General features: G+C 32.0%; 5 protein-coding genes and 1 long non-coding RNA gene across 10 annotated transcripts; 2 read left to right on the top strand and 4 right to left on the bottom strand.

Moving 5' to 3' along the window:
* Nucleotides 1–50,726: 50,726 nt before the first annotated feature.
* On the bottom strand, nucleotides 50,727–53,290 carry LOC107871091 (60S ribosomal protein L35a-3-like). Of its 2 annotated transcripts, XM_016717888.2 has the most exons (5): nucleotides 53,162–53,281; nucleotides 52,985–53,020; nucleotides 52,651–52,879; nucleotides 52,524–52,566; nucleotides 50,727–50,953 (listed from the first exon to the last, which is right to left on the bottom strand). In XM_016717888.2, exons 1-4 carry the CDS (start codon nucleotides 53,191–53,193, stop codon nucleotides 52,525–52,527), a joined length of 339 nt encoding a protein of 112 aa, XP_016573374.1. In that variant the 5' UTR covers nucleotides 53,194–53,281; the 3' UTR covers nucleotides 50,727–50,953; nucleotide 52,524. The 2 variants fall into 2 exon arrangements, with proteins under 2 accessions (XP_016573374.1, XP_047268615.1); XM_047412659.1 differs by lacking the exon at nucleotides 52,985–53,020 and having other exon boundaries at nucleotides 53,162–53,290.
* Nucleotides 53,291–65,695: 12,405 nt separating this feature from the next.
* LOC107872034 (glutaredoxin-C7-like) lies at nucleotides 65,696–66,043 on the top strand. Its single transcript, XM_016718860.1, has one exon. The coding sequence runs from the start codon at nucleotides 65,696–65,698 to the stop codon at nucleotides 66,041–66,043; it is 348 nt and encodes a 115-aa protein (XP_016574346.1).
* Nucleotides 66,044–68,195: 2,152 nt separating this feature from the next.
* LOC107871092 (proline transporter 1) lies at nucleotides 68,196–74,661 on the bottom strand. Of its 3 annotated transcripts, none has more exons than XM_047412658.1 (7): nucleotides 74,322–74,661; nucleotides 71,769–72,030; nucleotides 71,544–71,638; nucleotides 70,893–71,082; nucleotides 70,289–70,413; nucleotides 69,229–69,444; nucleotides 68,196–68,681 (listed from the first exon to the last, which is right to left on the bottom strand). In XM_047412658.1, the coding sequence occupies exons 2-7, from the start codon at nucleotides 71,914–71,916 to the stop codon at nucleotides 68,304–68,306; spliced, it is 1,152 nt and encodes a 383-aa protein (XP_047268614.1). In that variant the 5' UTR covers nucleotides 71,917–72,030; nucleotides 74,322–74,661; the 3' UTR covers nucleotides 68,196–68,303. The 3 variants fall into 3 exon arrangements, with proteins under 3 accessions (XP_047268614.1, XP_016573375.1, XP_016573376.1); XM_016717889.2 differs by having other exon boundaries at nucleotides 71,769–71,993; nucleotides 74,312–74,660; XM_016717890.2 differs by having other exon boundaries at nucleotides 71,769–71,993; nucleotides 74,322–74,660.
* A 2,136-nt stretch (nucleotides 74,662–76,797) lies between these two features.
* LOC124898744 lies at nucleotides 76,798–78,733 on the top strand. The gene is made up of 2 exons (XR_007055514.1): nucleotides 76,798–77,334; nucleotides 78,452–78,733. It is a non-coding gene; the product is annotated as an uncharacterized LOC124898744 (long non-coding RNA).
* A 4,258-nt stretch (nucleotides 78,734–82,991) lies between these two features.
* LOC107871093 (proline transporter 2) lies at nucleotides 82,992–89,676 on the bottom strand. 2 transcript variants are annotated; one of them, XM_016717891.2, is made up of 7 exons: nucleotides 88,652–89,676; nucleotides 85,349–85,573; nucleotides 85,165–85,259; nucleotides 84,316–84,505; nucleotides 83,982–84,106; nucleotides 83,628–83,843; nucleotides 82,992–83,507 (listed from the first exon to the last, which is right to left on the bottom strand). In XM_016717891.2, the coding sequence occupies exons 1-7, from the start codon at nucleotides 88,767–88,769 to the stop codon at nucleotides 83,130–83,132; spliced, it is 1,347 nt and encodes a 448-aa protein (XP_016573377.1). In that variant the 5' UTR covers nucleotides 88,770–89,676; the 3' UTR covers nucleotides 82,992–83,129. The 2 variants fall into 2 exon arrangements, with proteins under 2 accessions (XP_016573377.1, XP_016573378.1); XM_016717892.2 differs by lacking the exon at nucleotides 88,652–89,676 and adding an exon at nucleotides 85,702–86,482.
* A 35,334-nt stretch (nucleotides 89,677–125,010) lies between these two features.
* LOC107872609 (beta-amyrin 28-monooxygenase) lies at nucleotides 125,011–128,635 on the bottom strand. The gene is made up of 3 exons (XM_016719248.2): nucleotides 127,574–128,635; nucleotides 126,246–126,433; nucleotides 125,011–125,565 (listed from the first exon to the last, which is right to left on the bottom strand). Exons 1-3 carry the CDS (start codon nucleotides 128,529–128,531, stop codon nucleotides 125,263–125,265), a joined length of 1,449 nt encoding a protein of 482 aa, XP_016574734.1. The 5' UTR covers nucleotides 128,532–128,635; the 3' UTR covers nucleotides 125,011–125,262.
* Nucleotides 128,636–144,179: the final 15,544 nt, after the last annotated feature.

Below are 144,179 nucleotides of genomic sequence, written 5' to 3'. Positions count from 1 at the left end.
GTTTGCTTCGGAGCTTTCCGTGTCATATCCAGTCACTTCTGGTATTTTATAGAAGTTAGTTATATGGCAGGGTGTGTCCCGACCTTAGTTAAACTCTGTGTATTATTTAGAGGCTTTGTAGACCTAATGTACAATCAAGGTGGTGTTTTGTTAGTAGACGTGATGGCTCTATCGGCCAAGTATTGTATATACATATATATGTGTGCTTGAGCTTATAAAGGTGATTATTTCCTTTTATATGCGACATGATGCTGTCCAAATTTTGGGTTGTCATAGAGGTATGCATGGGAAGTATAAGGTTAAAAGCTGGTTCTCCCGGGCCTCCTCGGTTATGGGTGTCAGTCCGCCCCAATAGGATTTGAGGCGTGACATGAATAGTACAATTGATCCAAAGTGATAAAACAAAACCATTCAACACACATTTCAAGCATTCACCAATCCAACGTTCTTAAATTTGCCTACCTCTATTTCTCGTCTAACGAACCATGGCCTAAAACATGATACTATCGATGTTAACAAAGTCGATGTTTATTCGAAAACAAGCAATCTTCGCTAAACCAACATAAATCAATATTCACTTTTAACCAATTTTTAATTCCCTCCCCAAATTCCCCTTTAACACCAAATTTCCCACAATTCATAAATCGCCATCTTCAACAACCCACAATCACTTTTCAGTGAAATTAAGCAACAAGTCACTATCAAAGTAACAATTTATCACTAATCAAGATCAAGCAACATGCGAGATTCCATTCAACGCATCATATTCCATCAACAATGAAAGAAAAGAGGAAAAGAGTAGAAATGGACCTCAGTGATGATTTTATTTAAAATATTAGTCAATCGAGAATACGATTCCGCATGCCGAGGAACCCCGAATCAGCCTCAGCAACTCGACCTCAAATATCGGTCTCTAACCCTTGAAATCCAATTCGAACAAAGCTCCACGAAGAACAAATGAAAACAAAAATTGAAATCGAAGCTCCCAAAATCCAAAAGAAACTGAAAACCAGTACAATTTTGAGCTTCAGTCGATCTGATGACAATGCAAACCAGAGAAAAATGGCGCGACGGGATAATGGCGGCGTTTTTTCGGCAAAGACTCACCAGAACAGTCAGCCCATCGTTTTTTTCTCTTTTCTCGCTCTCCTCTCTTCTCTCGAAGCTCTCTCGATCTCTCCCTCTCACTGTGCGTATGTGTTTATGATGAAGAAAGAGGAAAAATGGAGTCTCTGTTTCCCTTTTTCGATCGGATCTGTATGTTGGTTGTGGAGCAGAGAAGAGAAAAAAAAAGAATGGTCCTCGTCTGTGAGATGTGAATTGTGTCCCCTTCTATTGAGAATGACGAGTGTATGTATTTATGGAGTGGAAAATGGAAGCCTTCCTCCTTCTGCTGTGATCTTTTGTGTCTATATAATATATTCCCCTTTGTAATTTGTAGAGAGCAAATCGTGGGCCCTCTCCCTTTTGGTATGTAATGTATTTTTTTTTTTGTTGAATTGGGAAAAAAAAAATGGAATCTCCAAGGTGGTTTCCTATTATCTTATGGATTTGTTATCAAAAGAAGCCAAAAATAAAAAGGGGTACGTAGGGTATAGGTTATGGGGTGGGGTTAGGGGTAGGTGATTAGGATAAAGTTTGTTAGGATAAGGTTAGGGATTTAATTTGTTAAGTGTTGTTATTTTTTATATTTTTGTGGGATTTAATCACATGAGCGAGGGCACGTGGTGAGGTGAGCTAAAAAAAGGATAAAATAGATGTTCGGGAGGGACAAAATTAGATTTCTACAAGTAGATCATACATATCCCAAAAAAGTCATACATATCCCAAAAAAAGTCATAGGATCACATTCACAAAATACAAAAGAATCTATAATTCCTATATCAGGTGCATTTTTTTTTTAAATCTATTTATGCCTTTCAAATACAACATGCGTAATTTAATTGGTTGTTACGGGCGGACCCAAAGGCCAAAAACATTTCAACCCAAACAGAGTTGGTCGTACATATCCCAAAAATTCATAGCCTAACATTCATTAACCAGCGAATACTCTTTAATTCGTATTTATGGTTTACTATATATTTTGAAAAAAAAGCTAAATCCACTTTTGAAAACAACACACGTCATTTAATAGGTTGTTATTGGTGGACTCAAAAAATCTCAAACCAAACTGAGTCGGTCTTACATATCACAAAAAACTCATAAGCTAATATTCACGAAAAACCAAAATAATCCTAAATTTCTATTTCTGGATCATATGTTTTTAAAAATTGGAATGTTCGTCTTTGGTAAGCAACATTCATCATTTGATAGATCGTCGGGGACTGGCTCAAAAAATTTGAGTCCAAACAGAGTCAATCGCACATATCTCAAAAAATTCATAGGCTAAGACTTACGAAAAATTAAAATAATTTTTAATTCCTATTTCTGGTTCATATGTTTCAAAAAAAAATGTGTTCGCCTTTTGAAAACAACATGTGATTATTTACTAGGACGTTAACGCAAACCCATAAAATTTTAACCCAAACAAAGTCGTTCACACATATCCCTAAAAGATTCACAGGCTAACACTCACAGAAAAGTGAATTCATTGTTTACCTTTTTAGCCAGTATGATATACTATACATCGTTATAAGATATAAATTAAGAGGAAATTCTTGAATATTTGAACTCTAATATAGGAGTTTACAAGTTAAAATAATGTTATAAATCATATACATAGTGTAATTAACTCAAACACTAATAATAACTTAATTAATTTGGATCAAATTTTGCTTCTTGAAACTCAAGCCGCAAGCCAAAATATGAAATGACATTCTTTCTTGTAGATACTTAAATTTTGTAAAACCATTAAAAATTTGATTTAATTAAAGGACAATATTTTAGATATAGCTAATATTTAGATAATAAATGAGGCGTCATATATGTTCAGGTGCTCAATTAGAATAGATCGATGAGGCGTCCTATATGTTCAGGTGCTCAATTAGAATAGATCGATCATGAGCTGAATGTCTAAATGTAATATACTAATATATTTAATTGATTATTGCGCTACATATTCCGCCTAAAGCCAAATTTGGAGGAAATCCGCCAATGAAAGACCAACCATCTTATGGATTTTTTTTGTCAGTTTTGATCGACGACTAAGGGGGAATATCTAAAACTTGCCCGAAGAAAAATAAAAAAAGGGTAGTCCGGTGCACTAAAGCTACCGTTATGCGCGGTGTCTGGGGAAGGCCCCACCACAAGGTGTATCGTATGCAGCCTTACCTTACATTTTTGCCAGAGGCTGTTTCCAAGGCTTAAACCCGTGACCTCCTGATCACATGATAGCAACTTTACCAGTTACTCCAAGGCTCTCCTTTGCCAGAAGAAAAATGTGTCAGGTAAAATGAGACAGGGAAGAAATATATACGTGAGTAGGTGTGCATGTTGTGGTAAATATCTAAAGTTGAAAATTTTAGTACTCCCTATTTTGATTGAGGTATTAACATTGGTATATTCGATAATACTTAATACTACTATAAAAAAAATGAAAGAAAGAAAATGAGGAAGAGTACGTAGAGTTCTGAAGCCATTTAGAGCAGAGTACTATTCATTAAATGAAAGAAAGAAAATGAGGAAGAGTACGTAGAGTACTGAAGCCATTTAGAGCAAAGTACTATTCATTTAGCTGTAATGTATGCACACAAAATACAGAGAAAAACAAAAGTCATGCATTTTGGTGACGCCACATATGTACGATTTAATCGGCTGATGCATTTGCATTTTCTTCTTCGTTAGTCTACTGCCAACTTTCCTTTTCATCTACCACTCAACATTGTCGATACCATTTTTCTAGCATTTGCTTTGGTATCATACGGTTGAGTATATACTATTACTGGCTACACAATCACACTGCTAGGCATTTTGTTGAAACGATAGCACTAATCTACTTTGTACCACTACTTTCTTTTCTGTTACCTTTGATGGAGAAGTTTCGGTTAATAAATTCGAGAGTGTATGTAGATGCCAAGCACCGCACGATATTCAACTCAGTTGGAGTTGTCATTGGTTTTTGGTCGGCCCCCATACAGGATACGTACAACTAGTATGCGATGCTTTCTGCCATATATGGAGCAAGAGCTATCATGTTCTGTTTTTTAGGCCGTTTCCTTTGGAACAAACCTGTCAGTTTTTGGCATGCTACTATGTTTTAATAAAATTAATGGCTTAAATTCAAATTTTAATCTAAGACTCTTGAAAATATATGTAACAAATAAAAAATTAATTGACCTTTTTTTATTTTTTCCTAATTGTTGTTTTTAGTATAGTATTGTATTTCACATAATAATATTATTATTTATAATTGTAAGGATTGATTCAACTTAATATGATGTTAACATGTGTTTATAATATATTACCTTGAATCTTATTGTAAAAATATTATTTATTACTATATGTAGGAGTGCATCCATGTAATATATACTAGTGAGTAAGAGTGCATTGTCATGTTGTCCTTACTAATTGTCGTAGAACCAGGGGAGAAGCTACATGTAAGTTAGGGGATTCATTCGAACCGCCTTCGACGAAAAATTATACTATATATAATTGGTTAAAATTATTTTTTATGTATATATAGTAGATGTCGAACCACCTTCGGTTAGATTGTATGTTCACTTGCGAACCTCCTTGCTGGAAATTCTGGCTCCGCCACTGCGTAGAACTACACCCTTTTAGTTTCTTGTATTCAATTTTCACTACTATCTATTATTTCGTTTAGTTCGTTTCTAGTATTATTTTATTGTAGTGTTGTTCTGATACTATCTATCGTCTCTTGTACTTTTATTATTACTTTTTTTCAGATGATTTCTATCTTGAGCCGAAGGTCTATCGAAAATAATTTCTCTACCCCACCTCTGAAATAGTTGTGAGATTTGTATTCACTCTACCTCCTCAAACCTCACTACGTGGCACTACACTAAATACATTATTTGTTATTATTATCTAATAGCTATTGCAACCGAGACGTGTATAAAGTTGTACCTTATTTTTATACTCCTTCCCCTTTCGTTCTATTTTTACTTATTCAGTATATTAAGAATAGTCGTTCAACTTTATATATCAAGTTTAAAGATAAAAAGATAATTAACTATTTTGTATCTATTTCACTCTTGTTACTATTCATTCCCCAGCATTTACAATTGATAGGTGGGGTAATATATAGTAAAATTATTATTTTATTTATTGTCTCTTAAGAGGTAGGCCAGTCAAACATAATCAAGTTAGGATAATATTGTTAATTTTTTTTCATTAATTCCTAATATCCTTCTCCTATTATCATTGTGACATATAATTAATCACTTAGTTCCATAATTGTGAAATGGGTTAATTTATTTTGGATGAGGACACGTAGTGCATGCCGTCCAACTATTTCTCTGTTTTTTTCTTTAAAATCCCAAATATACCATTTGCATAACAACCCCCCCCTCCCCCCCGACCCAATTTACTATTCCCTTAATATTTTGTCGTTTCTCTGGGCCTTGTTGGGGAATATATCGATTCACTTTATTTTGAAATATATTTTTACTTTATTTTAAGTATTTATTTGATCATAATTAAATCAAATATAATTTACAGTTGTCTATAGGAATTTGCAAGTGTTTTTTTAATTTCATTTTTTGTCCTTTTTAATTTATTTTTTCAAAAATATCTAATTTTTATAATAACTTCATTTTCATAAAATTTTAATTTTTTTTAAAAAATTATTTTCACTTTTTTATACTTTTTTTTTTTAAAAAATATATCCAAATTTTAAATATTAACTCTAAAATACTATGACCATACACAACTCCAAACTTATTTTTAACTTTAAAAATTTCAAATAAATTGAATATTTTTAGGATTTTAATGGCCAAACGCCTAGTTATACTCGTATAATGATTTTTAAAAATTGAATTTTCATTTTCAGAAAATATTACTCTTTCCATTCTAATAGAAGTGCTCTTTTGAATTGAGCACACCCTTTAATAAATGAAAAATTTACATAAATATACATCCTAACTTTCTATTATTATATAAAATCTTATCTATCAAAACTAATTACAAATATCTCATTTTTTATACTTTCTTTCTCCAACTTCCATATCATATCATATCATATCATATCATATCATCCCTTATAGGTCAGCTAATGCTCCACAAGTTATGCCTAAAATAAAGCAACCATAATTAAGGGGTTTCAAGGTTTGAATTTACAAACCTCAGTTTATCAAATTGTTGAACATCCATCATCTTCTTCAATTTATTTTTGAGGTTAGTTTAATTTCTTAATTTTTTCAACCTTGCTAAATCAAAAATCTACGAGTTACTTGATAATGAGGACCCTAATTTTTGAGAAAATAGATCGAAATATCGAAACGACCTCGCCAAAATGAAGAAGTCGAGGAAAGTTGTCCGAACAAGCTCTAATATTACTAGTTGTATAGATGTTTCATAAAACAAAGGGGATGTGAAATCTGAAAGTAATAATGCAGATACTCTAATTATTACACCTTTTCATTTAATATTATACATTTATATTTTGTCTTTGACGGCCAAATACATTTTCCAAAAAGACTTTCTAGTATCCTCTTTGTGTAAAATCAGATGTTACACAGAGGACTGAAAATGTATCACATAACACCTATACTTAAATTATGTAAAGAGCAAAACAAACTTACTATAGTCAAAATGGCATGCATGCTTAAATTACTATTTTTACTATATTTTGGTTTTATTTTTATTATGTTAAACATAAACCAAAATTAATACTACCAAAAGAAAGACATCAAAATTTTCAATTTTCATATTTACCAAAGTAAGTACACCTACTCACTAATAATACATATGTACACCTACTCACTAATAATACTTAAAAAAAAACGGAGAATTTCAAGAGCGTTGAAGCAAAAAATAAAGGCAAAATGACCTTCTGAACCCTTATACTATGTCGGTTTTGTAAGTTGGATACTTCTACTTACATGTTTGTCATCTGGACCCCTGAACCCACTAAAAAGTAACATTTTAAACCCTTTTTTGGTGAATGTAACACACTCTCCCCACGCTATCTTTCACATCACCTGTCACGTCTGCCTCATTTGCCACGTCATCTAAAAAGGTATTACATTAAATTTCAAGTCATTTTTAAAATGTTAAATAACAAATTAAATATTAAAATTAATTTAATTAAATAAGAAAAAATTATAATTGTAGAAAAATTTGAATAATCATGTTTATATTTTTGCTCACAAATTAAACATCAAATTCATTCCAAATAATTAAAATTCTTCTCCAACTAATTTAAATTTTTAACTATAAATTCATATATACAACCATAATAAATTTTTTATTTTTAAATTTGAATACCCTTAAAAAATTCACAAAAAGTTTAATTTTTTTCAAGCGAAATTCACTAATTTTTTTTAATATTCACTATCACTTACTTTCAATTCAAATTTAAATTTTAAACCAAAAAAAAAAAAAAAAAATTTAAAATTTAAATTTTTATTCAAAAAAAAAAATGAAAAGAATTGAATTGAGGGAAAATTAAAATAAAAAATAGAAAGTGAAGGTAGTGGTGGTGAGAAGGGGGCTAGAAGAGTATTGGGGTAGGGTGTGAGGGTTGGAAGGGGCTGGGAGGGGTGTGGGGGCTGGGGGTGAGGTGGGGAGAGGCTGGACGGGGCTGGTGAGGTGTGGGGGGTGGGGACGGGGCTAGGTTGGGTTGGAGGGACTGGAAGGGGTTGGGGGTGGGATGGGGCTGGCTAGGGTGTGAGGGGTGGGGACGGGCTAAGGTGAGGGTAGGGAAGGACTGGACGGGTGTTGGGGTGGGGGTGGAAGTGGGGTGGGATGAGGCTAGGTGGGGACGGGCTGAGGTGGGGTGGGGAGGGAATTTATTTTTTAAAATATTTTAAAATTATTTTTAAAATTTTAAAAATATTTTTAATTTTTTAAAAATATTTTTAAAGTAAAAAAGATGTAGGGAAAAAAAGAACCCTTTTTATTTTTTTTTTAGTTTTAATATTATTTTAATGTAAAATTGGTCAAAAATTGACTCCCAGTCGCACCCCAGGCGAGTGACTACACTCTTTTTGTCCTAGTCACCATTTTAATGCCACATAGACAAGGTCAATGGTCAAAGGGTGCAAAATGTTGCTTTTTAATGGGTTCAAGGGTCGAGATGAAAAACATGTAAGTAGAAGTGTCCAATTTACAAAATCGACATAGTTCAGGGGTCCAGAAGGTCATTTTGCCAAAAATAAATTAGAGGGATTTTTTTTTATAAAACCTGCTTTAATACCATAATGGAATTAAAACAAGAAATTAAAAAGATTTTCTGCATTTTTCTTTGAATTGATGATCATTCTTATGTTCTACAATATTCAATATATAGGAAAGTAATCCTAACAGCGTGGACACATGTCAATAACGACTCCGCCAAAGAGAAGAAGTCGAGAAACATTGCTCATACAAACTCTAATATTACTAGTAGCATATATATTTCACAAAGCAAAGGAAATGTGAAATCTGAAAATAATAATGCAGATACTCTAATTATTACACCTTTTCATTTAATGCTATACATTTATATTTTATCTTTGACAGCCAAACACATTTTTCAAAAAGTTTTTTTAGTATTCTCTTCGTATAAAATCAGATGTTTCACAGAGGACAGTAAAGGTGTCACATAACACCTATACCTAAATTATGTAAAGATCAAAACAAACTTATTGTAGTTAAAATGACAAGGATACTTCAATTACTACTTTTCCTGTTTTTTGTTTCATTTTTATTATGTTAAATATATGTATAAAAATCAATGTCACACCCCTTTTCAACTCTAAAAAGATTAAATTTTATTTTAAGTTCGAAAGGGTTTTATTATCAAAGTGACAAAAGATGAAAATTTATTTCGAAAAGGACCTTTTATATTCAAAACTCAGAGTCGCCACGTGTCATAATCCGATGTGCCAAGTCACCTTTGGAAAATCCTTTTCAAAATGATTTTTGACTCTATAAAAATTGATCCGCGAACAGAGATTTCGACTAAGGAATTTTGTTGACCGAAGGGAAGGTGTTAGCCACCCCTCGGTCCCGTGGTTTGACCAGGTCGCTTGGTGAAGCGTATCGGCTAATTTTTACACTAAGGACGTACAAACCACATAAAACACATAAACAAGCATCCAAACACACGAAACAAAATAAATTCAAAATATAGTGTTCAGTTCAATTATACAGTCCAAATAAATAAAAACACAAAAATAAATCGTATCTAACCTACACTTACTCTAACTACGCTCCCGCGCTTTACCCGATGCCTCGGGCCTTCATCATAAACGTCGTCCCCCAACATATTACATCGGGACATTCCCCGGTGAGTAAATACAAGGTCTCTTGGGGCATTCCCCAGCTAAATGAATACATTTGAATTAAATACGATGAACTAGAAAGAAACATTCACACGCACATTCCAACATTTAATCAAAACAACAAGTTCTAAAATTTGCCTACCCTAATCTATATTGCCTATCCGTTTCAACACATCATAAATCTATCACGATTTATATCAAGAATAAATCAAAATTAAACCGAATCTATCCTTTTTCTTAATTTTCAATTCTCACCCCCAAACCTATTTTTAACCACATGATTAGTGCATGCTTCTATTATCCATTCACATCTTAAAATCCGAAACCAACATTGATGCAACCAACCAACAAAGATTCGAACTAAGCACACAACACATGAATTATCCACACCCACAACATCAATAAAGAATAAAAATAAAGTAAAGATCGGGAGAAGAAATGAGTAAAGATCGGAAGAAGAAATGAACCTCAATGAAAATTGTCTTTGTCGATAATAAAGAAATCCGAGATTGAAACCTCCAAACGGGGACTCCAACAACGAACCAACTCGGTATCAAAAATAATAATCGGACTGAGAATATTCAACACATAGAATGCAAAACGAAACAGACGGGATCCGCTCGAGGTAATTGAAATCCAACCCCAAACAGTTCAAAATCTGACCCGAATTGACCAAAATCAAACCCAGACGAACCGAAGCTAACCCGAAGAAATCAAAATCCGACCCCAAACAGTCCAAAATCTGACCCGAATCGATCGAATCTCTCCCTTCCAAACAGTCTTCGTTCTTTTTTTTTATCACTGGTGCGTGTATATGCAACTTTAAGCTGGTAGAATCAGAAAATGACCAAGAAACGGTCTGTTCCGGCGACGAGCTCGCTGGAGAAGCTCAATCCTACCGTCTCCCTCTCGATCCTCTCTTTTCTCTCTCTCTCATCTGCTCTTTCTCAGCTCTCTAATTCTCCTGTGTGTGTGATTAATTTATCATATGTATGCATGTGTCTCGTGAGAAGAAAATTAAAACCAAAAATGGAGAGTTTTTCCTCTCTCTATGATGATGATGATGTGTGTATCTATATTCTCTGCATGGAATCCCTGGTGGGTTTTTTCTGTGAGTATATTGTATTGTGTAAGTGTGTATGGCATGTGGTAGTGGGGTAGGGTAAGTGGGGTAGTGAGGTGGGGTAGGGGTAGGGTGTGATGTGGTTTATTTTGATTGGGTAGGTTGTTAGGATAAGATAAAATTAGCTAGGGATTTGTTATTTTTGTCATTTTGTGAAGGGATTATTACATGATCAAGGGTACACGATAGGATAAGGTAAAAATGAGTAGAAGTGATATCGGGGAGGGACAAAATTAGGTGTCTACATTATGCCCCCTTTGAATGTAAATGTTGACACCTAATTTTTGTCCTCCACGACTAAAATTAATCCTGAGATTCTTCAGTTTTTAATAAATCAAAATAATTATTTCATCCAAATAAAAAAAAAATTAAAATATTTTTCATACATGATTTTGTCATTTTAACTAGGGATTAAATACTATCATGTTCAGTTATACGAGATTATATAATTTGTTACTTAAATATTTATTTTACAAAATATCAGATTTAATCAAGCCTTATCTTGAAAATAAATTCAAATGATTAAAATCTTAATTTAAATATAATTTATTCTCAAAAATAATTTATTTGGATAAATGCATTCATTTTATTAAATCAAGAAGCTCGGGATAAAAAAAAGGTATTAATTCGTATCGGATTTTAATTTAATTTAGCCAATCTATTAGATTTGATCATAATTAAAAATTAGTCATAATTGCAATGCAATTTGTCAATTAATTTTTAATTTGGTCAAAATAAATAAATCTGGCTAAATGTTAAATTTCAGTTGGGGTTATATTTTAAATAACCCCAAAATTCTCAAGAACTCTCATAACTTTTACCCAATTTCCACCAAAAAATAAATTCAAATTGTACTATTCCCCCCAACTTTGTCCTTTTCCAATTTTGAAATTCAAAGATTGTACTACATTGTACTATTTCCCCCCACATTATCTTCCACCTCACTTTATCTTTAATTTTTACATTTCAAAAACCCCCTAAATGCTTTTTCTCCCACATTGGTGGATGAAAAGAAATAAATCTCTATCCTTTCCTATAAATACTTTTCTCCCTCATTGGTGGAAAAGGGAAAAAAATACCCCATTCTCTCCTATAAATACTACCACTACTTTGGTAGAGAGAAGAGGGGAGAAGGAAGAAAAAAAAGAGTAGAAAGGTAAAAAAAATCGTTTTGAGCAAAAATAGTTATTTTTATTTAGTAAAAATTTTTGTTTCATAAAGTTGATCGGCTAATCAAAATTTTTGAGTTGTCGGCAACGTTTTTCGGTGGTGGTTGATTTCAACGAAACTCGTAGTCTCGTTTTGCTGCCCCCAAAATGTAAACACACCTTCTTTTTTCTTTTTTTATTATTTTAGTTTCTATTGTCGTTTTTCTCTTCATCTTTTTTCTTCTTCGTAGTTCGTAGTTATAATTTTATTTGTTGGGATTGTATGTTGTAGATGGCCTTGAAGGTCCTAGGACGTTGTGGTATCGATATTCTAATTATTTTCATGTTCATGATATAAAAATGAGCTAGCAATAGTTGTATGTGTCTTTTTTGACTTTATTCTTTGATTATTTTGGATAAAGTTTCAATCTTTGCTTAAAAGATGTATTTATGCTTTTTTTAAACTCATTGTTGTTGGATACATTTATTTTTAGTATGTAAAGTTATTTTCTTTATGTTTAGAAGAATAGTTAATGTTGATGTTTTGCCTTTTCACCTTATTCTTTGATTAGTTGAATAAAGTTTAGATCTTTACTTGAAAAACGATACTCATGTCTTGTTTAAATTTATTGTTGGTAGATATATTTGTTTTTAGCATGTAAAGTTATTTCCTTTATGTTGAAAAGAATAGATAATATTGATTGTTTTTTTTTTTTTAATTTATTCTTTGATTATTTTGGATAAAGTTTAGATCTTTACTTGAAAAACAATACCCATGTCTTGTTTAAACTTATTGTTGGTAGATATATTTTTTTTAGCATGTAAAGTTGTTTATTTTATGTTGGAAGAATAGTTATTATTATTTGTTGCGCTTTAATAAAAATAGTAATCAGTTAAGTCAAGAATTTGTCATTTGCTTACTAATTATTTTAATGGATTTCAAAACCCTCATATAAGATATGAAATGCTAGCTTTATTTTTCATCCAAGATGTTTATTCTTCTTTGTTCGCATGTTGTCTATTCAAAATGAGAAGAAAGTTTAAACTTTTGCAGCTAAATAAAATTATTTGGATATTTTTGACTCATGCATAGTATGATTGTGAAACTTTTGCTTTGTATTTTTTATTTGTTGACTCTCATTCTTGTGCAAGTGTGTTTATTCTTGTCATTCAAAAATTGGTTCTTGATAGTTTCTTTTACTTTGAAATATGTCACTTTTATGCCTTGAACATATATTAATTTCTTTACCTTTTCTTTGCATGCAAAAAAATATCTCGAGTCCAAATGGACTCCTCTCCTCTTGCATTTCGTAATGGGTAAATGAGGCTCACCCCTTCGAGTCAAGTTCAAAGTTTAAACCCAAGGTCCACTACATGGCGTGCGGGTGGTAGAAGATAGACAAAGAAGAAAAATGGGTCAAAACCCATTGATGAGGTTACTAAAAGATTTGAAAAGTCTCAATTTTTATTATTGTCTTCTTTTTATTTATTCATTTAGTCATTTATTTATTCATTCATTTCGGCCTCGAAGCCAAAGTTGTATTTAATACAGGTGGAGTAAGACTCGAGCCAAAGGCTCGAAAAATAGTTTAGGACATGTGAAATGGGTTGGAAGCCCAACTAGACTAGGACAAGTCTCGTTGATTTGGGCCTAATGGCCTAAATCCTTTACTTTCTCCTCCCTTCCCCTTTTATGTGTTTATTTGTTTATTAGTTTTGTTTAGACTTAGTTAAAATCCCTACTAAGTCGCCTAAATCTATTTTACACAAGTTTTTTTTTTTAAAAAAAAAAAATCAAATCACTATTTCAACAAATTAATCTTTTCGAAGTTAATCAAAAGACGATTTTCAAACAGTCCAGATAACCGCAAGTTAGCGGATGTTTTAGGTGCCTAACACCTTCCTAAAACGTTAATAGGAACTGCTTATCTAGAATCTCTAACTTAAAAAATGATTTCCCTATTTTGAATCGTTTAAATTTTTTTATAAAGGTTTCTTAATTCCTTTTCAAAATTAAGTGGCGACTCTTTCAAACAAAAATTTTTGCAAAACAGTAAATACGAAGTGTTTTCAGACAAAGAAGTAGACAACGAGATAAAATTTGTCCCGACCATTATTCAAAAAGAATGAAACAGAAAGAAGAAGGGAAACCAAGTCTTGACTTTGGACATCATACTCATCCCTAGTTATGAGGAAATCAAGTCACAGGTATCTCCAAGGACTGAAAGAAGAGAGGCTATACCGAGTTGGAGAGTCGAGTGAGGCCCTGTCGAGATTTCGGTCCGCGGCTCTGTCATTACATCAAAAATAAAAATTACAAGGTAAAACATAAATGAAATTACAAAAATCTATCTATGCAGTTTCTTTTGAAGTCTTGACTCGAGTTTCATCACCCTATTCTTCAGGCGGCCTCCTAACTTGCAATTTCTTCAAATTGTTGACTACTTTCAGTTTCTTCAACCTGTTCTCCAGGTGGGCTCCTGACTTGCTATTTTTCAATCTGTTGACTTTCAACTTATTTGCCGTGCTCTTCAGGCGGGATCCTGACTTTTGGTTTCATCAACTTTCGATTTCATCACCCTGTTCTTTAGGCGGACTCCTGACCTTCAATTTTATCACCCTGTTATTCAGGCGAGCTCCGAACTTTCAATTTCATCACCCTATTCTTCAGGCAGACTCCTGAAACAAAAATCAAAACTAAAACGAAAATTAATCATAATCAAAACTAGAACTAAAACTATCCCACACAAAGATTATCATAATGCAGTATTTCATTTTTGAAAGCGTGGTCCCATTTTTCAGAAGTAAAATTCCATTTTTCAGGAGGGTCCTGAACATAAAGTGAAATCCCATTTTTCAGGAGGGTCCTGAACAGAAGGTAAAATCCCATTTTTTAGGAGGGTCCTGAATATAAAGAAAAATCTCATTTTTCCAGAGGGTACTGAACATAAAGTAAAATCTGATTTTTCAGGAGGGTCCTGAACAGAAGGTAAAATCTTGTTGTTTAGGAGGGTCCTGAACAGAAAGTAAAATCCTATTTTTCAGGAGGGTCCTAAACAAAACGTAAAATCCCATTTATCAGGAGGGTCCTGAACATAAAGTGAAATCCCATTTTTCAGGAGGGTTTCAAGAGGGTCCTGAACAAAAAGTAAATTACCAGTTTTTAGGAAGGTCCTGAACAGAAAGTGAATTCTCATTTTTTAGAAGGGTCCTGAACAGAAAGTAAAATTCCATTTTTCAGGAGGGTCCTGAATAGAAAGTAAAATTTGATTTTTCAGGAGGGTCCTGAACATAAAGTGAAATTTCATTTTTTAGGAGAGTCCTGAACAGAAGGTAAAATCCCATTTTTCAGGAGGATCCTGAACAGAAAGTAAAATCCTATTTTTTAGGAGGGTCTTGAACAGAAAGTAAAATCTCATTTTTCAAGAGGGTCCTGAACAGAACGTAAAATTCCATTTTTCAGGAGGGTCCTGAATAGAAAGTAAAATCCCATTTTTTAGGAGGGTCCTGAACAAAAAGTGAAATTTCATTTTTCAGGAGGGTTTTGAACATACAAGTGAAATCCCATTTTTTCAGGAGGGTTCTAAACAGAAAGTAAATTCCCATTTTTTAGGAGGGTAGAAAGTAAATTTTCATTTTTTAGGAGGGTCCTGAACTGAAAGTAAAATCTCATTTTTCAAGAGGGTCCTGAACAGAAAGTAAAATTCCATTTTTCAGGAGGGTCCTGAACATAACGTGAAATCCCATGGACATGCTTTCCAATGATAGTAAAAATTTGCCCCTGTTTCATCAAAGAAAATTTTTTCAGTTGAAAACTTAGTGGTGGTTTGTAGCACTTGGCTTTCCAGGCATCTGCTCCAGCAGTTGTTCCTTTCATCTTTGTTTCAAATTGCTGACACTTGCCCATGCCTTGTCGCATTATTGACCCAGACCAGATCGGGGAAATGCCTTTGACTCAAATATCTAGCCTCTATTTTACCATGCCTCTGAGATGCACCTTTTGACATCTGATACTCCTATGAATCCAACAATCTGTCGGTTGATAGACTTCTTTTGCTTTGTGTTGTATTATGATCCTATTTCTTTCATGTGCTGGTCCTTGGCTTTTCCTCATACAATTGGAAAGACTGGTAGCAAGTTTTAAAATCTTTTCTCGCTCGTTTCGTCACGGACTTGACTTAAATTGTAAAGAAATGATGGTGACTTTTATTTTGATAAGTGACATAAAAGAGACAAAAATATGAACATGTAAATGAAAGAAAAGGGCAGTGTCCCTTATTCAAAAAGAAATCAAAAACTTATCTGAATACGGCAACCAACTCCAATGACCATGACATGCATTTTGGATTAAGCTGCCTGATCTTCCTATCCAAGCTTCCCATTTGTTGTTGTGTTTGTGCCTTTGCCGCTGAGCCGCTTCTTCAAACCTATTGGACTCATATATCTCATTCAATCGACGCCATCTTAAAATACTTTTGCCAACAAATTCTTTCCTTTTTACTTTTCTCTCGAACTCTCCACCGCCTTATGATGCCCATGAGTGTTTTCACCAATAAAACTCTCTCATTTTTATTTCTCTCAACTTTCTATTGCCTGCCCGTGAGGGTTTTCACCAGTAAAAATCTCTCATTTTTATTTCTCTCAACTCACCATCGCCTTATGGTGCCCGCGAGGGTTTTCACTAATAAGACTCTCTTATTTTTTATTTCTTTCCTGATTTCTTATACTGAGGAAGACAAGTAGTACCCCACGATGTATCATCATATCCATTGCATGCTTAGCCTTAACATTATCAAAAATTGATCTGAAGGACTTTCTTTGGTTGTAACTTGGCTTTTGGATAAGGTTAGAAAAGGATGCCAAGAGGCTCAAACGATACTTGCAGTGGGGGTGTGACTTACAATTTTTGGAATCGACTCAAACAAACATTAACTCATGCCCCAGTTTTTGTTGACTGGGTGACTTTAAAATCTTTATTTGGTTGGACCGAGCCCCAAATGGGGCAGCCTACGTATCTCACTCTCAGGAGAGGAGAATTAGGTCGCACGTAGTACCATCATCTTGTTCTTTGTTTTGATTTGATTTTTTTTCTTTTTTTTCTTTTATTTTTGAACTCTTTCTTTTATTCTTATTTTCTTGACATTTATCTTTGACTCTATTTTGATTCCAAAAGAGGGATATGAAAGAAAAATAAAACTAAGATCAAACGGGTGAACAAAGGATGACACAATGTTGGGATAGAAGAATAAAATGCCTTCATCATATCAATCTTCAAAAATGCAAGTACTAAACATGCAATAAAATCAACAAAGGATAAAATATCATACATAATATCTTTTGTCCGCATCAACATTGATAGTCATTTCTGCCATTTTGCCTTCAATATCTGTCAAATATAAGGCTCTATTGGGCAACACTTTCTTTACAATAAAGGGACCTTGCTAGTTTAGGGAGAACTTGCCTTTCGCTTCAACCTGGTGAAGAAGGATATGCTTCAATACCAATTGACCAACTTCAAAATGCCTGGGTCATACCTTTTTGTTATATTCTCGAGCCATTCTCTTCTGATACAATTGGCTATGACATACCGATGTTAGCCTTTTTTCCTCAATCAAACTCAATTGCTCTAGTTGGGTTTTGACCCACTCGTTATTATCAATCTCTGCTTCCACAATGACTCGAAGAGAGGGAATTTCAACTTCTATAGGGATGACTGCTTCTGTCCTATACACCAATACATATGGATTTTTCCCTGTTGAAGTGCGAACAGAAGTGCGATAACCTAGCAATGCAAACGACAACTTCTCATGCCATTGTCTAGACCCTTGTACTATTTTCTATAGTATATTTTTGATATTCTTATTGGTGGATTCCACAGCGTCATTAGCATTCGGATGATATGGAGTGAAATTTCGATGTGCGATCTTAAACTGTTGACATACTTCTTGCATCAAATGACTATTGAGATTGGCAGCATTGTCTGTAATGATCATCTTAGGAATTCCAAACCTACAAATGATGTTGGCATGAACAAAATCTACTACCGCCTTCTTTGTCACTGACTTGAAAGTTACTGCTTCTACCCATTTTGTGAAGTAATCAATGGCCACCAAAATGAATCTATGCCTGTTTGACGCTTTCGGCTCAATCGGCCCGATCACGTCCATCCCCCAAGCTACAAAATGCCATGGAGCAGACATTGCATGCAATTCAGCGAGAGTAGAATGTATCAGATCACCGTGTACCTAATAGTGATGACATTTCCGAACAAAATGAATGGAATCCCTCTCCATAGTAAGCCAATAATAATATGCTCGAAGTATCTTCTTTGATAAGACATAACCGTTCATATGCGGCCCACATACTTTAGAGTGTATTTCAACCATGATCGCCGAGGCTTCTCTTATATCTATATACCTCAAAAGTCCCAGATCTGGGGTTCTCTTATATAAGATTCCCCCACTTAAGAAAAATCCACTAGCCAAACGCCTAATAGTCCTCTTTTGATCATTGGTGGCATGTGTCGGGTATTCTCCTAACTGAATGTATCACTTGATATCAAAGAACGAAGGTTCGCCATCGAGCTCTTCTTCAACCGCATCACAGTAAGCATGCTGATCACGACTCTATATGCACTGGATCGATGTAGGCTTTATCAGGATATTGGAGCATTGAAAACAGAGTGGCTAAAGCATCAGCAATCTCATTATGAATCTTTGGAATATGCCTAAACTTTACTGACACAAATCGTTGACATAGATCTTGCAAGCATTGCCGATACGGTATGAGCCTTAAATATCGCGTCTCCCATTCGCCTTAAATCTGATGGACGAGCAAATCTGAATCCCCCAACACTACTAGTTCCTGGACTCCCATATCAACAGCTAGCCTCAAACCTAAAATGCAAGATTCATATTCCGCCATGTTATTGGTATAATAAAATCAAAGTTTCGCTATTACCGAGAAATATTGCACCACCTTAAAGATAAAAACAACACCTATTCTGACTTCTTTTATGTTAACAGTTCCATCAAAGAACAACTTCCAACCTGCATTAGCATCTATAACGACTTCATCGACATACAACACTTCTTCATCAGGGAAATATGTCTTTAATGGCTCGTACTCTTCATCAATGAGATTCTCAGCAAGAGGATCTGCCAAGTCTTGGGCTTTTATGGCGGTTCAAGTCATATATACAATGTCGAACTCGGTAAGCAATATTTGCCACTTTGCCAAACGACTGGTCGGCATAGGCTTCTGAAAGATATACTTCAAAGGCACAACACGTCCTTTCAAGAAGAGTGTACCTGACCTCATATGTTATGAACTTCTTGCTAAGATAATAAATAGCCTACTCCTTTTTGCTCGTGACATCATGTTGAACCAGGACACAACCGAAAAAATTATCCATGATCGATAAATATAAGATCAAAGGCCTACCAGGCTCCAGTGGTACCAGCACGGACGGATTTGATAGATATCTTTTGATTTTGTCGAACGCTTCCTGACATTCTTCAGTCCACTTTACCGCAACACTCTTTTTCAGCAACTTGAAAATGGGCTCACACGTGGTTGTGAGTTGAGTAATAAACCTGTTGATGTAGTTCAGTCTACTAAGCAAACTCATCCCCTCTGTCCTATTCTTAGGGGGGCCAAATCCTAAATGACTTTGATTTTCGAGGGATCTAATTCAATTCCCCGACGGCTGACTACAAACCTCAACAGCTTTCCAGATGAAACTCCAAACACACATTTTTCCGTGTTGAGCTTGAGATTATACCTGCAAAGCCTTTTAAAGAACTTTCTTAAATATTTAACATGGCCAGCCTGACTTTTTGACTTAATAATCACATCATCCACATAGACCTCAATCTCCTTATACATCATATCATGAAACATAGTGGTCATGGCTCTCATGTATGTTGCTCCAGCATTCTTCAAACCAAACGGCGTCACTCGATAGCAATAAGTCCCCCATGGTGTGATAAAAGATATCTTTTTCGCGTCTTCATCATCCATAATAATCTGGTGGTATCCGACATAGCAATCCACAAAAGAGGCAACCTCATGTTTAGTATAATTGTCCAGCAAAATATGGATGTTGGGCAACAGAAAATCATCCTTCAAACTTGCTCTGTTCAAATTATGGTAATCAATACATACTCGAATTTTGCCAATTTTTTTTTGGGACAGGAACAACATTGAATAACCAAGTAGGATAATGAGCCACTGGAATGACTTTGGCTTCAAGTTGTTTCATGATTTCCTCTTTGATTTTAATACTTACATCAGTTTTAAACTTCCTCAACTTCTGTTTCACGGGGGGGAATGCAAGATCAGTTGGCAATTTATGGGCCACTAATTCGGTGCTTAGACTAGGCATATCATCATAAGACCATGCAAAAACATCCTTATAATCAATTAATGCTTGAATTATTCCATCTTTTAGTTGTGGCAAAACATGTACACTGATTTTAGTTTCCCTAACATCTTCTTGATTCCCTAGATTAATTGGCTCAGTTTCATTCAAATTAGGATTCGACTTATCTTCAAAGTGTTCCAACTCCTTGCTTATTTCCTCTAGGCCTCTTCTTCATCATATTCCCCCTCTTGCTTTATTATATCTTGATTAGTTTAGATTTTGAGATCAGGCTGAAAATTCCGCATGCATGTTATGTCATTAGAATCAGCATAAAGAGAATTGTATAAAGAAAAAGACAAAAATGAAATATATTAGACATAAAACAAAAGAGACATTGCATTTCATTAAAAAAAATGATAGGAGGGTTTAAACATAAATGCCAACATAACATAAGCAAATTAAAATTAGAATTACAACCCTAAAATAACTCTGATAAACAGAAAGAAAAGAAAACAAACTACAAAACTCCCTCCTGACAGGGAGAGGAGTAACTTTCCAATTGTTGAGCCGGACAACTGGACCTATGAATTGCACGTCTGCCTTACTAGTACCTTCTCCTACTTCAACCATGTCAACTTTGATCAACAAGTTCTAGAAGTCATCAATCAATTCAGCTCCAAACTCTATAGGTGCCACGACACTACCCTTAATGAATGACTTATTGAATAGGGGCACTGGGCGAGGGAGTGACCATGTTTCCTTTTTCCTTCAATCGGCCTTCTTCAGATGTTCAGCCCTAGGTTCAAATCCTAAACAAAAAGTGCCCATGTTCTCATTCGGACATATGGGATGAACCATACCATGCAGAGACACTCCCAAACCCCTTCCTGGCTCGAATCCATATTTTAACATTTAATTTATCATCATGACAGAAGCAGGAGACAATTGTGGCCCTGGAATAACCTGTCCTTCAATGATACGATTCACCGATACTGTATCAAAAGTTTGATAGACACATGTCTCCTCTACATTGTTTGCTTCAATAAGGGACAAGGGCGAATCTTCGTAGGTAGAAAAATCCCCTTCTCCATGAATAACCACTTCTTTCCTATCATGCTCAAACTTGATCATTTGATATAATATAGATATAACTGCCTTGGCCTTGTGGATCCACGATTTTCCCAAAAATAGATTGTAAGAGGAGTCTATATTCAATACTTGAAACTCTATGGTGAACTCAACAGGCCCTATAATCAACATTAGTTCTATTTCACCAATAAAGTTTGATTTTGCACCATCAAAAGCCCTGACACATACATTGTTGGGCCTGATCCTCTCAACATCAAGATTCAACTTTTGCAAAGTAGAAATAAGGCAGATATTTACACCTGTACCTCCGTCAATCATGACATGAGTGACATAGAAATATTCGTATTTCACTATAACGTAAAGACCCCGGTTATACCCCGTACTTTCAACAGGCAATTCATCGTCAGAAAAGCTGATCCGATTGACCTCAAAGATTTTTTCAACTATTTTCTCAAGCTGATTTACTGTAATCTCCCTAAGAACATATGCTTCATTTAATACCTTCAATATAATATCACGATGTTCCTTGGAATGCAACAACAAAGATAAGAGGGAAATTTGAGCAAGGGTTCTCTTCAACTGATCTATTATTGAATACTCTAGCAACTTCATCTTTTTCAAAAATTCTTCGGCTTCTTCTTCGGTGACAGGCTTTTTGATAGATAAAGGTCCACTCACAATTGGCTTGGACTTCCTTAAACTTTTAGGCACGAAGCATCTTCCTGACCGAGTCAAACCCCCTACCTCATCTATATCTTTCACTACTTCCTTCCCTGATAGGTCATCACAGTTCGCTTATAGTTCCAGAGAACCTTTTTTATATCAACTATCAAAGGTTGGGTCACCAGTTTAAGGACAAAAGGTGCTGCCAGTTCTCCTTTCACCGTCAAGATAGGCTTACCCGAAGCTCCTACCACCATCAACTTAGGTTTATCCTGACTTAAATCAATCTATCTTCTGGAACCTTGCACTGTGATTATGGGTTTTTTTGTGCTTTCTTGGGCTTTATCTTCTCCCATTCCTTCCTGGCTTAATGACATTGCTTTCAACGAATCTACCATATTCACTGATTTGTCCTCATTGTATTCTGACAATAGGCTTATAACACCTTGACGACTCTTTCCTTTTATATATCAGCTCTAACATATTGGTTTCAGCATAGGTTGGCAACGGATTCTGGTTCATGTTAGAAACTTTTGGGGCCTGGACCAAAATTTGATTTGTATCAATTAAATCTTAGACAGCTCTCTTTAAATACCAGTATTTCTCGATATCATGCCCCGATATGTTAGAATAATATGCACATCTTAATGAATAATCAAGATTTTTCGAAGGTGGATTTGAAAGCCTTCCTTGAATTGGGATTAAAACCTCTATCTTTCTCAACCTATCAAAAAAGCTAGCATATGACTCCCCAAGAGGTGTGAACTAATTTTTAAACGCCTTCTCTTTCTTATACTCGGGCCTGGGTTGAAAACCGGGTCTGGAGGGGTTTTAGTAATTTGGTGGAGCTGATGGATGATTTTGTGGAGCTCGTGCACTCCATTATGGGTAAGAAGGGATTTGGTCATATGGCTGCGCGCTATATACTGGGTACGGGGGTGGTGGAATGGAATATAATGGGTTTTATGGAGGGTAGTAATGGTGGGGAGGAATATATGGAGCTTGGGCGTAGACTTGGGCTTGGGATTGGGAATAGGGGCGAGGCAATCTTTTGGGATAGGAATGGGTTCCAGCTACAACGGCCGCCACATCCTCCTTCTTCTTTTTACCTCCAAACGCGCTAGATCCACCTTGAAACTCTTGTGTGGTGGCTTTCAACGCGGCAAAACTCACTATTTGGCTAGTCTTGATTTCGTCCTCTATTATCTCTCCCATTTTGAGAACTTCAATAAAAGACTTTCCCATTGTCGGAAGTAAATTTTGAAAATAGGTCTCATTCTGTGCCTGAATGAAGATATCTACCAGCTTACTCTCCTTCATTAGAGGCTTTACCCAGGCGGCCTGTTCACTCCACCTTATAGTGTATTCCCTAGAGCCTTCAATGCTTTTTTCCCTTATGTTGACGAAGGATTTTTCGTCAGGAATCAGATCGATGTTATACTGAAAATATTGCACAAACTCAGAATCTAGGTCATCCCAGTTGTTCCACTTACGATATCTTGATTGACAAACCATTCTGAAGCTAGATCAGAAATACTCTCGCCAAAGAAAGCCATGAGCAACTCTTTTCTTCCCCCTACAACCCTCAATTGGTTGCAATAACATCTCAAGTGTGCCACGGGATCACCGTGCCCAGCATACTTCTCGAACTTGGGTATTTAAAACCGAGGGAAAGGTTGACGTCTAGGAACATGCAAAGATCTTTATAGGAAACACTCTTATAACCTCCGGTTCCCTGCAGATTCCTCATGGCCTATTCCAAACTTTTTAATTTCCAAGCTATGACCTCTTGTTCCTCTGTTGCGATAGGTTTCTCCGTATCAAATGGAAATACAGGTGGCTGAGCGTACCCATACGGTTCATTCATTCTCAAAGTAGGCTTCGAGGCATAATACAGAATATCTGAAACTTTCAATACTGGCTCACTGGTGGACCGAGGAAGCACTATTATCGGACGCACAACATATGTGGGAGCTTCAAGTGGTGGCAAAGCCACAAACACAGGTGCTGCCGGTGGTGCCGGCTAAGTCACGAGCCTTGGTTGAGGAACTGTCAGGGGCACACTAGAAGTGCTAGGGTAATATTACCGTAGAGTGAGTCCCGGTGCGTGCTCCGGTGACTCAATGGGAACGGAGAATTGCGCCTGAGAGAGCGGTGGGAAATTGGGAATATTCCCAAGATCTTCAGAGAGTGGAGGAGGAGGCATGCCACTAGCCCATGCTCGGTATAGATCTAGCAATTGTTGTCTAAGTCTCAATACCTCATCATTGCGTTCTGAACTTTCTTCCCTGGGATCCTGATCTGGGTCAATGAGTGAATTTTCAATCTCCCTACTAGCCATGGCAAGCTTCTCTTTTGATCTAGTGAAGTACGGGTGACTAGTCAGAGTGCTGCAAACCAACCACTTATCTAAAAGAACATGCTCATCAAAGACAAAAACCGTTAGGATTAACATCATCCCGATCTTTTTCCTACACCCATTTGCTTTTTTACTCCAATCACACCTCTTTTTTTTCACCATCACTTCTCTTATCTCTCACGTCAATCCCTTTTTTATCCTTTTTTCCTTCTCTTATTATTTTTCTTTCTTTTTCTCTTCCGCTGTCTCTCTTTTTATCATTATTTATGGCTTTTGTTTTTCCTTAAAAATAAAAGAAAAATAATGAAAAAAATCAAGAAACAAAATGATTAGATCGAACCTAAAAGTACGTTGCCTACGTATCATATTGTACATGAAATCAGATCTTGCGTAGTTCGGGAAGCACATGCATAACTATCACAAAGTTAAAGTTTTTTTTTGATGAAAAATAAACAAAAGAAAGAACAACGCAACGTCACAACATTTCATAAAAAGACAACTAAAACAAACTTTGAATTTAAGACAACTTAAAATTTATCAACAAAGACTAAACAACATTCTAGACCCATAAGATAACATGCATATTACTCCTAGTAAAGACCCCTAACGTTTAAAACAAATATGAAACCGACTGAACAAAGACACAACAACACAATGACAGAAAAAATAAAGGACTCAAACTAAATAAAATATGAGGGTTGCTCCTTCAAATTGGTGTGCTGTGAGATAACCTTGGCTGAGATGGACCTGCCTATGAAGTTCCCTCTTTCTCGCTCAAATCGTGCAACATACCTTTCAATGATACTTTGATATTGGGGAGAAAGCCTTTAGCCCGTGTACCTACCTCCTGGGGAGTACATCTGTAAAGACTATTCTGATATCCTTCCACAGTTGCGAGCAAACTTGATAATTTGACTCTCAATTCTTCCACTTTGGCCCCCGCATCTTCATCCTGACGGTCATTAACTATGCATTCTTCCTGCACTCTCCCTTTAAGCTGCATTGGTAATGACCTACTGACACCCCGAGGTATGAATTGAAGCCAAACTCCATATCTTTGAGTGTACCTCAGATTGTCCAGACCTATTTTAAAAGAATCTACACCCATTTTTGTTGCATTAAGCCAGAATTACTCATACTTGATTTCCCCTTTGGCTATATCCTTAAAGTACTTGATATCCTTTTAAAGGTCCAATATCGGTGAGATATCTTTCTCCCTACCCAACTGACGCATTACCCTACTCGGACTGTAAGGTCTAGTGTATTTGAGTCCTATCAAAACTAAAAGAGATTGCATATGACATCCAGAAAAAATTACCTTAGGATTGAGACATCGATAGGCCCAAAGAATATTGTCATGTGTTATTGCTTCGAGAAATTCGACCCAAGCATTGACTCCAAGAGGTAAAGAAAATTTATCAAAACGCATTCTCTCCTCCATGGCGTACACCCAATCATCCATACAACAATCAACCACATCTGCTCTAACTAAAGAAGGCGAATGCAAATGCTCTATCATCCACAACTGTAATATTAAGTTACTCCCCTAAAAAAAATTGAATCCCTCCTTTCACCTCAGTCAAAGCCTTATATATTTCAGTTAAGATCATTGGTACAATGGTAACCTGCTCCTATTTCTTGACTAAAGCCATCACCACTGATTGTAAGTGGGTATTGATACGCCTCTTATCTAATGGGAACACTAAGATATCCAGTAGAGCCAAACAAAAAACCTCGAGACGATGTTGTTCCCACTTCTTCTTGGTAGTACGAAATTCATCCCAAAATCAGTCAAAACTTTCTGAGGACCCAAATCTAGCAAACAAATAGTCGAAGGAAATCCATGATTATTTGAGGCACCCTAAATTCTTGTTATCTTTCAACCCACAAAGTCGAAGAAATCTTTTGCCTGTATGATTTCGGGCTAAAATCATCCATTGATCCATATAAGGCAATAAAAAAAAAGAGATATTTTGGCCAAAGTAGGAGTCAATTCACAACTTCTGAATCTAAACACCAAATTATTTGGATCCCAAAAAGTCAACACGGCCTCTATTAGATCTGGACGGGGCGTGAGATTAAGAAGCGCTATCAGATTGCCTAAAACTTTCCTCACTTCGTGCTTTTTAGAGTAATTGAGTGTACCCTACCACTTGATCAACTTTCTGGGTACCTTGACAACCATAAGGACTCTAGACTTTGTGGATAGATCCAACTTGTAATAACACCTAAGACGTTACATCAAAAATTCGATAGGAGCAAAAATTCCCAACCTATGAGACTTTGATGTGGACATGTCGAAGGGACATGCCACTTTATGACTCCAAATCGCCGAACAGCACCACTGAAAAAAATCAGCCTACTTGGCTAGGATAACTAACAACACTAGATTACGGGGAGAAAAAACTAGGCTAAGACTAAGACGAAGGCAAAAAATAAAGATTACCGGACCCACCGAGGGTTGCCTATGTATCTCTCCCCAATGGACGGGAATCAGGTATGCGTAGTTCGTCCAGATTGGACAATTAAGGATTAAAGAACAAACTAACAGACTAAGACTTAACCTAAGAGACGCGATTACAAATAGATGATGAAATATGTCAATAAAATCTTTTTGAGTTTTTCAATTTGACACTTCTCATAAAACAGACACCAACAATTATGAAAGAAAAAATCTTTTTGGGTATTTTCATTATATGAAATGTACAAAACTTCTACCATTTTTTTTCTTTATAAAAAGCTCCAATTAAATTATTTTTTTTTTAAATTTTCAAATTATGAATGCATGGTAAAGGAACAAAAGGAAAGTTTTTTTTTTTTGATGTTTTAGAGAAAATGAGTACGAAAGGGAAAAAAATTCTTTTTGAATTTTTGGATTGTGAAAAAAAAAGCCACAAAGAACTCTAAAAACTACGAAACTCTTTTTTATTTTTTGACTCACTTTTTCTTTCTTTTTCATTTTTTTTTACACACTTTACTTCTAACACATGTTTTCCCCAAATTGGTCTGTCAAATGACCACGTTAGCCTCAAAGATGCAACATTTAACACGTAGGGATGCTTCAGAGGTGAGTCTCCTACAATGGACCAAATGGGTCCCACTAGGTCTTAATATGATGCAGATAAGCATGACCTAAAGGCTGACCTACGTTGGAGTTTACTAACAAGGCTGTTCAGGTGAGCATATGATCAATAGTGGCTGCTTTGCTTTCGACCCACACCATACGTCCGACGGTTCGTCCTCCGAAAATAAGGACGATTCAACTAGAGTTTATGTGCACGACGTGCACTCCAGGACTTGTTGCAGAAAGAATGACTCGGGTTATGGACATGATGTCAGATATAAAGCAATAACACATACGATAAAAACTGTAAACAAAGAGCACGTAGGCACTTAACAATTATAAACAATAACACAAAACAACACAAACAAAATGTCTACACACTTATAGTGTCAAACTAAGCCGATACAACTCCAAAAGATAAGCCCGAATTCTAAAAAAAAGTCCCCAGCAGAGTCGTCAGAGCTGTCACACCCCTTTTCAACTCCAAAAAGATTAAATTTTATTTTAAGTTCGAAAGGATTTATTATCAAAGTGACAAAAGATGAAAATTTATTTCGAAAAGAACCTTTTATATTCAAAACTCAGAGTCGCCACTTGACATAATTCGATGTGCCAAGTCACCTTTGCAAAATACTTTTCAAAATGATTTTTGACTCTGTAAAAACTGATCCGCGAATAGAGATTCCGACTAAGGAATTTTGTTGACCAAGGGGAAGGTGTTAGGCGCCCCTCGGTCCCGTGGTTTGACCACGGTCACTTGGTGAAGCGTATCGGCTAATTTTGATACTAAGGACATTAAACCACATAAAACACATAAACAAGCATTCAAACACACAAAACAAAATAAATCCAAAATATAGTTTTTAGTCTAATTATACAGTCCAAAATAAATAAAAATGCTAAAATAAATTCTATCTAACCTACACTAACCCTAACTACGCTCCCGCACTTTACCCGATGCACACCTACTCACTAATAATACTTAAAATAAATGAAGAATTTCAAGAGGGTTGAAACAAAAAATAAATTAGAGAGATTATTTATAAAACCTACTCTGATATCATAATGGAATTAAAACAAGAAATTAAAAAGATTTTCTACGTTTTCTTTTCAATCGATGATCATTCTTATATCCTACAACATTCAATATATAGAAAAATAATCCTAACAGCTTGGACACCTGTCCATTAACGACTCCGCCAAAATAAAGAAGTTGAGGAAAGTTGCTCATACAAACTCTAATATTACTAGTAGCATAGATATTTCACAAAGCAAAGGAAAAGTGAAATCTGAAAGTAATAATTCAGACACTCTAATTATTACACATTTTCATTTAATGCTATACATTTATATTTTATCTTTAGCGGATAAATATATTTTTCAAAAAGATTTTCTTGTATTCTCTTCGTGTAAAATCAGATGTATCACAGAGGACAAAAAAGGTGTCACATAACACCTATACCTAAATTATTTAAAGAGCAAAACAAACTTACTGTAGTTAAGATGACATGCATGCTTTAATTATTACTTTTTCTTCATTTTTGTTTCATTTTTATCATGTTAAATATATATCAAAATTAATACTACCAAAAACAAGACATTCAAATTTTCAATTTTCATATTTACCAAAGTATGTACACCTACTCACTAATAATACTTAAACGAAACGAAGAATTTTAAAAGGGTTGAAGCAAAAAATAAATCAGAGAGATTTTTTATTAAAGCTGCTCTGATACCATAATGGAATTAAAACAAGAAATTAGAAAGATTTTCTGCATTTTCTTTTGAATCAGTGATCATTTTTATGTTCTACAATATTTAATATATAGAAAAATAATCCTAACAGCTTGAACACATGTCCACTAACGACCCCTCCAAAATAAAGAAGTCGAGAGAAGTTGCTCGTACAAAACTATAATATTATTAGTAGTATAGATATTTCACAAAGTAAAGGAAATGTGAAATTTAAAAGTTATAATACAGATACTCTAATTATTACTTTTTTTCATTTAATGCTATATATTTATATTTTGTTTTTGGCGGTCAAACACATTTCTCAAAAAGATTTTTTAAAATCCTTTTTCTGTAAAATCAGATGTTTCACAGAGGACAAAAAATATGTCAGATAACACCTATACCTAAATTATGTAAAGAGTAAAACAAAATTACTATAGTTAAAATAATATGCATGCTTCACTTACTACTTTTCATCTTTTTTTATTTCATTTTTATTATGTTAAATATATATCAAAATTAATATTATCAAAAGCAAGACATCAAAATTTTCAATTTCTATATTTACCAAGATATGCACACCTACTCACTAATAATAATTAAAAGAAAATAAAGAATTTCAAGAGGGTTGAAGCAAAAAACAAATTAGAGGATTTTTGTATAGAATCTGCTCTGATACCATAATAAAATTAAAATAAGAGAAAGAAATTAAAAAGATTTACTGCGTTTTTCTTTGAATCGGTGATCATTCCTATGTTGTACAATGTTCAACATATAAAAAATTAATCCTAACAGTTTGAACACATGTCCACTAATTATTGATTTACTCCTAACAAACTAATCATGCTATTCAAAGATAATATTCTCTGTACAAAGCTAAAACTTGCAGAAAAAAATTTGAAACCTTCTTTACGACTCATCAAAATGCTACGTGTACGTCTAGGATGAAGCCACCTGTTTGGTTGTGATTATATCAGAACATTTCTTGGATGTGGGGTATCCACATTGTGACTTTTCAATATTAAAATGTCCATTACTTTTCTCTTAATAGTGTGCTCATCGGAGCTTTGATCAAATCTCTAGTCAACACCCCGTTTAAGTTGGAAAGGGCAGAACACAAACACAATTTGCCCAACATCTGTTTGTGAGAAGGACTAGAGAGAGACTTGATGAACAAATCCGCAATTTGGAAAGTGGTCAGAGGAAAAGAAAGGGAAATCAGACCAGCCAAAAACTGTTGCCGGACAAAATGATAATCGAGATCCACGTGTTTAGTCCGTTCGTGAAAAACTGGATTCTTGACAATGTGGATGGTGGCTTGACTGTCGGAGTTACTGACATTACACATAATCCATGAAAATAATAATGGCATTACATCGATCCCATAAATATGCTAAATCACCAGTGTAATGATCTTATTTTACTATTCCATTAACAAAGCCTAGTTTATTTTTACCTAAATGGGCCAATTGCATTGCTCGACTCCATAAGGTATAATTATCAATACTTATAAGCATAATCCCAACAGAAAGAGAACCTTGTGCATTTGAAGGATGCAAGTACAAAGGATGATAATAGTCAATAACAGTGGTAACACTTGTAATAGTCTCAATTCCATTTCTGATAACTACCACAAAGCTATAATCGAAATTTTAAGACTAAAGAAGCAAAAATCAGCAACTAAAGAAAGAGGAGACAAAGTAGAAACTATAAGGAAATTGCATTAAATGAAAGATAGTAATTAAATATACACCAACCCTAATGATTAACACCTAGGTGTATATTAAACACTTAAACACACCTCATCATTATTGGATAACACTTCATTCTTAGGTGAACACAAATGGATTATCAATCTCAAGCACCCACCTTTCTTGACAATTTGTTAACACAAGTGAAATCCATCACTTAGGATTAACCCTAATTTTAATTTCTCTCTCTCGGAGAAGAAGAAAACTACAATTTAGAAGTAACTCATTTCAAATATCCAAAAACTAATGAAAATAAGAGCTAAAAGGTCTATTTATACTATTACAATATAATGACTAAAATACCCTTAATGAAGGGTGTTCCTTTGGAGTGTAAAAAGAGAGATCAAAAAGACCTCCATGCCCTTAGTTGAAGGCGCCCATGTAGTGTAAGGAATGGAAGGCTTTCAAGGCTCCTCTTCTTCACATTTAAGCAAGTACACTCCCTTGGTTAAAGGCAACATGCTCTCATAAGCTCCCATTGGCATGGTCAAGGCTTGAAGAGGGTCCAAAAGGTCTTCAATCCGAAACTTGAACATTTGACAATACTTTGCACTTTTTGTGCTCTTTATGCTTGTATCATCCTCTCCATATTGAAAGAAATTTGTCCTTAAATTCACATCTTGCAAAACTAAAGAGAGAAGAAAACAAACACATAATCCTTTTGGTAGGAGGGTTAGCATTAGTACTACAATTATATCATCACTCCAAGGTGGTTCATACTTAGCATACATCCACGTATCCTAGGTATTTGACATAAAAATTTTAGCATAAAGGATACAAAGTAAGTGAGTAGGATTATCATCAACAGTGAATGAACATAAACCGAAGCTATACCTCCCACACCCCACAAGCACATCGGGATCAAATAAAAGTAGTAGACTAGGGTCTAACCGAGATGAACTATTCCTTTTACTAGTATATCACGCCAAGGGGGTACATATTTGAAATACAATCAGAAATCCTTTATTTTGTCCATGAAACACTTAGTATACGCATCACAAAGGATAGAGCTAAGGTAAACATCAAAGAAAAATAAGCACAAGTCGAGGAAATCCCTTCTCCACCCCACTAGTGTTCCAGGATCAAATGGATGATGTAGCCAAGGGTATAAGCCGAGATTAACCCATCCCTTTACTAGGCTATCATACTTACAATCTGTAATACCCCGTACTTCTACCAGCTTAAATCCATCCCAAGAATGTCAAAGACTAGTCTCAAAGATTAATCCACTTTTATGCATGTGGTATTTTCAATATTTTCACTTTTTGTCATGTGGAAAATTTAATAAGCTTTCCATCGATACCAAATATGCCCAAATCCGACACCGGGTGAAGAGTTAGAGCCTTTTTAGTGAGACAGTGTATTACCTAAGCCATCAGCGCGTCGCGAAGCCAACTTAAATAACAATTGTCAACTTCCAGTATTGCTCTGCGATAGTGAAGCGATGCGATAAACTTCTAGGTCTCAAACAAGGTGGTAACACTATAGCTCCGCATCACGCCACCATGCAGATTCCCAATTGTCTAGTTCCAGTGACTTGGCGCGATAGTGGAGCATCGCGCCAAGGATGAAAATCGAGAAATTTTCACAAGAATTAAAATACGTGTCCTAGGGTTAAAAGGGTCAATTTTTCTACCCTACATAAGCTCAAAAACACAGATTTAAGCCTCCATTACACCAAAATATACTCTATTCTCTCAAAATCCTCTCAAGAACACATTAGGGTTTTTCATAGAAGATTCAAGTTCAAGAATTTCCTCTATCAATCTTCATGTATTTATGAACTAAGGTATGCATAGTGTTCATTCACAGACTTTTTTCGTCCATGAAGCCCAAGAATTTCTTTTTTAAGTTCAAGTTTATAGATTTCTGTATGAGTTTCATGTTGGGGTTGTTTTGTTTATACTGAGAATGATCAATTGAATTCAAATCCATATTGGGTGGTCAATGTTATATGGAATTGATTTGTATAGATGTATATTCATGTGAACCTATGATTAAACCCTAGGATGATGAAATTAGATGTTGAATCATGATGTTTAATTGTTGTATAATGTTGTCTACATATATTATGCCTACCATGTGTTTGATTAAGTGCTTATATGAAGAAAAAGTGCCCAACTAGCATGATATTATGAAATCCCCATTTATGTACAAGTTCATGCATATCACTTGTTTGATGAAGTGCTTAAATACATGAATTATGAATTATGTTGTTGGTCATGTATTCAAGTAAGCCATGCTATGTCAGTTTCTTTCCATCGAGTCCTGGGGGTACTTGTACCCGACAATTTAGTTATGTGCCTAGAGCCATGTCAGGATTTCACGATAATCTCAGTCAAGCCATGATCAATAGAATTTAATTAGTCTTATGACTCAGGAAATCTTAGTAAATTTAGTATCCATCAGATGAGTCTTACTCAATAATCTCAGTAACCGCAGTATTCGTAGATATCTTAGTAACTTCAATACTCTCAGTCAGTACTCAGAATTTAGTACATTCCGTCAATCAACGAAACTTAGTAACTCAGTTTAGCTCCGCTAAACAATATCATTAGTATCAGCTCAGTTCAGATAATCACTTCAGTTCAGTTAATCAGTTCAGTGTCTTTCAGATAGGAGTAGAATTTAGCACCGAGCGAGCCTAAGTATGGGGACTCACCCGCTAGATAGGACTGAGATCCCTATAATAAATCCCTGAGTTCCAGAACTATGTAGCCAGCGTAGGTACGATATGTCACCCGTTAGATAGGACTGACATACTCAGGGATCACCCGTTAGCACATTTAAATGTATAGGACTGATCCCAAGAGTCACCCCTAGATTAGGACTGACTCCATAACAGTTGTCTTTATCAGTGGCGCGGTATTGACACCCTTCCAACTAGGGTTACAGGTTGGACCCCAGTTAGCTTAGTATAGGGCATGTTGGTTAAATGATTACTTCCCACAGTTACAGTTTCAGTCTCGGTATCATCCTCAGTAAAAGAACTCAGATAGTTCTTCAGATTTTAGGACTGTCAGATACAGTCAACTCAAATATAGAACAGGACTCAGATAGTTCCATAAGATTCAGACTGTCAGATACAGTCATTCACGTTATCAGTTATATCAGTTATCAAAACTCATGTCATCAGTATTCATCTTCAGGACTGTCAGATACAGTCAACCAGACCAGTTCTTTATAATCAGAACTGTCAGACACAGTTATTCATGTATCAGTAACATAGTATTAGTCCCTCAGATATCAATAATTCTATTTTATTATTAAAAAACTCAGTATTCAGTCCTGGCACGATATCAGTTACAATTACGTATGTACGCATGTATTCTCACGTTCATGTTAGTCAGTCAGTTAGTATTGTTCATGTATACGAACCTATTGCATTCAGCCTACCTCACTTGCATACCAGTTTATTCAAAGTACTGACGTATTTGCACTATGGTGTCTTATACCATAGGTTTAGAAGCACGAGCGCCAAAGCATCAGTAGCATCCCAGTTCAACGATTAAAGTTAGTTGTGAGTCCTCATCCTTTGAGGACATGATGATTTCATTACTAATTCAATTTTTAGTTTATTTCAATAGTCAGAGTTAGTTGGGGACATGTCCCATCAACTCCTTATTCAAACGGTTTAGAGGCTTTCAGACTATAGCATGTTAGACAGTTATTTCAGATTTGCTTTGGTATTGTTATACCATTTTCAGACATTGTTTATCAGATGTTCATTCAGTTTTGAACCTTATGGCCATTCAGTTCATGTTTCCGTATTTTATGGTATATTATGCAGTATACAGGTACAAATATTAGTCATGAATTAGCTTATGGTCCTTCGGGGTCATGAGCACCATGTAGCATTTTGGGTACCAGATTTGGGGCGTTACATAATCAATCAAGACAATTATCCTTAAGAGAAGGTTGTCATTCAAGACTAAAGAGTTGTTGCCTAGAAGTCTTCTCCTAAGAACAAGTACACCTTTATTCACAAGTTTTCCAAACACATGATTACCTTAAGTAAAACTAGTAGCACCGTTTTCAACATATGAACTCAAGGGGTTATGTTCAACATCATGATCAACATTATAAGAATGAAAACTAACTTGAAGGTTTTAAAGTACACCTTTCTTATGTTCAAGTAGTGAGCTAGTCTTAGGAGCACATTGTTCATTATACACAACAAGAGAACTACCAAGGAAAGATTCATGCTTTTCTACACTAGGTAAACCCAAAATCACATCACCTTGGCTACCAATAGCCATATCATAACATTTTAAACTTAAGGGAGTGTAGAGTGTACGAATTTCACCTTAGTTTGTACTAGGGAAGCCCACTTGCTTTGAATTCTCGGCCAAGGGTGCAATGGGAACACCAAAATGTTTGGGAGCGATTTCCTTTTGATTTTCCTTTGGAAATATATCATTATGTACATGCACATAAGAAAAATCAATGCTAGGAAAAGTGCTAACATTTGGGTTAGTGAGTAACAAGGATTCTTTGTGGACAAGATCCACAATTAAGCATTTATTTCCCCTTCCAACTTCACTATCCATGGTTTTCTTTTCCCTTACCCTCTTTTCTTCACATTCTTCTTATATCTCAACATCAAGCTTCTCTCTATATCGAGGCTTGGCCTTATTCTCCTTGGAAACCAAAACTTGGTAGTTTGGATTTTGAGGTAGCATTTGAGTACCAAGTCCTTCTTGTTGGACTTGGTTCAATTGAAGAGGTAAAGGTCTATTTGGCTTTTGATTTAGTGGACTTTAGGCTTGATAGTTTGGATTTTGTGGAGGCTTTAGTGGGCATAGTTTATCAACACCTGCTTTCATTCTAATCACACCATCCTTGATTGAAGCCAGATCCTCCTTTATTGAGCCCAAATCCGTGTGTAACCTAGTAATATCACGAGATATGGCCTCAAGCCAAGCCATCATGATCCTACTAACATCATTACCGAATGGTTGAGCACTTGAACCCTCGGGTTCCATGATAAATGTACCTATCAAACACAAGAAGGAAACCTACAAAACAAATAAACAAGTTAGTCCAAAAAGCCTCACCACTCCCTCACTCGTTTCTCACCTCATACTTGGTCTCACAAGTGTTGAAATCTTAGCATGTACTTCGCAAGTGAATGAGTGATGAATCTACTTTGGTCCGAAATTGATTTTTGTTTGATATGGCTCAAATAAAAATGATGTACGGACTTGAACCAATAAGTTACTACGACTTATAAATGAGAAAAGTACACAAACAATGAAGACACGAACAAAGGGACTCTAGTCTAATTATCAACCTAGTAGGTAGTTACTAGTTTGGTAATTAGTGGTAGAATCAACACAAAAGCAACTAGAAATAACAAATAGAAAATTAGAAATCTAATTTTAGGACTCAATTTGGTTCTTCATAAAGTGATGACATGGCAGCTTGTGGTTGGACGTTACTTTTCAAATTTTTCAAATCCCAAATCTCTTGTTTCGGCCAATCACTCCTTTAGGGAAGAAGAATTTCTATTTTAGAGGAAAAAATGAAGGTTTGAAGCCTTTTTTGGAGCTTCAAATGAATTCAAAATGGATTGGTCCCCTCAAGTGTACTTTCAATTGTACTTGTTTGTTCCCTTGTCCCCTTTTCTTTTTTGGAAGACTTAGAATATGCTAGGGAATATTCTTGTAGAAATACTTAGTAAACTCTCTTTATTCTCGATTTTTGGATCAAACAAGTTACTTGAATATTCTTCTTCAACAAGATCTGAAGATGATGGATGAACAAGATGAATATTCAAGCATTGACCAAGGTTTGACCACTAGGCAAATGAACCTTAAATTCAAATTTTCTTTTAGATATAGGTTCCCTTTGCCAAAACAAGCACAAACAACAATAAACCAGCCACAAAATGCCACAAATAAGGTATCCACCACGAGATCCCACCTCAAAAAGCTTCAAACAAGGCACAACAATGGTGGATCTAGCTAAAAAACAACCAAATCTTGTTCTAAACTTAGATATAAACTCTTTAAGCGTTATAGAACAAGAATATAACACTTGAAACCAACAAAACAAGCTAAAAATTAGTAGATCTAAGTTGTGAAATTCGGATCTACTATCAAACACACAAAACTCAAAACTTTTTTTTTATTGTATTTTTTTTTACTCTAGACTCTTTTTTTGTGAAGATTTTCTTAGATCCAAGACTTAGAATTGTGGGAACAACTCCAATACATGGATCTTGATACCACATGATAACTACCACAAAGCTATAACCAAAATTTTAAGACTAAAGAAGCAAAAATCAGCAACTAAAGAATGAGGAGATGAAGTAAAAACTATAAGGAAATTGCATTAAATGAAAGATAGTAATGAAACATACACCAACCCTAATGATTAGCACCTAAGTGTATATTAAACACATAAACACACCTCACCATTGTTCGATAACACTTCATTCTTAGGTGAACACAAAGGGATTATCAATCTCAAGCACCCACCATTCTTGTCAATTTGTCAACACAAGTAAAATCCATCACTTAGTATTAACCCTAATTTCTAGTTTCTCTCTTTGGGGAAGAAGAAAACTACAATTTAGAAGTAACTCATTTCAAACGTCCGAAAACTAATGAAAATAAGAGATAAAAGGTATATTTATACTATTACAAGATAATGACTAAAATACCCTTAATGAAGGATGCTTCTTTGGAGTATAAAAAGAGAGATCTAAAAGACCTTCATGCCCTTAGTTGAAGGCGATCATGTAGTGCAAGGAATGCAAGGCTTTCAAGGCTCCTCCTCTTCACATTTAAGCAAGTACACTCCCTTGGTTGAAGGCATCATACTCTCATAAGCTCCCATTTGCATGGTCAAGGCTTGAAGAGGCTCTAAAAGGTCTTCAATCCAAAACTTGAACCTTTGACAATACCTTGTACTCTTTGTGCTCTTCATGCTTGTATCAATTTCCAGTAGCTGTCATTACAAAAAGAAAAAGAAAACTACAGATTCTTCAAATTAAATGGAAAAGAGTCCCCAAATTGCTAGTCTAGGTTGATGCTCCACAAATCCTTGAGCTCACAATGCAGATCTTCAACTAAATCACAGGGAAAATGAGAATAGAGAAGCACAGAAAAAAACCAAAAAAACACCGTAAATAGCAAAATTCACACGGAGAACACTCAATTCCCTCACTGCAAGTGAAGATTTCTATGAAAAATCATCAATTACATAGCTTTGATACCATGTTAAGTTCGTGAGAAATCTCCAGATTGGAGAGAAGAAAACTGCAAGCATATGAGAAAAAAATGAAAATATCTTCATTAGTAAGCTCAAGTCGCACCTTGTGATTATATATACAAAGAGACAACTCATGTATTTGTTGTGCTCTAACCAACTCCTACTAATTGTAACAGAATATAACCAACCAACTACTAAACGTAACTAACTAACTACTAATCACACACTAATCACATGTACAAAATAATTAGATTGTTTGTGTATACATTCAAGGTACATCTACTTTAACTCCTTCACACACACACCCTCTCCCCGCACGATAGCTAGAATCATTAATAACATAACCAAACATATCAACACTGGAGTCCCAAAAGACAGACGGGAATAACATTACAACCATGTTTAACAATCCATACCCCAATTTTTTTATTGTGTCCAGTTTCTGAAGAGGCAATGCAGGAATGAAATTGATAGAACCACTCTTCAAAACTCCAAGAAATTCCATAGTGTACGTGAATGCCATGTTTCGTGCACTGCTCAACTCAGTTGAAGTTGTCATTGTTTTTTCGATGGTCCCGGTTCAGGGAATGTACAGTCAGGACATGATGCTTTCTGGCATGCATGGAATAGGAGCCCTTATGTTCACTTTGATGCTTTTAAGGTCTCTTCTTATGGATTTATTTGAGAGGTGTTTTGTCACTTGCATTGTTGCTAACATCATCATACAATGTGTGGACTTATGATATCAGTGATTAAATAACAAAATTTTAGGCTTGGGCCCGATCCGACGCTTTCTCATTTCTCTTTATATTTTGTACTTTTGATTTCATAGATAAGTTTTAATGAACTTTCTAAGAAGCTCAATAATATCATCAATGAAATGAGACGTCAAAGGTGTATGTAACTACCTAAGTAGGAATCTTATACCCCTGTGAAGTTGAGGTGGCCGTCCATTTTGCTACATTCTTACAGATTATTAATTTTGGATAGCGCCTTTTTGCCTGGGCATCAACTTGACATAATTCTTTTGAACAACTAATTTCAGATTTCTTAGGTCAAATGAACGCACGAAACTCAAATAATTCATCTCTTATATTCTCCTAGTATTTTCTTACACTTATGGAAATTTCGTACTCCAACTATGTTGCTTTTTCTCCCACATGGTACAAGACAAAACATCCATTGGTGTCAAGTTTCTGGTACATATCCATCGACATATTCATAGCAAAATGGCTTGAGAAAATTTCTAATTTTTGTTCATAAATTTTGACTATACAGAGAAGGTGTACAGATGACTCGAGTTGATATTTTGTAGGATGGCAACACAGTTTAGATATAAGAGGTTTTATGGAAGCATTGTACGAAGATTCTGTGAACATATTAGTTATTTTATCCAAAATGTTGTTTATCTACACTTTTTTCTTACCAAGTAAATTGTTTTTACCAATTTCAGGGCAAAGAAGTATAAACTGACACCGTAACATATGACACCAAGCATGACTAGTGGGAGTTTTCTATCTTTTAAAGCCATTGCCACAAAGAGTGGGGTGAAGAGTGAGGTTAAAAATGGAGGACGACTGTCTGAGTAATACTACGGAATAATGGTATTGTGATACTTTCTGGCATGTATGAAACAGGAGCCCTTATGTTCACTTTGATGCTTTTGAGGTCTCTCCTTATGGATTTATTTGAGAGGTGTTTTGCCATTTGCATTGCTGCTATCATCATTAGACAATGTATGGATATATGTCATTAGTGCTTAAATAACAAAATTTTGGACTTGAGCCTGATCCGATCCTTATCATTTCTCTTTTTTGTTTGGTACTTTTGATTTCATAAATGAATTTAATGAACAAGTTACTCTTTCCATTCATGCGGGTTAGAGGTAGCTAGGCCGAAGAACTTAATTAGCTCTAAGTTCAAGTCGTATTGTCCATTGGAACCATTAATAATATAAAATTAACCAATTTGAACGTCTTCACTTCTCTTAAGTCTCGATCATTAGAATGGCAATAATGGTATAAACCCAGAGAAATCCCTCTCTTCTTTCTTGGTGTTCTATGCTTCTTTGTCCTATTCGTTTTGCTAGTTCACTGTAAGCACACCTAGTGTTCCAAAAATGCGATTACATAGACCCCAGTGACTACGTCCCTGCTAGGTACCACACTGCACTAAATGCGTTGGGAGGACCCTCCATTGTCTACTCCAACTCTCTTTCCAAACTTTTCATCATGCCACTCACCATTTTTGGCATGTGTTTTGTCCTTTTCATATTTCTTTTGGCGAGAAAATGATTTTGACCTTCTTAAAACTATTTCAAAATTTTTGAAATAATTTTAAGAAAATTCACAGAGTCGCCACTTGATTTTTATAGAAAAATTAAGAAAATTTAAAAGAGTTTTAAAGGTCCAAAAACAGAAATAAATCTTTGAAACTAGAGATTCTGTGTAAAGGTTCAATTAACGCCCCAAGAAGATTTTTAAGGCACTTAGAAGCGTCCGTTTAAAACGGTTTACGAAAAGAACTAACTTGACTGACTAAACGTGACTAATTTTTGAAAAGACTTGATTTCATAGAAAAATGTAAAAATTATTTATTCAAACGTTTAAAAAGACATTTATTTATTCTAAGGAAAAACGTTCCACTTGAATTAAGCTAAGTTGTGATTCTTCGAATTTAAGAGAAAAATGATTTTGCTTTCGTGGAGAAAGAAAAGATTACGAAATTATTTTCTTATTATTAATTATTATAGAAAAAATTAATTATGTAGAGATAAAATATTAAGAGAGTATTTGATTAAAAGTGCTTCGCTAATCTTTTGAAAAGGTTGATTTTCAAAATAAATTAGTTTCTTAGATTTTGGAAAAAATTTCTTTAATCTAAAATAAACCATTAATTATATGAACAAAATAAACAAAATACTTAATCTTTAAAAGACTTGTTTTAAGGGAAAAATTGAAGGAATTAATTTAATCCATTTTAGACGATATAAATTAGGTGAAAAGAAAAATAAAAAATTATGACTTAAATAAAGAAAATTAAGATAAAATAAAATGACAATACTTTAGGAATTTATCTAGGTTACTTGATTAAAAAGTTAGTTAACACAAATAAACAATACAAGCTACAAAAATAATACAAGAATTGAAATTGGGCCCTAAGTTAGCCCATCAATTAAATTGTCCAGCTTTTGGGCCATTCTTTATGGACTTTTGGTCCATTTCTGCAGTGTATACCCAGCTGTATACTGACTGTATATCATAGCCCTTCACCCTTGCGTTTTTGTGTATATTTCCACGTATATATTTCATTGTACACTGTATGATGGTATGCAGCTATGACTTTCAGTATATACACTTTGTATATAGGCGTATAAAAGCCTGTATATGTGTGCTATCCTGTGTATATCAGTCCAACTTTGGACTTCAATGAGGCTCAACTCGACGGACATCGAATGCGAAGGAATGGAGAGTCCGATCGGACTCGTTCAAGATAGGTGGGTTCATGCAAAAGATAGAAAAGGTAAAGATTAGGTACGTATTTATATATGAAATAAAATTTAACTTGAAATGATTTCCAATGGTTCAATGAATTTTCCAGGAAAAGGAAAAAAAAAAGTGCAGGAATGCATGCATACATTCAACCATTTTTAGAAAAAGAAAGCCAAAAATTCTGAATTTTTAACACTTTTTCACACAAATAAAAATACTAACACCCAGGAGCATGAAGAGATAGTTGGGAAGACATTATTATTACTATTATTTCTAACGAAAGAAGGAAAGCGACCAACAAAGTGAAGTTTCGCCTAATACTTAAACTATACATTCAAACTAGTCGAAATGAAGTCATAGATTAAACTATTTGAAAGCAGTTCAATATTTGATCCAAAATAGGGAGGTACTTGATTTTAAACCTATAAAGGAATAAAATCCCAACTTGATATACACAACAACTAGTCATTGCAAAAAATGGAATAAAATCTCAATTTATTACCACAGGTGGCTAAAAAAAGGACGGACTATACTATAGATTGTTCAACTAGCTGTCAAACAAGTTGGGTTTTAACCCTTTACGATAAATAAGTTAAATAAATAACCTCACGTGTCTAGACATCAATCAAAATTCAAGAAAAAAAATAAAACATTAAAAGGCTCAAGTTTGATTTGTTCCAGCAACTAATTAAAATTCCAAGAGGAGGGATAGAAAAAGACATACTCAAAGTTATAGAGTCCATATGAAAAAAAGAGGGATGGAGAAAGAAAAATCACAACTAAATAACAAGTATACTCAACTATGCGAAATTGTTGTAATGACAAAACCTTTCACCGCCTTTGTCGAGCTTCACATCATCTTTGCAAAGAATTGTGTTTTCGGTTAATTAGATTGCAAACATTCACTACCTAATCAATAGTTTGAGTGAAAAGTTGATAAATATGAATTCACTTTCCCAAGTTTTACGTGTGAATAAATATTCTAGATATGAGCCAAAGAAAATGACCCTCACACATAACAGAGGAATTCGATCAAAATGATGCAAACATCAACTTAAGCAAACAGCCAGCAGAAACTTTGGAGGGCGAAGGAAGCAATCAGAAATAATTTGCAACAGCAAGGAGAATACCAAAACCCAGAGAAAAATGCTCAACATTAGAAGGGAAAGAAAACTACTCTTACGCTAATCTTGAAGTTGTTGTCGGTTTTGTTGTTGATGCTGACATTGAAAGCTGTTGTCAAAATTTTGAGTCGTTGGCGTTTTGTTGGCCCTGATGAAGAAAGCCGTTTGGAGTTGCTTTTGCTATTAACGTTACTGGTATGGTGTTGTTGGATCAGTCGTGGGTAGATTGGTTTGGGCCGGGTCGAGGTTCGGGTCAGGCGATGGTGTGGGCTGAGACTTGTTGGGTTGTTAAGGGTGGTGGGCTGCTGTTATTGTTGAAGTTAAGGGTGGCTGGCCCAATTTAAAAGTGGGAGAGGGGCTAGGCTAATTAGGTCAATTCTTAAAAGGGAAATTGGGGTTAAAAGGAAGACTAGGTTGATTAAGGGAGTCCAATTAAAAATTATAACCATTTTATAAGAATGACCACAATTGAATTAATTGGATAAAATTGAGATGAAATTAACTTCTAATTAATTTGACGAATTTCTCAAATTCAATAATTTAAAAATAAATATTAAATAAAGCACAATTTTTTTTTCAAAAATAATTATAGAAATAATAATAATAATAATTATAATAATAATAATAATAGTAATAAATAAATAAAAATTAAGTAACTAATTATGTCATCAATTTCTTATTTTCAATCGATCTTGAGAAAAGTAGAATATTTATAATTTTTTAATCAGAATAAATTCTAAAGCATTTTCTTTAACTGATAACTATATGATTTTCAACACAAAATATATTAATTTCACCTAAATTCAAAAGGCAATGTCGAAATTTATTTCAAAATAAATAAAAATAAATATTTTAAAATTATTTAAAACTGAAAATTTTAAAAACTAATTTGGAATGTGGAGAGCAAAAATTAGGTGTCAACAACATGCTACATGTTTTAATAAAATTAGTGGCTTAAATCCAAACTTTAATCTAAGGCTATTAAAAATATATAAAACAAATAAAAACTTTGTTGACCTATTTTTTCTTCATAATTGTTGTTTTTAGTATAGTATTGTTTTCACATAATATTATTATTATTATTATTATTATATATGATGTTATCATGTGTTTTCAATATATTACCTTGGATCTTATTATAAAAATATTCTGTATGTAGGAGTGTATCCATATATAATATACACTAGTGGGTAGGTGTGCATTGTCATGTTTTCCTTATAGTTGTCGTAGAACTACGGCCTTTTAGTTTCTTGTATTCAATTTTCGCTACTATCTATTATTTCGTGTAGCTCGTTTCTAGTATTAACTTGTTGTAGTATTGTTCTGATACTATCTATTATTTTTATTACTATCGACTGCCTCTTGTACTTTCATTGTTACTTTTTTCTAGATGATTTCTATCTTGAGTCGGGGGTCTATCGAAAAGAAATTCTCTATCCCACTTCTGAGATAGTGATAGTATTTGCATTCACTTTACCTCTTCAAACCTTACTACGTTGACTACACTAAATATATTATTATTTTTATTATTATCTAATAGCTATTGCAACCGAGACATGTACTTTATTTTAATCTTTACTAGAAAGAGGAAATTTAAGTCAACTTTGACTCTTAATTCAAGCCATATGTTTGTTCTCAACCTTATAGTAGTACATTAGAAGTCATAATTAAGTTGTAACTTATTTTTATACCCTATCTCTTTGATTCTATTTTTACTTGTTTAGTATATTGAAAATAATTATCCAATTTTATACGTTAAGTTTAAAAAATCGATAAATAATTAACTATTTTGTGTTTATTCCACCTTTGTTGCTATTCATTCCCCAACATTTACAATTGACAGGGGGTAATATATAGTAAAATTACTATTTTATTTATGTCTCTTAAAGGGCAGGTCAAATCAAATATTTATTATTAACTGGACGCGCATCTTAAGAAATAATAAACAATAGAAATAATTTTACTAGATCATTTTTTGAATTTAATAAATTTAAAGTATTGAAAAATATATTAGGTAGGGAATAGTATTGTAAATTAAAGCAAGGATAATATGGATCAAAATGATAAATAATCTATTAATTTTTTAAACAGAACAAAAACTCTTTGATCAGACATCTATTTCATAGTGGATAAGTAAAAATGAACGGAGTAATGAAGTGCTTTTTCACTCATCATCAAACATCATTATTATTTCGCCCTACGCCAAAAATAGATGTTTTATTTTTGTTGTTCTTTTGATAAATTAAGAGAGTTTTACTATCATATTTTTCATATTATCTTTTATATTAAATAACTATATCTATAAAGTAGTAATTAAGAGGTATATCAAATCAACAAGGATCAATTAGTAATATGAAACAAAGAGAGTATTTACAACCAACAAATCCAATGACACACTCAAGATTTAAGGATCGTGAGTGCATACTAAAGAAAAAAATAAAAAATCACCTTAAGGATCATGGGAGCTTACTATAGAAAAAAAAATAAAAAATCACCTCAACTAGGTTCGAATCCGGGGCAAACCTACCAATGAAGAGCCTTAAGATCAATCTAAATGTCAGTGCACCCAACCAACTTCCTATTTTAATGGCTGTTTTTATATAATTTATACCTATTTTCATATATTTTCTATGTAATTATACCTATTCTACATCGAGTTTAATGGGTGCCGAAGCACCCCAAAAATGTGTAGCTCCTCCCCCGAACTAATCAAATAGGGTCATATGGATTCATGGATCACATACTGTATCTCAACATGACCTTTCGCCTATGAAAGCATCCTTTCTTCTACCGATAGGCCAAGAGTCTTTTGAAAAAAAAAAATAATTTGACGAGGTTTCTCTTCAAACAATTTGAGATAAAGTGAATCATGCGAATCAAAATGAATCTAATTAATACTAGTTTAAGGTACGTGCGTTGCACGTGTGTATTATTTTAAATTTTTTTATTTTTATACATTTAATGTTAAATGTAAAGAAGTCAACTGACATTTTATAAAGGAATTTCATGATTTTAAATCATTCTTTCGTAAGAATTTGATATATAAAGAGAGAGAAAACTATTCGTGAGAGAATATACCTTATAGAGAAAATGGTCTATTACCCCCCTAACCTTTAGTCGAAATCCCAACTACACACTCAACCTTTAAAGGTGACCTATTACCCCCCTAAACTTATTTTTATCGAATTTATTACCCCTCAGTTGCTGACCTATCAATGAACATGACTACACCGCCCATAGGCGCGTCAGTTGACTCCATTTCACTTTAAATTCTTTATTTTCTAATTGCCACATCATTATTTTTAATAATATAACAAATATTTTAATTATTACTTTTTCTTAATGAACTCTAATTGTCACGTCATGTCTTCTTCTTCTCTTTTTCAGAACAAAAATTCAAGAACTCATTAATGGAGTTCCTCATCTTGCTCATCTCCAATTTCATTTTCTCTATCTTTCTTGAACTTATTAATGGCTAGGACTCATTAATGGTGTTTTTTGATAATTTGAAAAATGTTATTACTGAAACCAAGAAACACTTGAACTAAGGAAACAAGAAGATTTCTCCGATTAATGAATTCTTGAATGAGGAAGATGAGGAACTCCGATTAAAAAAACTTGAAAAAAATCAAGAACTTCGATTTCCTCTCTTTTTGCTCAAGATCGCCATTAATGGCGAGCTCAAAGCTTTGAATTTTCACAATGTCATATATAATTTCCAACATAACCCACAATGCCATATATCATTTTCAATTCATTTCTCCAATTTTCTCTATTTTTGCTAAAGATCCGCCATTAATGGCGAGCTCAAAGCTTTGAATTTTCACAATGCCATATATAATTTCCAACATAACCCACAATGCCATCTATAATTTTCAACTCATTTCTTCAATTTTCTCTATTTTTGCTAAAGATCTGCCATTAATGACGAGCTCAAAGCTTTGAATTTCTACAATGCCATATATAATTTTCAACATATCTGAATACCTTGATAATTTTACCTTGTTTTCAGCTTGTTCAACAATTTCAAGATCTAAAAATTTTCTCTTTTCACTAACACTTGCAATTAATTTCAGTCCAAAGCAATCTCAAATCAAACAAACTCTTAAAAAAAACTTGAGTTACCACGTATAAATAGAGATAATTGTTTGAAAATTCACAACCAAAAATTTAAATTACAACAACAATCTCCAAAAAAAACAAAAAAAAGATGAAATCATGGTGTTAAGAGAGAAGAGAGAGGAAGATAAAAACTTCTTCTTGAAAATGAAAGAATGAAAGAGAATGGAGATGAGATATTTTTTGTAAAGAAAAATGAGAAGATCGGCGTGAGTCCAGGCGCGTGAAATGCACGGATGTGTTATTAATCGGTTTATGTTGACAGGTCAGCAATTGGGAGGGGAGGGGAAAGGGGGTAATAAATTCGGTAAAAAAAATGTTTAGTGGGGTAATAGATCTCCTTTAAAAGTTGAGTGTGTAGTTGGAATTTTGATTAAAGGCTGGAGGGTAATAGACCATTTTCTCTACCTAATAAAATATTTATTCATCTTAATATCTATCATGTGAAGGACACTAAAATACCTGCTATAATTTGATATTGAGTCTATGCATATCAATATAGATCGTAGTGAAATAATTGGAGTTCCTGCGTCCTTAATCAGATGTCTCAGACTCTTCTAACTTTAATATATCAAAAAAGTTTCTTACTTAATACGTTGTACTGATTAAACAAAAGAAAACATTTAAAACTAAAAGATAAATTCACAATTATAACCAAATTACCATAATATGCTCCACAATAGGCTTCAACTCCTAGAAATGACCTCAATTTGTTGTTAATCATATTAATCAAGAGTAGTGAATCAAATATCTTCATCATTGTTAAGATACTCAACTAATACTAAACTAATAATTGTAGTTAGTTAGTTGTTAGAAACTTAAAGAAGATCACAAGTAGTTGAGTTATAACTAACTCAACTCATTCATTGTATATTGCTCCACAGAACTCATTGTAAAGAATTCAATACAAAACTGTGATCTTTCTTCTCTATTTTTCTTCTTCATGAAATGATCAAGTTTCATGGTTCATCTTCATCTTGATTACCTTCACGGTATTAGAGCATGATCTTCTGAAGTAAGAATACAACTCGAATTCTGAGAATTCTGAGTTCTGTCTTTTGATAAAGATTTACGCAAATTCAATTCTGAGAGTGGATTTGGCTGTTGCTTTCTGAGTTACTGGTTGAGTTGATTTATGAGAAATCAACACTATACATTCATAGCTGATTATCAGGATTAGCTTCCACGAAATAAAGGTTCTCTTCGATTAAACAAGAGTTTTTTTTTGCTTTGTCTTTAATAAGTTCTGTAGTTTTTTGGTGATCAAGATGACGATTGAACAAAGAAATAGGGCGAACGTGTAGCGTGGACAATCTTCAAGTTCATTTGCTCAAAATTGTGTCAATTCTGGATTTTCAATATCTGGCCAAGGTATTGACTATAATCATCATCTCTTCTCGAGTCCTACAGATGTTAGTGGCATTAGCTTAATATCGTTCCAATTGGTTGGTACTGAAAATTATGCATTGTGGAGTCGTTCAATCAAACTTGCATTACCCATGACTAGAAACGCAAATTGCAGAAATGCAGATATTGAGATATATGTGTGGCATGCTATGAGAGATAAGACTAGGAAAAAATATTTGCGACAAGGTAGGAGTGACCTCCACAATGAATAAGGTAAGGGAAGTGAGACTGATTGGACATATGAAGAGGAAATCCTCATATACCTAGTAAAGAGGTGTGAGGTTGGATGTGACGAACACGATGAGTGGTAGAAGTAAACTCAAAATTTATGAAGAATAAGTGATTAGACATGACATAGGGCACATGAATACACATAGGAGGGTATGTAGATCGCAGATTAGGATAACAAAGGTGAAAGAAAGGCAAGATGACCATCCCTTGGTGCTTCACTTAGTAGGTATTTGTTGAGTGTTGTCCTACTTTTTGGTGGGGAAGAGCATAATATAACAGTCTGAAGCACCGTATTTATCTTAGTATTAGTCGTATTAAAAAAAAGAAATATTTATTATCCTCCATTATTTATTTTGTTTCGATTACTACTATCTTGTTTTTACTATTCATTTTTTCTGAATGCTCTGTAATACTTTCCTTTTTGGTCAAAGACATCGACAGACACTCAAACTTGTTGCCAAAATTCACTTAGACACCTAAACTAAGGCTTGTTCCTATCAGGCCCCTAAATCCCCCACATGTTATTTCAATTAGGCCTTTTTTTCCCTATTCTCATCAAATGTTTGTGCGTGTCTCCAAACAACATTGATGTGGAAAGTTGTTCCTCTTAAAACTCTTTACGTGTATAAATGCCGCTGACGTGGAAAGTTATTCCGCTGATGTGCATTAAACCCCCCCCCCCCCCCCCATTCATCTTCTTCCTCATTTTCTTTTTCATTTTTTGTCTTTCATATTTTTTTTCTCAAACCACAAAATTCAATTTTTTTAAAATTAATTTCAAATATAATCTTTTATGACACACTTTCTTTCTTTGAATTCTTTAATAATTTCAAAGAAAGTAATTTCAAATTCATACTAAACTTATCGAAAAACATGAAGTTTCGTTGGAAAATTATTTTTACCCATTTTTTTATTTTTTACCATTTTTCATTTCCCCCTCACTCCCATGGCTGCTATGAGCTCTCCATTTCACCCTCACTTCCATTTCAGATTCATTTTCCATTTTGTGTTCAAAATTTTTAAATAAAATATGTGTTCCAAGAAGCAATTTTCTTCGATCAATACCACAAACAAATGATGATCGTGTTAAGGCTGCCCGTGATAACAAGAACATGAGAATTATTCCAAGGCATACACCCACTTCTAATTTTCCGGCGAGACAAAATGCATTCCTAAGAAAATCTCTCCGACCTATCACCAACGAGCTCTAACCCGGCTCACAATACTTCGACCCACACTAAATCAAACAATGTCGATTAGACAATCAAACAACAACACAAAGAACCCACGCCATAGGAAAACTAAAATGAAGTAAAATTGCTAAGAATTTTTTTTTAAAAAAAATACGGAACTTTGAAGGAAAGAAGACGACGCCTAAGGGCAAAGATATCAATGGGGCAAATGCTAATCTGTGAAAACAATTCAAGTCCATAAAGGAAAGATTCCAGCACAACAGAGAAAGGTAAAAGATTGAATTTGCTTTTCTTTCTTATGAATAAGACGACAGGGGTGTTTGGGGGGGTTTTGTTTGGTTTTCTTTTTCCTTTTTATATTAATAAAATAATATTAAAAGAAATAAAATTAAAAAAACGTGAAATATTATTTTTTTCTCCGTTTCACGCGCTCAAGGAAAGTGTAACACATTCTCCTTGTCAAATCAGCATTTTGTGCCGAATAGGTACCAATTTTAGCACTTGAGGTGTCTGATAGGAACAAGCCTTAGTTAAAGGGTCTAAGTGAATTTTCGAGACAAGTTTAGGTGCCTGCCGATGACTTAGGCCTTCCTTTTTCTATATGCTCTGTAATACTTTCCTTTTTCTATATTTCTCTTTCATGACTGCTGCACTTGAGTCAAGGGTCTCTCGATAACATCTCTACCTTCATGAAGTAGCAATAAGTCTGCATGCGCTCTACTCTACCAACACTCAGAATTATACCAAGTATGTTGTTGTTGCAACATGCCTCATCCATAGCCTCCATTTCATCTGTGCTACTCATTGTGCTTGTGCAGAAACTAGTACTACTACTAACAATGAACTCATATGATCCCACGAGTGGAGTCTATGTGCAGTGTCACTATGAGCGCACATGCACATCTAATTGAATAACAGGTTGTCTCTCCAGATTGAAGAGGGCAAACCTAAAATTTCTTCAGGTTCCTCATTAGAGATGCACATTTCCAAGTGATGTAATGGTGAACAAGGACAGTACTACAAAACTATAAACCAAGAAATAAAGAAACTATCAAGTGCTAACTCCACTGTAGATCAAGATTGAGTACTCTCAAATCTCAATTACCATCTCCGTTGCCGTTTCTTCAGAGAAGCTGCGTGGTTAGAGTCAAATAGCATCGAGTAGAGAGGGTGGAAAATAAACTCTAGGTGTTTGAAGCACGGTTATAGTCAAAAGATCTATGCTGCTCGGATCTTTTAACTTGCTCGACATACTAATAGATTTAGTAGCAAAGAAAACCAAATGACCGTATATAGAAACTCCAACAACAAAATTCGACACCCAATTAGATGTTTCGCTCATTGCAGTTTCACACTACATGACAAATAAATAGACTAAAAATGTCAACTCCGCATAGCCCAAAACAAAATAATATAAGGATTCAGATACTTCCATCGCTATGATAGACAAATGTAGGGCGTCCAAGAGAGCATCTACTAAGCACCTTGCTGCAAGAGAGTAAATATGCACAATCATTAGCTGCCTTCAAAAGTGTCAACAGGTATATGCATACAGGAGGGTATATGTAAATTACAAACCACAATAGCAGGACATTTTGAACTGGTTAGAATATCAGATAATGATAGCTACATATCATGGCAAAGTACAAGAGGAAAATCCATCTTAAAAAACCAAATTCTCCTGTGCGGCTAAACACAACATGTGGTAGCAAGATAAGGGTGAAAGCAAATTCAATGTCATTATATCTACTATGATAGCTATTCAAAAACAGTTCTACTAGAACACTTTCCACACTGTCCACATAGTGGATTCACAACTGATTAACTGCTCGAAGCTTCGGTGCATATTTTTCTGTGTGCTACTTGAAGGGATGGAAGTCTGCACACTATCTTGTTTGGAAGTATGACAATAAAAACCTTATAGCTAATCAGAAACAGCAAAAATAACCATCTCTTGAGGGTTTGGCTTCTCATAATTTCTAAATAGACACTGGTAAACAGAGTAACCAATGTTTCCTCCTCAAAAAGGACACAACAGCAATGAAATTTTAGGTTAATATTGAAAGAAAGAATAGGAGACTGTTCCAAAGGAACATAAGATGTATAAAGCAAAATCTTCTGTTCATGTACTTTTTGGGTGTAAGTAGATAAAAAGGGGCAGTGCAGTAGATGATTGGTATAGCATGAGTGTTAACTGTAGTTTAGTACCCCGCAAACTTTGAGTAAATTAGTGTAAGCACAGTCCAAATATGGTTTTTTGGGGTAGCTTGGGTGTGTCAAAGAATGAACTTACAATCTAACAGGTAAGAAAACACGTTGATTTAATACAATATAATTGTCCGACGATCTTATGGTAAGAGACTAAGAGGTAATCCAAAAGTACACATATTTACAAATAATTAGATCAATTATAAAACCATTCTTCCATCCGCACAAACAAAACAAACCTTCAACCAAGTAATATGTCCTATTGCAGGGCAATTCAAGCAAATGTAGAAAAACACAAACAATAACACAGCGTAATCCGACAAGTGAGTCTAGGAAGGATAGTGTGTACTCACACCTTACCCCTACTTTGAGAGGGTAGAGAGACTGTTCCAATAGACACACTACACAAGATGCCAATGGCAACAAGAAGGAACAACAACCCAAAAAACAACAATCAAAGCTAAAATTACAACCGATAGAATAAGAAATCTAAGAACACGAAAATACCAGATTAATACTAATACTCCCAGAAAAGGAAAGCAAAGCACTTAACTCCCACAAAGGGGGTTCTGGGGAGGGTAAAGTGTACGCAGTCCATAACATTACCTCAGATGAAGTAGAGAGGTTGTTTTCGATAGTCCCCGAGACAGGACAGATAATAGTATAACCACAAAAAACATATAAATAAACAACAAAATGAGATAACACAAAACTAGATAATAAAAGAAATAAGATATCAACAGAGTAAGTAATACTATAAACTATCAGTATAGTGGATACACCATATCATATCAAAAGACATTCTGTTGGTCAACATATAAAAAAAATCTAAATAAAATATAAGTAGTACCTTATATATTGCTTGGGTACATGAAAACTCTAACCTTAGCTCCCTGCAAAAGTCGAACACAACATTCAAAAAATTAAATTACAACACAATTAAATTAACCACGCTATAGCAATCGAAATGTACCAACCATAGATTTCGGTGGCAAATTGGACTTGAATTTAGCTCTAACAACACCGCTATTTCCATGAGGCCTACAAACTTTACCCCATATACATCGATAATGTGAGTTATTCTTCTTAGTTTTGGCCTTGTATATATACGCCATACGCTTCCCTAAATACCAATCAACTTCCTCCTTAGTATTCACTCCTTCAATTTGAATCAATGACGTGTTCGGATACTGATTCGACTTCGACCTAATTCACAAAATTATAAAATACATCAGCTACAAATTCAATTATTTATACTCGTTGTAGATCATAATAATAATAATAATAAATTAAGTGCATGGTATATGTTACCTCTTGTATCCAAGAACTATTCCTCTAGTATAAAGTCTGTATAAAAGAAAAATAATAATAATAATAATAATAATAATAATAAGCAAATTTTATGAAAATGGAGGAAGTGAAAAAACTTAGTATTTTATAAGGGAATTTTTACAGAGAATTTTATGAAAATGATAGAAAATACTGTACCTTACACGCTCTCCTTGACGTCCCTTCACCATTTTCGACTACACTGTAAACCCTAGAATACCGCTGAGGTAGAAAAGAGGAATTTATAGTATTGGGTGCGCTGCCCAGTTGTATAATTCATTGGGCTTTGACTGTTTTGGGCCGGAAATAATTGGAGGAGGTTAGGTCCTGGGTTAAGTTAAAAAATGGCCCTAAAAATGGGATGATCTTGATATTTGTCCCAAAAAAGAAGAAGATAATAGTACTCTCTCCATTTCAAAATAAATGAATTATTGAGTTATTTTTTAATGTTTAAAATAAATAAATTATTCATTTTTCAAGAGACATGTTAGAAATTTCTTCCAATTTCCCTCTTTCATTTAATAAAGTTTTTAAGTACTTCACATTTTCTAGGAGAGTAATTTAAGAACAATTAAAAGGGTGATAGTGGAAAGTAACCTACAATATAGTGGAAAATAACCTACAATTTATGTCTTAAAAGATTTTTCTTAATGGGTATGTCATACTCCAACAATTTAATTATTTTGAAATGGAGGGAGCATAAATTTCATCATTTCAGAAGCTAATTATTTCTTATCTCAATTCTTTTTAATATTAATTAAAATTTTGTAATATTTTTATACAGATACATCACTATCATCCGGATACATTGCGACTCAGATATGTGTATACCTTATTTTAGATATAATGTGTGATGACAGATAGTTTTTAATGTATCGTGGCACTAATTAAGTGGTGATACATAAGTTACCAGCTTGATTGTTATGTATCGTGCTATAAATACATACAAGTAATATGAGATTTTATTATAATGTATCATAACCAAAATCATCTCACGCATAATGTATCATGAACAAGATTTTTCAATGTATCGGTAACATTAACATTAGTTTGATACATAATTTTAGCCGAATGCATTACTTTATGTATCGACAAACATGAAAATCCGTCAGATACATAAATCTCGCAAAAAATTTTGAATGGATAAAATAAATATTTTCGATCAAATATGACCAGATCTCTACCTGTATCGTTGAAATTCTCCAACATTCGCTGAAAAAGATAAAAATTTGAGAGATTTTTATTTTGGTGGTGATTCATCAGTGTTTTTTTTTATTGAAGGTTAATGGAGATGGGAAAACATGAAAGTGAAGAGAAGGAGATGAGAGTGGAGTGAAAGAAGGAAGAGGGCGACGGGTTTGGTAGCGGATGGACATTGGGAGTCACGAAGATGAAAGCTTTTCGCTACCGTCATTTATGCTTTTCCGACGAGAGAAAGTGAGAGAAAAGGAGAAGTTGAGAGAAAGATCGAGATACTGTGGGGAAATGGTAGAAATTGAGGAGATTTGAGAATAATGGGAAGGGAGATTCGAGAAGATAAAAATAAAACTATGATGTATCAAGTACAAGAGAAAGAGGAAATTTAAAAGATGAGATGAATGCAATTAAATAAAAAAGTAGGTATTTTAAGTAGATGCGGTAAGTTAAGTAATGCTATCATGTAATTTTTTCAAAAAATAAATCTAAAAAATGATCTTCATAAGGGATTGTCTTGATATTTGTAATACCCCGTATTTTTCTAACTCAGTTTAGCTCTTAGTACACGAGTATTTTTATACAAAATTTTTAAAATACTCAGAATTTTTCAGTTTAGGACTTATCATTGTGTAGGTAATTCAGTCAGCTTTTCAACGATATAAATTTGCCTTAATCCGATATCCGGGTGGGAAGTTATAGCACTTTTAGTAAAACAAGATGCCAAAGTGAGAAGCACCGCGTCGCGGTGAGAGTCAAAATAGCATTCGTCAGTTTTCAGTGAGGCACCGCGATTTCAACGCGTCGCGGTGAAGTGCCAGTTCCCAATTGATATTTTTCAGTGGAGTACCGCGATTGCCCCGCGTTGCGCCAATGCCTATTTTCAGAATTATCACTTTCCAGTGAGGCTTCACAATAATGGCACGTCGCGCTAAAAGGTAATTTCACAATTGTCCATTTTTGAACAGTTTCAGCCAAATTTCAGTGGCTCACATCGCGGTGAAGGCCAAAATCGAGATTTTTAGTGATGAAAATTTAATTCTTTTCAGGGGATAATTGGTCTTTTGTCACGATCCTAATCAGTCTAAACACATTAGTTGACCCCTAAATAACCTAGTTAAGTCATTACTCACTCAATTTTCTCCAAATTGAAGATCATTCTCTTAATTAGCAAAATCCTAGCCTTCAAGAATCAAGAGCAATTCTCAAGAATCTCACAAAGGAACTTCAAGAACTCATCTTCCCAGGTATGTTAGGTGTTCATCCTTGGGTTCCTTTCACCCATGGAGTCCAAGAACCCCCTTTAAAAATACAAGTATTCAGATTTGTGATTTCAATGCTTGAATTAGATTGTACTCATGTTCATGATGTTGTTTAGGTTTCAATCCATGATTAAATTGCAAATTTCATGAAATTAAAATAACATGCGTGATGAATATGTGATTTTCATGTTAAATCCTTGAATTTACAAGTTGAATATTGTAGCCATGATATTTATATGTTTATTATTATGTGAAATAATCATGCTCCCTAAGTGTTTGATATAATGCCTATGTGAATTGAATAGTGCAATCATGACATGTTAGCATGTGTTTTATTCATGAACCAGTTCATACCTTGCAAGTGTTTGACAAAATGTCTCAATAAATGAATCATGACTAAGTGGCTAGCTAGTATGCTTTCAAGATTTTGCCATGCTATACTATTGATGCTATCGAGTTCTGTGGGTATTCAATACCCAAAAAAATCTAGTTGTTTACCTAAAACTACAGTAGTTACAAGATAGTCTCAGTAATGTCATGAACAGTAGTAATCGGTCAGTTACAGAACTCAGTGAAACTTAATCTAGTTTAGTTCAGTTAAATAATCAGTGTCATTCAGCTGGGAGTAGGATTCAGCACCGAGCAAACTCAAGGATGGGGGCTCACCTATCAGTACAGGGCGTGATCCTTAGTAGTAGTCTTTGCGTTTCAGAACTACGTAGACAGCGTAGGTTGAGATATCAACCTGTTAGTTGAGGGTTGATAAGGTGTTTACCTGCCAGTTAAGGGTAATACCGTTCTCATCAGGGAACTTGCCAGTAGAGGGTGACCCTTAGTCTTTTGGGATGATATTTCAGTGGATCCACACAGACAGTGTCTGTACCCGTGGCATGGTACTGACACCTTTCTAACTGGGTTTATAGGTTGGACTCCAATCAGTTTAGAGAGGGGCATGTCGGTTAGATGATTACCTCCCACAGTTTTAGTTTCAGTCTCAGTATAGAACTCAATTCAGTTCTACAGTATCAGGAATGTCAGAAACAGTCACCTAGTTATCAGTAATTCAGTTATCAGTAATATCAGATATCAGCTACTCAGTTATCAGAACTCAGTACTTATTTTCAGTATATATGTATATGCGCAATATTACATACTCAGTACTTGCAATAGTTTCAGTTATCCATGTACTCTTATTTAATTATTCCATATCATTCAGTCAGTTATTGTCCATGTATATGAACCCATGTATTTAACCTTACCTCATCTAGTATACCAGTACATTTTACATACTAATTGCATACTCTTTTCTTGCGCTATGATGTCTCATATCATAGGTTCAGATGCTCAGGTTCTTGACCGCGCTTAGCCAGATTCTGTTAGCAGTAGCAGATTTAATAGTGAGTCATTATCTATTGAGGATGTTCTCATACTTCAGTATTACAATAGATTCAGTATATTTTTTGTTCGAGTTAGTTAGGGGCTTGTCCCATCAACTCTACATTCAGACAGTTTAGTTAGAGGCTTTTCAGACTAGACTAGTTCAGACAGTATTTAGTTTTGCAAATGTTATTATCAGTTGCTATATTTATCAGTATTTAGATAATGAGCCTTATGGCATTTCAGCCTAATTTTCGTATTATTTCAGTATTATTATTTAGTGCTCACAGCAGGTACCTGTCATGGGTTAGCTTGTGGTCCTTCGGGGTTGTAAGCACCATGTAGCGTCTGAGGTGCAGACTTGGGGCATGACAAACTTGGTATCAAAGCCTAAGGTTCAACAGAGTCCTAGGGAGTCTGAAAGCCATGTCAAGTAGAGTCTTGTGCATAGGTGTGAAGTGCGCTACACTTATGGGCAAGGTGCTATGAGATGTTTAAGGAAAGTTTCCCTTCTTTCAGTATTCATGTCGAGCAAGTGAGCATGAGATCAATTTAAATTCTCAGTCTAATTTATTTTTTCCTTCCGTTTATAGATCATGCCTCCCAAAAAGACCAACGGAAAAAAAATTGGAAACCAGCCAACACCTCCGCCCGTTCAGGCAGATCCCCTGGACGAGCATGTATCCTAAGAAGAATTCAGAGTTGCGTTCACCACTCTAGCCCATTCTGTAGTAGCCCAGAATAAACAACCAGCTGTTGTTCAGGCCAACCCAGTGGCCAATACCGTTGCATCCAGGATTCGGTACTTCACCCGAATGAATCCTCCCATATTTTTAGGATCTAAGTCTGAAGAGGATCCACAGAAGCTCCTCGATCAGGTGCAGAAAGTCATAGATATTATGGGAGTGACATCCAGTAAGAGTGTTGAGTTAGCTGCCTATCAGCTACAAGATGTAGATCATACTTGGTTTAAGTAGTGGATGGTAAACAGGTGCACAGATGCAGAGCTCATAAGATGGGAAGAGTTTACTACTGCTTTTCTAGATAGATTCTTTCCCTTAGAGTTGAGGGAATCCAAGGTGTTAGAGTTCATCAAACTCATGAGTGTGAAAGAGTACTCCCTCAAGTTTATTCAGTTAGCTAGGTATGCTCCCATGTAGTAGCAGACAATAGCTTCAGGATTAGCAAGTTCGTGTCTAGGGTATTAGAGAGTGTAGTTAAGGAGTGCAGAACTGCGATGTTAATTAAGGAGATGGACATATCCAGGATAATGGTTCATGCTCAGCAGATAGAAGAGGCTAAGAATAAAGAGAGATAGAGGGGGAAATCAAGAGAGCTAGAATAGGTAGCTTCAATTTCACTCAACTTAAGTTAGAGGGCGGTAATCATTCCTAGTCTCATCCAAAATCTTCAGTCCCAGCTCTGTCCTCAGCTGTCACACCCTTTTTTCGATCGAGGATGGAGGTCGAAGGGTTTTTCCAATTAAAGTGATGGTATTGAATAGGGATTATTTTAATTACAGAGTCGCCACTTAGAATTGAGTTATGGTGTTCCAAGTCACCTTATTGAATCTCTAATAAAAAAATGACTCTTTTATTTTGGTCTGCGAAAATAGAAGATCGAGTAAAGAATTCTGTTGACCGAGGGAAAGGTGTGAGGCATCCCTCGAGTCCCGTGGTTCTAGCACGGTCGCTTTATTGACTTAACTTAAACTATTTTGATAAATTGTGTTAAAGCCTAAATTCATTCATTTTTAATATTTAAAATCTATCTATATATCTTATATTAAACTATTGAAAATTAATTAAGGCGATCTTTGTCGAGGTGCAACATTACATCCTCGAATTATTTTAAACATCTCACAAAGATGTGTACACCGCATTCTTAAATAAGACAAACATTTTAAAATGTGCCTAAAGTTCGTCTAACGTTAAAGGCATTTGGTTTGTCTCTTGTAAACTCGAAACAATTTTGTCTTATCCATTTTATTCCTTTTCACTCTTTATTTTTATATTTACAACAAGTTTAGGATTAATCCGCAACTTACCTTGCTCCTACAAATGAGTTTTCCCTCTCTTTTCTTTTATTATTTGTGACGAGTCTTGAATAAAATCGCAACCAATCTCATTCATTCTCACTTGATTAATAAAATTAATTAATTAAGGCTATAAACATTTTTAACTTTAGGCCCACAATCATTTGATTTTAACAACCAACAACAAAACTTATTGTTGCGAACCCTCTCATAGAATGGCAAGACTAATAACGGTCAATTAAAAATTTGAACGAAAAAATTTATAGACTGATTCAATACTAACCAGAGGGGGAAGTTAGATAAATCTGAAATCAACTGGAAAAACATTTTACTTAAATCTTAACTAATGCAATGAAATAAACCCACAACTAACTAAAATAAATAAATAAATTATACTTAATGAAAATATCTTCCAGATTCAAACCAAAGGACTTAATACTAACAATACTTCTCAAGGGTCATATACTTGTCCAGGTTTCACACTGTTAAACTCACTATTTGCATTATATTATTCAGTTAGAATTTAACATAATCTCTACATTAGAACAAATCACACTTGACCATATCTTAAAGGGATACATATGAAAATGAAATATCATTAAGTAATGTCATCAAAATGTTAAGATTATAATAAACACTCATGAAGATTAATTCATCAAAGAAAAATACGAGATTGCAATGGTTAGAATAGCCTTGGTCAAACTTTTATATAATCATGATCTTACATTATACGAAGAAAGTTTGAGGGATACCTCTTGTGAAAATAATTCACAATGAATGAAAGAAGAATCGCAAACTAGGAATCACGAACCAAACCTCAAACTCTAACTCATTGTCAACCTATTTTCTTTTCTGATCATTCTTCTGTTCTCTTGTTTTTTCTCCTAAGTTGTATATGTGCGTCTTTTCTTTTTTTTTTTTCTAATGTTATTTCTCTGTTTTGCTTTCTCTCTGTTACTCTTTCCGCGTTTCTCTCTTTTTCTCACTTCCTCCTTTTCTTTCTTTTAATTTTTATTTTTTCCAGTTTGTATCCTTTTTTTTACTAATGCTCTCCCATCTCTGTTTTCTAATGCATGTATATTGCATGTCTTTTCTTCCTTTTTAAAGTTGCTCTTTTTTTCACTTTTAATCTTCTTTTTTATTTTTTTTATTTTCTAAGTCTTCTCCGCATTTTTTTTTCAATGTTGTCCGTGTGGTGTGTTATATAGGGTATCGGGTGGAAAGTTGAGGGAGTTGAGGGAAATTAGGGGGTGGTTAGAGTAGTTTTTTAGGGTATAAGATATCTTTTTATTTTTTTAAAAAAAAAGATAAGATAAAAAAAATTAAGATAAAATAATAATAAAATATTAATTAATTATATTTTTATATTAAAAGAAAATGCAAGAAAAGTTTATAACTATCCTAAAAAAAATATAGTTAAAAATATTAAAATTAATAGCTTATTTATTAAAATTAAAAGAAAAAAATATTTCAGAATCTGTTTTCGTAGTATTTTTATTAAAAAAAAATTCCAAAAATATAACTTTATTTATTTATTTTCAACTAAAACTTATTAAAAATGAAATAAGAGTTAAAATAATATCAGATCAAATATAAATATTTAATACCCAAAAATATATATCAAATTCGGGAGGGTAAAAAATTACCTGTCTACATTTTGCCCTCTTTGTGTGAAATCTCGAAGAGTTTTCATACAAAGAAGTAGACAAAGAGGTGATTTTGATCCTCCAGTTATTCAAAAAGTAAAGATAAAACAAAATAAAATAAAATAAAAGATGTGACCGAGTCTTGGTTTTGAACCGCCTACATATCCCGAGTTATAAGAGAATCAGGTCACTTGTAGTTCAAAAGTAAAATGACGAGAGGACGAGTTAGAGGTCGAGTGATGTTCCATCGAGTTTTCAGTTCACGACTTCCTACTTTTATATTTAAATGAATAACAAAAATAGAAAATGAAGATACAAGTAAAAGATCCTATCTATGCAACTTTCTTGAATCTTGACTTGGACATGAAAATCTTCACCCTATTCTTCAGGCGGGCTCTTGAACTTGCAATGATAATGTTCACCCTATTCTTCAGGCGGGCTCCTGGACTTACAACTTCTTCACTATGTTCTTCAGGCGGACTCCTGGCTTGTTATTTCTTCACACTGTTAGTCATGCGGGTTTCTGAATTGCTTTTTCTTCACCCTGTTCTTCAAGCGGGCTCTTGGACTTACTTTTCCTTTATCATGTTCTTCAGACGGGCTCCTAAACTTGATTTTCCTTCACCTTGTTCTTCAGGCGCGCTCCTGGACTTACTTTTTCTTCACCCGTTCTTCAGGCGGGCTCCTGATTTGCTTTTTTTTTTTTCAAATATGTTCCTGAACTCAAAATAAAAGGTGAAATAGAAAAATAACATACCATTTTTTAGGAGGAACCTGATCAAAAAATAAATTTTTATTCTTTAGAAGGGTCCTATCCCATTCTTTAGGAAGGTCCTGAGCATAAAAATAAATTCTCATTCTTTAGGAGGGTCCTGTCCCATTCTTCAGGAAGGTCTTGAGCATAAAACAAATTTCCATTCTTTAGGAGGGTCCTGTCCCATTCTTCAGGATGGTTCTGAGCATAAAAGAAATACCCATTCTTCAGAAGGGTCTTGAGCAAAAATAAATTCTCATTCTTCAGGAGGGTCCTGGGCATAAAATAAATTTCATAAACACGAATAAAATTTTGTCCCAATTTGCATTAGAAAATTTTATGAGTGTCATCAGATCACAACTTTTGAAAAGTACAGTAAAGAGGGTGAATTAAGATCCTGCTAAAGAAATGCATTTCTTCAGAGTAAAACTGACGACCAAAATTAGGAAGTACGTCACCTAACACATGAAAACTGACATACCCTGACTAAGAAGTGTGTCTCCTAAGGATTAAATGAAATGACTCGACTAGAAAGTGCGTCTTCTAGTAGTGAATGTTCAAGTTAGGAAGTGCGTTACCTAACCAACAAAACTTGAATTATTCAGACTAGAAAGGGCGTCTCCTAGGAGTTAAATGGAAGGACTCGACTAGAAAGTACATATTCTAGGAGTGAACGTTCAAGTCAGAAAGTATGTTACCTAACAAATGAATCTTGAATTATCCAGACTAGGAAGTGCGTCTCCCAGGGATTAAATGACTCAACTAGAAAGTGCATCTTCTAGTAGTAATGGATGACGAGTTTTTACCATAATTGTGATTACTAAACATGTGTAGCAATATTGACTCTTGCATTTGCAAAAGTGAGAAAGTGCATCTTTTGATATTTAAGCTTTGAAGTCCTTAATTTGAAGGTAACATGTGTTTTTGTTTCATACAAAGAAAACTTTTAAATTCTTTTAAAAATGCGATGGTTGATTTGTGGCATTTTGCTATTAAGGCGATCGTTGGTGCACTTGTGATGCTCAGCTCCATTGAAAATCATTGATAGGTATTGTTGACTTGTCATACTTTCGATCCCAAATCTGACTATCAAATTTTTTGACTCAAATCATATTTCTCTTGCATGATGCCCCTGGATTCAACTTTAAATGCACCATTTATACTTCTATGAGTCCAAAAACTGTCGGATGACAAGCATTCTTGAGTACCTTGCTTTATTTTTGAAACATGTTATCTTTGTGTGTTGGCCCTTTGACTTGCTTTGTATAACTGAAGGAGTTGATAGCAAGTTTTGAAGTCCTTCCTCACTTGTTTTGACATAAATTTGACTCAAAAATACGTGAAAGATGACAATAGTGATTTTCTTTTGACCACAAAGATACAAAAATTAAAAATAAAAATAAAAATAATAATAATAAAAAAAGACAGCATGCATTTATTTTTTTAAACAACAAAAAGAAAAACTTATTTGAGTGTGGTCACTGGTAACTAGGGGTGTACATAGGTCGGGTTGGTTCGGTTTTTCATTAAAATATAACCAAACCAATAATGTCGATTTTCTAAATCTATAAACCAAATCAAACCAATATACAATCGGTTTTAGTCGAGATTTTTTGATTTTTCGGTTTTTCAGTTTTTTTGGCTTTTTTTCAATTATAAGGTGACTGAAGAAAAAATTAAATGTTTTCACTAAAAATATAAAAAAAACAATGGTCATAGAGTAGTTCCAATAAAAATTAAGTTGGCAAATTATTAAAACATCTAAACTACTATCTCTCAAAGTAATATTATGTGGATACCCAGTGGTTCAATTTCTAAGTCACTAATAATAGTAGCTTGTCTGAAAGTTCTCTTCACATAAAATGTGAGCATACAAAAGAATGAGGAATTGGAGACAACTTATTAAAAGCTTAACTCCATAAAATAATTAACTATAACATAATTCCATAAGAAAAAAGAGAAAGAAGAGAAATAACCCAAATTACAACTTGATGAATGAGGAGAATGAGAAGAGTAAGATGAGGAAATAATGAGAACTCTCTGAAAACTTGGAAAGTAAAATGTAAAGTGAAGCAATTGAAGAGTTTTAGGTTTTTATATTAAAACTAGAAAAAAATATCCGCGCTTCGCGCGGTTAGGAAACATATTTTCCTTTACAATTATAAAAGCAAGAAATATTTTTTATGTATATGAATAAAGGTAAATACATTATGTCTACATTTAGTTTAAACCATTTATTTCTATGAGAAATAGAAAATTTTATGATGTTGTAAATGCATAAATAAAGAAAATATAAATGCTAGTAATAAATATAAAAACAGTAGATTTACTAAATTTAAAAAAAAAAAATATGAAGAGACAAAGGAAAATAAAAATACAGCATGTGTTGTTAGCTTGTTATTCATTTACACCTAAATGATATATACTAATTGATACTTGTTTTTCATTTTTTATGCCATAAAACTTTGAAGTCATTTTACATTTGAAGTGAATATGAGATTTATTATAAATTCAATTCAATTAAATGAATGCTATATTTATCCATATTCAATGAGTTATCATAACCTTCCATGTCCACTATTATACGTTAACTTTGTAAAGAATTAATTTTGACAACAGATGTGAATATGTTGGTTGATGACTTTTTAGCTTTCTAATTGAATACAAATGGTTATTCTTAATTTTTAATTATATCTAATATTCTGTAAACTCTTAAGATGGAATTTATGCCTTTTAAAAGTACAAAAATGACCAAAAAGAGAAAAAGATAAATAATAATGGAAGTCATAGCTCTCTCTCCTTCTCTCTCTCTCTCTATATATATATATTTTATTAAATATATATTTATTTTGAAGTGAAATTACTTGTTTATTATCCCTTTTTTCGTAATATATACACATAGATAATATATTTTCGTACATGGTTGTATTATTAAGGAGAACTGATTTTGTATGTTGTAATTTTTTATTTTTTTTTAGTTTTACAGACTTTTTATAAGAGATCTTCATTTTTATACATAAGATATCCCCATTCTAAGGTATAAGAGATTTAAAAAAAAAAATGCATTTCCTCATATTTTATTTAATATACATTTAATATATTTTATAAGTTAGAATATAATTCTCTTCATTATTTGCAATGATTGACAAATCATTGCAAATATTTACCTCTAATTTTTTACTTCAGCTTTTGTCAATATTTTTTTAATTGTTTTGTCCTAATTTTTGCCTAAAATCAGTAAATTGAAATTCACATTATACTCCAAATTTTATGCCAACATCTTCTTCCTCTTTCTTTTTATATTCTTTTACCATCTCAATACTTTCATACATATCTCCTTTTAAATTTATTATTTGCTTATTACATAAAGGATTCCTAAAAAGGGGAAGAAAAGGAATAGGAAAATAAACTCTCATAAACTTTTTTATATAAAAAATTCAAGAATACTCTCAAAACATTTTAAGTAAAAAAAAAAAAAAAATTCAATTCTCAAATGTAAAATCATCAACATCATATCCAATTAAAGCTTTCAATGTTAGTAATAACTTAAAACTGAAAGAATATATTCTCTAGTTAAATATGCTTTTAAATTTCTTAAAGAAACGATCATAATTTACAATGAAGTTGGATTGATTCAAGTTACCTTCCAAAGATATTTCAATCATTAACCCCACAATTAGGATCTAGGTTTCCTACAAATAACGTACATATTCTACTATAATAAATATTACATTAAAATCATAGTAAGGTAAAAAAATTAAAATAAACTTTGTGCTCAATTAAAATTTTCAATTCCGCTGATTGGGTGGACTATAATTGCTTTGTTGATCTGATTTTCTTAGAAACCATATGTGTCGATCTCCCTGCTTACACTTCACATTATTTGAAGTAGATATGAATAATCTATATACTATCTATATATATAAGTTAATTTTTTGTATAGTACTTATTTTGTAATATACATTTAATATATTTTGTAAGTTAGAATATAATTCTCTTCATTAATTTAAGAAGAAAAGTATGAAAGGGAAACTTTTTTTTATTTTAAAAGGCAGCAAAATATGAAAAGTACTATGATGTAATACTCTTAATTAATAGAACATAAATATTGGGCACAATTGAATACGGTAAATGATTCACAAATCATTGCAAATATTCACCTCTAAGTTTTTACGTGATCTTTTGTCAATATTTTTTAAATTGCTTTGTCATAATTTTTGCCTAAAATCAGTAAATTAAAATCCACATTTTACTCCAAATTTTATGTCAACATCTTCTTCATCTTTCTTTTTATATTCTTTTACCATCTCAATACTTTCATATATACATCCTTTAAATTTATTATATGCTTATTAGCCGAATAATTAACACCCCTATCAGTCTATAGACATTTCCTTCTCACAACTTAATTGAAAAACAAGTAAAATGCAGTATGAAACAGAATCTTGGAGTGGTTACCTACAGGAAGAAATAGAGAGAATGGCTTCAAAGAATGCAGTGGTGATGTTCAGCAAAAATACATGTTGCATGTGTCATGCTATAAAGAGGCTCTTGTGTGGAATGGGTGTCAACCCAACAGTTTATGAATGCAATGATCACAATCCCACTTGGCAGAACGCCTTGTTTAGTCTTCTTGGCAACTCCTCCACCCCCTCTCTGCTTGGTTTCTTCATTGGTGGCAAGCTCGTTGGGTCCATGGACAGTATCATGGCAGCTCATATTAATGACATATTAGTTCCTCTTTTAAAAAAAGCTGGTGCTCTCTGGCTTTGATTGTCTCTCTTTTCCTCCAAAGTAGCAGTAGCAAATAGAGAGCTGCTGCTTCATTCGCCATTCGTGTAAAAAAGGATGATGATGTGGGTTCGATCGATTCGGCGGTCATTGTCGTCGTTGGTCGAAGTTATTCGTCACTGATTCTTCTTTGTCCCAAGATTTAATTTTTTTGAGAAAATTTTTGAACTCTGTACTTTCAAGATTTAATTTTTATGATAAATTTTTTGCTTTTCTTGGGTTTACCGAATGGTGTTCGGTGTAACAGAATCGACGGCAAACAAAAAATTGAATAAAAAGCAGCCAATTGAGACATAAACAACTACTTTTTTCCCAATGAAAAGCAATAAATACATGATTAGTGCTCAAATATCAATTTTGTATAGAAAATGAATACAATTTATAATCCTAACACTTCAGAAATGTGAAGAGGCCATATAGAAAGTTTTTCAGATCATACAACAACATCTCTTTTCTTCACAAAGGTTATAGGAGAAAATATCAAAAACTCTTACAATGTGTAGATTTACATTATCTAAAATACTTAATATGATGAGAAAAATTCATGAGTCATTTGAATAAAAGAACGTTGTCTTTATATACTACTTTACATTTTATGCCACTTCCACTTTCTTGACCTTTGGTATTTTATAACTATTATGAGCTTTAAGAGACCATTAATTAGGAATACCAATGGAATCATACATGCATATTAATAAAGAATAAGAATTTATTTATTTGTAAAATAAATTAATTGAAAGAAATGAGAAAAATTGTCAAAAAAGGAGAAAAAAGAAAAATAGGATTGAAGGCCATAGAGAGTGCCACATCATCCTTGTCTTGTTTCTCCTTTATATATATATATATATATATATTGAGCTTTGTATTAATTTGTTACTAATGGACAAATATTATAATTAAAGGTCAAGAATATATATCTATTTTCTGAATATAAAAAAGTAATAAAAGTAATTAGAAAGTAGATTATAAGTAATATTTTTTTACATATAAGAAATTAAAATTATATATATATATATATTATGTCGGTTCGGTTTGATTTTATTTTTGCTAATACAAAACCAAACTAAGAATGATCGATTTTTCCCCCCAACACCAAACCAATCAAACCAAACCATAAGTCGTTTTTTTCCTCGGTTTGGTTTGATTCATCTGTTCGATTTGACTTAGCAGTTTGGTTTGTACACCCCTACTGGTAACTCCCAGTGCCACCAGTGGGCAACACCCAAACAGGCTTTATGCACTTCATTCCCGATAAGATCAGGAAAGTTCTCCTGATGTGGTCACTGGTATGTTACAGATCTTCCATTTACATGTTTATGCCTTATTAGATCTAGGAGCTTCTCTGTCTTTTGTAACTCCTTACATAACAGTCAACTTTAAAGTCAGACTAGAAATCTTAATAGAACTTTTCTCAGTCTCTACCCCAGTAGGCCAGTCTATCATAGTTCGACAGGTATACAAGAACTGTCTGGTTATGATATCTCAGAAAGTCACTTCAGCAGACTTAGTAGAGTTAGAGATGACGAATTTCGACGTCATTCTCGGCATGAATTGGCTCCATTCATGCTATACCTCAATTGACTGTAGAAGTAGAGTTGTTCATTTTCAGTTTCCAAATGAACCAATCCTCGAGTTCGTTATCATGAAAGGAGAGGGAAATCTTCGTAGCCATTTGGCTATAAAAATTATTCATTTTTTTTTTCGAAAAATTATTTCACTTTAGTGAAAAAAGTGAAAACAAGATGTATTTGACCATGAAAATTTCAAATACAATTCCGAAATTGTATCTTTTTTCACTCATACTTCTCTCATAAAATTTTAGAAAAAAACTTTAATTTATATTCATGGCCAAACACAACTCTAACTCTAACTTCAACTCCGAAAAATTCTGATTTTCATGGCCTCGGGTGGTTTGACTACTTAAACTTTCACTTCTAGGTGAGACATTCTCCTACCTTGTAATCCCCTCTTTCCCACCGCCATTTTGAAAAGAAAAAAATGTGAAAGCAACCACTTAAACTTGTAATAGAATAGGCTATCTACACTACACTCCCTAGGGTGCGGCCATTCTTCAAACACTGCGCGAATGCGATATATTTTGTGGATCAGACTGCTCTTTTTATATACCATTCTATGACTACAAAATCAGAAGGCATTTATTGTAACTGAATAATTTAACATTTACATATAAATGACCCCCAAAGAAGGGAACATTATCCCCTCAAATACTAAAAAATAAAAATTATAAGTCAGCAAATACATGGTATGTTTTGGAGTCTACAGTAATGAGCTTCAATGCAGCTACTAATGCAGCAACTGCTATACAACTAAAGAAACAAATATTGAGCCAATGCCAACTCTTCTGTAATAATGACAGCTTCTTTCTCCTAGCAACAATGTACATATGATTTGGAAGTATAAATGTGAGTGGAAATGTACTGATAGCACCTGTAAGGCTCATGAAGTCTCCCAGAAAAGGCAATAGGGCAGAGAGGAATGCAGTAATGGCTATATAACCACCTCTAACAATGACTCTGAATGCCAAATTTTTACAAGCCAGTGCACTCCCTCTAACTCCATACTTGGTATCCAAGAACTCGTACGTCGGACTTGCAAATATCTAGGAACATAAACAGAAGCAACTTTCAGCATGCTAAAAATAATTAGAGACATTGTAGGTGTATATGAGGGACCAAACGAGTGTTATCGGGAAGTGCATGAAGCATCCCATGTTCCTGCAGAATTCGGTCAACGGCAGCACCACAAAGGGTATGGGTATGAATAGGCAGCCTAGATTGATACAAGCATCCATGGTTAATCCCACGGCTTGAACCCCTGAGCTATAGGTCAGACGGAGGCAACTTTACGGTTGCTCCAAGGCTCGCCTTCTTTTCCGGAACTGTTTGAAGGAAAAAACTTACTGATGCGTGGTGTTTACACCAAACTACATTTTCTTTTACCATGATTAGTAGTAATAGAAGATAAGCTGATAATCGGTATGAGTTAACTGTGGTTAACTGATAACAGATTATATATGAAGACACATGTTATGAATTTGTTGCTTTGGTGTAAATACGCGGTATGGATAAAGCTTTTTTCTTGTTTGAATTATGTAACATGAAAATAAATGTATAAAGATTATAAGATCGGAGCAGAGTGATAATTACATGCAACGCAATGATAGCTTGCAAGAAAGCAGCAATGTTGGCCATTCCCTTTAACCAAATTGGACCACTAACGTTGTTCAGCAAATACGAAGATGCACTTGATCCATAAGCCCAATATCCAATGTAAGTAACAGCATGCATTGGAACAACTCCTACAGTGAACTGAAAGTTAAGGGCTTTTATCATGTTATTGACAACTGGTTCTCTCACAGTGGCCTACATGAAAGACACGAGATTGCAAGAGTTAAAAACAGCGGGGAAAACAAATTCACAAGACGAACAGAAGTATCTGTATGTAAGGAAATGGTGATAAGACGTTTACAGTGCTCTACGGAAAGAGTAATTGTCATGCTTCATTCATAATTACAGAGTCTCTTTAGTAGAATGTTGCACAAAGTTTATACTCAAGAAACGAAGGTAATTGGTAAAACTGTTATCCTAATTAATCAGTAAATGGATCAACACTTCCCTCCAGCAAATAGGTTTCTTTTAGCAGACTTCCTTCACTGTACTGTTCGATCAGGTTTTTACATCAAAGTCGAAACCAATCAGTAAGTTACGGAAATAGACCTTTAGAGGCTGATCAGTAAGTTTAGAAGTAGACCATTACTTTCTCAATGAAATTACATCAGCATGGTAGCTAATTGAGTAATTTTCTTTCATTCAAACGGACATAGTTAATAGAAATCCAAAATTCAAAAGAAAGGTACAACGGTAACAAAAGATCACCTAAAATGGTGCAACTATACCAAGTATAATCCAGCTTTGTTTATCCCTAGTATTGAAAAGACTAAATTAAATCATTTATGAAATTGCCAAGAATTTCCAATTCTATGTACAATCATAACGAGCATATCAAAAGAAGCATGAGAACTAAAGCGGTTTAACAATTCTCGAGGGTATGGTGGGCATTACATGCAAAATTAGTTTAAGCATCGGTACCAAATTTCAATCATCAACTCATGTCAAGTAATTCATTACTTTGACTTCACTATAAGTTACGCTTTCTGAGCAAAAGATTATATGCATAAACAAACTTATCAATTTCTAGGTCGGTTACCTGTATCTCGGGAAGCATTCCTGTGTTATATGCAAAAACAAGGTTAGCAGCAGCACCAATCGTTGCCCAAATTTTACTGCTTTTGGTTCCTGGAATGCTGTAGTCTCTAGGAGGTGCTGCAAGACCTGCAATTCAGGATATAAAGAAAGGATGTATTTCTCTTAAAAATATATAGCTAGTTGAAAGGGAAAATATAATTATTGGTAAAGAAGAAAAATCAGCAAGAGCAAGGCTATGCTTTCCATTCCAGAGAAATCCAAATACAACAACAACAACAACATACCCAGTGTATTCCCACAAAGTGGGGTCTGGAGAGGGTAAAGTGTACGCAGTCCATACCACTACCTCAGATGAAATAGAGAGGCTGTTTCCGATAGACCCACGGCTCAGGACAAAGAACAGTATAACAAACAAAACAAGCCCTCACCCCTCACCCCTCACACATTCATACACTAAGATTTGATCAATTCTACTTTTCAACAATAATGTACAGCAGAAAGGAATAATTACCCGAAAGTGCCATCAGTTAAACTAATGGTATGCACACATTGAATTCAATTTAAATTTGCGTTTGACTCAAGATATTAAGGAAGGAGAGGCTTACCGTCTTTAAGAGACAAAGCAATCGCTATACAAACATACACTAGACTGAAAAATGTTGAAAACCCCAGCCAAGCCCTTAAAGCTGACAAATGGGGTATAGCAATGGCAAAAAGGACACAGGCGAACCCAGCCAGCGCAATGAAGTGCGGCAATTTCATCTGATGATCATCCCTAAAGAGAACATAGAAAGCCTGTAATCAAGTTATTGGAATCATCCAATCAGAAAACACAAAAAATCTGAATAGAATCATATGTATAATTTTGCTTAAAAATTAAATCCATGAATTAAAAGATATTAATGAACTTGCCAATATTAATTAACCGTCAATACTTCAGAATTTCTTTGGTGCAGGGAAAAAAGAGAAGACAAATCAGTCAAAGAAACGTGCATGTGTACTTGATAAACCACATTTTATGTCTCATCATGTTTTCATATCCCTTTCCTTTTATTTGTCTTTGTTTTTTTTTAACTGCACTGTCTAAGTGGATCTGGAAAGTTAACAACAACATACCCAGTGTAATCTCACAAGTGGGTTCTGGGGAGAATAGAATGTGCGACGAACTGAGGTAGGGAGGCCGTTTCAGATAAGACCCACGGCTCAAGGAAAGATATCAAAACAGATGGACTTGGAAAGTTACTGACGCAAATTACCTTTAATGCCTGTCCACCCAAAATGACAAATCCAGCGTTTATCAAGAAAAGATTTGCATACTGTAATGCCCAAACGAGTGAATAGGCTGTCTGTCCTGCAGCAGCCAAAATTCCATTCAGCTAAACTAACGGAATCAAAACCAGATAAATCAGAGAAGAAGCAAATCGAGTGGGTCAACGTAAGAAGCTTCACTATGTACTGCATAAGTTTTCAGTAACACATACCATATATGAATCCCGCAAGGTCTCTATATCTTATATGCCTCCTTCCTCCGTATTCATGAAGTTTAGCAACAAGAGTACTAGCATATAGTGATATAGCTGATGATAATATCAAACCAACCACACCACCAAGCCAACCTAGAGGAACCATAATTGTGCCAGCATATCCGAGAGCAAAGGCACTGTTGATACCAGTCCCCAAAACAATTCCTACTTGAAACCATGAATCTGCAGCTTGCTCAACAGGTGAAATGAGCACAATTTACTAAAAATCAGCAGATGATTTAAGTTAAGAATCATAATTTGCAGATATCACACAACAACAACCACAGCAACATACCAGTGTAATCCCACAAAGGTGGGGTCTGGGGTAGGTAGGGTGTAAGCAGATCTTTCCCCTACCTTAATTGTTTCCGAAAGACCCCGGCTTAAGTAGCGCAAATAAAAAAACATACAGAAGGAATAAAATAAAACATGTACCAGAGGCACCACATAGCATATAGGGAAGGGAAACACTAACAGTAGAAAAATCATGTGATAACGAAACACAGGACACACAGGATAGCGACATGAATCGCAAGACAGAAACTACGTAAAAACTGTTGATATTGCTGGTACTAAAGGAGAAACAAGTACGGGCTCCATATTACCCCAAGCCTAATCCTGTAGGAAAGCGATACAACACTCGCCTAACTATTAACCTTCTACCCTAATTCCCGACCATCAAATCCTCCCATCTAAGGTCATGTCCTCGATGAGCTGAAGCTCCCCCATCATTTGTAGATATCATATTGTACAAATTTTGGCACGTCTTTTTTCTGCTCATATACATCTTAATAGGATTGAAGATAACAATACTAAGATATTTTTCAAAACTTTGCCAACAAAATAAAAAATTCTTATTTTTACGTCATACTTGGGTAACTTAATTCTAGTACATTAATCATATGGGGCATGATAACATTACATCTATGCAACTAGTAGATGCTACACCATGTCTATCGATAATAGAAGTGTATTCACTTGGTTTGCAGTTTAACTGGATACATGTGAATGGAAATGCTATCCAGAGAGAGGCAGGTGGGATTCAAGATTTGAACTTTATGGATTCAAGTTCGGGGTTCCACCACAAGCCATTTAATTTACAAGGTTTGGAATCAATTATTGGTACTCATTTAGTAAGCTTTTTAACACACACATGGTTCGAGACAAAGCTATTGAGTTCAAACGTAATTCACACTAATTCACACCCTATGTTCACCTGCACACAGTGGTCACAAAGTTCAGTTTTTATCACAAGCAAGGGCAAGGCCAGTCTTAAAGCTACGGGTTCTGCAAAACCCATTATCTCTGGCTCAAAATTTGTATTTGTACGAAAAATTCATTTAATATATATGAATAATCTATCTTGAATCAAGTAAGTCAAAAGGCATTATGATTCAGAACCCATCAATTAAAAATCCAAGCTCCCCCTCTGATTGCAAGACTTGTCATACAAGAAGATGCAATTGGAATTAACCTCACAGACACATGAAAGTGTTATGCAGAAAAAAAGACACTAATCATGCTAGCTCATTACATCATTGGGGGTCCAATTAAAACATCAACTTCTTCAAAACTCATAGGAGTCATTTGGTTGGGGGGATAAGGTGATACATCTCATGATTAAGCCTACAATAAATTTATACTCACTCCGTTTCAAAAAGAATGACTTACTTTGAAAGAAAGACTTTTGAATCTTGTGGCCTTAAATTAAAGTTGTGTCAAATGTATCAAATGTTCTTTGATCTTGTGGTCCTAAACATGTCACGTGAAAAGTTGAAATTAAAAAATTGCTAAAAAATAAAAGGGGTTATTCATTTTTTAAACGGACTAAAAAGGAAAGTAGGTAATTCTTTTTAAAACGAAGTGAGTACCATTTATTAAACACAACATAAATTTTACCCCAGCTGTAATCATGAGATATTCCACCTTATCCCATCCAACTTGGTATTAGTTTATCCCATCTCCGGATAAATTAGTCTAGGAATTGAAAATTTATAATCCCAGGACTATAGTAAACATAACAAACAATCCCTTAGGGCCTGATTGATAGACATACTAAATTATCCCGTATTATAGTAATAATCCCAGGTCTAATTTGTCCCACCTGAGAGATGGGATAAAAAAAATCCAAGGTGGATGGAATGAGGTGGAATATTTCATGATTAAGTTTGGGATTGGTAATTGGCATCCTAGGATTAAGTTCAGGATAAAGATTTATGCTGTATATGTCAGACGGAAGTATAAATCTTATCCTCGACTTAATCCTGGAATATCCCACCTTATCTCGCATAGCATAAGGTTCTACGAGAGTCATGTCAATTCACTTCTTTTGGCTCAATAATATTCTATGAGATCTTCATTTATGAACATAATCTATAGTTTAAAAAAAAAGCTCGATACACTAAAGCTTCCGTCGTGCAAGAGTCCAGCGAACATAATCTAACATAGATTCAAAACTAAAAAAAAAGCCAAAAAGAGTATTTTATGAAAGAGAAAGAGACCATTACTAACTTGATGTGAAGAAATAGGAATATCAGTCACCAACTTTTCATCTTTGTTCACTTTAGGGAGAAGGGGATCACCAAACGACATTGAAATAAAAAAGGCAGGCTAAAGTGTAAGAAGCAAATATAAACTAAACTCTACAACCTCCTCCTCCTCCTCCTCCTCCTTCTCCCTATGTGAATTTGATTGTAGTGAAATAGGTGTTTCCTATTTGCAACAATTGAAGATATTATTTGGAGTGCCAATGTCCAACTTGATTGTTCCATCATTGTATAGTGATGGGCATGTATGTCCTTGTCTTTCACTTTCTTTTTTTAAAAAAAAAAACTGTTTGTTGCTTAGATTTGTGAAATTCATTCACAGTTGATCCAATAATATCGAACAAGATGACAACCTCACAACAATAACTGCATGTAACATAATAATTGCACGAGTGGGTTCGGAAGCGTGACGTGTAGCCAATCTTTACTTGTCAATATTCAAATATTGTTGTTAAGGATTATTAATAATTTTTAAATTTAACTATTATTATTATTTATATAATAATTATTTAATAACAAAGGTAGAAAAGGAAAGCTAAAAAAAATACTTCCTCCGTCTCAAATTATGTGTATCATTTCCTTTTTAATTCGTTCCAAAATAAATGTCGTCTTTTCTTATTAGACAACTTTTTAAAGACACAATTACCCTTTTACCCTTATTGGTTCCACTTAATTAAAAAAAATATATTGACACATTTTTTTTATAAAGAATAATTTGGTAAACTTTACCAAATCTTCCCTTTTTTCTTAAATTTCGTGCCCAATCAAATGACGACACATAAAATAGAACGGAAGAAGTAGTAGTATAGAAAGCAACTAAGCAATAGCAATTATTTTCTTTGTTACTTTTCTTTCTCATGTTTTTGTTCTTTCACAGTTAATTTGACTTAACTCTTAAAAGATAAATTGAATTGAATTAATTGAATGTTAATATTTTAATATAAAAAGTTAGAAAGTTATACAAGATATACTAAAAATTGCAATGCCTTATTTTAATATGATTAAAAAAACTTTTTATAATGTTGATAGAAGTTCATGTAGCAAAACTTTTGAGAAGCTAAATATGACAAGTAAAACTAAATGAGGTAAGTAATATTATAATTGAAGCAAAAATAATAATAAGTATTGCTAAAATTGAACTAGACAATATTTGATTACTCACTAACTTTTTATCATAATTCTTAATCTCCATCTTTTTTTATCTAGCGTCATGTTTTTGGGACGCTCCGGAAAAAGGAGAGGGTTCACAATTTTGTAATCTATTACGTATATGTTTGGATTGTGGTTACGTGTTAAGTCACTCAATATATTGTTGAATTTGTTAAGTAAATGACGAAAGTATTACTTTTTCTCTTTTCCATTATTGCCCTTAATTATTCTTTCATAATTATATCACATACTTTCTTCGATTTTATTTTACCTAACAAAAGTAGATTTCAATTTACTTGTTCATTTTTGAAAATTAAGAAAAATTTATAGTAACTTCTTTTCCATACTATTTCGTAATATTAAAAAATCATATAGAACAGTAATATATAATCTAATTTAGAATTGCAAAGTACTATTAATAAAGTTAGTTTGATAAAATACATTTTTAATCAAAATTTTCTTTAGGAGTGCAATAGTGGCCAAGTAAAATGAAACATGGGGAATATCTCTATATACTAGTACTACTATTGTTATTCTACGTTTATGTTATGCATCAACAACGCCAATATGAATTGTGGTGATATGGTTGAGATCTCTCTGCCCTTAATCTAAGTCTCAGATTTGAGCTTATGAGAATGAAAAAAGTTCTATTAGGAGCGCCACCAAATATGGACCGTGTAAAGTGTGAATTTGAATTTAGTCAATCGCAAGAGGTAGGCCAATCTTCTTTCCATTGTCTCCAAATATGGACCGCGTAAAGTGCTGAAGCCAAATTTAGTCAATGGCCAGATATAAGCCAATCTTCTTTCTGTTGCCCCAAATATGGACCACTTAAAGTGCGAACCCGAATTTAGCAATGGTGAGAGGTACGCCAATCCCTTCATCTCATTTGATGTGATATACTTTTTTAAAAAAGGTAAGGGAAAAAGGTATCGTTTTCACCCTAAACTATATTCGAAAAGTTGAAGCCACACCTAAACTATACTAGTTACCTATTACACACCTAAATTATAAAAAAGTGAAACTATTTACACCCTGCAGACTACCACCACTTGCATGTGGTGTAGTGTTTTACACGCGCTGTCACATCAGCACCACATCAGTAAAAAGTATCACTTTTTTATAGTTAAAGTTTGGGGTGAAAACGATGCATTTTCCCTTAATGTTTTTAGCCGTTTACTTATGTTATTTAATAGGCTGGACGCGCCTAAAATAAGTGTAACACACACGCCTTAGAATGGGGGTCGCGGGGAGGTAATAATATCACTTTTATATAGTTAAGGTATGTAATAATTTATTATATAATTTAGGTGTGGCTTAGACTTTTCTTGTATAGTCTGGGGTAGAAATAATGTCTTTTGCTTTTTATTTTACCTTCAATGATATGATTCAGTAATGTTCGTATCTTGTTTGATACCACAAGTTTCAAAAGCTTTTTTGTTTGTTCTTAGACTCTATGCCGAGTCAAATAGCTTCTCATAAATTGAGACGGAGGGAATAACTCAAGGTCTCCGCATTCTAGCAAAGAGCATATGTACTAATCTGTGGTGCCAAGTTACATTGGAATTATCTTTTTTCCAGAACCACAAGAAGCTGTTTGATTATTGACAAACTTTGCAAACAAAGATGAAATGACAAGTGAGATGAGGTAGACAACTTGTTTGGAGATTGTTTAAAGAACTCAAGGTGCAACACAATTGGAAACCTCTGGATGTAAGCGAATTTTCGCGCTGGTCAAGACCTATACTATCAGTAGTTTCTGATTTTCTTCGTTGTATGTGAATAGATTACACTGTTTGTACAACTTCCCTTGCCAACGCATTGAGTAGGTAAGTTATCACCGTATCATTATATCTCTCCACTTATCGAAGGGCATGTGTATTCGAGGGTGCTATTACTGAAGTTTATGTTTCAATCAATTTTTTGCATCGATTAAAAGTTTTTTATGTTTCAATTAATATTGAAACAAATGCATTTTGAGTTACAAAGAAAATGAATGTGAAATTACAATTGAAACAAATGCATCTTGAGTTATTAACAATTGTCAATTCATTTGCGTTTTAGGTTCTTGAAACTTGAAAGAAAGATAATTTTTGTTCATGAACCTATTAACTATTGCTTAATTAATACTTTTCACTTGCATGAAAATTTTACCCTATAAGTAGTGTTTCTTTTGTTTGGAAAAGATAAGCACTCAAAACTACTTTCCCCTTGAAAAACACTTGAGAGACATTGATCAAATGGTGAAATCACCAATTCAAGAATAGAAGAACAACATTCTTGAATACTACTTGTTTTGTGGCTTAGTTGAATCCTGAAGATAGAGTTGTCACTAGTTCTTCCGTTTGCTCGTGGGAGAGATTCCAACTATCTTCAAAAAGCGTGTTATCGTGCCCCTAAGCCAAGCAAGTTTTATTTTGAATTTCTTGTACCATTATTATTATTATTCTAACAATTTGAAGATAGTTGTCCTTTCCTAAGAATAGTTTTTCAGGTAAAATCTTCCTTGCTTTACCCGACAGGACAATGTAAAGGCTGACAACAATCACAACAACACCAAGTACCCTGCAAAGAAAAACATTATAGTTTGTGTTGAGCGAAGCTTATAAGAGCTTTACCAAAATTACCTTCCCAGGTTTAGTTGTTCACGTAGAATGATTATACTCAATATAGCTAATATAACCATGCTTAATGGATTAAAAGATGTGACGAAAATAGGACCCGTGACTTTCATTATGACTCCTTATATGTAATATGCAAGTCCTGAATAGAATATTCTTTGGATTGTGACATCGAAAGTGAGAAGCTTTTAAATGCTTTTTTTTCCCCCCTAACTTCTCTCATTTTGCAGAAGTTGCTTGCTACAGTGGTTAGGGAAGATTGATATTTATGTTCATGTCTTATATCAACTGTTATTCATTGTCTTTGCAAAATTTGTTCTTGCAGATTTCTGAAGAATAAAGTTACAAGGGAAGATGCAAGTTTGGAAAATGCACAAGCCCATTATTATTTTGCTAAGAACATTACTTAACATCATATTCTAGCTCGGGAAGTTAATTTGTTAAGTTTTTTTTTTTTGTTTAGCAAATATTGAAACTATTGATATTAGCTCAGGATGTTAATTGGTTAAGTTTTTTTGGTTTAGCCAATATTGAAATTATATTTATCATCCTTTGACATTTTCAATAGCAATTTTATATTTAGCAATGAAATATGTAACTTTTATGATATGAAGTTTCAGGACGTAACATTGGTAGTAAATTAGAGACATGAATGTTTAATTTTTAAATGTTAATCTAGGACGAGTTAGTTGCTCGTCTCTAAAGGTTAATCAAGGACGAGTTAGTTGCTCGTCGTGATAGATTAATTTAGGTGGTTACTCATCGCAAAAAAATTTAGAGACCAGAAAATAACTACTTTTTAAAGATGAAAATCATCTGTTTGGGACGAGATATATAGTCTCTAAAAGAGTTTTTAAGACTGGATATGTTACCGTCTCTAATGACATTTAACAATCAGCTAGAGTATCTCGTCGCAATAGACCTTTAGCGAAGGAGGCTATTAGGACGAGCCGCGACTAGTATTTTCCCATCCTAATAGAGCATTTACGACCAGATTTGGACATTTAGGGACCACATTTCCCTTCCTTAGAGGTTGTTTTTCTTGTAGTGATTGCTACAATGGCAAGTCAAGACAAGTTCGTCTCAAACATAATCATGTGAGAATATTATTGGAGGACGGCATAATATCGCTTCAATATGTGAAGTCCAAACTCAATTTAGCAGATCCTTTGTCTAAAGGGTTAGGCAAGGAATTGGTGGTTATGGGTGTCAAGTGGGCCGGCTCGACCCGGTCCGACCAGACTCGGCCCTCGTAACTAACCCGGCCCGGTTTGACCCGGCCCGGTAAGCCCTAGGGCTTTAGGGTTCCGGGTCCCGGGCCGGTTATTTTTTAAAATGGGCCCGGCTAACCCGGCCCGGACCAAGCCCGATCCAAGCCCGCCGGTTAACCTGCCCGGCCCGGATAAATTTTTTTAAAAAAATAAGATTTTGGCTTTTGGGCCAAACTAGCCGTTGGCCCAACGGCTATATAGCCGTTTTTGGGTCCAAACGGCTAGTTTGGGCCCATTTATTAAAAAAAATAATAAAAAACTTTAAAAAATATTTTTTAATCCAAAAAAAAAACTATAAATACCCTATAACTTCAAATCATTTTTCACACAATTTTTCACTCTCTCAAATCTCAATTCTCAATTCTCAAATATTCAATATATTTAATTTCTTAAAGTGTTCACTTTAATTTTTTAATTTTTCGTTTACAAAGTACGAGCGAAAGTTTCCGAAGTCGCAATCTTCAGATACTTTCAAAATTTGGTATTGTCGTTCCATCTCTTACGTTTAATTTTTATTTATTGTATTAATTATTTAATATTTAATTTTATTATATTTGTGTATTTTGAATATTTTTAGTTTAATTTAATTTATATTATGGATAAATTAAGAAACCTCGCTACTAAAGGTGTTATAAGTTTTTGTCCCAGAAACGGTAGTGGTAGTAAAAAGCGAATTACTAGCGGTAGAGGTAGTTCAAGTAGTAGATATATCCGTGTGTCTTAGCCTCCGGTACCGCTTGGTACACCTTTTGAGGAAGAAATAGGTGTAGATGCTCACGATATGGATTATGTAGAAGCTCAGAAAAATTACGGTATAGAAAAAGAAAATGAAGTAGATGCGGTTAATTTAGACGAAGATAATGAAAATATTGCTGAGATACCCGCAGTAGGAGATGCTAACGTTAGATCTGAATCAGTTAATCTCCCTTCCCGTCCTCCCAGTGCCCCAAAACCTCGTAAAAGAACTAGTATTGCATGACAATTTTTTGAACGTATATCAGATATTGAGGTGCAATGCAATATTTGTCAATAAATATATAAGCATAGAAGTGGAGGCAAGCAAGGGGGTACGGGTACGTTAATGAGACATGTAGCTAAAGATCACAAAAGAGAGTTAAATATTACAAAAGGTGGTGGGGATGTTGGTGGGTCAACGCAAACTAGAATGGACCCAGCAACCGGTCACGTAGCGAAGAAGTATAATAAATTGAGGGACCGGGAAGAAATAACTAAAATGGTAGCTGTGGGTTGTTTGCCTTTTAATTTTCCTTCTTCTGATGCCTTTATTCGTTATATACAAGAAATTTATAATCCTATGTTTAACGGTATTCCTAGAACTACTTGTCGGTCTGATATTTTTAGATTTCATTCACAATATTGTTTTTATTTATCAACATTGTTAAAGAATATTCAATGTAGATTGTCCCTAACTTCTGATCTTGGTCATGCTGTAAATAAAAATGATTATTTAACCGTTACTTGTCATTGGATGGATAGTATTTCGTGATGCAAAAACGTATTGTTGCTTTTTTATATGATGAAGATCGTAAACATACTGGACAATTTATTGCTGATTCTATTGTTAAAATTGCTGGATATTATGGTATCGAAAATAAAATTTTATGTATTGCTTTTGATAATGCTTCTAACAACAACACTGCTATAAAAAAATTAAAATCTACGTTATCTCCGCCCTTGCCTGAAATTTTTCATATTAAGTGTGCATGTCATATATATAATTTAATTGTGAAAGATGGTCTTGAGTTTTTTGAGTTTTATATTGAAAAAATTCGCCTTGTTGTTGATTTTATTCAAGGAAATAATCGTAGATCGAGAATTAGAGAATTTAAAGTTAAATGTCAAGAAAATGGACTTACACCGATTTTGATGCCTGAGAAAATTGATACTAGATGGAATTTTACGTATGAATTTTTAAAAAACTTGTTATAAATATAGAATTCCTATTACACTAACTTTTAACTAACATTGCGGTTCATTTGCTGATTTTACTGATTGCATGCTACATAATTCTGATTGGGTTGCAATTAATGATCTTGTTAAGTTTTTAGAAAAATTTTATGTTGCTACGGTTGAATTTTCCGGTGCTTATTATCCTACTGTTTGTAATATTTTGGCATATATAGCCGATATTTCTGGTTTGCTCAAAGAATATAAAAATAAAGAAGGTTATGAAGAAGCTGTTGGCGCCATGTTTACGAAATTTAAAAAATATTTTTTCCCATTTCCTCCTATTTACTTGGTTGGTGCTATGCTAAATCCGTGCATGAAATATAATAATATGTGTCACTTTAGTACTCTTATTTATACTAACTTAGAAATAAATACTAACCATGATTCTGAACAAGTACAACCTGATTTATGGATGGCTACGGCTGATGCAAAGGATTATATAGAAAAATTATATAATCACTATCCTGATTTATTTAATTTAGCCGTACCTACAAATATCACTCCAACTGTCGCTCCTCATCCTCCCGAGGACCATCATCTTCTAAAAGGCCGGCACATAGTGGTTTTTCTGATTCATTTTATGATTTAAATTGTTGGAACAGTGTTGATGAGAGAATTTACACATCAACTTCTCGGGAAGAGCTGAAATATTATCTTCGGACGGCACCAGAGGATCGCAGACGACGGATCAACACTTTGGATTGGTGGAGGAGTAATGAAACACAATATCCTGTGCTTTCAAGATTAGCTAGAGATATCTTGAATGTTCCAATGTCAACCGTTGCATCAGAGAGCGCCTTTAGTCAGGGACGACAGCAGCTTGGAGACAACCGACACTCATTGGGAAGCAATGCAATGAATGTTCTAGTTTGCCTCAGTGATTGGATTAGAGCGGAAAGAAGAAACCAAGGAATAGAACCGGAGCCTAGCGACGAGCTGAAACTTGAAGAAATTATGACTTCACGGGAGAACTCAGCAGAATCAAGTCCAATGCATGGTTTTGCCCCCGTTGACTTCGACTATCCTATGCAAGTTTCCATTAATATTAACATGAATGAGTTGGAAAAAATGATGCATAATTTATAGATTTTTCATTCATGTAAATTATAAATTTTGAATCATTTTGCAATCAATAAAATTTCCCCAAATTCATTCACTTCTTAGTCCTTGCTTTTTATTTTTTTTCATTTAACGATTTAAAATTTTAAATTGAATTTCTAGTTTTCTACTTTAAATTAAAAACTTACTTCTAATATATTATTAATTTACAACCAAATATTATTACTTTATTATATTAAGTAGCATATTTTTTTTGTATATTTGTGCATATGTCTTCTATAGAAGTGTATATTTAACGTATATATGTGTATATGTTTTATAAATTAGTATATAAGTATATCTATATATATTGTAACGTGTATATAATGTAGTATATTTTATAAGTAGTTGTATATATACATTGAATGGTGCGTATACACGTATATATATCTTCTATAGAAGTGTATATTTAACGTATACATCCAACTCTCATAAGCAGTGCCATCAGATGGTAAGCATTCCAAGAAAGTGCAGTGTATTAGTTGATCAAATACACGTTTGAGTCCTCAAGTTTAACGCGAGATGTCATCCAAATCGATGTGAATCAATTACATAATCCGATTCATCATACAGTACAAACATAAACCTCGCTGAGGCGCGGTATTGAGAAAGTTGAGAGTAATTTGAATGCCAAATGAATAAGGTGAGGGACATTCCCCTCAACTACAAATCAGCAAATGTGTGGTAATTTTTCGAGTCCACTGCTATAAGCCTGAAAGCAGCTACTAATGCAGCAGAAGCTACGACGCTAAAAAAGACAACATTGAGTAAATGCCAACTCTTTTGTAATGAAGACAATTTCTTTTTCATCGCGATTATATACATGTGGTTTGGAAGAATAAACGTGAGTGGAAACGTGCTGATAGCACCAGTGAGGCTCATGAAATCTCCCAAGAAAGGTAAAAGAGCTGATAAGAAAGTAGTAAGCGCGAGATAACCTCCTCTGACTAGAGCTCTGAATGCCAGGTTCCGGATAGCAATTGCACTTCCTTTAATCTCATATTTGGTATCCAAGTACTCATATGTTGGACACGCAAATATCTACAACAAGCGAACACAATATGAGAGCGGAGAAACAGTACTATAGTGAACTGAATTTTATACTGTCAATATATAGAAGTTAAACTCAATACTATAAGATCAAAGCGGAAAAATGATTACATGTAAAGCTATGATGGCTTGCAAGAAAGCTGTAATGTTGGCCAATGCTTTTACCCAAACTGGACCGCTGACATTGTTGAGTAAATAGGACGATGAACTGGATCCATACGCCCAATACCCTACGTAAGTAACAGCATGAACAGGCACAGATCCTAAACTAAACTGAAAATACAAGGCTTTCAACATGTTGTCCACAACAGGTGCTCTCACAGTAGCCTGTTAAGAAAAAAAATCCTAAGTTGTCTGAATAAAACAAAATCAAGAAAACGAGCACAGAACTGATTCTCCGCGCTGGACACTAGCAAATAAAATGTTCTATTCTTCACGAAGTTCACAAATTTCCCGGCAAGTTACCTGGATCTCCGGAATCATTCCTGTGTTGAATACAAAAACAAGATTTGCAGCTGCACCGACTGTTGTAAAAAATCTGTTTATTTTGGATCCTGGAATACTATAGTCCCTCGGAGGAGCATTAATACCTGCAATTTTAGCCACACACAAAAAAGTAAAGATATCAATTTACTTCTTCACGTTACACAAACATTTATATGATCAATTATTAGCGAGCGCGAAGATGATTAACTTCAAGCTGTTGGTTCATTGATTATTTTATAAGTGATGAGCACGGGGTAATTATGAAAATTTTCAGATATCTAGTGTTGTTGGACAATGAAGGAGATATGCATACCATCTCTAAGAGCTAACACGAAGGCTACAGTGAGATAAATTAGACTGAACACTGATGAAATCACCAGCCAAATTCTTAGGGATGACATAGTAGGAACAGCAATGGCGAATAAGACACATGCCAATCCAGCAATCGCGATGAAGTATGCTAACTTCATCCGATGATCATCCTCAAAGAGAACATAGAATGCCTGTCAATCATTAAAAAAAAAATTCTTTCAGAAATAAGAAACATTATCTACTAATTGACAGATTTGATAAAAATTAATTTGATCACATAGTATGTATTTGTCTTCATATTTTATTATTCGTAGCTTCATCTCATGTATCTTAATTCTTTCTATTTTTGGAATAGTAAGGAGCTTTGGGAGGAGGTACTGAATATGTGACGCTTATGATGGAGGACGGGCTGATGAGGATAGGTCAAGGAAAAGGACTTATAGATTGACAAGATTCTAAAGAAGAGGTGCATATGACACGTTTGACTGACACACTTATAGGCTGACAAGTTTCGGAAAAACGAGGTGCATATGACACCTTATGCAACACTTATATTGGAGAAGAGAAAGTGAAGTGTTGTATAAAGCAAAATACAAGTTCACATAATACGCATAGTTTTGGGCTCAAATGTACAATAGCCTAGGGACAAATCTGTGAGGTGTAGACAGTACGTTAACCTATGTTGCTCTCACTCTTCAAAATGGTGCACATGCCGGATCATCCGAACGACTTAGTACACTAACATTTTTGGAGAATACGAGCAAATTCGAGGCTTACAGGATAAAAAGCTTACAGGTACTTAGACATAAAAAATTAAACTGGTAGAAGAGGGTAGGGGGATTTATCATACCTTTAAGGCCTGTCCACCCAAAATGATAAATCCAATATTTATCAAGAAAAGATTTGCATACTGACATGCCCACACAATTATATAAGCTGTCCTACCTGCAACATTAACCAAGTCAAATGAATTAAAATCTTTAAATTTTGTGCTTTGTCAAATACCATCGCATAAATTGGTCGTACGTACGTACCATACATAAATCCAGCAAGATCTCTATATCTGATATGTCTCTTTCCACCATATTCATGAATCTTAGCCATAAGAGTACTTGCATATAATGATATAAGTGTTGATAAAACAAGACCAATGACACCACCAGTCCATCCAAGAGGAACCATGATTGTGCCAGCATATCCTAGAGCATAGGCACTATTTATACCAGTGCTTAGAACAACTCCCACCTGAAACCATGAATCTACATTTTGCAAAAACACAACACAAACATTATATTATAACTAGAGATAATCAAAGATCAAAGTTTCAACTTCTACACAACGACAGTACAAAAGTTACTCAACCACACACGATCTGAAAGATGATTACATGCAACCGTCTGTACAAAATGTGATGGCATAACACACAAAAACACACTTAAATTTGGCCTTAGCTTGCGAGTAAACACACCAACTTTGAGTATGCACATCTAGACACAACAACTCGTCAGTCTGTCTCGTCTTAATTGTGTCAGTTGAATACCTACAACTTACAAATAATTGACGTCTTACTTTTTTAAAGGCACAATACATAAACATGTTCTTTTAACTTGGCGTCAGATCACATTTCCAACTTTGAATTTACATAAGTAGGCACTTAAACTTGTATAAAGTTTAACAAGTAGGACATATGTCGTATGTGGCGTCCTACGTGACCAACCAATTCTTGTCCTACATGGCATCCTACGTGTACTATGCCACATAGGACATGTGTGTCTACTTGTTCAACTTTAAACAAGTATAAGTGTCTATTTATGCATACCCAAAGTTGGAGTTAATGGATGTGATCTGAGGACAAGTTAAAGGACATATTTATGTATTATGCTTTTTTAAAACATTAGTTGTTTTACGAAGATTCAATTTAATTAGTAAGACGACTAGAAACATTGGGGATAAAATATAGTTGTAGTAGTACAATTTTGACTATGATACATATTTTCCAATATTCAAGAGTCCAATTTTAGTCAGCAGCTAAACATGACCGTTCTGTGAGATGTTTTCATATTAGTTCACATTTTTGCTAAAAAGTCCAACAAGTGACGGACCTCAAAATTTTGACAATGAATACCATAATATACTACTATCTGATTTTAACTTAAGACACAAAATTTAAGTCTGATTTTAACTTTATGTATGCAAAATTTAATAAAATAAAGCAGATTCTTAAATTTCGTAATTAAGCTAAAAAAATAAATATGAAGAATATATTAAAATGTCAATTGATTCTAGGGTCTTTAGAAAGGTAAATAAAAGTAAGCATTTATTCTTAAATGAATTAAAAAGAAAAAGATAAGTAAATAAATTGAAATGGGTGGAGAATATGTTTATCTTTCATAAAAAGGAGAAGAATTATACAGACCGTAGAATCAAGTTGTTGACCTTTAAGATACGTCTGAAATGGTTGACAAATTCCCACGCATCCCACCTTGATATTTTTTTTTATTTTTTTTTTATAAGACTTGAAGAGTACTTCCTTTTCTAAATATATTTATTTTTTTATTTTATTTTAAATATTAAATAATTATATAAAATAATAATAGTTAAATTTAAAATTTTAATACTATCATTAATAAGCTTAATTTAAAACAATATTCTTAATTAAAGTTTTGGAATGATGTGCGTAGTCAACAAGAACGAACTAAAAAAAATATGGAGAAAGTATATAGAAAGATTAATAATTTATGATATTAAAAATCATAATTTGAAATGAAAAGAATATAAAATATGACTATTATGGAAAGGTTTTAAATTACTCTTTCTGTTTATTTTTACTTATTATTTTTTGATATGATACACCTTTAAGGAAACAACAATTGATAAGAGTAATTTTTTCATATTGCCCCTATTAATTGATAATTAGAGTAATAAATATTGAATTTTTTTTTTATAGAATAAGTAATTAATACTAAAGGTGAAATAAAATTATTTTGTCTTTTCTTGATTTGTCAAAAATGACAAGTAAAAAAAAAATCAATTCAGAAAAATAGTGACAAGTAAAAGTGAGGGAGCTTAATTTTAGTTAGAGCTCAATAGTTTCTTCACCGCAGCTTATTTTCCATGTTTGCTAAGAAAAAAACTTATCTCAAAATAGTTGACATAATTAAAAATTCAAAAGATGATTAATCACTTTTTCAATTATATTTATATTAATTATTAATTGAAAAAGATTCTTTAATCATCATATTAGTTAATTCATGTCTTTTATTAATTTTTTCTTAAAAATAATAAAAAAAATAAGTATGCCAAATAATTTGATATGGAAGAGATATTATATTGGAAAAGTCAAGAGATATGCCAACTCTAAATCAAATTGTTTGCTTTTACGATGCGATCTCAACACTAGTTGACAAAACCCATGCATCCTGATTTGACATATAATTAATATAAAATGATCATTAAAAGATACTATAAAATATAAACTTTCCACAATTATTGTGTACGTTTGACTTAAATATTTGTAGTGTGTTGGATCAAATTTTTAAAATTTATTTATTTCTATACTTTTCATCAAAAGCGTTCTTATATTTTACAGAAATGTTTATGTTTGGTTAATAAATTCAAAATTACTTTAGATATTATTAGATCAATATTTTGTGCTTTATCAATGTTCTAAAATTATTTTGAAAAAAGCTACTATCTTTTAACTTCTGAAAATTAATGTCTGCTGCTACTGTGCTACATACTCAAAAACACTTTTTTTTTCTGCATAAAAGTTTAGTCAAATATATGAACTTTCTGAAATAAGCATTTTGTTAAAAAATAAAATAAGTACTTTTATTTTTCCCAAAAACTTGGGTGAAGCAGGCTACTAAACATTATGGAAACAAATAAGTAAAAAATAATGTAAAATATTATCTCATTCCATAAAGTAAAAATGAGTAAGTATTACATTTTGAGAATTTGGACAAAATTCAAATTGAAATTGAGAAGACTTGTAACTAAACATAAAGAAAGATTAAAAGTACCCTCACACACAAAGTTTGTGAGTAAGTGATTATTAGTACGTGATTAATCAAGCGATATCAATTCTTATTCGTAAAACATGACAAGTTAAACTCATAAGTATTCATTGAATACCTTTATAATAAGTAAATTGCTCCCAATTGCTCAAGCATAATCACTAATAGTCGAACTCAATAGAGTAGATATCCCCAATCGAGGACAAAAAATATTATTCATTACGATCCTTAAATGAGCTAATCAGTTTAATATATGCTTTTCGAAACTATCAAGAAATGAATTAATTTAATGAAACAAAGAAAAAAAAAATAGAGCAAAACCTGTTCCAACTTCATGAAGAGTTTGAGGAACTTCAACATCTAAAGCTACAACATGATGATTCAATTTTTGTGAATTTGAAGGGCTTGAAATTTCCTCCCTTTGCTCATCTTTTCCCATAATATTTTTTTTTTTAAAGTTATTTTATTTTTTGGATTCTTTTTTTAAAAAGGTTCTAAGTTTGGAAATATGAATGTGTGAAGGACAAGTAAGAATGGTTGAATGATGCATCCATTTATAGTATGAATTGATTTATAATTACTGGTGGTTGGAAGTAGGGAATCCTACTAGTGCCAATAGACTATTTCTTGTTCTAACTAAAAAGTTATAATATGAATGATTCTTATTTCTTTTTCTTTTTCTCACCTCATCAATGGTCATTTGACGCACATAACGGAGGGCAAGTCGACATATAAAAGATAATTATGATCGGCTTTTTTAGGCTGACAAGTTTTTTAAAGAAGCGGTGCACATAATATTTTAGAAAAGTCTCTAATTCGAATGAAGGGGGAAAGTCAAGAGGCTTTTCACATAGTACATGCCTTGGAGCTTGGACCGGCTCGATAATAACCCGTAACTCGGGAATAAATTCATAAGATTTATATGCGCCAAAATGAATATATAATGCGTAAGAAGCGGTGCACATAATATTGTAGAGACAAGTTCGAATGAAGGAGGAAAGTCAAGAAACTTTTCACATAATACATGCGTTAGACCGGCTTGATGATGACACGTAACTCAGGGAATAAATTCATAATATTTTAGAGAAGTCTCTCGTTGAGTGAGGGAGGAAAGTCAAGAGACTTTTCACATAATACATGCATTGGATTAGCTCGATGATGGCGCGTAACTCAAGGGATAAATTCATAAGATTTATATGAGCCAAATCGAACAATATGTGTCATTTAGGTTTTGCACCGTTGGTCTTAAGAAAGATAAATATTGCCTTTATGGCTTTATCACATGAGTATTTATTTAACGACAGCGGATATAGAAGAATAGATTTTGCTGGTCACTTACAATTATTTTTTTTCTAGTTTTATGACTTTTTATAAGAGATTTTTATTTTGTCATATAACAGATCGAAAAATTGTTGGGTTTGAAATCGAGAGGGCGTCATGTGGAAGCTTAAAGTTGCAAACTATGAGATGATAAATACGATGACAAAGAAAACAATTCTAAAAAAAACATAAAATTATTATATGTTTTGGCCAATCGGCCTACATATTATAAAACTTAATATTAAAAACATTAAATCTATTGAGAGAAATCTCCCCCTAAACAAAGACTCTTTAATGACTACATTTGGATGTTATTGTGTTATGGTATGAGAAGGGGGTGTTCAATTTATAGAGTTCCAAAACTTTCCTCTAAGAAAGAGGTTTGCCAAATATGGAAAAGTTTTATACTTTTCTTTCAAGAAAAGTAAAAGTATTTATAGTTACTTTAATTTTTCTTCTAAGAAAAAGTAAAACTTAAATATAGTAAGAAAATCAGGGCAAAAACCTTAACAAATCTCCCCTTTTTGGCTTGATTTTCTTCAAAATATTCTTGATTCTAGCTTTTGAACATATATCTTTATTATCATCAAATTGGTTGCAGCTTGATTTTGAAATCTCTTTGAACCTGTTTAATCTCGTCTTACCACACCATTGGACCATTGAACCGTAAACTTTGATACCACTTGTTGGGTTCGAAATCGAGAGGACGTCATGCGGAAGCTTAAAGTTGCAAACTATGAGACGATAAATAAGACGACAAAGAAAACAATACTAAAAAACATAAAATTATTATATGTTTTGGTCAATCGGCCTACATATTATAAAACCTAATATCAAAAATATTAAACCTATTGGAGAAATCTCTCCCTAAACAAAGACTCTATGAATACATTGTGGATGCTATTGTGTTATGTTATGAGAAGAGAGTGTTCTATTTATAGAGTTCTAAAACCTTTCCTCCAAGAAAGAGGCCGGTTTGTCAAATATGGAAAAGTTTTATATTTTTCTTTCAAGAAAAGTAAAAGTATTTATGGTTACTTTTATTTTTATTTTTCTTCTAAGAAAAAGTAAAACTTAAATATAGTAAGAAAATCAGGGCAAAAACCCTAACAAAAATGACATTTTTCTTCAATTTACTTAGTAAATGATTAAAAAATCTCACTTCCTCGGTAAATATAGCTACTAATTAGTGGCTATGAGTTTAACAAAATCCAATATTTTGACAAAAAACATTGATACATGAGTGAAGAAAATCACTAAAAATTCAATCAGTATTATATGTTGAACCCCAAATTTTAGATGTCCAATAAATTCAGTAATAAGAACTTTAAAGAAGAATCTATACATCATGTTTAATCTCTTTAGCTAATTGAAAAAATAAAGGTAGAATTGAAGAAGAAAAAATAACTATACATGATATCTTGTTTTTGTTGTTTATATTTGGATTATTTCCTAAATTATTCTTTGATGAAATAGTATTAAAAAATTAATAATTAAATAGCGTTATTCTTGAAAAATCCTATATATATATATATATATATAAAATCTATAATCTATAATATATTAAAAGTGTGAAGACCCTTAGAAAAGTGATTTGAACTTTTTACCCTTCGTTAAAAGACTCTTTAATAGATAAAATCGTCTTTTTAATTTTTCTCTTCAATTATTATTTATTAAATTAAGGATTAAGGTCTCCTATAATATATGAAAAACTGATAATAAATATATATGGAAGGAAATTAAGAGTCCTAAAATATGTGGGGTAAATTAAAAGTCCTAAAATATAGAAAACATATTACTTAAATAAACAAAAACTACCATAAATGTTGATATTATAATGTACCGTGAATTACCTACAACTTGGTAAGCTAATATTGCCTTTTTTCACTGAAAAAATATGGCTATTTTGGAAAAAATAAAAGTTGTTTACCATATTAAAAAATTGTCATACAATTATAGATGTAGTAGTATATATAAACACTAATACAAATTATATAAGAGTCGAATGTAAATTTTTATTTATGAATTTTTCTTTTTGTTTATGTGGTCAATCTCCAGCTTGAATTTATACTTTATAGGATCACACTTTCTTTTTGCTTACATGAAGTTTGCGCGATGAACTTTTTTTCTTTTTATTATTTGTATCTTCTCCGTACTTTGGACTTTCTTTTATAATCGTCAATCTTGTGTAATTCTTTTCTTTATATTTAATATGGGTGCTAGCTTCTAATTGAATTTCTATGAAAGGAGCGGTGTGTATAAACATGTTAATAACCTTCAATTTTATTTCGAATGTAGTGTACCCATGAGTCCATGATCATGAAGAACATGGAAACAAACACCAAGTTGTTGAAATTATTGACATCCAAGGTATTCCTATTTACATGAAATCTTCTCAATTAACAATTGTCTATCAATAATACATGATAATTTATTATTATTAACTTTAAAAATATACTAAGACTTTAGAAAACATAACTTAAATCACAAATAAATTTATCTCTATAATCATAGGAACACTAATCAATAGAGTCCCAACAAATGAGATATTAGCAAAGTTTGAAATAACACTCAATCAAAGTGCTATTACCATCTATTGAAGTGACATGAAAATATGCACGTAAAAAATTATTGAATTTATTATTGTATTCATTTTTATTTTTTAAAATAAATATCGTATTTAACGTAACGTTTGAACTCATTAAAGTGAGGTACACGCGCAAGGCGCGTACATCTAAACTAGTGTGTGTATATATATATATATATAGTCAAAAGAAATTAGGTCGAAATTAGTATTTTGTCCCAATTAAATACCTAATATTCTTTTAAAGACTCCTAAAGATCGATAACTAACTGAATGTCAACGATTTTGATTCTTTGATGTGTTGATTAACTAACTAAGGAATCAAGATGGAAAATGAGTTCCTCATAATTTAAATTAATTAAATAAAATGGTAAATAAGTTTAATGGTGTGAAGTATTTTAGAGACTATTGTAAAAGTTTAGTCTAAAGGTCGAAGATAATATCATATGACGTAACAATATCTTTTTAGGTATAAGAGCCAATAATTTGATGTGACGAGTATGAAGATAACAAAGTAATAATGAGTATGAAGATAACAGAGTAATAGCTTTGGAAGATTAATAGTTAGATCATATGAATAACACATAGTTAATCGAAATGAGCCATAAGATCATATGTTAGGTGAAACCTAGTTCGTGATGGACCGAGACGATCTGATGATCATGTGAATCTGAAAAGTTTGAGGTGAAAATGGTTGAGAGTGCGGAAAAAGTCTACATAAAATTGATGAGAAAAAGAAGTTACATATATGTCTAGTGACACTCTTAATTGTATGAGGCATTTTGAAGAAAATTACGTAGCTAATTTAAAGCAAATAACACCATATCATATTAATAGTATGTTTTAAGTTATTTTAACTTAATATGTGATAATGTGGTTGACTAAACAATATTTTTTTTGTCACATATTAAATATACTAGCCGGCTTATGCCGTGCTACGCACGGTCCAATGTTGATCCTAAAAATTTTTACGTCATGTATAATTCTATTATTTAATTAAAAGCTTTATTTATTTGGTTGATAAATTCTAAGTTAGACATATAATATAATATTTAGATTGATGAAATTTGTATAACGATATTTTAAGTTGTTAACTTTTGTGACATTGATTGTCGATTAGATTTTTCAAGTCGTTTAAGTTCTTAATTATTGTTATTTGTAATATTTTTTTTCTATTCTACTAATTAGAAGTGACATAGTAAAATTATTGTAAAAAATATTTGTGAATTTCTTTTTAAGTGGCTCCATATAAGACGTCATGTTAATTTAAAGCATCAAAAATTAATTTATCATTTTACGTCTATTTTACCTTTTTTTATAAAATATTATTATTTTTTTAATACTTAAAGGACTTATAATAATTAAATATGGGTAATTTAGTAAAATTACAATTGAAGTAGTTGAAACAATCATGTCATAAATATCTATTTTAGTTTTTTATTAAATATTATTAATTTTTTAATATGTAAATGACTTATAATAATTACTTAGGGGTAATATAGTAAATTCATGAATGAAACAGCTGAGGCAGGCATGTCGAACATGAGCAGCCTACTTCAGCAGCTTATTGTGACTTCTTATATAAGATACTAATAATATAATTTTTTAATGCTTAAATTACCATAATAAATAATTAGGGATAATATAGTAAAGTCACAATTGAAGCCGCGAAGCAGACATGTACTAAAAGTGATATAGCATAATAACTATAAAAAATTACTTGTGAAAATAACCTAAGTAAGCCTCATATAAGATATCAAACTAATTTAAAACATCAAGAGTTAATTTATTATTTTATGTCTATTTTATCTTTTTAATTAAATATTATTAATTTTTTAATACCTAGATGACTTATAATAATTAATTAGGAGTGATATGATAAAATTACGATTGAAGCAGCTGAAACAGACATGTCTGGAATGTTTATTTTACTTATTTGTATTAAATATTATTAATTTTTAATACGTAAATAACTTATAATAATTAATTAGGAGTGATACAGTAAAAACACGGTTATAGCAGCTGAAGCAGGCATGTCGACCTGCTGCCTGCTTCAGCATGAAACTCCTTCTTATATATAACTAATTTGTATAAAATATTATTAATTTTTTAATACGTAAATAATTTATAATAATTAATTAAAAGTGATATAGTAAAAACACGATTATAGCAGCTGACGCAGGCATGTCGAACTACCTGTTTCAACATGAAACTCCCTTTTATATATAGCTAAAAAAAATTAAAGAACAACTTGCAGCTTCTACAAACAATTAGGAGCAACTCAAATTAAATATGGTTCTATGAATTCCACATTGTCTTTCAATTTGAGAATATGATAGTAATATTTTTAAGATAAATTAAAAACAAATGTATCACATAAAATACAATAAATGAAATCTAAAAATAAATTAATTAAATATGATATCCCTCAAATCCAAAACTGGTAGGTATTGTATAGAAAAATATCAAGATCATTTTGGGAGTTCTCTTTCCAATAATTGCACCATCTTTCCCGTAGGAAAGTACTCCCTCGCTTAAAAAAAAATATCTATTTGACCTTTTTTTTTCTAGTTTGTTTTAAAAAAAAATATTTTTTTATAATATTTTAATTTTAACTTTTCACATAATATGTTTAAAATTATAAAATTAAAAAATATTTTAATATATTTAATATAACTTTAATTTATGATTACAAAATCTAAAAAAAATTTATTAGTTTTTTAAACTTCTTGTTAAATTAAAATAAATTATTTTTTTGAAACGAAAAGAGTAATACACTAAGAACTTTCGAAGACAACAAATAAAGTGAAACATATCATTCAGCATATCTAAGATCGGCGGTTGGTGTCAAATGGAATTGAAGATTTAAGATTTATTCAATTTTTATAATAATCTCAAATTTTATAGTTGTTATTAAATTTATACTATTAAAATTAGTGAATTTATGTGAGTTAAAATGATCTCAAATTATTATTATATAATAATAACTAGATTCATAATTAACTATTAATTAAATTTTTTATGATATATAGAAAATCTACAGAGAAATTATATATTGAAGTCCTGTAAATCCATGTATTATACTCCAATTCCGTCTCCATTATGTGAGACCCTTTTTTTTTTTTTTTTTTAATAATTTTCTATCATAAGTTTGATGCCCATATTGAAATTTGATTAATTCAAGTTGGGATCGTGTAGAGTCCATTCAAAAAAAACACTTCATACCAATTTTTTTTATATTTAAATCCCAACTAAAAAATCTCTAATTAAGGAAGAAATAGTCTAAGTCTGATTCAATATATCACAATTCACATCCTTTAGTGGACGGTGGTGAACACGGGTGGACCTACGTAGTAGTGAGGGGGTTCACCCGAACCTCCTCGGCAAAATGTTGTATATATAAGGTAGAAAATTTTTATTTATGTACATATATTAATTTTGAATCACCTTGGATAGCTCAGTGGTACAATCTCCACTATTTGGAGCGCTACTTCAGGTTTGGTCGCAGGTTCAATCCCCATCCATAATAAAAAAGAAGAAGTCTATTGCTATTAAAAAAAAAAGACTATATACCTCACCTACTATATAATAAAAATTAAAATAAGTTAAAATATAAGTTTAAGTATTTTATATTTATAGACTATATATTATTACGTTTCTTAAAATTATATTTTATTAACTTATTCACATATTTATAATTTTATTTTTTGAACTCCCTAAAAAAAAAATTGAATCCGCCACTTATGCTGAACATGTAGTCAGACCTATCTGCCCCAAAGTGTGCAGGAAAATTATTAAATGATGGAGGCAAAGTGGTTGTAGAGAAAAAATAATACTCTTATCATATGTTACGGCCGTTGACTCTTTACTTGCTCTATGATTTTCATATGATTATAGTATTTCGCTTTTATTAAGATCAAACTGCATCAATTTTTATTGATTAGATTTATAATATTTTTTATATAATTTTTAATTAGTTTGGGATGTTGAATCATTTGTTGTATTATTTGGTGTATCTTGTATATGATATTATTGGATGTTTTGATTTCTATTATATCTTTGTCTTTTTACTATTCCTTATCTAGATTGTTTTGTTTTGAGCCGAGAATCTATTGAAAACAATCTCTTTATCGCACCTCTGAGGTAGTGGCGCGAACTGCGTAAAATTTCCCTTACCTTCCCCAGACCTCACTTGGTGGCAATATACTGAATATGTTGTTGTTGAAATTCTGAATTTCATAAAATTTTGAAATTCAACTTTAAATTAAATTTTGGAATAAAATTCTAAAAAATAAAAATTAACTCAGTCCATTATTAATGTGGAGTTGTTTCCTAGACGAATTAATGAAAAATTGTTGGACCAATTTCAATATTAAAGTGTCATCCACCATTTGGCTCCTTCTAGTAACAATGACTGATGTGCATACTTCATCAACAACAATCATCCACGTTATTCACGGTTACTACTCTCCGTTTTAAAATAATTTATGCATTTTTCATTCGCATTTTTTTAAAATAATATTATTTGACAACTTTTAATAAACTGATTAATTAAAAAAATTTAATAATTAATATTTTATCGATATAATAAGGTGATCAACTAATATGAAATAATTATTTTGATAAGATAATCAATTAATATGAGATAATTGTAATATTGACCAAATAAAAATATAAATATACGGGAAGTTTATTTCCCAATCATGGATGTTGTTTGTCCACCATATATTAAAGCTAATTATGAATTTGTATTGAATACTTTCCACCAAACTTGGCAAGTTGCTGTTGGATTCTTCAAGGCAAAATTCTGACCCAACCCAAAACCAATAGCTTTCATACAACCAGTTTTTCCTGATGAGTCCCGCATCAAAATATGTCCTATAATTAAAAAAAATATTAATATATATAATATTAAAAAATATATATTAAAATAGACTTTATGCACTTATTAAATACACAATATTTTTAAAGTTTTAACAAAATACGCCTGACGGCGTTAAAAAAATAAAAATTAACATTGTGCACTTAATAAATGATCTCTATTCCCTTTTTACATCTCCCCGTGCACATTATCTTTTCGCTTTTCATCCTCATTTCAATCTTCTCTCTAAAATAATCGCTGGTCCCCTCCTGTTTTTCTTAGGTCAGAGACATCTTTTACACCCAAAATATATAATTTATTAAACCAAAAAGTCAAATGATGAAGTAACATGCTTTCAACTTAAGAATGTACATGTATAAATTATGATTTTTAATTATTATTTCAGTCTTTACTTAGGATAAAAATAATAATTGAGAAAACAAACTTGAGAATGAAGAAACTTAAATAATAATAATTACTCATAATTAAAAGAGAGATAGTCAAAAATAACATTTGATTATGATAAAATCACTAAACACAGTTTTAATATAACAATAATATGTTTGACAAATTTTTTGAAGAAAAGAACTTTTTTTCTTTTCAATGATGTTGGATCAAACTTTCGAGAAAAAAGAGCACTCAAAGTAGTTAATTAGAATCTAAAACAATTAATTTTTCTTTCAAAATATTTTTTGAAAAATATCTCAAAAATATTTATAGACTTAAAATATTTTATTCGAAATTGATTTTAAAGACAAAAGAATGATAAATAGAATTACATACATTAATAACATCTTAAGCGAATAGATCAAAACATTATTAAAATCATTCAATTAGAGGTCCATACATGTAGTAAATATAATTAAGCAATCTATAATCATGATAGATTTATATGTGTTCACTTAATTTGATTGTATCAACACATATAGTAATAATAGGTTTTATGTGTTCACTCAATAGACTGTATCCACTCTCTTACAATAAAATTAAATACGTGAAGATATAAACAATTAAAAAATAATTGAAATATTCGATACATAAAAGTTACATAAATCACAATCTTTTTGGATCTAATTACTTCTTATCTTAATTCTTTTCCTAATTTACTAAAACATCCTGATTTGGTCCACATGGATACATTACATTCTTCTGAATACATCACTTTATTTTACACGAATACATCACTTAATTTTACACAAAAATGCATCCGAGCTTGTTAAGTAAAATCTGAGATTTATATAATTATTTAGTGCACAATCATGCAAAAAAAATGAACAATATAAATAAATGAATTGTGCACTTAAAAAGTGCACAATCGAAAAATAATATATTGTGCACTTTTTTAGTGAACAATCAATAAATAAATGGACTGTGCACTAAAAAGCGCACAATCTTTAAAAAATGAATTGGGACGTAAAATAAGTATATGTGAATAGATTGTGCACTTATTTAGTGCACAATCCAAAAAAAAAAAAATGGATTGTGCGCTTATTAAGTGCACAATCTATATAAAAAAAATGGATTGTGCACTTATTAAGTGCACAATCCATAAAAAAAATAGATTGTGCATTTATTAAGTACACAATGTAAACTTTCACTTTTTTTTAACAACGTCAAACGTTTTTCATTAAAAATTTAAAGATATCGTGCACAAAGCCTATTTTGAAATCATTTTTTTATATGGCATAGGTCGGTATTTTTTTTAGTTTTAGGGCATATTTTGATTTCGTACTCTGCTCACTATCACTCCGTCAGTTTTTACTTACTTGTCATTTTATTAAGTTGCACATTTTTCGAAAAAAAATTAATTAGAATATAATTTAATTAAATTCTTTATTTAATACTTTTATTTTTGTACTATTATTAATATCTCTCTATAACTACTATTAATTAAGGGTAAAAGTAAAAACAAACAACTAATTATGCCTAGGTTTTGTAAAATAATAAGTAATCCCTTTGTTCGGTAGTCCTTGTCACTTCTTGACATAAAACATCTATTAAAAAAATAAAAAAAGGAACAAATATACTCCTAAATTATGATAAATGATATGTATATACTCTCCGTCATATTTAGAGTATATATTTGCTAGCTCCTATTGTTAATGAAACGATACGCATATGCCCTCACACTAGCAGTAGGGGTACATGTGTGCTTAAAGTATGCTAGTGTGACATACCCCAAATATACCCCATTTACATGTGCGTGTAATCACCGACTTTGGACGCGTGATAGTGACAAAAAATTGTTATAAACTTTATTTTTTTGGTCAGAAATCCCCTCAATTTATTTTCTATTTTTTTTCCATTAAATTCCTTATCTCCTTTCTTCTACTCTTCTCCCATTTTCATCTCCATTGTTGAAGGTTTCATCTCCATTGTTGAAGGTAAGCTTTTTTTCGTTTTCTCAATAATTCCAGCCACAATTCTCTGAAATTAAAAAAAATTAAGGCAATGGTCAGTGCAATTTTTGACGAGCTATGATAAAGTGGAGGACATTAAGAATGGAGATTAAAATTGATTATGGTGTCGAATAATTCATTGTTGAAGGTAAATTTTTTTTCGTTTTCTCAATAATTCCAGTCACAATTCTCAGAAATTAAAAAAAATTAAGGCGATAGTGAGTGCAATTTTTGACGAACTATGATAAAGTGGAGGACATTAAGAATGGAGATTAAAATTGAGTATAGTGTCGAATAAGAATAAGAAATGTGTAATGATTTTGAGTTTTGGGTTCTGTGTTTTGGGTATTGTGTTGTGATTTTAGAGTGAAATGGCTTGTGAGTGTGGTTTATATTTTGTTAATTTGATCTGGGTTGCAATCTTTTTTAAGAAAATTTTTCGAATGAGTCATCTTCAACACAACCTCATTTTTCAATTCTCAATTTTCTTCTCATGGTAATTCACTATGGAACCTGAAAGAGCCATTGCCATTGAAAATGAAGAAGAAAATCAATGCGGAGGGGAACTGCTCATCAAACGTTTGATAAAATGCCAAACTCAAATTTAACTTACAAAAGTGTGGAGCAAAATGGGGAATGGTTGCTGACTTGCTGCTGAAGAAGAAAATGGAGCAAAATGAAAAATGGGGCAATTAAATTTCAAACATTAAGAATCAAAATTTTTGGTGAAAAAATGATAAAAAGAATAAAAATAGAGAAGAAATTAAATAAAAATTAATTTTAAATAAAAAATACACGTATCAATATCAGATTGGCGCGTGTATTACACTTTCTACTCCAAAACTGAATATAGCGTTTTGGGAGGGTAATAATTCCATTTTAAAAAAGTCTAAGGGGGTAATAGGACCCCGCAAAGTTCAATATGCTCAACTAAAAATCTGATCAAAGCTCATGTATTTTCGTGGATATTATCCCTTAAAAATAATAGTTGATATTTGATATAAGGTGTTAAAGAGTGGCTATTTAGAAATATTCACTATTTTATATTAAATCATATGGTTGGCTATTTAGCAAGTCACAAGTGTGTAGACGGTTGATTGGAGGACCCCTATAATATATACCTGAAATTTATGAAATATTTAATGTTTAGTCATTTTAGAGTGATCAATTTTAGAATTATCTAAAGTTTAAAATCCATTTGAAGTTACAAGTTTTGAATACAAATATTTGAAGTTAAGGAATTTCAAGCTAAATTAATCATAAAATATATGAAGTTTGACTGATTGCTTGTACACTTTGAACTTCAAATATTTAGGTCTAAAGTTAAACTTGACGATTCATAACTTCAAACTTGAATATTTGAAGTTGACACAAATCTCAACAATTAAGTTCGAATATAGTGAGATATTGGTTTCAAAATATAGTAGAGTGCACTTTTTAACATGAAACTCAACAATTAAGTTCGAATATCAGATGATTAATATATAAATAAAAGAGACACAAACTTAATCTGTTGTATCATTTTAGAACTTTATAATATTATCACATCAACATTTTAAGGAGTTTATTCATATGTCTAAGTGTGTTAGAATACTCAGGTTTTATATTATAATATGTTGGTGTTACTATGTATGTTAATTTTAGATCTTAATTTGCATGATAATTTAAGGACATAAAGTGGAGAAAGTGGTGTCATTATATTTTGATAACTCTTGTAACTTCTAACATTTTATTTGTCCATAATCAACCACCTTATGTCTTGTACCTCATATGACCATGGACCATTAGTTGTTGTAACTCTATGGTCATTAGTTGCATGTAACATACGTAACAACAAGACTATTTATCTACCCACATTACTCTAATTGTTAATGGTGGTAGAATGTGACCTTTTGTAATTTGTAACTCCTCTTATTATTTATTGATAAAATGGCTCGATGGATCCTTGTACTATGTCCGTTTTGTAATGTGTGTTGACACCTAATTTTTGCCCCCCACGACTTAATTTAATCTCGAATTTCTTCAGTTTTAAATAAAATTGAAATATTTATTTCATCCGAATAAAAACTGTTCAAAACATTTTTTGTACGTAATTTTGTCATTTTAAGTAGCGATTATATATTATCGTGTTCAATTATACGAGATTATATAATTTGATTACTTAAATATTTATTCTATGGAATATTGGATTTTAATTAAGGATTATTTTTTAAAATAAATATAATGATTATAATCTCAATTTTAATATAATTTATTATCAAAATAATTTATTTGGATAAATATGTGTTTGATTTTATTAAATCAAGAAGCTTGGAATTAAACGAGGTATTAATTTGTATCGAATCTCAATTTAATTTAGTCAACGTATTAAATTTGGCCATAATTTAAATCAAATTGGCCACAAATGCAATGCAATTGACTAATTACTTTCAATTTTGAGCCAAATTTAAATGGATGACTAAATCCTAATTTGGAGTTATAATTTAAATAACCCCAATCACATTATGGGAATGGACAAAAATAACACCTAAAACTAAAATAATTTCACAAAACTAGCACCTAAATTCTAAACCCGCATAAACAGCTACTCAGGAAACTAATTCCAATCGAATGACCATTGTTTTGATACTTCACAATATATGTTGTGTATTTATATTTTAAGGATTTCATGTTGAATTTTATTTTCTTTTATTTTTTTTTATCAAGGTAGAATTCCACTTTTCTTTTGTTTTTATGTGAGCACTTGTATTAATGTTTTTTTTTTGCTCCTTTTATTTTTTACAGATTCTACTCATTTTTATTCTTTTTAAACAATTGAGTAATTGCTTCTTTTTTTCCCAGATTATTTTGTATTCACCAACATTATTAAAATAACATACTATTTATTTTGTTTAGTTTTCCTTATTTATACAATAAAATACAATACCATATACTTTTATTATAATACAATTGTTAAAGATATATATTTATAATAATGATACAGTTTCTATATATATACATATTCTATAAATAATTATAGCATTTTTATACACATTCTATATAATTTTTAACTACAATTATTATTTAGATACATATTTTATACGACTATATATAGTTTCTACATGCATTCTAAAAATGTATCAATCTAGTATAAGAGAGTATCAATTGAGTATATGGACACTGCAAGTGTATCAATGTAGTATAAAAATGTATTAATATGGTATAAAAGAGTATCCATTGGGTATAGGGACTGCATGTGCTTGCATAAAATTTCCTCTTTTTTTTTAAAAAGTGTATCAATATAGTATAAAAGTGTATCAATTTGGTATAAAAGTGTATCAATTGCGTACAGAGACTGCATGTACCCAATTGGGCCAAATGGCTAGAAAAAGGAATTAAAAATAGCCGGCTGGCTACAGTTGTTCACCTTTTCAAATTGTGGCCATTTTTTAAAAAATGGTCAGCCTATGTCCTTTTCTCATCCTGTTAATACCCAACATCCAACCCATTTCTCTTTAATTTCAGCTGGCCCAACAGCTTTTAAGTAAGTGAGAATTTCAGAAATAGCAACAGTAGAACCTTAATTATAACTTTTATAGCAACAGTTTCAAAATTACAAAAAATAGTAATATGTATTTTGTATTTTAGTAAAAGTTTGCTATAAAAATACATATACAAATAGTATATCCGTTCCTTATTTAACTCTAATTAGTTAGAGTTAAATAAGGGATGAAACTGTTCCTTAATTTATGCCACATTTAATTAAATAGATTCCTTTACCTTATATGACACTTTTATTTTTACCTCAACCATTAATTTACATCAACATAATTCAAATTCAAACAATGTTTTCCATGAACAACAAACTCAAAGGAAATTAAAAAAAAAATAGAGTGCTTCCAATATTATTGATGATCGTCTGAAATTTTGAAGAAAATATTAAAAATACAATGCTCCAATTTCAAGTATCGATAAATAAACTTGATTTTGTTTGTGAATTTCATAAAAAAATATTGCGACAATTGCTGAAAAACTTGCAACAAAGTTGCACAACAGTCGTGGAATTTCAAAATTTGAGATTGTATATGAATTCTATCAGTTCTCGAATAAAATGTTCTAAGCGAATTATTTCTTTAAAATTCAAAGTTATACATGTCGTAATTTAATTTGAAATTTGAGATATGATTGTTGTACGATAAATTTAAATTTTAGTCGATGACAACTAGTATTCAAAGAAAAAAGTTCCTGTTTGTTGGATTTCGTTTTGCATTTTTGTATATACGAAATAGTTATTGTATAAAGTACGTATTTGATAATTAATTTAATTTTTACTTTTTCTAGTGTTCTGAAAATTGATAATAGGAAGCATTCCTGTTCTTGTTAAACACTCTGGTAGATGGACATATGAACAACAATATGAAGATTACATTAGTGATGCGATATTATTAAGCATAAATGCTTCATATAACCTACTCTACACCCTACTGGCTTCTCACATTAATGTAGATTTGACCTGCGAAAGTATTTAATATACTTATGCAGTCTATTTATGTGTTCACTGTTTGTTTCATATGTTTCCAGCTATATGTATTTATATTATACATATGCAGTATGTTTATGAAATCACTGGCAGTTACATATGTGTCAAGCTATATGTATTTATACTATACATGTGTAGTCCTTTTTTTGTGTTCACTGGGAGTTAGATATGGTTCCAGCTATATGTATTTGTATTATAGCTATGCATTATGTTTGTGTTCACTGGCAGTTACATATGTTTCCAGCTGTATGTATTTATAATATACATATGCAATATGTTTATGTGTTCACTGACAGTTTCATATATTTTCAACTGTATTTATTTATAATATACATATGCAGTATTTTATGTGTAAAAATCCTGTATTCTTATATGTATTTTTTCAATATGCAGGACATATATTTTCTTTGGAATGTGGTGTACTTGATTCTGAAAATGATGCATCTTGGAGTTGGTTCTTTGAAAATCTGAAGGAAGCATACGGTGAAAGAAAACATGTGTGTGTAGTTTCTGATTGTAATGCAAGCATCATAAAAGTTGTTGTTGGTGTGTACAATGATGTACCACATTATGCATGTGTGTGGCATCTATGGAAAAATGTACAATAATATTGTTATAGTTTAAATGTTGCAGTTACAGTTTAAATGTTGATCTGTTCATGATGTAGCATTATGTCAAAAAATAATTTTTTTATTTTTTTCCTGATAATTATATGATTCTAAATTTTGATAAAAATATTTGATGTTATTGAACTTATTATAATTAAATTGTTGTAATTTTTTTACTGAACTTGCTTAACTTAATTCATTATGAATATATTATACAAGACATATAACATGATTAATTTATACCTAAGAAACTGAAAGCAACACTTATATGTTGGTACAAGAGTGAAAAAAAAAAGGATTACACTAGCCTAATAAAATATGAGAAATGTGGTTAGTTGCACTTGGCTTGAAATTGTGTAAAAATACTTAAGCAGGTTATACAAGCAGCCTATGTATATTTACTTGGTACAAGAGTTGAATCTTGTTTACAAAAGAAAAAATATTGTGGTATACTTAAAAGTACTTTGTAATGCAAATGAAAAAATAAGAAAAAAATTATTATTTGCTAACTCTATCGAGGAGGTTGAACTAATTATTTTATGTTCAACTAGTGAAAAAGTGAATTAATCAATCACTTTATTTGGAAAAATTAATTTCTCTAGTTTTGAATTATTGTGATAGCGCCAATATTATTGATAATGTTTGAAGTTGTTATCGTAACAGTAAATTCAGACCCGTGAGAATGAAATAATATTGTGATAGTATATTTGACAAGTGGTATAACTAACATTGAGTGTGTCAAATTATGTGATTATCTTACGGATGAACTAAGCAAGGCCTTGACAAGATAAAATGGTCTGAATCACATCAAGGGGGAGGAAGGAAGCCCATAAAAAATCATGAGTCATATATGAGGAAACCCAACCTGGGGACTAGAGATCCTATAACTAGGTTCAATGGGAAGAACGAATCATATGATGACTTGGCGTGAGATGCACTATTATTTAATCTTTCCTATGATGTGAGTGCATCTTGTTCTATAATAATTTGTAAAGGTTGAGTCTACGAACTCTTAATGAAATTCTGTATCTCGTATGAGTGAGGTGTCAAAATTATAGGACCATCCTTGACAGATTTCACCTATGTGAGTGTGCAAGTAGGCCACTTCTTATGAGAATGAGGCTTATTCTAAAAAACGCTCATGACAAATTGGGATAGCACATGACCGTAATGTGCTGGCTATTAAAGGTTATATCAACACCTTGATTGTTGTGTATAAGAAGTAATACTTTATATCCCTTAAGCAGTCATATTTCAAGTCTGAGACCACTACTGACTCTAGAGTAAAGTTTATTGTTTTACTAAGTGAAGTTTTAATATAGAGCACACCTTCATTATGCACAATAATCTCCCTTCAACTAAATTGATGAACTCTTTTATTTAAATATTAAAATGAGTGGGGGAATGTTGGTGTTATTATGCATTTTAATATTAAAATCTTAATTTGCATGATAATTTATGGACATAAAATAGAGAAAGTGGCATCATTATAAAAAAAGAAGTTTGCTAGCCTAATAAAATATGAGATATGTGGCTAGTTGCACTTGACTGAAATTGTATAAAAGTACTTAAGCAAGTTATTATAAGCTAATCGGGTATATTTACTTGAAAAAAAGTTGTGGCTTGTTTTATTAAAATAAATCTTTTAGTACTTAAAAGTGTTTTTGATGCAAAATGAGAAAAAAAATATGGTGCTATTTATTGAAAAAAGATAATCTGGTGCACTAAAGTTACCGCTACATGCGGTGTTCGGGGAAGGGCCCCACCACAAAAAAATAAATTATTATTTGTTAACTCTACTATGGAGGTTGAACTAATTATTTTAGTTTCAACTAGTGAAAAAGTGAATTGATCAATCACTTTATGTTGAGAAATTGATTTCTCTAATTTTAAGTTATTGTGATAACACCAAAATTTATTGGTAGAGTATAAACCATTATTTAATGGTAAATTCAGATCATAAGGAGAAAAACATAATATTGTGAGATCATATTGATCAATGGTATACCAATATTAATTGTGTTAATTTTGTGATAATCTTGCAGATGAACTAGTCAAAGCCTTGGCAAGATAAAGAGTCTGAAACTCATCGAGGGAGAGGAAGGAAGCCTATAAAAAATCACGAGTCATTTATTAGAAAACCCAACCTGGGGACTAGAAGATCCTATAATTAGGTTCAATGGGAAGAACGAATATTATGATGACTTGGTGTGGGATGTACTATCGTTTAATCCTTCCTATGATGTGAGTGCATTGTTCCTGTAATGATTTTTGAAGGTTGAGTCAAAGAACTCTTAATGAAATTTAGTATCTCTTAATGAACTCCTAGTTGCATGTAACATATGTAACAACAAGACTATTTATCTACCCACATTATTCTAATTATTAATGGTGGTAGAATGTGGCCTTTAGTAATTTGTAACTTCTCTCATTGTTTTGTTGTAACTCTCATGGCTGTTAGTACCACTAGTGTCTTGTAACTCTTGTAACCTAAAAACTATTATTGATCTTTCCTCTTTACCACTCCTCTTTATTCTTCCTATTCAATACAAGCATGAATATCTCACCTATAAATAAAGGTGGTCTTTCATGTTATTGCATGTACAAAGAAAATATTCTAAGTTTATAATTATATTCACTATATAAAAAATAAATAAATCATATTGGTGAAAGAGAGAGTTGAGACAAAAAAAATAATTTAAGTCTTTAACTATATTCACTATACAAAGAGAGTAAATATGTGTTGAAGGAAGGTGTTTTCTATGGTAGAGTTTTGGACTCTTCAACCAATCCGGAGTTGCATGAGTTGTACATTGTTGATGGACTGTTGTATCCTGGAGGGGACAAGTCACTAGATATACTGCTAGATCGGTGTAGATTATGCCGCAGTGAGATTGAATCTCCTTAAAGAAAGCGAGATATTCGCGCCTCAGCCAAAGAGAAGATTATCTTATTTTCTTCTATTTTTGTTCATTTTATAATTTCAACTGTAACTATTGTAATTTATGGTATTATACCAACATAATATGTTTTCATTTGGTGTATGTTATAGTTAGATTTTGAGTTGGTAAATGCTTTATCTACACTTACTTCAAAGTTTTAAATTGAAATGCTTAATTTTTTTTTGGTACGTTTATACGAGTTAGACAATAAATATTTTCAAAATTTTTAAAAAAATTTGGTGGATTTTTTTTTACTAAGCATGACAACAAAAGAAAATATGCATATATATTTGGACAAGAACAAATTAATAAAATTAAAGAATTCAATTGAAAAAATATTTATACCTCAAACGACTATCGTTTTACATATGAATTACTAAGAAATATTCCATATAAGAATGACACAGAAAAAACTACATAAAAATTCAATAACATGATTCTAACTAGAAAAAATATTATATTTGTAATTATGATCTTGACAGATTGATAATGATACAAAAAAATAAAAATAAAGAAGGAAACTTGACTAATATCATGATTGTTGTTCAAATCTTTCTGAAAAAGGATGTAACATAATTTTTTTATTCTTTCTCTTTCGAGTTCATTTCTATCAAATATTGTGATGATTTTGTCGCTATAAATACATCCTTGATGGAAATCCTCAATTTTATTTTCTTAAATTAAAATTTTGACCATGGTTGAAGGTAAGAAAAATTCCGTTTTCAGGATCTTTCTTTACATTTTTTTATGTGTTTGATCACATTTTCTTTTAGTATACTTATATTATGGATGATAGTTTGCTAATACAGTGGTCTGTAATGGTCTTTATTCTAAATTTATGTAGTCTATACAATATCTAATACTTTCTAATTTACACTTAAATAAACTTATACGATTTACACAGTTTACTTCTTATTCTGTGAAGAACTTCCTTCATCTGTTGTCTGAGTACCTGTGGTTTTAAAACTAGCTGGGAGTATTCTCCCTACACTTTTTGGCAAAGTGTCAACCGTCAACAAATTTGATAAGTCTTTACCAACTATCGTTTGAGCCGGACTAGCTGTATCATTACCCGATACAGTAGGTCTTTCTGCATTCATTGGGGAGTACACACAACCGGTATGCAAAACGTACCATTAACAACAGGAAATTTACCAAGATATAGAGTATCTAAACAAACCCAGACATTCAAGCAGAACAAGACATAAAACCTAGAGGAAGAAGAATGCCAATAGAAGAACCTGGTATACAACAGATAGGAGTAATAAAAGATCAAAAGACTTAGAGAAAATAATACAAATCCTAGATAAGCTAGAGATAATCGGAGAAAACCTGACCTTGAGGAGATGAAAGAGCATTTTATAAAATGTGAATTAAGAACAGATAATTATGGTTATACATGTAAAAAGAAACTAAAAGGTGAAGACTCAGAATCGATTTATAGTATAGATAAAAGTAAAAAAGAATTTATGAAAAGCGCGGCAAGTTCCTCAAGCTCTTTCCAAAGAACAACCGGTATGCAAAACGTACCATTAACAACAGAAAATTTACCAAGACATAGAGTATTTAGAACAAACCCAAACACTCTGACAGAACAAGACATAAAACCTATAGGAAAAAGAATGCTAATAGAAGAACTTATTAGATTACAAGAAGGCGGTAATAAAGGAAAAATTCTAAATTTACTAGCTCATGACCCTCAGGTAAGGAATAATGTAATAGACATATGAAAAAATGTAGTTGTAGCAGACTACATACAACATATACATAGTAATTACAAATCAAATGCCGAAATTATGTATAGATATTTAGAAACATTTCTAGGAGAAAGTACTAAAACACTTTGGGAAGCTTATAAGATAATATTCCCACAAGACTTTCAAGAATTAGTAGAACTGGCTCAAATCCATATAATTTTGTAAACAAAGTACATACTCTACTAACAGGCCAGAATCCAAAGAGTGGATTAGTAGTATTACAACAAAGAGCTTTAGTAAATTTAGAACAACTAAGTTTTAATCATTGGTCAAGAATTAAAGAATTTTTAAATGATTACTTTTATTATCATACAATTAGTGGGAACTCATTTGATCAGACTCTAGGAGCTAGATTATTTAATAAATTACCAAAGGCTCTAGGAAGAGAGATATAAGAAAAATGGTCCAAGAGAGAAGGAGTAATACAAAATCCAAACAACCCATGGTCAATAGGACAAAGAATACAACATGTGATGGATGTATTACAAGAAAAATGTACAAATAAACAGATACAAAATTAATTAAAAAGAAGTGATACATATTTTTGTAAAAATATATGTACTACACAACATTATGACCAAGATTATAAAAAGAGAAAATATAGAAAGGCATATAAAAAAGACTATCGCACTAAGAAGAAATATTATTTAAGAGGATCAACTGCAAAGAAGTCATACTTAGATAAGAATAAACATGTAAGAAAATATAACACCAATAGAACCTATGAGAATAAATTAAAATGTTTTACTTGCGGAAGTGTAAAACATTTAGCAAATACTTGTCCAAAAAGAATCAATAATAGATCTAGGAATGCACAATTAATAGAAGATGTAAATGAAAATTTAATAAATGTAGATGAATATATGTTAGATAATGAAAGTATATACTCCATTAGAAGTATGGAAGTCTTTGAAGAAGAAATAATTAAATCTGATTCTTCAGATTCTGGAGAAGAAGAATTTATAAATGAAATAGGATTAGAAAAGACAAACTTAGACTATTATGATTTAGTAAATTTGATAGAAGAATGTGAACATGAATTTGAGGAAGAAAAATGATTAGACAGTAATTAGTGTTGTTTTTGTAATGGTTTCCAAGTAAAAATAAAAGAGCAAATGTAGAAAATGTTACAGGGAAGGATGCATCAAATGTATAGAAAAAACCTAAGAGATCCTAAAAATTCAAAAATCAACAAACAATTTAAGTAATTTTCATAAGAAACAACCTGAACCAATAGTTAAAACACCAGACAATAAAATACTAGAATTAGAAGAAAGACTAAAAATATTAGAAATGAGAGTTTATAACCTCGAAAAACATAGAGGTAATTAAAGAGGAAGACTTATTAGAAGTAGAATTATTAAATACATTTGCTGAAAATAATAGAGTTAGACAGAAAAAATTAATGATGATACCATTTGAAGGAATGATATGTAATGAAGAAAAGAAAATTAGTACAGTCAAAGTTTTAGCAAGAATAAAAATTAAAGACTATGAATTTGAGACTTTAGCTATAGTTGACTCTGGATGTACAATGAGCATTTTAAACAGTAGAATTTTATCAGTAAAACTAATTAAAAAATTGCCAAAACCTCAAGAATCCATGCAAATGGATGGAACATATAATACCTATACATACTATATACAAAAAGCAAAAATAAGTTTTATTAATACTTGTGAAAAATTCTACCAACCATCATATACACTTAGTGAAATACTAGTTAGAGATTTAAATATAAAAACAAACTTTGTGTTAGGATTAGACTTTATGGTACAAAATAATGGAGAAACTTTTAATACTGAAGACATAAAATTAGTCCAAAAACTTAAAAGCATGATACATGACATCCCAGACTTAACGTTACCATTAAAAACGGATGATTTTTTCTATACATTTTATGCATCTTTCCTTGTAACATTTCCTACGTTTTGCTCTTTTGTTTTTACTTGGAAACCACTTACAAAAACAATACTGATTACTGTCTAATCCTTTTCCTTCCTCAAATTCATGTTCATATTTTTCTATCAAATTTACTAACCTGAACCAATAGTTAAAATCAGACGATAAAATATTAGAATAGAAGGAAGACTAAAAATATTAGAAATGAGAGTTTTTAACCTCGAAAAATATAAAGAGGTAATTACAGAGGAAGACTAATTAGAAGTAGAATTATTAAATATATTTGCTGAAAATAATAGAGTTAGACAGAAAAAATTATTGATGATACCATTTGAAGGAGTGATATGTAATGAAGAAAATAAAATTAGTACAGTCAAATTTTTAGCAAGAGTTCTTTAATTCCAAGAGAAGAAACAAGATCACCTAGAACTGGAACAAGGCTGGGATTATCAGACGGAGATAGTGACGATTATGAATGAGAATATAACTCAGCCATGGATCAATTTTTCCAAGACCAGTTTCTTTTTAAGTGTATAACCATAATTATATGTTCTTAATTCACATTTTATAAAATGCAAAAAAAAAAATAATCAAAAAACCAAAAAATGCAAAAATAATTTATTTTGGTAGAAAATATACTTGGATCTTTATGACTTGGACACTTACACTGGACTAAGGACAACGAAGGATGGAGTATTGAGTAGGACTTTACACCATATTAAAACACAACCACGATAACTCTGCTTTAATATCTTAAAATTACTTACCTTCTTTAATTACTTGTTAAATATAATTTGCTTGCTATATTTATCTGTCTATAGTACTATACTAACTATATAATCTACGATATATTATATCTATATAATCTACGATATATATTATAATACATATACTAAAGGATATATATATATATATATATATATATAAGTAATATATATTTTTGCTTATTATTATTATTACTAATAGTAGTATAAGTGGTCTATATATAAGATTATAATATATATTTAATACATAGTATAATATATATACATATATTTACTGCTTATATATACAGTTACTAACATATATATATACTTATACTTATTAGCATATATATATTGCCTATTAATATAAATACTAGTTACTATTTATTATTAATTTTGTTTATATATTATTAATATATCTATCTATCCGTCTTGTCAATTATTATTGTTATTATCTATTATCTGTTCAATATATTCTCTATTATTACTATATTGTTATTATCATCTGACTATATTACCTATCTATTATCTATATTATAACCACTTAAGAAGGAGCTGTACTGGAAGTAAAAGCAGAAAGAACCTGAAGAAGGAAATAGAAGTATAAGATGAAACAAGAAGAAGAAATAAGAAGAAACAAGAAAAAGCAGAAGCATAAGAAGAAACAAGAAGAAGAAGCATGGACGAGTATTGACTTAAATTTATCATTAATTTATTGAGTATTTGATTTATAATAACTAAATAATTATAGAGAATAGATGAAAGGAATGAAGAATCATACTCATGAAACAACTTACAAAATTAAGCTTTTTATTTACATTTTTTTTTATGTATATGGTCACATTTTCTTTTAGTATACTTATATACTTATATTATGGGTTTTACCATCTTTTATGATGCTTCAGGTGTTGGGTTAGGTGATGTGTTGATATAGTAGAAAAAGTGATTGCTTATGCATCTCGTTAGTTGACGCCTCATGAGAGGAATTATCCTACCCATGATTTGGAGTTGAGTGCAATTGTGCTTGTCTTGAAGTTGTGGAGACACTACTTGTACGGAGTCCATTGTAAGATCTTCTCAGATCATCGTAGCCTTTAGTGCTTCTTTACTCAGCGAGATCTTAGTATGAGACAATGTCCTTGGCTTGAGTTGCTTAAGGATTATGACTTGACTATTCTCTATCATCCAGGAAAGGCTAATGTGGTTGCGGATGCCTTGAATCAAAAGTCGACTAACATAGATATCTTGGCGTATCTTTTGATCCAAAAAGGCCTTTGGACTTAGAGGTTTAGTTTTTAGCTAACCAGACGGTTAGACTTGATATTATGAAACTGAGACGTGTTTGACATTTGTGGATGATAGATCTTCTTTGATGGAGCAGATTCGAGCTCATCATTTTGATGATGTTAGATTGATGTCGATTCGAGATAAGGTATTGAATGGGAAGGCTAAGGAAGCCTTACTTGATTCAGATGGAGTTTTGCAAACTGAAGGCCGAGTTTGTGCTCCGAGAGTGGGTGACTGTATTAGGTTGATCTTGGAGAAGACCCATTGATCCAGATATTCCATCTATCCAGGTGTGACTAGGATGTATCGTGATTTGAGATAACATTACGAGTATGGTGGTATGAGGTGAGATATAACAAGTTTTATGGCTCGTTGCCTATGTTGTCAGCAGGTAAAGGCCGAGCATATGAGATCTGGTGGTTTGCATCCCGAGTGGAAGTGGGAATATATCACCATAAATTTTGTGACTGGTTTGCCTCGTACATCTCATAGTTCAGACAGTGTTTGGGTCATCGTAGATCGATTGACTAAGTCAGCTTATTTTATTTTTTGTTCAGGTCTCATTTAGTGCTGAGAGGTTGGCCTGTATCTACATTCATGAGATTGTGTGTCTTCATGGTATGCTGGTGTCCATTATTTTAGTTTAAGGTTTTGTGTTCACTTCTCACTTTTGGGAGACTTTTTAGGATAAGTTGGGTACTTGAGTTGATTTTAGCACAATGTTTTATCCCCAGAATGATAGCCAGTCAGAGTAGACTATTCAGGTTTTGGAAGATATACTCCACGCATGCGTGATGGATTTTTGTGGGCAATGGAAATAACTTTTGGCTTTAGCAGAGTTTGCATACAATAATAGCTACCACTCAGGTATTGATATAGCTTCTTTCGAGGCATTGTTACTCTCCAATTGGTTGGTTTGATATTTCAGAGGTTAGACCTCGAGGTATGGACTTGCTTCATGAGTTTTTGGATAGAGTTTGAGTAATTCAGGATAGACTTAGAGTGGCTCAGAGTAGACAGAACTGCTATGCTGATCGTAGACTTCGTGTCTTGAGATTTGGTGTTGATGATTATTTTTTTCCTTTAAGTTTCACCCATGAAGGGTGTGATGAGGTTTAGGAAAAGGGGCAAGCTTAGCCCCAAGTAAATTGGTCCATTTGAGATTCTTCGGACTGTTGGAGATGTGGTTTATGAGTTGGATTTTCCCCCTGATTTATCAGCTGTTCATCCAGTTTTTCATGTTTCTATGTTTTGTCGTTATATTCCTTATGGGTCTCATGTCATTCATTGGGATTTGATTCAGTTATATGATGGGTTATCCTTTGTTGAGGAGCTGGTCTCCATTTTGGCTAGGGATGTTAGACGGTTGCGCTCTAGAGTGATCCCTTTGGTTAAGGTCCAATAACGACATCAACCTGTAGATGAGGTTACTTGGGAGGTTGAGTCTGATATGGATAGTTCTTATCCTTAGCTCTTCGTTGATTCAGGTATTTCTTTGTTTTAGTTTGAGGACGAACTAGATTTTTAGTGGTGGATGATATAACGACCTAAAAATTTGAGAAAATATGTAAACTTTATGATTTTGTGTGATTTAACTATTTTATCCCTCCCTGTAGTTGCATTATGGTATTTTTGGGGTGTGGGAGTGATTGACATGATTCCCGATGCATTTTGATACCATTTATGTGATATTGTAGTTTTTGATGGTTTCGAGAGCCTTATTTAAGACTTATGTGGATATCATTTGATCCGTGCAATGGATGGATGAACGGACTGCGCTAGCAGCTTCAAAATATCAATTTTAGGCTAGGTAAACCTTTGGTTTGGGTTCTGATTCACCAAGCTCATTTTGACTTATTGATCAGAAAGTTGAAAAGTTGAAAATATGGGTGTGGGATCCATATTTGGTCGAAATGACCTCGGATGAAAAATTTGACTTCGCCATCAAATCCAAAATATCAATTTTATGGTGGTAACATATTTGGTGTAATTTTACGGCTCTTAAATATCATTTCGATCTTCGATTTAGAAAATTATAATTTTGGATTTTGAGGGTAAACTTTGTGAAAACGATATTTTTTTTTTAAATCTGATATCGCTATTGAGTCCGGTGCGTCAAATTTAGTGTGGTTACATAGTTTGTTTGCGTATATTAGACTCCAAATGAATTTCGGATTCCCCGTCGAAGTCCAAATTGACTTTACCCCCCCCCCCCCCCCCTTCCCCAGCTTTTTAGCAATAGCTGTGCCAAAAAATCTGCAATAATAAATAACAATTTTTGACCTATTTTGCTCTTTTTCATCTTGACTCTTGGGAGTTAAACCCTAAAATATTGTGGGAGCTTAAAAGTGAATTTGTGGGAGCTTGGAAAGCTAGATTAACACCTATTTCTTGATTCTATCACGATTTAAGGTAAGATTTCAGCCTTTTCTACTCTAATTCCTTGATTAATTTCTCAAAACTCCAAAATCTTAAGGCTTGATTTTAATCCCCAGTTTCACTCCTTTTCACTTGAATAATACTTTTATCTTATAATTACTAGTTTTTTTTTTTCAATTTAACTTTCAAAACAACTCTGATTCTTGATTTTAACCCGAATTTTAAAGATTTTACCCGGTAAAACTTAAAAATAATTTTTCTTCAATTTGAACCTTTTTTTTAACTTGATTTGACTTGAGTTTTTAGATTTAGTTTTCTAAAAATATGAAAAACACGTTTTTGAAGTAAAGTTATGATTTTGCCCTTCTTTTTTCAAAAACCCATTTTTGGGGGTCCGTTTTGACCCCGAATCAAAAGTGGTCAATATGGGTGTTGTTGATTTTTTTTTTGATGCGTAGATTTCATATTTGATTTTTGTAGTGGTTCGGAATCATTTGTGGAAAGTAAGGTCGTGGATTCAAAGTGTAGCGGACCGATTTCGACATTCGAGTTAGGTTATGACTTAACTCTTTCAGACTGGGTTGGGTAGTAAATGATGGTACAAAATGCATGTTAAGGGTGAAAATTAATCATGAAAAATGGTTATATATGTGTTGTGCCTGTGTGGGGACCCATATGTGATGTAATTATCGAAATTGAGATATTATGTGATTTGTGTGACTGTCTGGAGTCCTATGTGATGTTGATAGCCTTGAATACATGTGAATAACTGTATTGTGTCTTTGAAATGCCTAAAATGATACCATTAGTCTATTGTGATATATTTATATACCTGTTGGTATATGAGACATGTGAAAATTCATGGATGAAATAGAAATAATGAGTGGATATTAATTCACATGATTGTGGAAATGTATCATTGTAGTTAGTTATGAAAATATATCATGTAGTTGGTTGTGGAAATACTCATTGTGGTTGCCTGTAAGCATTACATCCTCGTATCATACTCATTCATGAAACATTGGTACCACCATGGCAACACTTGAGTAACACTGGCAACACATTTTTAAAACCCTCTCCAAGGGATGTGCCTGGGAGGAGATATTATAACACCTTATAAAACCCTTTTCGAGGGATGTGCCAGAAAGGAGATATGAGATATGTGGATTGTATATGAGTTGACGAATCCCCTATGGGTCCTACATCGAAAAGCTTTAGCTCCATAGATGTATACGAGGATTGTGCGAAGATCTTGGAGGTTGTGCGACGACCTCGTGCAGTATCAACATTATCATTATCACCATCATAATCATTATCATCATATACATTGCACTTACTTTATTGCGTTTATATTATGTTGTATTGTTATATTAACTTGCCATATATGTAATTGTCTTATCTTCTTTTACTTGTATTTGATGATCTTGTATATGCATGTTCCCTCTTGTTCTACTTATATGTGATTTAATATATACTTGTGTTCTATCTTGGTGCGATGTTGTAATATATGTGATATATTAAAACGGTTAGTGCAAGCGGTGTGGGCTACCGTTGTGAGATATTTTCTGATTGCAGGTGACGTGCCCTTAGTGTATATTTTGTATACTTTATTTACTACTTTGCTTTGTCGGCCTATGATACCTATTGAGTACAAGTGGACCTTTCTCATGCCTATTGCACTCTTTCGGTGCAGGTTCTAGCTCAAGTACGCCTCAACTTGCTTGACTTGGGTGATTGTTGGAGCTTCCAAGGTAACGGTTGGACATTCATACGTCCGGAGTTCACCTCTGTCTTTCTATAGTATTTACGTCGTTATTAGTATTCAGAGACAAATATTATTCATTTGTGGTTACTTTTCTGATGTATTTGATCCCTGAATTGTATTAGTAGTTCTTATACTATTGACATCTGATTTTGGGCATGATTGGTATTTTGGATAAGTTCTTTCCGCATCGTCATGATTACTTGTATGGTTTGGCTTCGTTCTAGAACCCTTACTTTGGGGTATTTTTGTCTTTTTTTCTTTTTGTATCAGTTTTGTGATAGATTTACTTGTCAAGGTACAATGCGACAAGTGCCATCATGATCCTCATTTTTGGGTCGTGACATGCAACAACCTACAAAATTAAGAATTTGTGAAGGCAATAAAGATATGTTGTGGTTGTCTTCTCTCTTTCTTTTATTTAATTTTATTAATGTGTAATAATGTGCTAAAGATGAGAGATAAAAAGACAATAACGACTATCCTATGTGTTATATTTTGCTATTCATATGATAATCTACAATAATGTATCATAACATCGAAATTATTAGTTTTCCTAACGTCCTTCTATTGTTAATCCACTTTAATTTAAAATTTAATTTTTGCTATCTTCAAAGTGTAAAAAAAGTAAGAAAAGACATATATGATGATTTTGTTTAATATTTTTTTTTTTTACTTTTAGTGTATAAACTTCTATAACAGTTTAACTTTTACTTGATAACAACCCATAATTTAAGAATTATAAAATTTAATTATGATTGAAAATTATTTAGGATTCACATGAACATATAAAATAACAAGAATGCAAATAAATGGACTGATTAACAGATCTGAGATGAATTGAAATTAAGAGTTTTCCATTGTAAAATCATGTAAGTAATCATGAATTTTTGATCTTTGTCTTTTTTCAATTGAAAATGTGAATGAACATATCATTAAGCGGTCAATATTTTCAAATTCAAAATACACATATAAGTTAACATTAAAGTAATTATTATTTTTGTAAATTACTAACTTTTTGAAATACAAACTAATAAAAATACACTTTTGTGATTATTATAAAATTTAGATAACTGAAAAAAGATTATATTATAAATTTAAGAAAGTTCAATGATCGCGCATAGCGCAAAAAATTCTCTAGTATTATAATATGATATTAAAGTAAGAAAAGGTCTTGGGTTCGAAAAAGTTTCCTCCTAATTTAAAGAAGCAGCCTCGCACCCCACGTGAGATTATGAATAAATAAAATAATATGCACCCTCTAATAACCTAAACTTTTAGCTTAGATGATTACATCTATATCTATAATGTATAATATATTAAAAGTGTGCTTAGAAAAATTTATGCTTCATTAAAAATTCTGCTTTAGACAAAATCATCCTTTTTACTATTTTTTCATAACAAGTATAGTATACGTGCTTTACACGTGTGTATCATATTAAAAATTAAAAAGATTATAAGAGAATTACACAACAATCAATGTATGATTAAAAATTATATTAATCTATGATTAGACATCAAATAACAAAAAAAAAAAGTATAATAGCATAAATAAGAAGAGAATATGAGGATCTATAACAAAAATTAATAAATAAAGCACAACAATTAGCTAAAGTTAACACTGATGCAAACTTTAACAGAAAGATCTACCACAATATTGTATGAAACTAATTAAAAGTTTAATCTTTAATGATATTTTAAGAATAGCATAAAACAAAGAGCTCAAATCTAACATTACTTTCTCCCCATCATCCTCAAAGTTTATTGCATCACTTTAATTCATAATTATATCCTCCCCAACATTAAGTGCCAAGATTTGATGCAAAGTCATGCGATTGATGAATTTTATCACAGCTAGTCAAAGTTCTACTTACTGATGGAGTGAACGATAACAAACTTGCAACACTATGATATCCATTCTAATTTTTTTTATTTTTGCAATTTTCACAAACACATCACTTCCTTCATCGAATGAATAGTTATGAAAACTCCTTAGAATAAATCACACAAGATATTAGAGAAGAAAAAGAAAGATCACCATGATTTAAATATTTTAATATTATTTAATTAAGTGGTCTATATATCGAAAAACTAATACTAAAAATAAAAAACCTATTTAGCGAATAATATCTCATAAACAAAATTACTACGCCTATATTGTGGAATCCTATTCTATCAATTTATAGAAGTTCAAAATTTATCCTCTAAGAAAATATCAACCACATATCTCAATAAGAAAATATTTTTCATCAATAAATGTAATAACCTAAACCTAATTTTATATCAATTTAAAAAGTACATATTTATCACCTTGAAGATGGTAGCAATGAAAGTCCTAATACGAAGAAAAGTACTCCTAATAGTCCTAATACTAAGGAAGTAATTAAATGACTATTATTAAATATTGGACAAATAATTAATTATTATTTTTATATATAAAGAAAATAAGTGATACCACAATTTTGTCTATTGCGGAGATTTTTAATGAAGGGCAAAAAATTCAAATCACTTTTGTAAGAATCATTTTGAATGGATAGTTATGAAAACTCCTTAGAATAATATGCGATGTCTATAAATTGCACAAGATATTAGAAAAGAAAAAGAAAGATCATCATTATTCAAGTATTTTAATATTATTTGATTAAGTGGTCTACATATCGTAAAAACTGATATTAAAAATACAAAGCCTATTGAGAGAATAATGTCTCACAAAAAGAATTATGTAACGACTATGTTGTGGAATCTTGTTCTATCAATTTATAAAAGTTTAAAATTTGTCCTCTAAGAAAATATCAACCAAATATTTTATTTAAGAAAATATTTTCCATCAAGAAAAGTAATATCGTAAATCTAATTTTATAACAATTTTAAAAAGTAAATATTTATCACCTATAAGACGCTCCTAACTAAAGTCCTAGTACGAAGGAAAGTACTCCTAAAAGTCCTAATACTAAGAAAATTACGGTGGTAAAGTCTTAATATTAAGGAAACAATTAAATGGTTGTATTAAATATTTGAAATAAAGTTAAATATTATGAATGACAAAAAGTTCAAATCACTTTTATAAGGGTTTTTCTTCATTGAATGAATAGTTATTAAATTTTTTTTTGAATAATATGCGGTGTCTATAAATTACACAAGATATTAGAGAAGAAAAAGAAAGGTCACCATTATTCAAATATAATAATATTATTTTATTAAGTGGTCTATAGAAAAACTAATATTAAAAATACGAAACCTATTGAGAGAATAATGTCTCATAAATAGAATTATGTGACAACTATATTGTGGAATCCTATATTATCAATTTATAGAAGTTAAAAATTTGTCCTCTAAAAGAATATCAACCAAATATTTCAATAAGAAAATATTTTCCATCAAGAAATGTAATATTCCTAAATCTAATTTTATACTAATTTTAAAAAGTAAATATTTATCACTTAGAAAACGATCCTAATAAAAGTTCTAATATGAAGGAAAGTACTTCTAAAAGTCCTAATAATAAGAACAATTAAAGTGCTAATACTAACGGTGCTAAAGTCCTCTTAATACTAAGGAAACAATTAAATGTCTATTAGTAAATATTAGAAAAATAATTAAGTAATATTTTTATATATAAAAAAATAAGTGAAAAGACGATTTTGTCTATACTTTTAATTAAAAGCAAAAAGTTTAAATCACTTTTGTATGAGGCTTTCTTCATTGAATGGATAGTTATGAAAACTCCTTAGAATAAATGTGATGTCTATAAATCACACAAGATATTAGAGACGCAAAAGAAAGATCATCATTATTCAAATATTTTAATATTATTTGATTAAGTGGTCTACATATCAAAGAAACTAATATTAAAAATACAAAGTCTATTGACTGAATAATATCTCACAAATAGAATTATGTAACGACTATATTGTGGAATCTTATTCTATCAATTTATAAAAGTTTAATATCTCATAAATAAAATTATGTGATGACTATACTGTGGAATCCTATTCTTTCAATTTATAAAAGTTCAAAATTTGTCCTCTAAAAAAATATTAACCAAATATTTCAATAAGAAAACATTTTCGATGAAGAAAGGTAATAACCTAAATCTAACTTTATAACAATTTTAAAAAGTAATATTTATCACCTAGAAGACTATCCTAATTAAACTCTGAAAAGTACTCCTAAAAGTCCTAATACTAAGGAAACAATTGAAGTCCTAATAATAAGGAACGGTGCTAAAGTCCTAATACTAAGGAAATTATTAAATGACTATTAGTAAATATTAGAAAAATAATCAAGTATTATTTTATATATAAAAAAAGTGAAAAGACAATTTTATTTATTGCAGATATTTTTAATGAAGGGTAAAAAGTTCAAATCACATTTTTAAGGATCTTCACAATTTTAATATTATATATATATATATATATTATATTATAGATATAGATATAGATTATTATGTATTAAATATTAATTATAATAAATATATGAAAATTTTGATATTATAATAATAGATGGAAAGTTTTGGTATTCCTAACCTTTTTCACTATTTTTTCATAATTATTATATGTTAAATATTAATTATAATAAATATATGAAAAGTTTTGATATTATAATAATACATGGAAAGTTTTGGTATTCGTAACAATATGGAAAATAAAAACTACTACTAAATATATGGGAAGGTCTTTTCTTAAAAAAGAACTCTACAATTCTATGTAAAATAATATCTTAGTCAAACTTAGCAAAACAGATGCTACTTCTCTTTCCTTTTTCTTCTAATTATCGTTTCTCTTTACTTTTTTTCTCTTTTAGTTTTGGTTCATGATTTCTTGTGGGTGATGTAATTTTATTAAATTAAAATTCGTACAAAATTTGATTTATATTAAATTTAAAATTTATTAGTCCCAAATAAATATTGCAGATTAATATAATTGGATTAATTATTTAAATTCAAATATGTATGAATTTAATTAAAGTCCAATTTTTATTGGGTTAGTTCATTAATTTGGACTACAAATGATGAGCCCATCTTGCTAAGCCCAAGATAATGTCATATTCTAGAGGCCCAAATAAGCATCACGTGTCAAATGACGTGACATGCCAAGTCAAGGGAAAGATCCAATAAGACTCTGCCACATGTCAAAATGATGTAGCAAACCTATGAAATCAAAACCCATAAAAGGTGATACATCACTCAAATCAAATTGGTTAAACGAAGTCCATCTTCATCATGACTCTTTCTTTTCTACAATTATAAATAGGGGTGTCATAATTTAGAAAAAAGACCCTCTAGAACTCTAACAAGTAGCAAGAGAAAGTTCGTGGATCAAACGCCGCAATTTCTCTAAAAGCTCAAGCGATCAAGACTATAATATTCAAGAACAAGCTCAAAAACCCTTGAATTCAAGCATAGCACAATATTCAAGAACAAGCTCAAAAGCCCTTGAATTCAAGCAGAAGTTAAGATCAAATCCCTCAAGTCCATCAAATCAAGTTCAAATTCAAGATTAAGCTTTAAATCCTCGAATTTATATCTGAAAAGGCGAATCAGAGGATCATAGAGATTGTAACACTCGCAATGAAATCAATAAAATTGATTGTTGCAATATATTTTTCCTGTCTCAATTATTTATTTTTCGGCCTCGAAAATTTTGTTGTCCAACAGTCTTCTTGCACGGGTTAGCATCTTCCTTTCTGCCTTTTTAATTCCTTTTAGTTAATAAATTCATATATTATGTATGAATTATGCATAGTTGACAATTGATAATGGAATAAATTCATCTATTATATATGAATTATGCATAGTCGATAATTGATAATGGATTCTCTCGTCTGCTAACTTGAATAACAGGTTGAGCATCAACTACTTCAATGAGTATGACCTCAACAGATTCCTAAGATCAAAGAATGAGACCCTTTTCACTCTTCTCACCTTCTCTTCAGAATGGTTAGTCACATTTAATATCTACGGGGGCCAAAGTCATCATCAAAAAGGTATTCCAAACCTAAGTTTAGTTGCTTGATGGTGGTAGAATGATATTTAGAAGTAGTTTCAATTCCTCCTTCCGATTTCAAGAAATAAAAATCTTGAAAAAACAATTAATGAAATATCTCTATTTTATGGATGTTAACTTAGAGTTTGATCAAGAAAACTATCATAATGAATCCATATCTATAATCTATACCTATAATCTATAATCTATAATATATTAAAAGTGTGGACACCCTTAGAAAAGTGATTTGAACTTTTTGTCTTGTCTTTTTTTTTTAAAAAAATATTTAAAAATTAATTAAAGTTAAAGCATAATTATTAAACCTTGCCTTATTTGACTTATATACCTAAAATTTAATATAAAGCCTAACCTTATTTGAATTAAAACCTAAAATTTTGGACATTAAAATTCTTTTAAAAGAAATTATTAGAAAAAATTGGCCAAATTGTGACACGAGTATCAAGTGTGGCTAAGAAATTCTATTGATTTACTATATTTGGTTAAAATAAATGCTGATTTTTGTTTTTGTTTTTGAGTTGGACTCCAACTAAAAAGTCAACAGACAGTTGACTTCTCCAAAAACAAAGGTATAAGGTCGGTACTTTTTCAAAACAAGACGTTTTTGTACGTGTCTCTTGCACTACTCCTTACCTTTATGTAAGTCTTCGCAATATACAAAAATATTTGTATTTTAGAAATTTGTAAAAATTTGCATTCCTATCATTTTCTTTGATAAAATTATGCTTTAGAAATTTAGTAAATTTTGATATGTTCTGTTACTTTCATTCCTTTTTTTTTGTTGACGTAAATTTGTTTTAATTATTTAATTAGTTATGGTAAAGAATCAATGAACTTGGAAGAAGGAGAATACGTTAAAGAAAATACAAGGTAATTTCATATTCTTCTTCTTCTTCTTCTTCTTCTATTATTATTATTATTATTATTATTATTATTATTATTATTATTATTATTATTATTATTATTATTATTATTAAAGTAGTAGTAGTAGTAGTAGTATTTTATGTTTAGCTACGAATTTAGTAGGTGATTTCAATATTAAGTTTTGTGCACCGATAAAAAGTGAATTTATGCAATTTTAGATGGATACAGACCTACCGAACGTTGGAGGTTGATAGCAAAAGCAAGTAGAGATTGATAACAAAGGTCATTAAGAATGGTATGTCCACACAAAGATAATAACAAAATTATGTTGGTAACTTTATCATTGAAAATTTTTCTTGTGAACTTCTATATTGTGGTATTGATGACTTTATTTTATTTCCACTTGTGTTAAATATCACATCTCCACAAAACTTCTATACTATTATTTGCCTAGCTTGGAAGTTGAGGATGATTGAAAATCAAGCAACACAGGCTTAGGTCTTAGAGGCTAATAGAAGTGCTTGAGATGCAACTTATTGAATCCTAATATTTGGTGAAAAGGAGGTTTATCTTATGTACAGTTAAAGGGGTTTTCTTAAAAGCATTTGGTTTATATGGTAAATGTTGCTAATGCATTAGCTTGACAGTTTTGTATCGGAAAAAGAATTCATAAAAATTATGGTTAGAGAAAAATAGAAAATATAATATATATATTATATTTTAGTTAACGTGGAATTACACGTGCAACGCGCGTAGACTAAACTAGTACTTATACATTTCTGTCGATCACACAAGTCCTTGATTTGGCAATTTATCAAAATCCGGTACCCACTACAATACATTATATACACAACTCTTAGGGAAATGATGTCAAAAGTACCTTTTTATTATACAATCATAAAATAATATTATTCCAACATTAAACTATATATCACATACATTTAAAATTGCCTTAACCAAGGAGTTAATTTTGGTAAGTACATACTCTCTTAGAACTTGCCTTTTTCACGTCTTATTGTGAGGATAAAGTCTGACCGGAAGTCCATTTGCCGGAACAGGCATCGGATTAACGATAATCTTTTCATCAGAAATAATTTTGTCCCAACTGAACCTCTTAACAAGATGGTGCATGAAAACAAGTATTTCTAGCTTTGCGTACTCTTTTCCGGGGCACATTCTTGGTCCACCACCAAATGGTACAAAGGTGTATGGAGGTGGTCCACTTCCTTCAAATCTTGAGGGGTTAAATTTTAAAGGCTCTGAAAACACTTTTGGATTTCTGTGAGTAGAATTTGCACACCAGTATATCTGTAACAAATTGAAATATATAGAATTAGCCTTTTTTTATTTCAGGTTAGTAATGTTGTTTATTTATTAGTTAATAGGTTATAATTGGCATGTCAGATTATTTCTTATCTAATACTCAATTTAATTTATGTGTCGTAATTATGGTTGGTTCGGTCTAAAAAATATGCAACCTTCCTATATCTGTAAAGTTTTTTTGTTAAGTGTGTTCATTTTAATTTCTCGTAATGACACAAACTTATATGAATGACATTACATATTTCACTGTACCAAAGTAGATTTTTAGCGACAATAACTTAATGTCGCTAAATTATGCTTTTAGAGGTAATTATTAGTGAGAATTACATTTTAACATTGATTTTCTACCACTTATTCAAACAAGCTACTTCCTTCATTTAAAAATGAATGACCTACTTTCCTTTTTATTCCGTTAAAAAAGAATGATTCCTTTCCTCTTTTAGCAACTTTTTTATTTTAACTTTCCACTTAGCATGTTTAAGACCACAAGATTGAATGACATTTTTATACATTAGACATATCTTTAATTTAACACCACAAGATTCAAAAGTCTTTTTTATTCTCGTAAACTCCGTACCAGATTAAACTAAGTCATTCTTTTTTGAAACGGAGGGAGTATAAAATACACAAAATAAAATAGAAGGATTAGTATATTTGTGTTTTACCTTCCATCCTTTTGGAATGTAGAAGCCATTAAAAGTGAAGTCATCAAGGGCTTCCCTAAAAGCACCTTGGAGGGGTGGAGCAAGTCTTAGAACTTCACATGCCACGTTCCATGAATATCTCATCTTTTTAATATCTTCCCAATTCAATAATTCTCCTACACCCTTTGATTTTGCAATCTCCATTTGCTCTATTTTTTACCAAATAGCAAAAACCAATTAGTAATTTCTTTTGAAAATATAGTCTTGTATCAATACTATATATTCTAACGTATAAATAGATTAGTCAGACACAAACCTCAAGTAAAACAATTTTTTTTTTTATCAATATTACTATTTGTTACAATCTTCAAAATAACGAGGAAATGGTCGTCTATATATGGCCTTGAACAGAAAAAATGATTTTTGAAATGTCTTACCATACATGTTATTTTCAGAATTGTCAGGTTCATAGCAATACAAATATTTTTGAAAGGCAAAGATAAGTAGAACCAACAGCTAAACGTTCTTTAACCATAAAGCACTATCGTAGTACTGACGTTAAAAATAGGCAGTTGAGGGATTTTGTAGTCCTTTATATTTTTTTATTTTTATACAGGAGAGATGCTAGAAAAGGTCATTTTTTTCTGAGAAAAACACTTAGACAGAGAGGCAGAGAATTATAGGTATTAAATGAGCAGACTAAACACAATTTGAGTGGGTTAAAATAAGCTAAATTAATGAATTAGCCATTATTGATCCACATAGAAGTTGATTGGCCTGAAATGGAATAAAAAGTGAGTCACAATTCAATCCGCCTATAATTTATTAAATTTTAATTTCTTTTTTGTTTTTTTTATTTATAATTTTTTGGTAACTAATAGAATTAACTTTATATATATATATATATATATATATATATATATATATATATATATCATTTAAGGAAATTATTTTTTAAAATATATTTTACAAGATTTCTATTGGATCAATTTGAGCTCCATAAAATTACATATATGATATATGTATATGCTAATAGTGTAATCTTTTTAATATTATAATATATAATAAATTTTAAAACTTGATAACCTGCATATTAGTTAGCTGTCATTTTATCAGGTTACTAATACTAATGTTTAAACTTATAGAGAACAATTTAAAGTTATATACATCGCATGAACTGACCGTTTAAAAAGGCTTATACTAATATGGTGTAGTTTTGACCTATTAACCACCATTTCTATCAGATTACTTATTACATGTAAATTGTGTAAATATATTTTCTACGATATCAACATAAGATATGTGTATATATATAATGACAATGAAATATGAGAAGTTGGGTTACGTACCTTTGTAAACTCCATCATAAATCTCAGGTAGCTCAGCAAGGTACTTCACAATAAAAGCACAAGCAGAACTAGCAGTGTCATGGCCACCAATCAACAACCCTAATATTTTATCAGCAATATCCAACTCCTGCATGAATTTCCCATTTTCATCACTTGTCAATAGCATGTGTGACAATATATCTTGAGTAGCTGATGCTTTTCCCTCTGCCAAATCAATCTTTCTTTGTTTTATGATTGCCATAAGCTCTTTTCTGATAAAATTCGAGGCCTTAATTGCACGATTAAAAGGCGTGCCAGGCAAATTTATAGGAACAGAAATCAATCCAGAAGCCAAAACATCAAAGGGTTCAGCAAATTTAGCCACATGATTAAGATCTTCCACACTCACAAATAATCTACAAGCCAACCAAAAAGTGTAACGTTTTGATAGCGGGAAAACTAAAACTTCTCTTTGATTTTCCCACGATGACTCGAAATGTCTTTGTGCTATATGATCCATGATTCCAATGTAACGTTGCAATGCTTCAGGCTTGAGGAAATTAGGAAGCATTTTTCTCATTTTTATAGCTTCTTCCTTTGAAGAAGTTTGTGTTGAAGAAGGGAATACTTTGTCCACTGAACTTGGCCACCATGCTTGGACTAATTTATTTTCATTAGAAAACAAGAATTTATTGCCAGAGGCACCACAAAAGACAACCGCTTTTTCACCTAAAAGATGAGTCTTAAAAACGTTAGTAGAGTACTTGGAAATTCTATCAAAGATGAATTTTTCCGGGTGGCCTTTCCAACCGGTGGAGAGAAACTCGAGGCTTTCTCCTATCACCGGCCACCCGGACTTTCCCGGAGGAAGTGGACAAGACAATGTGGACTTGTTCTTATTGTTGTTTAAGAGAAGGAGGAAGGAGAGGGAGACTAAAAGGACAAAGAGGCAAACAAGAGAGACAGAGAACAACTCCATGTCTGGACAAAAACAAAACAAAAAAAATAGATAAAAATGCTCTTTGTGTGCAAGCTTAAGGATAAAAATGCTCTTGGTGTGATTTTGTATGAGTTTGGGGTTTTGGGGTCAGATATAAAGCGCGCGCACATATATATATATAGGCACGTATATTTTGTGGCTTGTGATGACTTATGGGGAATATGGCGAGGGAAATTCTTAAATTTGTCTCATCTTTCTTATTGGCTTATTTCTTTAGTCTTAGATTAATTGAAATAACATGAATAGTGAAAATTTATCTAGACAACTCCATTACTTGCTAGGGTCTCAGGGCCATTTGGATATGATTTCAAATTATGGTTCGAAATTAAGTTGATAGAAGTTGAAACTTTTTTGGACAATACAAGTGAATTTTTTAAACTATATTTTTCTTATAAGCATAAAAACTTCATAATTTATGAAAATTATTAAAATTTCTTCAACTTATCGAATTTTTACCAAATGAGCAAATTATAGTCCATATACAAGATATTGGAATGTCCTAAGGAGCTGAATTAATAAATCACATATCTCCATATTTCTTTTATAAATAAATATTTGCGATTGCATATTATTACAAGTTTCAAATATATGCAATTTTACAAAGATTCACTGATCAAATAAATCAACCATGACACAAACTAGCTATTCTTTGATTAAAATTCTCTCATATGATACAGACAAGCTCTTCACATCGTGCATGAATCTTTTTTTTATTTTACAAAATTGATAATTATAGATCTTTTCTTGTAAAATAGAAACTTATGAGTAAAGTTTTATATTTTTTAAAAAATAAAATCTCAATTTAGAATTCAAAATCCCACTTTTTAAAGAATTAGATATTGGATATTGAATTATTGTGCAAATTTCATAAATAAATTAAATAATGATTTGAAATCAAAACATCAAAATCTTGCTTTCAAATTCTATGACTAAAGGCCAACTGAAACGTAGTACATTTGATAACAAAGTGTAAGTTCTTGCGACTAAAATATTAATTTGTATTTGTCAAAACAGCAAGAACTTTGATCTTATCGACTTTGATGCTTTACAAACGTAACTTGCGATAAAGTTAAAGTATTCGTAAGCTAGAAACTATGTTTTGATCTTATCGAATATGCTCTTTTTTGACCTAGTATGATAATAGTAATTTTTAGTATATTTTATTTAGTGTATTAATTTAGGATACATGTGTTGTACGTGATAAAACATTACTCTTAATATAAAGTAAAATAAAATTTTGATTTGGACTATTTAGAAATCCTAACTAATCAATCTAAGGCTAACACATAAAAAATATTCATTATCTAGAACGACACAATATTACTAGATATGAATTAGAAGTAAAAAGATACTTATGTATGTGTTATGCTGGCGAATGAAAGTGAAGAAATTACAATGTTTAAAAGACCTAGGCAACAACATGGTGGATGTTTTTGAGAATTTCTAACAATAAAGTTACTCTTTACTCTGCTCCAAAAAATCACTAAACTGAAGATTTTCGAGGACACCCCCTAGCCAGATTCAATCCTAAGGGTCAATCAAGACTTTTAAACTAGTGAAAATAGTCGTCACAATCTGAGTTCCTGCTTTCAACGAGACTTTCTTAGCTTGTCAAACTTTCAACATTAGCACCCCATATTAAGAAAATATTTCAAAAAGAAAATATGGCAATAAAGAAGTCATATAAGTTAGTAAGAAAAATAATGGATAGCATGCAATAAAATAATACACAAAATAATGCGGTAACTGAAACAGAATATACAATAGATTGTAATAGACATCAAAAGAACAAAAATAAATTTATGAGAGGCTAAACAGACAACCATAATGCTCACAGACTCCCACCAAATCTAAACTTGGCGAAAAGCAAGTCAAAACATAACTACCTACTAACCTTCTACCCTAATTCGTGACCTCCATAACGTCCTATCTAATGTACATGTATATAAAAAAATCACAAATTGCTTAAAACAAATATACTACGGGCATGCAACAATATAAAAATTAAATTAATCATAAAAATTACAACATTACAAAAAACATGATTCATAAATAAAAAAGAATTAACCTTCTATCCTAATTCATGACCTCTATACCTTCTTGTCTAATGCACCAGTATATAAAAAACAAATATACTATGAGCATAAGTAAATAAAGTTTAAATTTTGTTTTTTACCTTTTTAAATTTATGGTAGATGGATCAAGCATTAAGTCTTATGTTGTCGTTGTTTTTCAATTCTAATGTTTCCTCTACTATTGATCGTCAAGGTCGATAGGTGATTCAAACATTGAGTTTTGTGTTTTTTTTTCTAGTTCTAATACCTCCATATGCTCTTAATCGTCTAAATTAGTAACCTTATTCGGTATATTGCTATTAGTTGTTTAGATTCTAATGTCTCCTAAATTATACCTCCAAGAAATATAACGAGGTCGCTGTCAAATATATAATTCAACAAAGGTTGTTTGAACCTACAGGGAATATGCCTGAAACATCTTGAGTTTTGATCCTTAGAAAATTTCCTAGAAATCTATTCTCCGAACCTAATACGACTCATGGGTACGAGTCGTATTCTGGGGTACGAGTGGTATGATTTTGTCGTATACTGATCAATGTTAGTTGGTGGGATGGTTTTGGTCATTGGAATGGGTAATAAGACTTAAGGGTATGAGTCATAAGAGATTGGCACGAGTCGTATCAAAAACTCGTGTGGTGGGCAGTGTTTGATCCTCCTGGTATTTCATTCCTCCAGGGATACGGGTCATGGGTACAGATCGTATGCTGTGGTTACGCCTTAATTGGATGAGCCGTATACTGGAAAGTGTTTGATTTAAAGATTGAGGCTTGGATACGAGTGGTGGATACCGATCGTATAGGAGGGTATGACTCGCATGGGTCAGTCGTATCCCTGTGATGTTTTTTTTTAAGAAATTTAAGTGGGGGTATTCTGGACATTTTTCTACTTACCCTAATTAGGAACCAAGATTTCTAATACACTTAGGAGGTTATTTACACTATTATTCTAGTCATTAACACTTAAAAACTATTCCAAAACATCTCATAATTTTTTCAAGAGCTTTTGAGGCAAGAAGACTAGGGTTTTATCTTACAGATTACTTTGGGGCTTGCTTGGGATTTCTTTTCGTTAATTCTTCGGTATAAGACATGGTTCTCTACCCTCATTGTAATTTCAACTAAAGGCATAGTTTATATGATTGCTTTCATGGTTTTACTATTTCATGATTGTGGTTTTCAACTATTATTTGGGGTTTTTGATGTTAAATGCTTGGTTATGGTTTCCTATGATTTTAATTGTGCTTTTATTTGCATTAATGGTGGTTTTGGATAATTGGATTGTGTGGTAATAGTTTAATGGTCTTTGAAATTAGTTTTGTCTATATTATGCCCCCAAGGTGTTTGATAAAATGCTTATAAAGATATGTTCATTGCATTGATTCTTTTAATGGAACTCTTGCATGTTTTAAATCGGATAAAAGATTTATGCATAGTTTAAATGGTTTGAAAAGGCTAAAGGCTAAATGGTTAAGCTTTTGGAGAAGATGGAAGTCTCCTAAGTGGATTTACTATGGAAATTGGAAGGGCACCTAAGGTCCCTTAACCTAAATGGCTTGGCTATGGATATTACTTGCAAGTAATAGGGTGGTATGACGATACCATCAATATTGGCCTTAGTTAATAATGGTAAATAGATTGTTTGGACATGGTTTTAATTCGAAATTAATGGAGAGGTGTGTAGCTAAGCAATGGAAGGTGGCAGTTCCGAGGGAACCAAAATCGAAAACTTATATTTTCCGATATGAGGGGTCTTCGATGGCCACGTGCGAGTGTCACATTTTATATTGGAGGGATGTACAATCATTTCATGGAATATTCCCTGGTCGTGCGGCTACACACACTGGGGCCCATTCAGTAGGGGTAGTTGAACCCTTAGGGCCTATGGGTGGTTAGGACGACAAAGCTACATAACCCAGGGAAAGGTTTTAAATGCATGCTAAATTCGGTTTCCTTTTCCAACACATATATGTATGATTGTATGCATTATGGATGGTTTCACTTGGTTTTACGACTGACATTATTTTATCCTTATCGTGATATTTATATTAGCGGTCATTTGCTAACCCCGTCTACTGGCGGCTGTATACCCACGCTATGCAAGAATCGACAATTCTACTCCTCCTGTTAAGCATGTGGATTCGATATCAGCATTTGGACTGAAGTGGTGAGCTTCCATCATTTCGGAAGGTATCATTTCATGTTATGAATTTATTTAGACACTTATCTTTTACTTTGGATATTGATTTTGGCCATGGTTGGGGGTATGTCCCAACAAAATTTATTTATTTTGTCGGATAGAGGCTTTGTGGTACTTCTGGGGTTGATATGAGCGGAATAGGTAGAGGTGTCAGCCTTGACATTGGTATTAATATTGAGGATGGCATCATCGGACATGATTTCTCACTGTTCTGTCATATTACATTTTGGGATTGATTTTCATATTATGTTTTGCTATTCCCTTTGGTTTATGGTCTATGGTTTGGTTTGGTATGGTTGGGCGGTTGTTGCGTTACGGTTGAATTCGGTTGGGTTGGTCACGGTTGTGACTGTATCCTAGAGTCTTAATAAGAACAGTAACACTATCTTATTATATGTTCGAAATTCAGCTCATCTGAGATTGGATATAGGTGGTTGGGTTGGGTAACAGGGGGCGGTCCCCGATCCTATTTGGGCTTGGAATGCCTATTACGATAAGGCTCAGGGTCGGGTCGTGTCAAGGCCGAATCATTATCATGAACTTCTTGAAGTAATCAAAAAATAAAGAAAAGTAAATAAGAGGATTTTGTGGGAACAATGTCAAAAGTGACAAATCTTGATCGCTTTTGGTTGAATCAACATGAGAGGAATACTAGGACTGTGCTTCCACCGACTTTCTAACTCCGTAGATTTATTGTGCTCCACCGAACTATCCCAATACCTTACATGTAGAATCTTATCAGATATGAATCACCAATCGTTTTGTGAACACCTTTAGTGAATTTCACTCTTTACCTTGTGAGTCTCAGAGTGTCGCCTTACTAATCCACATCCTGGATCCTAGACTAACTATTACCTTTTGAGTGTTAAATTAATTAGATTAGGGTTGGTATCCTCAAATTACTATTGTGATCTTCTTTTCCTAATATCTACCTCTCTCTTGAAGTAAGTATCGAATACAAGGGGTTCTTAACTTCTGTTGTCATTAAGAAAGCGACCAAATAAAAAAAATACCTTCAGTCAGATACGACGCTATCTCTTAGTCGTCATTGAAAGATTCTTGACCACTTATGTCAAGATAATGGTACTCCCACGCTCTTTGAATCCTGGATGTAATGGTTGATTGGAAGACCCTATAATATATATCTGAACTTTATGAAATATTTAATGTTTAGTCGTTTTAGAGTGATCAATTTTAGAATTATCTAATGTTTAAAATTCATTTGAAGTTGTAAGTTTTGAACACACATATTGAACTCACATATTTAAAGTTAAGGAATGTCAAGTTAAACTAACCATTAAATATATGAAGTTTGGTATATTGCTTGTACACTTTGAACTTCAGATATTAAGTCTAAAGTTAAACTTCACGATTCATAACTTTAAATCTGAATATTTAAAGTTGACACAACTCCGACATTTCAATCATTTGCAATAATAAATAACTTGACGAATAACATGAGAGATCTATCAAGAGACTATCACTAAAACACTCGTATATTTCTACTAAATGCGAGGCATCTAAGTCAGTTATATATATAACAAATAAGAATTGTGATTTTTCATAATTAAATCGAGTAGCAACAACATGAAAGTCTGAAGTTTGTCAATATTTACTACAAATTGATTGCTTTGACTATCAGGTGCAATTCATACTAATTTATATACAAATTACAAGTACCTTTAATAACCATTTGTTAACATCGCCTAATAACCAAGTTGTCAGTGGCGGACCCAATATTTAAGGGTCATGAATATTCGTGAGGTTCAAACACACATATTAACACCCAAAGTTTTAAGGTTCCGTCTGAAAATCAGAACACTCATTTATCTTTTTGATTTCATGAGTGTTTTTTCCTATCTTATATCAATTTTTATACATTATATAGTTATACCTATTTTACGTCGAATTTATTGGACATCAAAGCATCACGTTTTTGAACCTAGATCCTCCCCTGCAAATTGCTAGCTTGACATTTGATACTCCTTGGATTAGCCGCCATTGGAATTAAATTTTCTGATCTAGTAGGTTTCAAACATAGTGTGGATGCTGAGCCATCGTAGGGCATACGGTAAAAAAATTATAGTCCGAAAAATAAAATCTTTAATAGGAAGTTGCTCTCGTTTTTACTGGATGAATTAATAAAAACAATAGATTATAGCTATTAATTAGGTGGTTAATAAGAATTAGCCAGAAATGTAACTCAATTTGTAACTTGGTAAATATTAGCATGTTCACTTCATCTTCTCATATTTTAGATGAAAATTTTTATATATAGTCACACACTTATAAAATAACTAGTTGAGTTCAAACATTACACTAAATAGGATATTTGTTTAAATAATAAAGATGAATACAATAATTAAATTCAACATCTTTTGGATAATTAATTTAATTAAACCCAATCTTTACCAAAAAGTTTATCAAAACCGATCGACATTCGTCTACCACCTTTAAACTGCAACAAAATAATACGATGATGGAGACATCAAAAAAATATAATTAAATCTAACTTTTACACAAAAATTTCCTCAAAGTCGTCTGATATTCATCTACCACCTATAAACTATAACAAAATACTACGACAATAGAGATATCAAAATAATACAACTAAATTTTACCTTTACACAATTTTTTTTTTTCAAACTAGAGATATAAAAAAATATGATTAGATATAGATTATAGATTATGGATTATACATATAGATTATAGATAGATTATACATATATATATAGAGAGAGATTATCGATAGATTATAGATATAGATTAGCGTTAATTTAGGATTCCTAAATTTAATAAAATAATAATTATATTATAAAGATTTTAATGAAGGACAAAAAATTCGAATGTCTTTTCTAAAGGTTTTCGCACTTTTAATATACTTTACCTTAAAAAAAAAAGAATAACCATATATGAAAAAGATTTTTTTCATAAAGAAAATTGTTTTAGAAAAAAGAATAACCATATATGAAAAAGTGTTTTTTCATAAAAGGAAATTATTTCTACCAATAAAAATAATTTCAATTATAATAAAAAGATCAAACCATCCGAATGTAACATATTAGAATGTAACACATTTGATGTATACCATCTTTGTTTCTCCATAAATATTAGAATGTAACATATTTGATTTATATTAGGATATAATTTAACTAATTTTAAAATATATTAAATAAAATAGTGAAAAATCGATTTTGTCTTAAGTAAAATTTTTTAATGAAGGACAAAAAATTCAAATCACTTTTTTAAAGAGCTTCACACTTTTAATATATTATAGATATAGATTATAGATATAGATAGAACGTAAGTTTGAGATATCATGAAATATAGTGAGATATATATTGGTTTCAAAATATAGTAGAATACACTTTTTAACACGAAACTCAACAATTCAGTTTCGAATATTAGATGATTAATATACAAATAAAAGAGACACAAAATTAATTTGTTGTATTATTTTAGAATTTTATAATATATCACATCACGTGTATGAATATTTTAAAGGAGTTTATTCATGTTTAAGTGTGTTAGAAGACGGAGGTTTTATATTATTACATTCTTTCATTTGTTGTAATTTATGGTTAGATTTTGAGTTTGTAATTGCTTTATCCACACTATTTACTTCACAATTTTTAATTGAAATGCTTAATTTTTTTGTTACTTTTATATGAGTTGGACAATAAATATTTTCACATTTTAAAAAGTTTTAGTGGATTGACTTTTACTAAGCATGACTAAAAAAAACGTATACATATATATATTTGGACAAGAACAAATTCATAAAATTAAAGAATCCAATTGAAAAAATATTTATACCTCAAACTACTATCATTTTACATATGAATTTACTAAGTGATGTTCCATATAAGAATGACAGAAAAAACAATATAAAAATTCAATAACATGATTCTAATTAAAAAGAATGTTGAATTTGTAATCATGATCTTCACAAATTAATAATGATAAAAAATAAAGAAGGGAACTCGATTAATATCATGAGTGTTGTTCAAATCTTTTTGAAAAAGGATGTAATAATTTTTTTTATCCTTTCATTATTTGAGTTTATTTCTATCAAACAATGTGATGATATTGCCAATATAAATACACCCTTGACGTTAATTCTCAATGTTTTTTTTCTTTTTAAATTAAGATTTTGGCCATGGTTGGAGGGATTTTCCTTCTAACACCGAAGTTCGTAACTATGAAAAAAGCCTTCAAAAAATATTTATAGAAGGTTCAATTTGAAAAATCCAATCTTTTTCAACTTTTGAAATTGTAAGAGATTTTGAAAGTCAAGCTAAAGGGAGCTGAAAGAGTGCTATCAACTAAAGTGACGTGGTGTTGCATTCCCCAAAAACACCCTAAAGGTTCCTTGGATCCTCTTGGGTCTGGGAAAAATCCTTCGCCTTGTTCTTAATACGGTAGGCCATTCTCAGTCGATATAGCCCATCATCAAAGAAGGAGCCAAGCCAAGACACCTTCAAGGTGCTATTATGGAATGCAACAAGACACTTCATTTGGTTGAGCAACACTTTATCAGTTTTCTTTATTTTGGTTTCAGGGTTCTCTTCAATTATTAAAGTTGAAGAAGGATAAATTCTTCAATTGGTCCTTCTTTCCACATTGCTTGAAGCTTTTTTTACAGATAGAAATTTAGTATTGAGTGGAAGATTTGTTCCAACCATGACTAGATCTTAAATTTTTAAAAAATAAAAAAAATGTGATATTGAATCTCAATGCTCAGGATGTATTTACAATGCTAAAATAATCATACGATTTGATGAAAATAAACCCAAATAACAAAAAAAGGTAAAAAAAAATTATGTAACTTCCCTTTTTCAGATGGATTTGACCAAATCTCATAATATTAATTGGATGACCTTTTTTGGTTCTTTGACCATTGCCAATTTGCCAAGATATAGTTATATATGTATCATTTTTCCTAATTAGAATTATCTTATTTGGCTATTTTTTTTTTTGTGTGTGTGTCATTCTTTTATGAAATATCTCTCAATAAGTTTATATGTAAAATTATGGTAGTTATTGTTGACACTCAATTTTGACTCTCCTTTTTCTATAATTAAATTCCCTATGCTTCTTAGTCCCGAATAGTTTACTAAAATAAATTCACCCATTTTTAATACTAATCTCATCAAATTATGAAAGAAAGTTACTGCTTCTGCGTTATTTTCCAATAGTTAAACTAAATATGTTTAATTACTTTTTATATCAAACTTACGCTAAAAATATCATCATCCTCATTTTTACTTCTGAACTCTAATATTTTTACTCTAATTAATTTAACTATTTTTTACTATGTTTTGTTGAAAATTAAATTTAATCGAAATCATATATTAAATTATTTATAGAGTTTACATACGTAAATATTTAAAAAAATTAATTAAGACAAAAGAAACAATTTTCAATTGACTAAAATAAAAAAAGAGTTAGGAAATAACTTACATAAATCCCTGAATCTTTAAGTGATATTACATAAAATCTCGACTATTTTATTAATTACATTTTATCCTGATTTTTTGAAATGGTGATACATATAAAAAAGTGATACATTTGAAATTAACAAGATATTTATTTAAGTAAATAATAGATTCTCTTTTATTCATTGTATTCTTTTATTTAAGGAAGGATATCTAATTTTTCTCTTTTTTTTTTTTAGATTTAATTTAGGTGTTTTAATTATATTTCGCTTTTTCGTCTTTAATTATGAAAGATATATTTTTTTTGGTCCTTTTTATCTTTTTTCGTCTTTAATTTTAGTATGTTTTTTTAGATTTAATTTTAATTATGTTTCAATTTTGCTTTTAGTCTTTTTTTTTTTTAAATATTATTACTTTTATTTCTTACACTGACTACACCATTACCTTTCATTAATAACATATGAATCACCCAATAATTGAAATAAATAATTGTATCTACCATATGAATACCATAATACCATATATATTACCCATCAATATCATATGATCACCCAATAATTGAAATAAATAATTGTATCTACCATATGAATCACCATAATACCATATATATCACCCATTAATATCATATGAATCACCCAATAATTGTATCTACCATATGAATCACCATAATACAATATGTATCACCCATTAATATCATATGTATCACCCGTTAATATCATACAAAATGTATCTATCGTATGAATCACCATAATTCCCATATAATGATATCATATTTATCATTCATATGAATCACCATTAAAAAAATAAACATGTATGAATAACTAAATAAATTTATATATGTATCGATAGATTTTTAAAAAAAATGGGAGAGATTTTAGGAGAGGAAAAAAAAGTTGCATGCATTAATGGAGGAGAAAAAATCAGGAAGAAAGATGATTTAAGCATTCATGGAAGAGAAAAATCAGGAAGGAAGATGATTTAATTGTTGATAATTAGGGATATACTTTAGGGAAGGAAATCTTGAATGAGTTAATGGTGGAGTAAACATAGGATTGGGATTTTCTTGATATGTATCAAGAGTAAAGTTGACAAATAGGATTTTATGTAAATTTTTTTAAAAGTAAGGGATATTAGGTACTATAGTCTCTTAAATATGTGATTTGTGTAATTTATCCTTACATATTTGAGCCAATTTCCGTTCATCCAATCCACAAACCAATTAAACAACCCTTTCTTAGCCCAATATCCAATTCCAAATAAGCCGGCCCAATTAAGCACCTAAATTTAAGAAAAAATAAAATAAACATACACATTATCATATTTACACAAACCCCTATCCTTACAAAGTGATTACAAAATTTTAACTAATTATGATATCTTCGTTAAATGTATCAGAGGCTAATTATGTATCTCAATAGACACAAAATTAAGAAAAATGTATCGGGAGCTAATTATGTATCTTCACAAAAGAAAAATATATCTTTGTTGGATGTGTTATGTATCTTGATAAATCCAAAATTGAAAAAATTGTATCGAAAGCTAATTATGTATCTTAATAAAAGAAAAAATGTATCTTCGTCAGATATATCAAGAAATAATCATGTATCTCCACAGACCCAGCATCAAAATTTTTAGTAATTATGCAACATGTCGGGATTTTCTGTAATTAAGTTTCAAACTATCAGAATTTACGTTGTTTGCACTAAATTTAACCTTTACTCCGTTTGTTCCTAAATAAGTGATTTTTTAGATAGTTAAGAAGACATTATGATATTCTTTCAATTTTATCCTTATTTAAATTAAGAGAACTTTACTTAATCTAGAAATTATTAAAGAATTACGTCTTTTTCAAGTTTTTTTGATGAAAGACTAGCGACTTAAATATTATTTATATCATAATTGAGGACATCATGAATCAAGGATGGGGATGTGAAACCCACTCCATATCAACTTGCAACCTTAGCTAACATGTAGACACACTGATTCGATGACCATTTACTAAAAGACAAAGATATAGATGTAAAGTCACACATGAGTGCTTTACAATCTTGCATAATAATATCACAATATAAATTGCCACTCTAGATTTTTTCAATGCTTGCTTGGCTAAAAGATAATCATCTCAACAACAACCGAGGTTGTGCGGTACTGGTTCCTCAAACTTAAAGCTTTATGAACTGTAAGGATTTTAGCTATTAACGCATCATCGAAGGCTCCAGTGTTTCTCTAGATCGTTTAATTAAATTTCCATCAGTATCACATTTCAACATACCCGCCTCTTTCCTTCTTGAGCTAACATCACACGAAACATCAATGTTGTATTTTAGAATGCCCAGATTAGAAGGAAATCATCTAACAATAAAGTCTAGTTGAGACACAGAACAACTATTGTTAAGTCCTTCGTTTTGATGATTGACAAAATATATGTTGGAACCTGTTTCCTATAGAATGCGCGATGACAAAACTGCAACTACTTAGGGACCTGGTTGGGCCTACACGTTATTGTCGCACTCAACTACACAACTAAATGAAAGTACAAAAATTGATGGAAAAGCTGTTGCACTTTTTTTCGTCAGCTAATGGGATTCATCCTAGATTTTTTTGTCTCATATATAAATTGCTCATCTTTCATAACAAGAAAATCAATCTTTCATATATCACAACATATCTCTCTCTTGAAGATCTTGAATGAAAGACTCATTCGCATTAGGAAACTGATAGCTCATAAAGTTATATTTTATTTTCTTATTGTATTTTAGTCTTTGTACCGTGGTTATAAATGTTGCCTACTATTGTTATTGTTATTAGTCAGTGTTGGTGTTTTAGATTCAAATTCCTTATTGTTATCTAGATTTAGATAATATTAAACCTAGAGTTAGCTTTTACTTAGTTAGAGTTAGCTGGGTAGTGGTGCAGTAGAGTTACTATAAGTTTCTCTTTGTAATAGAGTTATTAATAGGAGAAGAAGAATTAGGAGGTTCTTCCTTGATGTAATGGAGTTGTATTCAAGTTGTTTGAATATTAGTGGAGCTTAGAAATCCTGGAGGCAGGTTATAGTTTTTCTCCCTTGAGCAGGAAGTTTTCATGTAAAATTATTGTGTTTGCTATTTACTTTCTTTATGCTTTTACTGTTAAGATTCCTGCAAGTTCTTGCTGGTTTCTATTTGGGACCAGGTCCCGAAGTTGAGGAGAAACTCATTACAAATATTTATTTGGTATCAGAGAAAGGTCTTTTTGAAAAAGGTTAACACCTTGGAAGGATCTTGAAAATGGCTGCTCCTCCAAATCTTGAAGAAGACCAGTCTACCACTAGACCACCTAGATTCAGTGAGAAATACTATGGGTGGTTGATAACGCCCAAAAGTATACCTTTAAAGAAGACGGTTACTATCAAAATATAGTAACCCAACTGGGTTTGGGTCGATCCCATAGGGAATACGTCAGATATCTTGCTTGAACTTGTTGAAATCACCAGGCAGTGCAAAAAAGTAAAAAGGAGAGATTTGTCGTGACTAGAAAGAAGTAACAAGAATTGGATGCTTTTAGTTGTAAACAATCTAAGATGAATACTAGGCTTTCGTTCTGCCTGATTTCTAACTCTGTAGATTTATCGTGCAATGTCAAACTATTCCGATACCTTGCATGTAGAATCTGGCAAGTGATGTATCCCCAACCGTCTCTCAACATACTTTGGTAAATTTCACTCGTCTCCTCTCGATATCAAAGTGTTGCCTTACTAACCCTTGCCTTGGACCCAGTTTCAACTATCTTCTCTCGGTCTTAAGTTGATTAGATGAATGTTAACCATCTTAAGAAGATGGTATAGGTAAGCTTATTTCGGCAGTTAACCGCAAATTACTATTGTGATCTTCTTTTCCCAATCTCTACCTCCCTCTTGGGTTCATAGTGAATACAGGCTGGATCCTAATGTTAGCCACCGCTAAGAAATCAATAAGTACAAAGAAAACTACAATACATGCAAGAATATTTATTTAGAATGACTTGACACTTCCTCTACTTCGTTAATCCCCCATGCTTCCCGCAACCCTATCTAAGTGAATTAGCCGCTCATAGTTATGAGATTAATCATGGAATCTATGGACAAAATTACAAAATCAATCTCACTATAATAAGAGAAAAAATACCAAAGTCTTAAATTGAACAACAAATCAAAAACAAAGAACAATAAGATCCCAAGATCACAAGTCAATCTTGGAATCAAAAGATGTTTGTAACCTTATCCCCAAAGGGCCTATGCTAGAACACCCTTAATAAACAAATCCTAGGGTATTTATATATAATCCTAAATAAAATAGGAAAACAAGAATAAACGTACATAATAAGAACTACAAACATCATAGGAGTGTATGTAGGTTACATAGAAATCCTAGGAGCTGAAGCCAAAATAATGCGTCGGTGGCCACTTACTTAGGCGACATATGCAACGTATTTACCATATATGGACCTAGATAAGTGCTAGAACTTAAGTACAGATCCTGCAGCTCTCTGGACTTTTGATCTCTGAATATACCTGGGTCACATACGCACCGTATGTACCAAATACAGACTTTATGTGGATATAAATAAGTGCAAAGTCCTCATCATCAAATAGATAATTGAAATAACTTTCCAATGATACCAATTTTGTCTTAATCTGATATCAGAGTGAAAAGTTATGGCCAAATTACTGAAGCAGTGTCAGATCTGCCAATGACCACAACCCTTTCTTTTATCCTGTTTTTGAGCCTCTGGACTTCAAGTTCCGATGCATACTTAGGTAACATACTCCTGGTAAGTGTCACATATGCCCAAAAATATCCTCGGTAATTAGCTAAAAACTTCAATTTTCATTATTTTCTTCAATTTAGCATCCAAAACCTAGTTTCCTAGAAAACACTTCAAACACACATCAAATCCAACGAAATAGCCTTAAGCACTTGCATATTCTCCAAGTTTAAGCATCTTAAGTCCTATAAATTTATAGCACATCAAGACCCTCAACTTAGAATGTTGCATGTCCTGTGGAAACCAAAACACAACAAAACCTACGAAGATGCTTAACTCAGAGAAACCTAAGCTACCTATGACAGTTAATCATTAAATTTAGCTCAAAACACATTACCCTCTTCAAAAGTTCAATACATTAAGACAAACTGTATGTATACATGAAGCACAAAAATATGACACAAAGAAGCCAAGCTATGACATTACATTAGCAACAAACAATCATGCATATATACAAGTTACACTTCCCTAACAAGTAAGCGGCTAGCAATACAACCCATGCACCCTCACTTAAAAAAATTTCCACTCACTCATATGAAATCATGTATACAATAGAGGGACAATCAGGAGACACTCTCACTCACAAGAAAAGTTCCACCAATATGCATCAAATACCATAGGCTCGCCCTTATTTTCTTTATCTAAGTTTTCAGACAGTTAAGTTAGGATCACTATAGGAATTTATTCGGCTTGTAATGTAGGCTTGGGGGGATGCTATGGTACATATAGATATATCAAGTGACTAAGCCTCCTTGGCATTGCACTAACTTTGGGGTCCACACTTTAACCAATTTCCTTTTATTCCACCTTTCTTTCTTTCTTTTATTCTTTATTACACATTTAGGTTGGGTGTGGTTTCTTTTATTTATTCTTTTTTTTTTTCAAATTTTCACAATCTTTTCTTTTTCTTTTTATTTTTCTACCACACCCATCCTTACTAACTTTTCTCTTATTTTACCCTTTTTTCATACCTACTTTACGCTATACACCCTATGATAGCCACCCTCAACTTAGGAAATTTGTCTTAGTTGAGGTGAATAATTTCCAACAAGGACCAGGGCCAAAACAAGTTCATTGTAACACAAATGGGAAGGTGGAAGGTGAAAACAAAGAAATAGGATACAAGACTCAAA

Source organism: Capsicum annuum, chromosome 5 (genome assembly GCF_002878395.1).
Source record: "Capsicum annuum cultivar UCD-10X-F1 chromosome 5, UCD10Xv1.1, whole genome shotgun sequence".
NCBI lineage: Eukaryota > Viridiplantae > Streptophyta > Magnoliopsida > Solanales > Solanaceae > Capsicum > Capsicum annuum.
The sequence above is the reverse complement of the archived record's forward strand: the minus strand, read 5'-3'. Positions and strand labels throughout refer to the sequence as shown.

Bases quoted from the DNA above. Each gene is read 5' to 3' on its own strand.
- LOC107871091 (XM_016717888.2), bottom strand. From the start codon at position 53,193: ATGGTGAAGGGACGTCAAGGAGAGCGTGTAAG. The intron at 52,880-52,984 runs GTAACATATACC...TTTGTGAATTAG, and splicing joins ATAGTTCTTGGATACAAGAG to GTCGAAGTCGAATCAGTATC. The intron at 52,567-52,650 runs GTTGGTACATTT...CGACTTTTGCAG, and splicing joins ATTTGCCACCGAAATCTATG to GGAGCTAAGGTTAGAGTTTT.
- LOC107872034 (XM_016718860.1), top strand. From the start codon at position 65,696: ATGCAGTATGAAACAGAATCTTGGAGTGGTTACCTACAGGAAGAAATA.
- LOC107871092 (XM_016717889.2), bottom strand. From the start codon at position 74,402: ATGTCGTTTGGTGATCCCCTTCTCCCTAAAGTGAACAAAGATGAAAAG. The intron at 71,994-74,311 runs GTCTCTTTCTCT...AGCAAGCTGCAG, and splicing joins TTCACATCAAGTTAGTAATG to ATTCATGGTTTCAAGTAGGA. The intron at 71,639-71,768 runs GTATGTGTTACT...TGGCTGCTGCAG, and splicing joins CCTTGCGGGATTCATATATG to GACAGACAGCCTATTCACTC.
- LOC107871093 (XM_016717891.2), bottom strand. From the start codon at position 88,769: ATGGGAAAAGATGAGCAAAGGGAGGAAATTTCAAGCCCTTCAAATTCA. The intron at 85,574-88,651 runs GTTTTGCTCTAT...TGCAAAATGTAG, and splicing joins TCTTCATGAAGTTGGAACAG to ATTCATGGTTTCAGGTGGGA. The intron at 85,260-85,348 runs GTACGTACGTAC...TTAATGTTGCAG, and splicing joins TCTTGCTGGATTTATGTATG to GTAGGACAGCTTATATAATT.
- LOC107872609 (XM_016719248.2), bottom strand. From the start codon at position 128,531: ATGGAGTTGTTCTCTGTCTCTCTTGTTTGCCTCTTTGTCCTTTTAGTC. The intron at 126,434-127,573 runs GTACGTAACCCA...GGTAAAAAATAG, and splicing joins TTATGATGGAGTTTACAAAG to AGCAAATGGAGATTGCAAAA. The intron at 125,566-126,245 runs GTAAAACACAAA...AATTTGTTACAG, and splicing joins ACATTCCAAAAGGATGGAAG to ATATACTGGTGTGCAAATTC.